This window comes from Saccopteryx leptura, chromosome 9, assembly GCF_036850995.1.
Source record: "Saccopteryx leptura isolate mSacLep1 chromosome 9, mSacLep1_pri_phased_curated, whole genome shotgun sequence".
Lineage (NCBI taxonomy): Eukaryota > Metazoa > Chordata > Mammalia > Chiroptera > Emballonuridae > Saccopteryx > Saccopteryx leptura.
In genome coordinates, this window is record NC_089511.1 from 48,216,802 (window position 1) to 48,351,288 (window position 134,487).

At 41.7% G+C, this 134,487-nt stretch overlaps 2 protein-coding genes across 4 annotated transcripts; one reads left to right on the top strand and one right to left on the bottom strand.

Annotated features, from left to right (window-relative positions):
• The first annotated feature begins 4,309 nt into the window (after positions 1-4,309).
• ACTA2 (actin alpha 2, smooth muscle) lies at positions 4,310-22,913 on the top strand. Its single transcript, XM_066349307.1, has 9 exons — positions 4,310-4,465; positions 9,213-9,367; positions 10,716-10,844; positions 14,199-14,309; positions 15,915-15,999; positions 16,358-16,519; positions 17,851-18,042; positions 20,079-20,260; positions 22,622-22,913. The coding sequence occupies exons 2-9, from the start codon at positions 9,239-9,241 to the stop codon at positions 22,763-22,765; spliced, it is 1,134 nt and encodes a 377-aa protein (XP_066205404.1). The 5' UTR covers positions 4,310-4,465; positions 9,213-9,238; the 3' UTR covers positions 22,766-22,913.
• Positions 22,914-41,601: 18,688 nt separating this feature from the next.
• STAMBPL1 (STAM binding protein like 1) lies at positions 41,602-99,613 on the bottom strand. 3 transcript variants are annotated; one of them, XM_066349464.1, is made up of 11 exons: positions 99,485-99,613; positions 66,981-67,063; positions 62,582-62,799; positions 58,921-58,996; positions 56,205-56,300; positions 53,344-53,701; positions 51,064-51,188; positions 49,063-49,200; positions 43,684-43,796; positions 42,695-42,794; positions 41,603-42,008 (listed from the first exon to the last, which is right to left on the bottom strand). In XM_066349464.1, exons 2-11 carry the CDS (start codon positions 67,008-67,010, stop codon positions 41,952-41,954), a joined length of 1,311 nt encoding a protein of 436 aa, XP_066205561.1. In that variant the 5' UTR covers positions 67,011-67,063; positions 99,485-99,613; the 3' UTR covers positions 41,603-41,951. The 3 variants fall into 3 exon arrangements, 2 of the variants coding, with proteins under 2 accessions (XP_066205562.1, XP_066205561.1); XR_010747018.1 differs by lacking the exon at positions 41,603-42,008 and adding an exon at positions 47,280-47,411 and having other exon boundaries at positions 42,776-42,794; XM_066349465.1 differs by lacking the exon at positions 56,205-56,300 and having other exon boundaries at positions 41,602-42,008.
• Between the last annotated feature and the right edge of the window lie 34,874 nt (positions 99,614-134,487).

Below are 134,487 nucleotides of genomic sequence, written 5' to 3' on the forward strand. Positions count from 1 at the left end.
AAAACCTGTGAATGTGTTATCTAACACAGTATTTTTAAAAAATGGAAGGAAGGAAGGAAGGAAGGAAGGAAGGAAGGAAGGAAGGAAGGAAGGAAGGAAGGAAGGGAGGGAGGAAGGAAGGAAGGAAAAAGGAAGGGAAGGGAAGGGAAGGGAAGGGAAGGGAAGGGAAGGAAAAGAAAGAAGAAGGGAGGGGAGGGAGGAGGAGGAAGGGAGAAAGGAAAGAAGGAAGGAAGGAAGGAAGGAAGGAAGGAAGGAAGGAAGGAAGGAAGGAAGGAAGGAAGGGAAGAAGGAAGGAAGGAACTTGCAGACATGATTATGTTAATGAGATCTTAAAATGGAAAGATTATTCTGGATTATTCAGCAGGGTCCAATTTATCACCAGGGTCTTTGTAAGGAGGGGGGCAAGATGGTCTGAGTCAGACAGAGATCTAAAGATGCCATGCTGCTGGCTTTGATGATGGGCAAAGGGACCTTGAGCCAAGAAACGCAGGTGGCCTCAAGAAACTAGAAAACACAAGGAAACAGATTCTCTCCCAGAGCTTCCAGAAGAAAGGTTGCTGTCTTGGTTTTAGCCCAGTGAAACTTATCTTGAACTTGTGAACACAAAAACTATAATCCAATAAATATTTGTTGTTTGAAGCCAGTAATTGTGTTGTAATTTGTTAAAATGGCAACAGGAAACTAGCACAGGGTGCCACATTCCCTAGTTAAGTATTTACTTCTGCACTTTTGTGGTCTGGGAAGGTGTTTCTCTCACCTCTAGATTTAATTTCCTCTTACAGAACACTCCATGATAATCATAGAGAATAGTTACATAGTGCTTCCCATGGGCTAGGCAGTGTTCTCAGTACTTCTTATTTGCTAATTCTTCACTCTCATCACCACCTTGTACTAAGGTATTTTATTAACCTTATTTTTCCTAGAAAGCTAAGACAAAGAGGGCACAGGGCTAGCATGTAGTAGACCTGGAACTTGAGCTCTAAATCCAATCCTCTGTGCATTTATCTAAAAGTTTTTGCCTTTAAACAATGACAAGGTCTGAAAGCCCATGGCCACTGCATTCTTTCCTTATGTTGCATGTTTCTCTTACATTTAGTATGCCAAGTGTTTTCTGTTATGGAGGTTCCTCTCAGCCTCTCGGATTTTGAAATAAATGAGAACTCTATGAAAATAAACACTAACTACCTGATCAGGTGGTGGCACAGTGGATAGAACATCAGCCTGGGATGCAGAGGACCCAGGTTCAAAGCCCTGAGGTTGCCGGCTTGAATGCGGTCTCATCCAGCTAGAGCACAGGCTCACCAGCCTGAGCACAGGGTTGCTGGCTTGAGTGTGGGGTCATAGACATGATCCCATGGTTGCTGGCTTCAACCCAAAGGTTGCTCAAGGTCATTGGCTTGAGCCTAAGGTCACTGGCTTGAACAAGGGATCACTGGCTCGGCCCTGGTCAAGGCACATATGAGAAAGCAATCAGTGAACATCTAAGGTGCCACAACAAAGAATTGATGCTTCTCATCTCTCTCCCTTCCTGTGTGTCTGTCCCTATCTGTCCCTCTCTCTGTCTCTATCTCTGTCTCTCTCACTTAAAAAAAAGAAAAAGAAAATAAATGCCACCTACTAAGAATTACATATTCCACAAATACCAATTCTTACATTTCCATAGGAGGCATCAAATAAAATTTGCCGTATAAGGAATCTTGGTTATGCTCAAGTGAAGAACGGAACAAAGCCTGGAAACTCCGTGCAGACGCGGGTAGAGCGGTCATTGTTCTAAATGGGTTTGATGAGTTTGTTTGAATGGGCTCCCTGGGAGACCTCCGCCTTTGGTTCTGAGAATGACAGAACCTGAAGGATTTCAAGGATGAAACATGGAAAGGATACCTTGCTCTCACTCTGTCTTCTTAGACAAAATGAAGTTTATGAGCTGAACAAAATAGCTATGGAGTATGATCAGTCTAAAGAAAACAATTTCTATAGCCCAAATTTTCAACAGCAGCAAAAAATCATTTTCCTTACTAAACATGTATATTATAGGATGTTTGCCAGTATTGACATGGCCTACTTTAAATCCACAATGTACTGGGGATAAAGAATAATCAAGAAATTGTTAGGCAATTGTTGAGCACTCGCTGCTTACTCAGCTTTGGACTGGGCCCCCAAAAGGTTTAAAATTGTCCCAGATCTCAAAGAATTTATAATAAATCATCCCTGAATAATGCTACTAAAATGGTGTATGATGTTTGTAGAACACTATGTCTAGAGATGATTCTTGACTTTGTGCTTATAGTTTAGAATTTATTTTATAGTTTTCTGAACTGCAAGTCATCAAACACTACTGCTCTTTTAAGAGCTCCATAACTCCTTGGAAACATGGCTGAGAGCCACAGAGGATAGCTGGCCACTCAACAGGGGATTTCTTTGTACATACACATAATTTATCCAGAGCTGCTTTCTTTCACTGAAGACACTTGGATGGAGTGTGAAGATATAAATCTCAAACCCAGACAATGAGACCATTTAGTCACCTGCTCAGAAATCTATTTTCAGAGAGAGGAGAAAGAGGCAATGGAGGAAAGAAGGAAGGAAGGAAGGAAGGAAGGAAGGAAGGAAGGAAGGAAGGAAGGAAGGAAGGAAGGAAGGGAGGAAAGGAGGGAGGGAGGGAGGGAGGGAGGGAGGGAGGGAAGGAAGGAAGGAAGGAAGGAAGGAAGGAAGGAAGGAAGGAAGGAAGGAAGGAAGGAAGGAAGGAAGGAAAGGAGGGAAGGAGAAAAAGAAGGAAGGAAGGAAGGAAGGAAGGAAGGAAGAGAGAGAAAGGGAAGAAAAAGGAGGGGGAAAGCTTGTAAGAAAAGCTAAACTTTGAGGTGTCTTCTTGTATGTGTGATTATTGTCAGGGCTGTGAATGTATGTATGTTATAATCAAGGAAGAAAATGACATATGAATCTTAAAGGTAAATCCAAAACCTCTTTTCTTTAGTGTTTAAAGGAACTTTGTGAAGTTACCAAGGACTACACAGACACTACTTGAAAAAGAAGTGAGGGGAAGGTGATCCCACCTCTATTTAAATTGCCTCTTAATCAGGAAAATACAGGATTTTTACTTTACACAGTCCCTGTTAGAAAAACCACTGGCTTAATCCTAAATATTCAGCTTTCTGTTGTATTGTGTCATCTTCATATTTGAACATTCAGAAAATTGTGTTTTTGGTTGATAAAAACTAGACCCAATTTACCAATTTCTGGAAAACACAGATAAATTTATTACCATTTAGTCTTAAACTATTCAAAATTTTTAAATAATCATCAGTGCACTTTCTCAAAGATAATATATGTGTATGGGTATGTGCACCACAAACAGATCAGACGCAGTAAGATTCATGAATAGATGGTCACAGCTGTAAAATAAAGCCGTTCATTCTGGGACTTTTTTCACATGTCAGTGTCAGCAGTTTAGAAATATTCAAGGTATCCCTCAAAGCATTTCTGTCATGAATTGAATGAGTACCTTAGCGTGGAGGAGGAGAGCAGACCAACGTAAAACCATTGAACCTGACAGTTGACACTTGGGAATGAGAGTTTAAGGCCAGATTTGCATTATTCAATACCTATCTTTGAGAAATCCCAGGGACACCTATTTTATCACCTGTGAAAAAGGTCAGCTTGGAGAAAGGAGGATCAGAGAGACTTCCCTTAAACATCCTCTTTTCTCTCTCAAACTGCTACTGTGACAGGATGCTGCATGGATATTCTACTAAAAAGATGTCTCCTAATCATGCTGCTAAATTTATCAAATTAATAGACATATCTAATGTACCAAAGGATTAAGGTGATTATGGTAATGCAGGCAGCCAAGTTCTTCTGTGAAACACAGCCTATCAGTCCTTTCTCCATTTCAATTCCTATTCCATTAATGCTGCTCGTGAACTTGATTTATAAACACAGCGTTGACTACCATAAAATCGTCATTCCCTCCATCTATTTATGGACAATGGTAGCAATGTCTTTCTCTCTTGCTGGCCACCTTTGTTGAAGAGTTCTTAAAAGGTTGCTTCCTTTCTTTCTCAGCTCATTAGAAAATGCCAGCAGGGCAGCAGGCTGGCATCTTCTGAGGAATGTGCAGTCCGTGCCTCGCCTCTGCTCCCTTGCACCAGCTCGGTGTCTGGAAGGTTCAGCAGTTGTTCTGAAGGCTTGGGGTGTTTATCTCCCACAGGCAGCTGAGCTGCCTCCCATTTCATGAGCAGGGCAGTGGAATGCAGTGGAAGAGACCCAGGCCTCTGGCCACCCAGATCAGAGAGTTTTGTGCTGAGGTCCCTATATGGTTGTGTTAGACTGAACGACGGGCTCAAGTCTGTCTTTGTTCCTTGTTTGGGAAGCAAGTGGGAGGGGAGCAGGCCAAGGGGCTATATAACCCTTCAGCGTCAGCTTCCCTGAACATCACCCAGAGCCGAGAAGCCCAGCCAGCACTGTCAGGGTAAGTGGCACTGCCCAGGGATGTGACTTACAGATTCCAGCAGCTCTGATGTTACCCAGTATCGTCAGACGCTGTCCAAAGGGAATTGGCTGGCTCATGCACTTTGAAATTTTTGAATGAAGACTGTACTACTAAAATGATTGTAACTTTTAGCTCTAATTACCTAACATTAGAAAGAAGACAGCTTGATGTGGGGGAGGAGAGGAAGAGGAAGATGAAATGAAATCTTGGTGTTACCTATAAAATCTGCTTATACTAAAACCAACAGCCCAGATCTTGTAACACATTTCAGGGATGCAGCCTAGCTGTTTGCATTTTTATAATTTGCATAAGACATATTTATTTATATTTAGGCATGGGAAACTCCAGTATTTGGGGTTCAGATGTGGTGCGGGGTATCTTTGTTGGACAGAATTTTTGCTGAAGCAAAGATGTCCGGAAGTGGATTTTCGTTGCCTCCTCTTTGGTATTGGCTGTTGTTTATTTCCTCTTGGGTTCCTCCAGCTCTAATTGGTGGTGTCTTCGGTGGGAAAGGTGTGTCTGTTGAGCAGGTCTGTTGGCGTGCTTACTTTAACAGAGCTCAGCAGGAAACCAGCTGAATCTTTCTCTGCAAATAAAGAGGGGGGCGCAGAGCGAGCGAGCATCTGACAGCTGTTTGTGCTTCAGCCCGCCGGAGGTCTGGTTTGCATTTCTCTCGGCCTGCTGAGGCTGGCGGGGCTGTGCAGCCAGCCCTGCCACCCCGGGCTGAACCGCGCTGAAATCAGGGCTTGGCAGCTTCAGCCCCAAACTGGGAGTTTTCACGCTGAGATTTTTCCTTCCATTTTGTGGCTCATGTCTAAATATGGTTTGCTTTTTTAAGACCCGATGAGCTGGGAACGGCAACATTCTCCCCCACCCCCACCCCTACTAGCTACTCATTTCTTGGCACAAGATGCACTCAGTCAGAGCAAACCCCCTGACCCGGGTGCAGTTCCAAAAGCAGACATTCGAGTGTGCTTTACCTAATTAGGAAATGCTGTGCTCCAAGCCATCTTGCTCACGCAGGTTAGATAAGCGTTGTAAACCACTGAGCCAGCTTATTTCCGGCGACACAGAGACCTCTTGTGTAATGACAGTGCTCCTTTTAGAGACGATGAAACCCCTCTGGGACATTTTTATTTTATTTTATTTTATTTTATTTTATTTTATTTTATTTTATTTTATTTTATTTTATTTCTAAAGTACTTTTACTGCATCCTGAGATATTTTTTTTCCCTGCATGGTAGCTGATACTGAGGGTCAGCCTGGTTTTTTTTTTACAGCATACTCAGAAACTCCCGCAAACCCTCCCTGCCCGACAAAAGGGTTGTTAAGGATGTGTATTCATGCTGAACATCCCATCATATTGTTCAAGTGTCCTATTCCAAATATTTTACCCCGTTTTCAGCTCTTCCTTCTGGTTTGCAAAGTCTGCTTAGCACACTCAAAGATGGGATGCTGCCATCCCGGTGCCGGCACCTCCAGCAAGCGCTTTGGACTCTTGACTGCTCCTCTGATTGGTCTCCCTTCCAGCCACTTCTCACCTCTTTCCAGCCTTCCCAATCTGCTAGGAAAGAAGCCGATCGCTCAAATGCCCCACATAGTGCAGTGTCTGGAAAGCAAAGGGAAGGGTGAAAAAAGAAAGGGCAAGCCATTTATTTACAAGGCATGGTTTTCATTCTTACAAGTGGACCCCACAAGTTGAGGGTTTTCATCCTAAGCCCGAAGGCAGCGTGGAGAGAAAGCAAAGACTAGCAATGATAACAATCATATAATGACGTTAATGATAATCATTGTAAAACAAATATTTATTGAGAACTCACAATATATATAGGACACTAAAAATAATTTTAAATGCTTTAAAAAAAATCTACTCCTCATAAGAACTCTATGTGATATGTACTGATACTCTTGCTGTTTTATAGATAAACTGTTATTTAGAGAGGTTAAATAATTTACTAAGCCATCCAGCTTCTAAGCGGTGAAACCTGAATCCCAAACCAGGCAGTCTGACTCCAGAGCCCAACCCTGTCATGATTGGGTTTATAATCTCCTTTGTCCTAACTTGTCCAGTTTGGGAATCTTGGACAAATCACTTCAAGTCCTTGACTCTTGGTTTCCTTGCTAGTTAGTTGGAGAGATAACAGTGCGTGCCCTGCATTTTAAAATATAGCCTCTCAATTGAGGTTGATGTTCTTTGTCAAGGGTCACGTGACATGAGGCCCTGCTGTGGAAGTTCTAGGTGTTTGGAAAAATGCGGCACTGAGTTTATAGGAATGGTCTAGCAGAACTCCAGCTGTAATAGCTTCTAGTCTTTGCTTCCCAGAAATTTCCTTAAAAGAGTTAAAAATGTTCCTTAAAATTTTTTTTTCTTAAAAGAGTTGCCTTTTATATCTAGGGATCGGTGTGCAATGAGCTCACCAACTTAGAAGAATCTTCCTCGACTTGAAATCCTAAGATCTCAAAGTCAGGCGGGGAACTCTGTGTGTCCCTCTCTTAACAGGGTATTTCCACCTAATTCTGCTGGAAAAAAATGGAAAGGAATCTGGATTAAAAGCCAAGGGATAGCCCTGGTTCAATTCTGCCTCTAATGCCTTACTTGCCCTTGAGCAAATCTTACCCTTGGTTGTTTTTTTTTATTTGCTAAAATAAGGGCATTGGACGAAAATGTTCTCTAATAGGCTTTCAATTTCCCAAACCTGTAAATTGGATTTTTTTTTGCTCCAGCCTTTCCAATTTTGTCATAGGATCCAAGCCTAAGGGTAAAATATTTAAAATATTGTTTTATTACTTAAAAAATACATGTTCAGCCCTGGCCAGATAGCTTGTTGGTTAGAAGATTGTCTCAAAGCACAGAGGTTGCTGGTTCAATCCCCGGTCAGGGCACATGCAGAAACAGACTGATACTCTTATCTCTCTCTCTTTCTTTTTCTCTCTCTCTCCTCTTTCTCTCTCACTAAATAAAAATAATAAAAAAAATTTTTTTTAAAAGAATACATGTTCAATACAGAAAATATTACAGACCCCATAGAAGATAATTAAAAACACCTACAAAACCCACTACTTCAAAATAACCCCCATCAGCATCCTGGTTAAAACAATTAATCTTTTTGTAATGTATAAAAATGCACTTTGAATGGGATCATACAGTGTTACTTTCTCTAACCTATTATTCTTACATAAGAATATACCTATAAGCCCTGACAGGTTGGCTCAGTGGTAGAGCTTTGGTCCAGTGTGTGGATGTCCCAGGTTCGATTTTCAGTCAGGACACGCAGGAGAAGCAACCATCTGCTTCTCCAACCCTCCTCCTCCCCCTTTCTCTTTTTTTCTCTCTCTCTTCCCCACTGTCCTACAGCCATGGCTCATTCAAGCAAGTTGGTCCCAGGGGCTGAGGATGGTAACATAACCTCACCTCAAGTGCTAAAATAGCTTGGTTGTTGAGCAACAGAGCTATGGCCCCAGATGGACAGAGCATTGCCCCATAGGAGGCTTACCAGGTGGATCCTGGTAGAGGCGCATGTGGGAGTCTATCTCTCTACCTCCCCACCTCTCACTTAATATAGAAAAAAAAGAAAAAAAAGAATATACCTATAGCTGATCCTTTTATCTTTCTTAATGGCAGCAAAGTATCCTACTGCTTAATCTGTAATTTACTTATTGGACTTTCAGATTAGCCATGATTTTTATTAATGGAGAAAAACTTCAGCCCCTAAAATTTAAAGCACCTTCTTATTAGAAAGTTTTATTGGTCCTAATGTTTTTCCAAGGATAAAATAAAAGTCCCCAGGATTCAAAAAAATGTTTTCTATTAAACATTTTACATTAAACATTTCAGCTTTCCAACATTTCCAAAATTTTACATGCTGTTTATCCTTCAAAATCTACATTAAAAAAATTTTTTTTAAGTTATAGCTTTTAAAAATGTGAATTTGGGTGCATACGGACAGCAAATTTCAAACAAGTCTTTAATATATATATGAGAAGTGACTTGTCCCTGTCAATATCTGGCCTCATAGTCTGTTATTTCCATCTGTGCTCCATAGTTGTTCATTCATTTGCTCATTTAGTAAACTTTTAAAGGGCCAGCCACTGGACTAGAGGTCAGCTGTATGAACATGGAAGTCAGAGTTTTGACTTATATAAAGGTAGCAGTCTGGGCCCTGGCCGGTTGGCTCAGCGGTAGAGCGTCGGCCTAGCGTGCGGAGGACCCGGGTTCGATTCCCGGCCAGGGCACATAGGAGAAGCGCCCATTTGCTTCTCCACCCCTCCGCCGCGCTTTCCTCTCTGTCTCTCTCTTCCCCTCCCGCAGCCAAGGCTCCATTGGAGCAAAGATGGCCCGGGCACTGGGGATGGCTCTGTGGCCTCTGCCTCAGGTGCTAGAGTGGCTCTGGTCGCAATATGGCGACGCCCAGGATGGGCAGAGCATCGCCCCCTGGTGGGCAGAGCGTCGCCCCTGGTGGGCGTGCCGGGTGGATCCCGGTCGGGCGCATGCGGGAGTCTGTCTGACCGTCTCTCCCTGTTTCCAGCTTCAGAAAAATGAAAAAAAAAAAAAAAAAAAAAAGGTAGCAGTCTAATTAAAGTACTGTGAGATAAATGCTGTGTTAAATAAGGATCAGGCGAGAGTGTTCTAAGAAAGCAGAGGAGGGTCCCCAAACACAGCCTGAAAGATGGGATAAGCATCACAACTGCTAGATTACAGCTGGGGCAAACTTCCTGTTTCCTGCAGGACCTTGTGACGTAGGTCCAGCCAAGATGTGTGAAGAAGAGGACAGCACCGCCCTGGTGTGTGACAATGGCTCTGGGCTCTGTAAGGCCGGTTTTGCTGGGGACGATGCTCCCAGGGCCGTTTTCCCATCCATTGTGGGACGTCCCAGACATCAGGTGAGCAAAATTCTATTTGGAACAGAGACAAACAGGGCTTGCTTGCTGCCCAGAAATTATGTAAATTTTCTAAAATATTCTTCTGATGATTAATGGCAAGGAACAAGTGCCAATATCATACACAATGTAGATTATCTGTTGGATGTCTATCAGATATGTCTGCCCCTTTTTCATAAGTTCTTTTTTGTTTAAATATAATCATTATCATCATCATCATCATCATCATCATCATCTTCAGAAATACTGACACATTACCTGATGCATACCATTCCTACTCTTTGGAGAGAAACTGCACTAAAAGCCCAGGTCATTTATTCTCAAAGAGCTTGATGTTAGATGAAAGTAAACTTTGCTACCAACTGTAATTTTACATACTGTTAGCTGTCAATAAAGTATATCTGGACAGCTACATAGTAACTTTTTACATAATGTTATGTAGAAACAAAATTTTGGTGGAAGCCACATAGTAAAAACTGAGAATTTCATCTCAGAAATTCTCCTTCATATCAGCAATGCATTTTGTACATTGAGCCTAGCTGATTGATATTTGTGACTCTCGGTTTGGTGTATATTTACAAGAACAAATAATAGAAGCCTCCCCCAATAAATAAACTCTGTCTCTTTGCTGAACTGTGTGCAGTGGAGATATTTTGCATAAACCGTTATTTACCGATCTGTGGTAACCATGACTATTTTGCAATTCTAGAGCAGTCACTCTAGTGCAGTTTAAAATTCCCCTAGTGAGAATTCTTTTTTCTTTTTTTAAGCAACATCTTAATGATTAAAAACATACATCAGACAGATGTCTTAATGTTGGTTGGTATGGATTTATCCGTCAGAAATCAAGCACTGAATGATCATTTGTAGATATAATACTTTTGTTCATAATGGTTAAAAAATAATATTCATATATCCTTGAGTAAGGTGGTAGGTTTAAAGTACAGTTTAAAGCATTTATAAGAGGCAAAATGCCATTTCACTTATATATAAAGTGTCATATACTCATTCAATAATCATTGCATGACAAAAATGGGCCATGCATGTATTTATTATACTGGCAAACCAGACAGACACAATCTCTGCCCCAACAGAGCTCATCAAGGAACACAGAAGGTACAACACCCATGTGAGGTTGTGTTACCTGTGGGGTGCTCTGCCATCTGGAGGCCGATTTGGACCTATTTTCAATCAACTGAGGGATGTTGCTTAAGAACATAGTGATCATGACTCAGCATATTGTTGTTGGTACCAAAAGAGGAACTTTGTTTCACAATAAATTAACCCTTTGCGATTGGGCTGTCATTAATTCATAAATTCTGGGAAAAGCTGACTCGTTGAATCTCTTTAGGGAGTGATGGTGGGAATGGGACAAAAAGACAGCTATGTGGGTGATGAAGCACAAAGCAAAAGAGGCATCCTGACCTTGAAGTACCCGATAGAACACGGCATCATCACCAACTGGGACGACATGGAAAAGGTACTGAAGCTTGGCTGCAGGTTGAGCCCGCCGCTGTGGGCCCTATTCATATCATCATGCTACAGCTGCCTAATTGCACTTTTACGTGTTAATGTTTATTCTAGATTATCACTGAGAAAACAAATCCTGAAATATTTCTTAAAAAAAACAAAACAATTTCCTTGCCTAACAGTGTTTATAAACTAACCAGTGGAAGGCAGTGCTGTGAGAACAGTTGTCCTTTGCCAGCAGTAGGAATTCATAGTCTATTGCTCAGTCAAGTAGATTACCTGCTAGGACCTGCATGGTCCGAGTAGCAGCCAAGAGGCTGATTGATCCTTCTTTCATCAGAGGCTCGTGGCTCTGCGTCTTAGCACAATACAGGTAAAGAACAATTGAAGAGCTGGGAGTAGCTTCACCCCACTCATTTTACTTACTTATTTATTTATTTATTTATTTATTTATTTATTTATTTATTTATTTATTGCAAGGAAGGAAGACACAGAGACACAGAGACAGAGAAAGAGAGAGAAATGAAAGAGAGACAGGAAGAGCTATGAGAAGCATCAACTCATAGTTATGGCACTTTAGTTGGTCATTGGTGGCTTCTCATATGTGCCTTGAAGAGGTTAGGGGCTCTTGCTGAGCCAGTGACCTCTTGCTCTAGCCAGCAACCTTGGGCTCAAGCCAGCAAGCCTGGCATCATGTTGATGATCCCACGCTCAAGCCTGAGGCCACATGCTCAAGCCAAATGAGCCCGCGCTCAAGCCTATGACCTTGGTGTTTGAAACTGGGACCTCAGCATCCCAGGTCAACATTCTATCAGCTGTACCACCACCAGTCAGGCATGCTATTCATTCTTCAAAGCTTTTCATTAGCTCACTCTGAGTATTTAAAAAAAGAAAGTTTTTTAGTTTTACAACAGTAAAGAGGGCTGTGCCGTTGCAGATTTGGTATATTCCTGCATGTCTCTCAACACGTGGAAGCACAATAACTGACAAGGTTTTCTGTTGGTTGTTAGTGTTCATTTGTTTGTTTTTATTTTTAGTGATAGAGACAGTCAGGAAGGGAGATGAGAAACATCACCTTGTAGTTGCAGTACTTTAGTTGTCTATTGATTGCTTGTCATACGTGCCTTGCCGGGGTGGGGGTCTCCAGCCAAGCCAGTGACCCCTTGCTCAAGCCAGACACCTTGGGTTCCAGCCAGCAACCTTGGGCTTCAAGCCAGAGACCTCTGGGCTCAAGCCAGTGACTATGAGGTCTTGTCTATAACCCCACACTCAAGCCAGCGACCCCTGTGCTCAAGCCAGTGACCTCAGGGTTTCAAACCTGGGTCTTCAATGTTCCAGGTCAATGCTCTATCCACTGCACCACCACCTAATCAGGCCTGACAAAGTTTTAAAATAAATATTTTAAAAAGTATCTCTCTGTGATGGAGATAAGAGAAGTCTTTATCTCTCAAACCCATGAAAAAGAGCTAATGAAGAGATGAGTTAAATCCTAGAATTTTGGTGTTTTTTTAGGCACCACATAAACACAAGTGATGAGAGAAAAAACAGAAGGAATAATGAGAAAGTGACATAAAAATTTTTAAATGAGGAAAATATATTAGAACCACAACATTAGGACTTTTACTTATCAACCCCATGTACACACACACACACACACACACACACACACACACACACTTATCAGTTTAAAATAAAAATAGTGTTGCTAGAATTTATCAGTAATAATTCTGGGTCTTCAGCTTTTTTACAAATATGGCATTTCATTAGATTTGCTTAGTCTAAGAGTCTCAATGTGTTTACAGATTTATTTATTTATTCATTTTTAGAAAGGAGAGAGAGAGAGGAGAAAGACAGAGAGAGAAGGGGGGGAGGAGCAGGAAGCATCAACTCCCATATGTGCCTTGACCAGGCAAGCCCAGGGTTTTGAACCGGTGACCTCAGCATTTCCAGGTCGACGCTTTACCCACTGTGCCACCACAGGCCAGGCCAATGTGTTTAACACAATAGTTGCACTAAGGAAAGTATAGTAATAGTAGTGAGAAAATATTCTTTTAAATTTTCTCCATGGAGCTGCCAGCATCTCAGATGTATGCCCCTGGAGAAGATTCTTTAGAATGAATTAAGCATTTCATCATTTCTAAAATTTAAATCCAAAGTGTCCTCTTGGAAAGGGAAAGAGAAAGGTTGGTTGTTTTTTAAATGATGTTTCAGAGTAGTAACAACAGGTAATATAACCGATAGGATTTCTTGAGCACTCTGATGCTTTTATATTATCGAAGACCTTTCAGAAATCTCATTTCCTTTCCAGAAACCACGAATTCAAAACCAAAGAAACTGGAACAAGTTAAAGAGTATATACAGTTGATCTGGCTTCTGCTAATTAATAATTTTTCACCAGCAGTCCTTATTTTGTTTTAATTCTGTGTAAATAAAATATTCCTGATCCCAGTGGAGAATATTCATGCTTTTCAAAATAATCAATTTAGCCCTTTGTACAATGGTTTGTTCTTTATGGCATCCAAGGGAGGAAAGAGAAAGTAAAAACACACTGATGTCCAAAGTACATTCACACAAATGTGCTATAAATAGGCACTGGCTTTGGAAATACCTGAAGGCTAAGCATGTGCCCAGGAACGGGAGGTCCAGAGCGTGCCTGTGGAGGCAGCTCCTCCCAGGCGGCAGTGTGTGTGTGTGTTTGGGGGGGTGCGGGGAGGTGCAGACTGGAAGCTGGTGACCTGTGTTCTCTCAGTGCACATTGCAGAGGGAAATTTCCATAAAGTATTAAAAATGGCAACAAAATCTTCAGGCCAGCTTCATCTATCCATTCATGTTTTCACTCATTTTTCCTTTTTCTTAACTGAACAAAATCATTTCTCCATGAACATTAACTAAAATAGATGTAAAAGAGATATGATTGAATAATAACAACATTTACCCTGGGCCAAGCACTGGGCTAAACAGTAACGCTAGGGTTTCCCAATGACACACTAATGAAGTTTCGTGTTAGCCATGGTGAGACTGGAGGAGGAAAGGATTAACATTTGCTTAAGTTCACACAACCCAAAAGTGGTTGAGCAGGGATCTGAACTCAGATTTGACTGGAGTTCAAGAGCAAAGCCTGTGCCCTTGACCATTGTACCCTCCTGCCTGGTTTGGGATTTTGCTCACTCATTGATTAGCCATAACCTTTGGTACCCAGAGCCTTGGCGCTGCTGTCTCCGCATTGGTAAACATGTGAACACATAATGAGTACTTGTCACATTTGATTTGGTCCTCGTTTTATTTCACTCCTTCTGGTCCCCCTTCGGGCCCTGCAGTGCTCCCCACAACATCACATTATTGTGCTTCTCCATCGTCACCCTAGATCTGGCACCACTCTTTCTACAACGAGCTACGTGTCGCCCCTGAAGAGCATCCAACCCTGCTCACCGAAGCTCCCCTGAACCCCAAGGCAAACCGGGAGAAAATGACGCAGGTAAACACCCACTCCAGGACCTAGCCCCTTGGGTTTGGGGAAAGTCCGGTACAGAGCAGCCGAGAGCTGGCCCAGCCCAGCCGTCCCCTCACAGACCAACAACTTTCCAGGAGCTCGGGGGTTCCAAAGGGCGGGCACATCCCAGTTCACATCCCAGTGTGAACTCTTCCTGCAGGAACTATTCCCCTTTGATCTCCAAGAGCGATAGGACATTGAAAAGATTTAATTGAAGAATCGACATGTTTAGGTGGAAAACTTCTAAGAAGAAGTCGTTTCAAAATGCAGGATAACGTACAGTGGAGAGTTTTGGTTCTGGGGTCAGACAGATCTGGGCTTGAATACTGGATCTGTCACTTATTAGTCAGTCGTGTGAGTTTAAACAAGCTATTTAATTTCTCAGAGCCTCAGTTTCCTTATTTAAAAGTTGAGAATATTTCTGAACCTATGTACCCTGACGGATTAATGTCACCCCATTAAAATTAATTTAAAAAAAGAATAAAGGTTGAGAATATTAATATTATAGTATTCTTTTTCAAAAGCTTGATGTGAAGATTAGGGAGGCAAATGTTAAGTATGTACTTTGGTGTTTGGTATACTACATATTCACCACTTAATAGTTATTATTGTTGTTATAGTGACTTGTCTGAAGCTCAGACACTTTACAGCAGAAAACCATCCATTCCACCTACCAGACAAAGTATCCAGTTTTGGATGAGCTCATTAATTAAAACACCTAAGATCAATTTCATGCTCACAGGGGCTCAACACTGGGCTAAGCATTTTGCATGCATTGTCTCTTTAAATCTTAAACAGTGTGTAAAGCAGGACCTAAGATTACACTAATCATGTAAATTAAGGAATCGAAGCTTAAATACAAGAGGTGAGTGTCAAGGTCATACAGCTAGAAGTGGCAGAGCCTGGAATTGACTCATAATCTTTTGGGCTTGGAGAATAGTAAATGTAAAGACTGGGGAGTTGGTGGGAGGCGGGGCTCCCTGAACTCTACAGTTAACTCTCTACAGGGAAACACCTGTGTGCTGGGAAATTGTTCCATGTAGCAATGCAGGTTTTGATGCACATTATTGTTCCTGTGAATGGTGTGAATGCAGAAAAATACTGAGAACTGTGGCTCTCTAGCAAGTGATGTCGTACATTCTAGCAAACAGAGCTGGGAGCTGGGACGGTTTTGCATAGGGAAAAATTGAGGCCTGTGGGCATGTCAGTGTGCACAAACTTGTCAAGAGTGACTTAGAGGAGGCCTGGTTCTACTCTTGTCCCTGGACTGCATGGGCTAGGATGTTGGCATTCACACATGGCCCTCTGTTACCAACAGGCACTTCTTGTCTGCCAGGAAGCAGGGCTCCTTCCACTGTGGCCAGACTCTAGGGCTGGCATTGACCCAGCCACTACATAAAAAAAAAGTGGAACCTCATACAAACCACAGAACGAGGCTAATCACAACCAGTCTGAGCTTCAAGTTTAGAGGGCTTCTTTCCTTATACCAGAGAAGTCAAGGTCCGCATTCATCAGCGAGAGGGCACTTTCTTGAACACTATTGCTAAGACTGGCAGCATCACTAACTTAGTTCTTTGGATTGCTTTGCAGATTATGTTTGAGACATTCAACGTCCCAGCCATGTATGTGGCTATTCAGGCGGTGCTGTCCCTCTACGCCTCTGGACGTACAACTGGTAGGTGCCAGGGAGGAAGGAGAGCCTCCACCGAATACGCCGTCAGTTACAGGCTTTGATGGTTATAAATGTGTAGGTTGCAATGACTGAGGGTTACGTAGAATTGACAGGGCTGACCCCAGCCCCAATAGTCTTCTTGTCACTTTTTAAAATGAGCCCTTGAGCTCATAATGCCAGCAGAACTTCTATTGTTTCTCTCGTCCTATTCTTTCTTTTCCCCAAACCCTGTTCTCCCTCTCCTATTCTACCAAATACTTTCTTTTTTTCAAATAACACTAGAAATCCCCCCTCCTTTAGACTAGCAAGTGACCACGTGCCAGCTGCCGTGGTAACCTCTTTTGTGTTCGACTGTCCCCAGGCATTGTGCTGGACTCTGGAGATGGAGTCACCCACAACGTGCCCATCTACGAGGGCTACGCCCTGCCCCACGCCATCATGCGTCTGGACCTGGCTGGCCGAGATCTCACCGACTACCTCATGAAGATCCTGACAGAGCGCGGCTATTCCTTTGTGACCACAGGCGAGGCCTGTGGGAATGAAAGGGAGAGGGCGTGGGCAGCATGTTCTTTGTAGTAATTTACAGGACCACAGAGACTGTCCAAGGAAATGAGGCAGGGAGCCTTGCAGACGGCAGAGCCTGACTCCAGTGCCCAGAGCCAAGCATGGCTTCTTTTTTTTTTTTAAACTGGTGAAATTAAAAATTATTATGCTGTTTCTTTGAGAAGAACAGTGATAACTATTTTTAATCCTCTCCATTGGCAAATAGAAAAGAGAGTAAAGAGACTGAAGATAGTATGCCATGGTGAACGGCAATCTTTGCAGACATCTAGACAGGGTTTGGGGACCAATTTTGCTACTAACTTGCTGTGCAACCTTGAACAAGTTTCCCAGCCTTGCTAAGCCACAGTCTCTTCATCTGAAAAATGAGGGTAATCATGGACCATCTCTCACGTGATTGTTGTATTAAATGAGATTGTACACGTGGAACATCCAGCACAGAGTAAACACGCAATAGCCACTAGCTAGTATTAAGACCGGCCCCGCAGGTAGTGATCCATGCATCTTCGGACTCTAAACTGGTGCCACCTGGTCTCCACCCACAAGAGGCAGAGTTGCTGTCACAGAGACATTGGAACATCCTCAGTGCCCTTGGCACTAGCTGCCTGTCCTCCCTTCGTCAGTTTGGTATTATCTAAAACGTTTAGATTTCTGGACGTGTCTGCGGCTTATTATAGACTCCAAGTTAGAGCTCTGAAGATGTTAATGTCTCCTTCGGGAGCAAGAGTTAAATTAATTTTATTTCTGACTCTGCTTCCCACAAATAACTCCCAAGGTACCGCCAAAGGGTTCCCAGGGGCCCCGATGGAACCATAGCTTAGAACTTCAGGGTGCAGGAGCCTGCAAGGCATCTGCGTGCCCGCCCTTCCACACGGCCTTCAGTGTGCACCACTGGAGACCCCTGGTAGGACTGGTCCTGAGCCGGGCCCTCCTCTCGCTAGAAGGTGATGACAATGCCTAGGGTTTGAACTGGAACCTACCTGGACAAGGTGACATGGATCTCCAGAGCTTTTTGGAAATTGTGGGGGACATAAAGGGGATGCTTCAGCATGAGACTTCCAGGTCAACTGAATGTCCAATATAACTAACTGTTTTTTTAAATAATTATAACAGAGAGCAATCAGTTAACACTGCAAAAAGCACAGTGTACAAAAGGATTTCCTGCTCTGTGCCTTTCTCTAGTCGGATATCAAACTTACACACTTTTGAAGGAACCGGTATTGTGGGAGAGACCGAGGTAGGGCAGGTGGATTTTTACCGCTTGTGCAAATCCTAACGTTTGTATCTCAACAGCTGAGCGTGAGATTGTCCGAGACATCAAGGAGAAACTGTGCTACGTAGCTCTGGACTTTGAGAACGAGATGGCCACTGCCGCCTCCTCCTCCTCTCTTGAGAAGAGCTACGAACTGCCTGATGGACAAGTGATCACCATCGGGAATGAGCGCTTCCGCTGCCCGGAGACCCTGTTCCAGCCTTCTTTCATCGGTAGGCAACAGCGCCCCGCCTGGGAAGGGGAGCCCACCCTATCCTCCCCTACTTAGCCAGCCTCTGACCACCAGGACTCTTCTGAGTGTGGGGACATGTGACAGGGCCACAAGATCAAAAACATTTCTAAACTAGGGCAAGGCAGAGAGTGTCACATTTTTCAAGTGAAAAGACTTAAGAAGGCCAGGAAAGGAGTCCCCCCCCCCCCATTCCAGAAAACACTATATTGTAGTTACGCCGGAAGCATTCTTGGTGTGTGGTATAGGGTGAAAGAGTCAATTATTTGTGCTTAGGACAGAGTGGAGCCACTGGGTGGATGGGAAGAGTGTGCTGAGTGCTGAGCCTTGGGCAATGGTAAGGGAGAGAACAATGGAAGGTCCTGCTTCCACATTAGCACTGACCTAGATAGAGGGAAAGGTTGGCACAGCTATTTACAGAGGGCAGGCTCTGGGAGGGGTGAGACTGGGTTTGAGTGTTAGTTCTACTTTCATGCTCCTGGGACTGTCACTTAACTTCCCTAAGTCTCATTTTTTTTTCACCTAGAAAATAAGGATTATGACAGTGTCTAGGTTGTAGGGTGGCTGTGAGAATTTCATGAGATATGTGTGGAGCACTTAGCTCAGCGACTAGCCAAAACAAGCGCACAATAATTATTAGATATTGCCAGTAATTCATAGTTAAGTATTGCCCTGGCCGGATAACTTGGTTGGTTAGAGCATTGTCCCGAAGCGCAGAGGTTGCTGGTTCGATCCCTGGTCCAAACACATACAGAAACCGCTGGATGTTCCTGTTTCTCTCTCTCTCTCTTCCTTCCTCTCTGGCTAAAATAAAAAAAAAATAAATAACAATTAAAAAATAAAATGTTAGTATATTCCTTTTTTTTTTTTTTTTACAGGGACAGAGAGAGAGTCAGAGGAATAGATAGGGACAGACAGACAGGAACTGAGAGAGATGAGAAGCATCAATCATCAGTTTTCCGTTGTGATGCCGTAATTGTTCATTGATTGCTTTCTCATATGTACCATGACCGCGGGCCTTCAGCAGACCGAGTAACCCCCCGCTCGAGCCAGTGACCTTGGGTCCATGCTAGCAACCCCAGGGTCTCGAACCTGGGTCCTTCCGCATCCCAGTCTGATGCTCTATCTACTGCGCCACTGCCTGGTCAGGCTCCATTTTTAAAAAATAGTTAAATGTTATTATTACTATTAGTGTTAATAATACTAATAATAGTATCATTACTATTAGTATTAGTATTTTATTATTATTCATCCCTGAACTGCAAAAGATGATGGGCCATCTAGACATTCTTTTCAAAAGACCCACATCAGCCCTGGCCAGATAACGTAGTTGGTTAGAGCTTTGTCTCAAAGTATAGAGGTTGCTGGTTCAATCCCAGGTTTGGGCACCTGTAGAAACTGATAGAGATGTTTCTCTCTCTCTCTCTCTCTCTCTCTCTCTCTCTCTTTCTCTTTCTCCCTTTCTCTCTTGCTGAAATCAATAAATAAAAAAGAAATTATCAAAAGACCCACATCAGAAATCAACAAAAAGTTCAAATAAAATAATATTATTAAGATTGAAGAAAAATGAGTCTCTGTTTAAATAGGATGAAGGACTTTTCTAATTATTCAGCACCATTTTGCTTTAAGGGGTGAGAACAAGGCAGCGGCCAGAGAGAGCCTTGGTCTCGAGAGTTCCGAGCAATGGCTGTGATGCTGGCTCCACATGGCAGCTTCTACAGGAGCCTCAAGGCTTTGCTCCTGGTTTAGACCATGCATAGTAGTGAGTCTATTAAAATTCAGTGACGTATGTTGTAGCCGCCCCCTCCTCCCAGAGGTGCTACAGCCGGCCTCCTCAGCAGACAAGAAGTAGGATAACATGAAGCATTACAAGGACCTTTCGGTCTCTAAGATGGTTGTTCCTAGATTAGTATGTCTGCTAGCTTCAGTCCCTGGAAGATCTTCCACATCGTAGATCTTTCATATCTGACCTCGGTTTTGCACACCAACCAAGGACCGTGGCTCATGTCTCTTTTCCAGGGATGGAGTCTGCTGGCATCCATGAAACCACCTACAACAGCATCATGAAGTGTGATATTGACATCAGGAAGGACCTCTATGCTAACAACGTCCTCTCCGGGGGCACCACCATGTACCCTGGCATTGCTGACCGCATGCAGAAAGAGATCACGGCCCTGGCACCCAGCACCATGAAGATCAAGGTAGAGTTCAGTAACAGGCCCGCGGCCATGCTGCTGCTGGTGCCTACCTTCTCACCAGCCATGCCTCTTTAGAAACCACATCTTAGTCACATGTGCTCATGGGTTTCAGGACTAGGCAGTGGGTCCACGTCCACAAGTTCCATACCTTATGGGATGTAAGTCAATCCAGTTCATAAGAGAAATTGAATTATCTTACACAAAATTTCATCTATAATTATCGTCTATCAGCTGCTTTCACCAGAGCTGCCCATGTGCCCATTTCTCTTTAAAATATATATTTTGTTGTTTCCTCATCACAAAATAGAGTATTTTATATGTAGAACATTTTTTAAAATTACAGAGGAGCCAGACATATTTCTAAAGAGGTTTAAACCTTAGAGATTTAATAACATATACTCCTCTTTCACTGCTAACTGTGGTCACATCTCAGTGACCAGGAATGAGAATTTGATGTCCGTGTCTCTGCCTGGCGCACCGTTTGATATAGCGGCTCAAACACAGAGAATAACTCCAGATGACCGAATTCACTCCCTGGGGCACGCAGGACCCCTGTACTATTTGAGTTTTCAGCCCCAGCCAAGGGAATTCAGAGATTTAACAGAGGTCAGTCTGTGGAGGCAACCTTAGATGTGAGCGGTGACTTCTCAAACGCTGTTTTTATTCTGTGACATCAGAAGGCCACGCTGGGACCCTTTGACCCTCAAACACGAAATAGGAGAAGGGCAGTCCAGGTGCAGATCACACACATTAGAAGTATCCGAACAAGTTCTGTTATTCGCACTCCCTTCTCTTTTTTAGAAAGGGTATGCAGGTCACATAAAAGCGGCTGAGACAGAAGCATGCTCTCTCTCTGTAGTCCGGGCTCTAAAGGACGGCAGGCGGAGAGAAGAGACTGTTTTCTGAGGGCTGGTGTTTCTTGGCCCCTTTTCCTCCCACGTGGAAGGGAGGAAGATGAAACCAGCTGCTGGGCTCCCTGACAAAGCTGCCCAGGTTGGGGCTATATATTACAGAGAGAGGCTGTGGCTTGGGTCAAGTACTTCCTAGTTCTCCAAACCTGGTTTCTTGATTAGAAATGAATGTGGAACTTTCGGCTCCAGTGTGGTAAGAGAAAACCGTTAAAAACCTAGTACGGCACGATCATGACATTAGGGGAAAGAGAAACTGGGTGAGGGGTCTACAGGAACTCCATGCATCACCTTTACCACTGTTCCGTAACTCTAAAATTATCTCAAATGAAAGGGTTACTTCTAAAATATAACAAAACCAAATCAAAAACACCTGGAGAGGTACAGGTTGTAAAACGGGGTCTGACGTGTACACATCTAGTGTGAGCTAGGCCAGTTACTTAAACCTCTCTTAGTCTCTGTTTCCTCCTCTGTAGTATGAGAGTAATGTAATACTTACTCTTAGAAGTGGTTATGAAAGTTAAATGAGATAATACGTGTTTGGACAAATGCTTAATATAGTGCCTGGTAAATAATAAGTGTTCAGCAAATACTAACTACTCATATTAAAAATAAATGTGCAATCAGAGCTTTGTCTAAACGGGAATTAAACCTTCTTACCATGATTTCAGAAACACCTTCTCTGTTTGGATGACATATTCATACTCATTTCTATCCAAGTATCCAAGTCTGGAGTGAAATTTGAAATTGCTCAACTGTGGCCATTTGGGAGGTTGCTGCAAGTAGATAAGACCCCTGGCCTGACTCACTGCACCGTGTGTCTAAATCATTCATTAGTTAAGATTAGCATGCCCTTGCTTGTCAAGCCTGTGCAGTGGGGAGAGCCAGCCAGTGCGGCTCACCAGGGACCCATCCCAGGGAAATGGTCATCCCAACAGGGACTCCTGAGCCCCTCACTGTTATCTCAGTGCAGCTTAGTGGACTTAGTCAGGTGGGAAAAGACTTGTATAGTATAAGTTCTGGCACAATCAAAATCTCTCACTGAGACACTGATGGTTGTTAGTATAGAAAGCATGTCATGCTGAGTTCTGAGACACAGCTTCTGGAAATCAAAGACATCAGGGCTCTTCAGTGGAGGCCTTGCAGGATTCGGGGACAACTTTCAGTTTGCCCAACAGTAGACTGAATGTGGTAGAGGTGTTATGGATGCTTTGGAATAGATTGTGTAAAGGAAGCCAGAAAAACAAATGTGCTCATTGAAGAATCTCTAAATCCAGAAGCTATTCACACCCCCTTGGGTTAGGGTTAGGGTCAGGTTAAAGGTTAGGCATTTGACAGCCCAGACTGTCCCCAGTGTCCGTGAAACCTCAGCCAGATGCACCAAATCCGGACCCTGGAGAAAGCCCAGGCCCTGCCCTAGTGCACTAATGGCCTTTCTTTCTCATGCTGACCACAGATCATTGCCCCTCCGGAGCGCAAATACTCTGTCTGGATTGGCGGCTCCATCCTGGCCTCTCTGTCCACCTTCCAGCAGATGTGGATCAGCAAACAGGAGTATGATGAAGCCGGGCCATCCATTGTCCACCGCAAATGCTTCTAAACTACTTCTCTGCTCTCTTTGTCTCTAGCACACAACTGTGAATGTTTTGTGGAATAATGCCTTCAATTCTTCTCCATATCATTCCTAGCCAAAGCTCTGACTCGTTGCCTATGTGTTTTTTAATAAATCTGAAATATGTTACCTGTAACCTGTGTAGCCTTGCCTCTCTGATCAGCACCCAGATGTCACACACTTCTGTTCGTTTGACCTCACCCGTTGCAGAGTAGCTCCCTCTACTGGTGCAGCCAAGTACATGACACGACTAGTATGCGTACGCTTCCCAGGAAAGGATAGAATCACGTTAATACAAGAAGTTCCAACTAAATGCTGTTGGTGGAAAGAATTTGTAAATACACAGGAGATATATATAAACATACATTAAAGTAATATAATAGTATAAATAGTATAAAGTAATATAATAGAATAATCCACACTGCCTTTATACCTTGCTGTGTATTAATTGTTTCCTTAAAGTCTAATGGGCATGTGTATATGTGTGTGTGTATATACATCCATACATATACATACACATATATATGATTTTAATATATAGAACATACTAAAATCTCATTACACATCTGGATCATTTGTTTCCTTTCTCGTGATCAATATCTGTCTCTGAAAATGGTGCTAACAATGTATAAATATTTACACCAGAAGGGATGGGACAGATAACAATACTTTCCAAGGACCGCTGATGTCAATAATCATACTAAAGATTTTACACATAACCTCACTTATTTGGTCTTCAGAACTATGTAGTGAAAATATGAGTATTGTGCCCATTTTATAGTTGAAGCAACAGAGCCACCCACTTCAACTTCTCTTTTACCCTTCCGACCTGGGAGGAATAAAGATGTCTAAAAACACCTTCTACCAGAAAGTTTAGTATTCTGGGCAGCTCTCTAGCAGGGGAGCTGCTAGTCCTTCTGTGTGCAAAAACTGAGTGGGGTCAGCAGCCCCTGGCTGTCCCTGGGAGTGAGGGCTTTCTGTCCAGGACAACATCTCACTGGGGCGATCTCAGGGCCCAAGACTGAATGCCTATTTGGTCTAAAGCTTCCCCTGGTCTTCTCTGGCTCTGCAGGTGGAGCAAATTAGGATTAATGCTACAAAGAATAAGAGCTGGCATGTGCTGGCTACCTATCATGAGCAGATACTGTAGCAAGCCCTTGATATTAGGGCCTCATTCTATCCTACAGCAGTCCTATAGAGGGGTATTATCGCTGCCTTTTTACAGATGAAGCAACTAAGGTTAGGAGTGGTTAGGAAATATACCTGATATGATCCTTGAGCTTGTCTCCCACCCAGACTCAGCCACTAGGCCAGCATTTCTTAAAGCACAGGACACGCGGGCCAACCCCATCAGGGGCTCATCTTAAATGGGCAGGTTCCTGGGCTGCATCCAAAGCCTGCTGAACTAGAACCTCTGGAACTGAGGCTAAGAACCTGAGTTTTAATCAGACCTCTCTGATGATACTTTTACACCACAAAAATTGAGAACCACTGTAACATGCTGTGATTGAGGGAAATTTTTCAGTTGCAAATGTATGCTTATTGGGCAAGGGAACTTTATACCCACTAGATGTAAACTGAAGGATTAGTGTATAGATACTTGCAACAGATCATTTTTATCATTTAAGCAAAAAGCACCAACCCTTCCGGGCATGACTGTAGGACTTTATGTTTGCCACTAGAGGGCACGAGCTCTTTGGTAAAGGAATGAGCGCTTGGCATAGTCGCAAAGAAGCTGAAACAGGCATGGCCAGAGGTAAAGATCAGAAAAACCAGAACCATCCACTGCATGTGCTTAATGAAATGTTCTTTCCTTGTGAGCACCCAGCTGCAGTGCCCACACACTTTTTCCCTGTCCAAAGTCAATGAGTCCTCCTCTTGATGACATAAGATGCCCAGTGACATGAAGGGCTGGACAGGTGCAAAGTATCATTGACAGTCTTGTGTGCATCTCCTGAGGAGACAAGACCAGCACATATAGATGGCTGCCTCCCAGTTCCTCTTCTCTCCCATAACAGCCTTCTTCTATGATCACCAATTTTCCCACAACAGGTGCATGTGACCCCGAAGACAACATGGGTTTCTAGTAAAACTGATCCACATCAAGCAGCCTTTGTTGTGAGCAGGTACATGGGCAGAAGCACTACTTATTTTTTAAGTGAATAGTTTTTGGTTGTCCATGCAGCATTAGGTGCATAGTCAAGCTGAGTGTGAGTCTCCTTAGTAGGATTTACAACACAAAGCAGCCTGAAGAAGGATTTCCCATCGTAGTGAGGTAGGCGGCTCTCAGGGCCAGTACAGGTCCCAGTCTGACCAGAAACTATTGCTGCATCTAAGCTTATTCAAAAGGATATGATCAGCCCTGGCTGGATAGCTCGATTGGTTAGAGCATCGTCCTGAAGCTCAGAGGTTGCCAGTTTGATCCCCAGTCAGGGCACATGCAGGAACAGATTGATGTCCTGTCTCTCTCTCCCTCTCTAGAAAATTAATAAAATAAACATTAAGGGGGGGGGCATGGTTGGTTGGCTCAGTGGAATAGAGTATCGGCCTCGTGTATGGACACTCTGGGTTCAATTCCCGGTCAGGACATACAGGAGAAGTGACCATCTGCTTCTCTCCTCCTCCCTCTCCCCTTCTCTCCTCTTCCCCTCCTGCAGCCAGTGACTTGATTGGTTTGAGTGTCAGCCCTGGGCACTGAGGATAGCTCACTTGGTCCAACCATGTCAGCCTAAGGAGCTAAAAATAGCTTGGTTGATTCAAGCACCAGCCTAGATGAGGGTTGCTGGGTGGATCCCAGTGGGGGCACATGCAGGAGTGCAGGAGTCTGTCTCACTGTCTCCACTCCTCTCACCAAAGGAAAAAAAAGAAAAAGAAAGATATGACCAAAGAAAAGGACAAAAAATATGACCAAAGAACATTAAAAAGGGACTAATGCCTGACCAGATGGTGGCACAGTGGATAGAATGTTAACCTGGGATGCTTAGGATCCAAGATCAAAACCCAGAGATTACTGGCTTGAGCAGGGCTCACTAGATTAAGTGTGGGTTCACTGGCTTAAGCAAGGGATCACTGGCTTGGCTGGAGCCCCCACACCTTGTCAAGGAATGTATGAGAAACAATCAATGAACAACTAAAGTGCCACAACTGCAAGTTGATGTTTTTCATCTCTCTCCTTTCCTATCTCTCTGTCCCTATCTTGTCCTTACTTTTTCTAAGAAGAAGGAGGGAAGGAGGGAGGGAGGGAGGGAGGGAGGGAGGGAGGGAGGGAGGGAGGGAAAGAGGGAGGGAGGGAGAGAAGGAAAGAAGAGAAAGAAAGAAAGAAAGAAAGAAAGAAAGAAAGAAAGAAAGAAAGAAAGAAAGAAAAAAAGAAAGAAAAAAAGAAAGAAAAAAAGAAAGAAAGAAAGAGAAAGAAAGAATTAGAAATGGATGTGGTCCATACCAGAGTATAAAAAGCAGATGTTTAAATAATATTTATTCCTAGGAGAGCCAAGTCAATTCAAGCAGTGTTTGAAGAGCTAGGAGAGGTATAGTGTGAATGATATAAAGAGAAGGTTCTTCCTGGGTGGATCATACAGTGTAGAGGAAGATGGACATTAACCAGTAGCTCAGGTGAATTGTGAGAATTACAAAAGTGGAAATATATGAGATACCGGTCAAGGGTTCAGGGGCAGCCTTCCTGAGGAGTTGATGCTTAAGCAGAGGATTAAAGAATGAGAGTTAAATATTTATATTTCATACCAATTCAGCAGCTTCAGTTCCATGATCTATCTGAAAAAATCCAAAACATTAATTTGAAAGTATATATGCCCCCCATGTTCATTGTGGCATTATTTACAATAGCCAAGATATGGAAGCAATGAAAGTGCCCATCAATAGATGAGTAGATTAAAAAAAGGCTTTACAATATATATATAATGGAATATTACTCAGTGATCAAAAAGAATGAAATCTTATTATTTGTGACAACATGGATGGACCTAGAGAGTATTACGATAAGTGAAGCACTGGTAAGTCAGACAGGGAAAGACAAACACTATATAATTTCACTTATATGTGGAATTTAAAGAACAAAATAGAAACAGACTGACAAAGAACAGGTTGATGGTTGACAGAGAGGAAGAGGGTTGGGGGGGATGCTGCATAAAAAAAGTGAAGGATTGAAAAGTGAAAATTGGTAGTTCTAGAATGGTCACATGAATGGGACCAGGTAGATCACTCTGTAAAGTATATGACTGTTTAACCACTATGCTGTATACCTGAAACTAATACAAAATAATATATGAATATATATAAAATTTTAAAAATGAGTAAAGAACGGGGGGAGCAATGGGGTTGAGGTTGGGGTAGAGGACATAGGGGTACAAGGACTGTGTTCAGGGCAGAGGCCCAGAGTTGGAGAGTGTGCAGCAGTCATGGAACTGAAGCCAGAAGCCCAAAGAACTGGACCACCATAGACTTTACCAGTGGGACTCTGATTCGACCATAATTTCCCAAAGTAGAGTTCGTAACATTTTCTCTGTGAGATGTCTGTTTTGAAATCAGACACCAGTTACAAGCAATTAGAAAAATTTGTGTGAGAAATTTGGTGTCTCTGATTTATGTGCCATTCCCAAGCATTTCGTCCTGCAGGTTTAAATTCTTCATCCCATTTTCAGAAACATAACTGGGAAGTGAATACCCAAACACTACCACTGCTTGCTCTAATCTGTTTCTGGTGGCTACAGCTATTCCAGAATGGTCTTCGTGTAGTAACTTCATGCTCCTTAAGACTGAAAGGAATATAGATGATTACAATTTGCCTGATTGGATTTGTAAACATACACTATCTTTAAGGACAACCAATGATAAAACAGACTCCAACACTGTTTTAATGATGTTTTTCCAGAGCCCTGAGGTTCAGGTGTCCTTAAGCAGATTTCCTGTTCTTGGCAAAAAACATGTGGCACTGTAGACAAAGCAAATCAAAAGATGGTCTTTTTGGCCCTCGCTGGGTGTCTCGGCATTGTCCTGGCATGCTAAGGTCACAGGTTCACCCCCCTGTCTGGGCACAAAGGAGAAGCAACCAATGAGTGCACAACTAAGTGGGATGACAAGTTCATGCTTCTGTCTCCCTTCCTCTGTCTCTCTCTCAAGTCAATGGAAAAAGTTTTTTTTAATGTTCTTTTCACATTCTTCTTAGATCATGTTATTTCTTCCCTTCCATATTTAGTTTTAAAACTTATTCCTCTCTCCTTTCATTTGAGCAACTATTTTCTCCTCTCTTTAGATCTCTCTGCATATGTTACAATCTGAAACTCCTTAAGAAATGGCCTAAAATCATTAAACTTCAGTCTGTCTTTACAAAATAGCATCGTCTGCCTGACCAGATGGTGGCACAGTGGATAGAGCATCAGACTGGGATGCAGAGGACCCAGGTTCGAGACCCCGAGGTTGCCAGCTTGAGCGCGGGCTCATCTGGTTTGAGCAAGGCTCACCAGCTTGGACCTAAGGTCACTAGCTTGAGCAAGGGGTTACTCGGTCTGCTGAAGGCCCACGGTCAAGGCACATATGAGAAAGCAATCAATGAACAACTAAGGTGTCACAACGAAAAACTGATGATTGATGCTTCTCATCTCTCTTTGTTCCTGCCTGTCTGTCCCTATCTGACTCTCTTTCTGTCTCTGTAAAAAAACAAAAACAAAAAACAAAATGGCTTCATCTACTCAGGCAAAAAATATATTAAGCAGATGGATCCTATCTCACAAGTTTAATATTAGTCCTTGTTCTGTTTTGTTTTTTAAAGAAAAAGTTTGCCCTTACAAAAGCCTAAAGCATGGAGTTCAGTGGAAACAAAGTAGTATTTCAGAGTGTGATTATGGGCCTCCTATTGATCGTTCTCTCTTCTGTATTTCTATCCTACTCAATCAGAGTTGACTATCTTTGATAAAATAAAATTCTGCTTCTACACATGGTTCCAATGAATTTGATGACAGCCTAGGACTGGAGTCCTACAACAATGAGAATGTGATGAGAGTGGATTCTAGAAGCCTCAGGCATCTTCATCAACTCTGATTCTATTGTTAGAATTTGACTTTAAAAGAATTACCTTCATAATATATTGCTCTGTCTGAATCATAATAGAATACCACTTCACCCCTATGAAGATGGCTATAATTAAAAAAAAAAAAGTGGGGATGTGGAGAAATTGGAACCCTTATATATTGCTATGTAAAATGGTTCAGCTGCCATGGGAAATACTTCAGCAGTCCCTCAAAAAGTTAATGTAGAATTACATATGACCCTGCAATTCTATTCCTAAATATATACCCAAATATATATATGTTCATAGCAGCACTGTTCACAATTACCAAAAGATGGAATCAGCTCGTACCTCCATCCTTGGATGAATGGTTAAACAAATTACATATATACATACAATTGAGTATTATTAGTGAGCCATGAAAGGAATAAAGCATTGATGACACATGGTACAAGGTGGACGAACTTTTCAAAAAGTTACATTAAGTGAAGGAAGCCAGACACAAAAATTTACATATTGTATTGTTCCAATTATATGAAATACACAGAATAGATAAATCTGTAGAGACAGAATACAGATTGGTTACCTAGGTTGGGAAATGTACTAAATGTCACTGAACTTTTTACTTCAAAATAGTTAATTTTATGTTATGTGAATTTCACCTCAATAATTTATTATTTAATAAAACAAAAATAATGTATTTCCTGAGGGAAAAAACCTTTGATAGGTAAAAAATTTTATTGCTGACAGGAATCTGCTAAAACAGTAATTCATACACCTTATTTCTATGGATAACACTAGGGAACAATTTTTTTTTCATTTTCTGTTGCATGAGGTTTTAGAACTGTTTCTATATATTTCTGCATCACTGATTCCAAATATGAAATCCAATTTTTGGTGCATGCTCTAGTTTTTATGCAATTTTAATATCTTTTTGTTACAGTTAATGGCATGCATTGGTTTTTAAATTGGAGTTAAAGGGCAACAACTCTTGGATTGAACATAACCACAAGGCAATTAATGTTTTACAAACATCACTTTTACATAATTGTAGTTGTTTTTAAATGTAAAAAATTATTATCTGATAAAAACACCCTCTTATTTTGTTTTAAGATTGAATCATGGTTTCTTCGAGTAGGCATAAATGTAAGAATAGTCCTGACACTTCCTGTTATATATGTGGCTGTTATACACTTCAACATCAAAGGTGCAATATTTCATCATTTGTGACACGTGCATATATTGCCTATTTTCAAGTTCCCCTTGGCGATTAAGACAAGAACTGGGCTCCTCTGGATATTGTGTGTAATAATTGTGACGAAATGCTTCGTGATTGGACAAAAAAAAATGCAAAGGAATGCCTTTTGGTATTCTCATGGTTTGGTGTGAACCTAAGGACCACAGCAGTGACTGTTATTTCTGTCTGATCCATATAAAGGGCATCGGCAAGAAAAAATGGCATATGATCGCATATCCTAATATTCCTTCAGCAATACGACCTATCTCACACTCTGAGAAACTCCCGGTTCCAGTTTTCAATGGTTTTATTTCTTCTAAGGACAAAGAAAGTGAACATGGTGATTAAGTGTATTTTGATAAGATGCATAAGGAAATAGTGGTAGAATCTGAATTCTGATGCCAAGCAGTCATTAATCCCTCAGCAGTTTAGCCAACCCGAATTGAATGACTTAGTAAGAATAACATAAAAATTGTCCTCGACTTTCTGAAGTATGAGGAGTATAACTGGATCATTTGTGTGGATCTTAAAATGATAAATTTCCTGCTAGGACAACAGAAAGGTTTCATGAAATATCCTTGCTTTCTGTGTTTGTGGGACAGCTGAACTCAGGAGAAACACTGGACACAGAAGCAGTGACCAAAACGTGAAGCTATGGAAGTAGGGATGCAAAATATTGTGAATGAACCTGTAGTTAATCGAGACAGGATCATTTTTCCCCCACTTCACATCAAACTTGGCTTAATGAAGCAGTTTGTTCAGGCTTTGAATTGAGAAAGTGAATGCTTTCAACATATTATTTCTGCCTTTCCTACCTTGTCTTTCGAGAAGATAAAAGCTGGTGTATTCGATGGACCTCAAATTCGAACCCTCATACATGATGAAGAATTTGCCAGGAAGATGAATAAGAAAGAGAAAGCAGCATGGCAGTCTTTTACAGCAGTTACAAAGAACTTCCTTGACAACAAAAAAGCAGAAAACTATGAACTTCTGGTTCAAAGGATGCTGTTGGCTTCCACAACATTGGATGTAACATGAGCATTAAGATTCACTTCCTGAACAGTCACCTCAATAAGTTTCCTGAAAATCTTGGAGCTGTTAGTGATAAGCAGACTACTGCTGAAGCATCAAACTAGATTATCCTCAACAAGTACACAAACGCAAGAGCTACAAATGCAAATTTTTGCCTGAATAAAATTTAAATAAGTTTTGTGCAAATTTTATAATTAAAATAAGTGTTTTAATATGTTCTATTTCGATATTGTAAATAAATTCTGATGCAATCATATCTTTTAGTATATTAGTGTATTTACTGCATTATATAAATTATTATATTTTCACAAAGATGATGCCCAAGAAGACATTCTACTTCATTATGTTAAACTAAATGTTAAAAATTTTACAATAAAATGAAAACCTAAAATCTTGAATTGCAAAGAAACTATAGCTTTCAGAGAAAAACTAATGTCAGATTTGAGATCAGCACACTCGAATTAGGTAAGAACAAGTGTTTTTGTGGATGCAACAAAAATTTTCTTCCCTAGTGTTTGAAACATTGCCCAAACTGAGAAATAGAACAAAGGTAATCTAGTTGCTTTTTTTCTTTTCCTTGTTTACCAGTCTTTATATTAGAAGGACACATAAGGGAGCTTACTTCTTGAACGATCTGTAAACACTTTTTTCTTCTACAGAAGCTGTGGAGAGGAATTTTAAACATCCTCTTCAGAATCAAAAACACAGATTCACTACTCATTCCATTGTCACATCCAGGACCCACCTGGACAATGACTATTTTGAGTAAACAATTTAAGTTTCCACAGTCAACTCTTATTTACCTGATGCAGACGTATAGTTAATCCCCCCTGCAGCAAAGCAAAACAAAACAAAACAAAATCTAAACTAATTATCTCCATTTGATTTTAGAAAGTCTTGTAGTCTGAGGATGCCCAAGACATTTACTTCAAAAAATTATAGCCAGTTTACAGCACTCTTATTCTACCCTCCCCAGGGTCCTTCTCTGTTTTTCTGCTTTCTCTCCCTCATCCTCTGCATCTCTGCAACCATACCCTGAATTTTGGGAAACCACAGTGACAAATTAAAATCTTCATTTCTTTTCTAAATAATATACTCTACCCTGGTTATCTCCATTTTTTCCATCCATTTCTCTAGTTCTCCTTTGATTATTCAAACATATAGATCAACATGAATTTTATTCAATTCCTCTAATTATAAAAACAATTATAAAGTTAAAAGCATAATTATGAACAGTATTATATAAAAATATATTGTTTTAATTTTTTAAAAAACCTTTTGGTCAAGAAGTTGGGGCTTCCATGAGTTGGAACCTAATGCCTACTATGATATAATCAATTGTCAATTCTTTTTGAACACTCTCTTCTTAAGGAGTAATTCCTTAAATCCATTTGAAGGTATTTTAACAGTTAATCAGAGGGGATATAATAATAGTTATTCACATAGTCATCTAAATTGCTATTTTTTAATATAATAAGAATGGGAGCTCAGATGGTACAGCAGAGCTTCCATAAAACATGGCAAATGAGGAAAAAAAGTAGCTTTTTGGTACTTGCCTTACTACGCACTGAATGTTTGTGTCCCCTGCAACCTCAATTCTTATGTTGAAGCCCAATTCCTAACGTGATGGCATTTGGAGGTGGGGGCCTTTGGGCGGTGATTAGGTCATGAGGATGAAGTTCCTATGATGGGATTAGTGCCCTGATAAGAAGAAACAGGGGAGATATGATCTTTCACCACCAGATGAGGACACAGCAAACCAAGAAAAGAACCCTCACCCAGAAGCCAACCAGGCTGGCATTCTGATCTGAACTTCCAGCCTCAAGAACGGAGAGAAATAAGTATGTGTCTTTTAAACCACTCAGTTTATGGCATTTTTGTCATAGCTGCCAAACTGAGTAAGATATGCTTTTAGATAATTTTTTAAAAAGACTTTTCTGACATTAGCACTATGAATCTCTAAGAGTCACTAAACAATGTTCTTGTCAGCTATACCCAAGGAAAATATAAGGTCTACCGGAAAGTTCTGTTCGTTTCTATCACAAGTTTCGACACGTAAGCACATGTTTATTTGGCGCATGTGTGCTTCTCTATTTTTATCACTTACTGTATACATGCTGACATAGCAAATTAACTAAAACAAAGTTGATTCACATTAGTCTTATGTGTGAAGCCATAGTGTACCCATGGCTACTGATAAAGTTCATTTACGCCACTGTAATTTTTACGAATTTCAACAAGGAAGAAATGCTACAGAAGCAGGTAGAAATTTATTGAAAGTGTTTGGTGAAGGTACAGTTTCTGATAGGACATGCAGAAGATGGTTCGAAAAATTCAAAACAGGTGATTTCGACCTTTCTGATAAGCCACACTCTGGGCAACCACCTTTGATCGATGACAATGTTGTTAAGACTATGTTGGAGCAAGATCCTTTTCTGACAACATCGGAAATTGCAGAAAGGCTTAATTCAGCTCAGCAAACCATTTCGGACCATACTCGGAAGATAGGATTGGTGTGGAAATATTCAAGATGGGTGCCACATGAAGTAAGTCAGAAAAATTTGGATGATTGAGTCGTCCAAAAACAGACAGAACTTTCCAGTAGATCTTATATATTCTTGCCTCATAAAGAGCCAAGATACTAAAAAGGAAACAAGTTTCTTAAAGAAACAGAGATGAGTTCTTTGTCTATTTATCACAATAATTAACAAGCTAAATTCTTTTAAGAAGAACAAGGAGCTATAAGTTTAACTTTCTTCCTTTATAATTACTAAATATATGACATTTTTTAAGCATTCACAAGAAGACCTTCTCTTGCTAGATAACTCTGCAAAACATGCCAGAAAAGAAACATCTGCTTTCTGCCGTGGGGACCACTGAAGCTGATTTTACAGAAACCTAAATCTATGTCCAAACCACTGTAGTAACGAAGTCTTCAGCACAACCCATGTGGCAGATGCATGAATGAATTGGGGGGAAAATATTGACCCAATTCTAGGTGGTGGCCTTAATTGACATTGTATCTCAAATATAGTGCTAATTTTTCTACAAGCAAAATCTACTAAAAAGAATCCAGGAATATATTTAATAGCTGAGAATAACCCACAGACATCCTGCTTTGCACTTCTATCAGTCACAAAGTTTAGGGAGAAGAGAATGATTTCTGCATGACAACAAAGAAAGTAATTTCCATTCAGTCTTTGAGAAAAAAGAAAACAATAACTTCAGTAAATACTTATTAAATATTATATCAGTTTGTTCTCAAACTGCAATAACAAAATACCATAGAGTGTGTGGCTTAAACAACAGAAATTTATTTTCTCACAGTTCTGGAGGCTGGAAGTCAGAGATCAAGGTATCAGCAGGTTTGATTTCTTCTGACACTTCTCTCCTTGTAGATGGCTGTCTTCTCCCTGTGTCTTCACATGTTCTGCCCTCTGTCTGTGTCCTGACCTCTTCTTTTTATAAGGATACCAGTCATATCAAATCAAGGCCCACTCTAGTGGCCTCATTTTAATCTAATTACCTCTTTAAAGGGTCTATCCCAAATATAGTCACATGCTGAGCTACTGGAGGTTAGGACTTCTATAAAAAACCAAGGGACTCTCTAGCCCACATGGTGGTGCAGTAGATAGAGCATCGACCTGGGACGCTGAGGACCCCTGTTCAAAACCCTAAGGTCTCTGGCTTGAGTGTGAACTCACCAGCTTGAGCGCAGGATTGCTGGCTTGAGCATGGGATCATAGACATGACTGCATGGTCACTGGTTTGAGCCCAAAGGTTGCTGGCTTGAGCCCAAGGTCTCTGGCTTGAGCAAGGGGTCACTGCTTTGGCTGGAGCCCCCTGGTCAAGGCACATATGAGAAAGCAATCAATGAACAACTGAAGTGCAGCAACAACAAGTTGATTCTTTTCATCTCTTTCCCTTCCTGTCTCTATCTCTTGCTTGCTTCCTCTCTCTCTTTCTCTCTTGCTAAAAAACAAAACAAAATCACAACAAAATAACAAAAATCTCTCAGGCTCAATGGTTTAATTTTCAACAGAAACACAAGTCTGAACAGAAATGAACTCTCTTTGCCTTAAGAGGTAAGAGATTGGCACATATAGCTCTGGAATTGATTCATATTCAAAAGTGGGAGCTGCCCAGCCTACTGTGAATGAGATCTTCCAAAGGAAAGCTCATGCAAGGAACACTGGTGGCCATGCATGTACCCACACACATGCACACTCACACTCACCCACACACACATACACACTCATATCCACACATGCGTGCACACTCACACTCACCCACACACATGCATACACACTCATATCCACACATGCGTGCACACTCACACTCACGTGGGCCCCAGGGTGGCCAACATGGGCTCTACTCCCTGGCCAGCCGTCTCTCTAAGATGTGGTTGCATTTCTGCTGCGTCTTCGTTCAGGCAGAGCCTCGGGCACTCACTCTGCCAGGCCAGAGCACGTCACTGGTTTGCTGCCTCCAAGAGCCCTTCAGCTCTCTGACAAAGTTCTCCTAGGAAGTCCGGTTAATTGGGTCTGTACTGGGCAATGAGAAAACCACATCCCCTTCACGAACAACATTTCAAACTTTACCTCATGCCTGAGCTTTGGCTTCTCCTTGCAAAGAAATAAAAATGCTAAGAATGCCCCACTTTGTTAGTAGACACATGTATTTTTAGTAAAAAATGGGTTATCTTGTAATTTGATATTCAGAACAGATATAATTGGCTTCGCATAGTCATACCCACTTTTACTATGCTTTGCTGAAATCTAAGAGACTATGTTTTTGGCTTTCAATTAAGCCCTTTCTATCTTTAGGTGCCATTCAATAGCGGTAGTTTTTTTTTCATCAGATACCTCTATTTTTCATCCTCTTGGCCTACTGTTGTATCTTTGATTTCTACATTGAGGCTCTCTTTTCTCAATCATCCCAGGTTCAAACAGGCATTTCTACTTGAATAAATTATATAATGTTTTCCTTTGATCAAGTATGTCAGAATATTTTTGTGTCTTCAGATGTTAAGAAATTGAGGAAAGCATCACTCAAGGAAGAGTAGGTTGTCTGTGGAGCCAGACTTACAGTTGATTTCCCCTTAGTTGGTGGTGTCTGTAGCCTTAAGTCCCCATGCATAGGGCAAACCAAGCTCTACTTCCATAGTCTAAGACCTGAGCTTTCCAAGCCGACAATTTGTCATAAGGCAGAAACAAGACACTGAGCTATGCATAGCAGGCTCTTCATGCATGAGAATGGAACAGAATCTGAGTGGCACAACGCCAGTATCAGGGAATCGACCAGTGAGGGAGAAATGTTATCCACACACGGAGTACAGAGAATACCCCTCTTTAAAAAAAAATCATAGCATTTTCTAGTGGGTGCTAGTACCTGCAAACAAGGTTATTTAAGCAACTCGGAAAGCCAGGATGGAAGCAAAGTCTAGGGAAGCTGTGGTTGGCATACAAGACATTGGGAAGAGAAGTTAGATGCTGTCAGCTTGACCCTGTCAAGGGGAAAACTGGAGATGCAGGGGAAAATGGCTGGAGAAGGAAATTCAAATAAGTGAAAGAAAAGAGAGAAGAAAGGTGGGCTAGAGTAAGGTAAGTGCCTGAAGGATGCATAGAGAGACTGAGGGATGATCAGGAGACTGTTGATAAGGAAAGGACAGCCAGCTTAGGATTTCCCGAGGTGCCCGGAAACAATTTCTGAGGGAAGGGTGTCCCTGAAGAACGAGTCTGCAGTGTCTTAAAGAATCTTCGCGTAGTCTCACAATATCTCCACACAAGTTACTTACTGACTACAAAGTGGAGTAGTCATTTTATTCGAGAGAAGTTTGGTGAGTCTGCTTTTGCCAGTAACCTAAGTGAAGACCACCAAAAGTGGGACAGACCCACATCACGTGCTCCTTACACGAGGCACTGAGGATACGTTATTTCTATGGCATTTCTGCCACAGCTGTGTGACTAGAATCTAATCACGAGGAAACATGAGCTTATCACAAATTAAGAATTATTCTACAAAATAAGTGTCCCGTATTCTTTAGAAATGTCAAACTAAAGGAAAAAAAAAAAAAAAAAAAAAGCCAAGGAATTGTTCCTGATGAAAGAAGGCTAAAGGAATATGACAACAAACTGTGATGCGTGATTCCAGGCTGGACTATTCTGGCCAACAAAGGACATTATTGAGAGAATTGATGACAACTATGTTTGGACTAGAGATAATAGTATTGTATTTATTCATATTAAATTCCTGATTTTGATAATTTTACTATGGTTAAGAGAGTCTTTTTTTTCTTAGAAAAATGTACACTAAAGTATTTAGTGGTAAAGAGACTCAATATATCCAGCCAGCTTATTCAAATGGTTTAGGAAAAACAGAAATTATCTCCCTAGGCATTTTCCTTTAAACCATTTGAATAAGCTGTCTGGATATATTGAGTCTCTTTACAATAGACAGATAGATGATGATAGATAGATATAGATAGATAGATGATAGATAGATAATAGTAACGTAAATGGAGCAATATAGAAACAGTGGATAACATGGTGACCTGAAAATAAGACTAGGTAACGGATAGCTGCTTATATGATTCTTCCAACTTTTTAAAGAAATTTTTTTCTTCTTTTCTAAGTGAGAGGAGGAGAGATAGAGACAGATTCCTGCATGCACCTCAACTGGGATCCATCCACCTGCAACACCCATCTAGGGCTGATGCTCTGCCCATCGGGGGCCATGCTCACAACCACGTTATTTTTAACACTTGAGGTGGAGGCTCCAGGAAGCCATCCTCAGTGCCAGGGATCGAAGCACTTGAACCAATCAAGCCAAGGCTGTGGGAGAGAGAAAGAGAGAGAGAGAAGGGAAAAAGGGAAAGGGGGAGACGTATTGAAATAGATGGTTGTTTCTCCTGTGTGCCCTGACCAGGAATCAAACCCAGGACATTCACATGCTGGGCTGATGCTCTACCACTTAGCCAACCTGCCAGGGCCCCAACTTTTCTATACACTTAAAACTACATTGCAATAAAATGTTACCCTTCCACAAATGTGCTGAGTAGTCAAGTTTTGAGTATTCAAAGACAGAGATAAAAGGATGGCACTGCAATTTCAATGTTTGTGGGGTTTTTCCATATCAGTGAGCAATTCTCAGACATCTACTGGAGTCCTGCAATTCAACCCACTTGGACACTATCTACCTGAAGACAGCATCAGACTCCACAGGTTAAGGGCCCAGTCCCACAAGGCTGTACCGCCACCCCATGCAGATGCCAACTGCAAGGTTTTCTGTGCTTCTGAATGACTGGCTGTAATGGAGGTATCCATGACCCCTTCTTCGGTTCACTTAATTTGCTAGAGCAGCTCACAGGACTCGGAAACCACTTTACTCATTTGAATACCAGTTTATTGCAAAGGATATTAAAGGGTACAAATTAACAGCCAGATAAAGAAATACATAAGGTCCCTAACTTTGTGGAGTTTGGAACCTAGTGGTACAATGTAAACATCTGGTTCGCCAACTCGGAAGCTCTCTGAACCCCCTCTTGTTGGATTTTTATGGAGGTTTCAGTACATAAGTACGATTAACTAAATCACTGGCTATCTGTGATCTATTCAACCTCCAATTCCTTACCCCTTCTCAGAAATCAGAGGTTGGGAACAGTTCCCACCCTTCAATCACATGGTTGGTTCCCCTAGCAACCAGCCCCATCCTTAGGTGATTTCCAAATGTTACCTCATCAACATAAATGCAGTTGTGGTAGAAAGAAGCTTGCAATGAATAACAAGACTCCCATTTTACCGTCTTAACTCTGAAATATTTTCAGGAACTGAGAACAAAAGACCAAATATTTTGACCCAAGATGCTTCTACTGTTCATATAGTTCAGGAAATCCCAAGGGTTTGGGAAGTTGCAAGCCAGAAGCAATGAAGGAAGACAAATTCTATATGAGAAATTTATTTTTGCCATCTGAATGTCCAAATACATCTTCCTCATAAATTACAATATCATAGGGGATTAGCTTGTGTAAGAGCTAGAAACAAGGGCACAGTGGGACAGAACAAATACCCAGGTAAGCCTAACGCTTAAAGCCTGGCAAGTTGGGCTCCATGGTTGGCCCACGTCCCAGAAATTGCCCTGCTTTGAAACTTCTTGTATTGCGGTTTTCACCCTGTCATAAAGCATGGTCTTGGGTTTGGCAGAGCTGGAAGTTGAACCCGGGTGCTCTGACTCAGAATATGCGTCTCTGCCACCCTGCTTCATATGCGTGTCTGTACCATTTTCCTGATCTATAGAGTCATACATATACCTAGTAAGGAGACAGAAATGTGTGGCATCAATTATTCCCAGAGAAGCTATGTTAATGCCGATCAAGTGAACTCATATGTCAGGACCCACAAAATGGAAGCCATCCCAGAGGCCTGCCCCATGTTGCAAATCTAAACTTAAGTCAGCTTGCACTTACAGGAAACACCTGCCAAGGAAACCTAACACCAATCACAATCTTCCGACTCTGCTTTAGCTGGCTCACCTAACTCTAGAAGAGGACGATCTAGCTTTCTAAGGAAGTTCCGAACCTCCCAGCCAATCACACCGTTTCTGTTGTCTCTTCTCGCACTATAAACTCATTCTTGGCCAAACAGCCTTTGGGAAGAGAGCTCCACTGCTGTGATGTCTTATACTCCCCCAATCCACAGACTGGTTTCCCTTGAATAAAGGACATCAAATTCATTTCTAAATTGTTCTGGTTTTGTCATTTGACCATTTCTGTCCATCTTGGTTTGTTTTTTCGTTGCCAGTTTTCACCTCTCTTTCAGAATTGTCCTGGGCTCAGTGCCCAACATTCCAGCTTTACCACTGCCTCCTGCAAAATCCAGGCCAAGCAGCGAGTTGGCTGGGTGGGTGCTCGGGCTGGTTTCTCTCTTGCCTTCCTGTGCTCACCCCGCTGGGAATGTCTAGGGAGCCACCGCGTGCATCCAATTTCTGAGGGACGTCCCTGTGTATGTCAGTCATTAGTCCCTATTAAAATTAGCCCTTACAGGGTCACTGGAAATGCTGTATTCCCAAAACAAGCCCATTATTCATATCTCTCAGACACGTGAATATTTTTCTCTAATGTGTCAGTCAATTCAACATCCATTTTTCTCTCCTTATTGGTTTTCATTTAAATCTTTTTTCAGAGAAACAAAACAGTTAGTTACGCAAGTTCAAGGTTAGCGTGACCTCCTTTAGCTGAACACGATGTTCAATGGATGATGAGATATTTGAACCCTGTCACTACCTCACGTGCCTCCCTGTCACCCTGTGTAGATGCTCAGGCGGCATCCACCTCAATGGCTGGACTTGGCTCCTTCATCGATATTACTTCATCCTTTCTTCTTTATATAATATTTGCAGCTAAAATTTCTCTACACTGTTTCTACCCTCAGGTTTTCCCTTCTAATTCAACTTGCCAACATAGTGCATAAGTCTCCCATTTCTTCTATTATTCTGTATCTTTCGATTCAGGTGAATGCTTTTATCATCTAAGTACCAGTCACAAATCCCACTCCACGCCTTAGTAATTCCCCAACATTGTATTTATGTCACCTTCTCCAGAATAAATATATTTTTCTTCCTATTCCCTGTGCATCGATTTATATAGGGAGACTTTAACTGATAAGTGTTCTTTTTAAATTACTTTCCTATTTATTCCTTCTGGCTGAGAGCTACCAGTTGTTTCCTACACCTCGTGTCTTCTCGTGTCTCTCTGTCACACCTGTTGACTGTCACAGTAACAAGCTTTCCCTTCATATCTGAGTCTTTTTTTATTCCTTTCTCCAGCATCTTTGCTTTCAGTCCTCTAAATCAAGTGAATGACCTGCCTGTGACCCCAAGCCCTCTGACATTAGACCCTGAGCAGAAGCTCACTGTTCTGGTATCTTTTTTTTTTTGTATTTTTCTGAAGCTGGAAATGGGGAGAGACAGTCAGACAGACTCCCGCATGCGCCTGACCGGGATACACCCGGCACGCCCACCAGAGGGCTACGCTCTGCCCACCAGGGGGCGATACTCTGCCCCTCCAGGGCGTTGCTCTGTCGCGACCAGAGCCACTCTAGCGCCTGGGGCAGAGGCCAAGGAGCCATCCCCAGCGCCCGGGCCATCTTTGCTCCAATGGAGCCTCGCTGCGGGAGGGGAAAAGAGAGACAGAGAGGAAGGAGAGGGGGAGGGGTGGAGAAGCAGATGGGCACTTCTCCTGTGTGCCCTGGCCGGGAATTGAACCCGGGACTTCTGCACGCCAGGCCGACACTCTACCACTGAGCCAACCGGCCAGGGCTGTTCTGGTATCTTACACTAAAATTCACTGCAGACACATCTCAGAGCCCGGAACCTGGTGACAGTGAAAACCCAGGGAGGGCTCTGTCATATTCAGCTTGTGTCGTCACACATGTGGAAGCAGCTCAACCTGTACCACACGAAAGGCTGCAGAACCAAATGGCCTGCCTGGGAGCCCACCTGGTACTCAGCATTTTTTGTTTGGAATTACATTGCATAGAAGTGAGAGAAAAATATAGCAAAACATCTAAAGCTCTGAAAATGTATGCAGAGATTTCTTTAAATACCAGTCACATTATTTGCAGCACAATTTATTACCTGGTCATAGTCCTTGGGTACATTAGTAGGTATTGATTTAACATCATTGTGACCACTCATGAGACAGAGCAACCAAAAAAAAAAAACAAACACCAAAACTTCAAAATGTGCAAGAGCAATAAATATCAAACTTTCTGATCTAAAATGTATAAATATAAAATATCAGTCTTTTCTGGAAACGTCTTAAGAAAACCCAGCAGCCACAAGTCCATGGGCAGGTATCTGGCGTTGATGGCGTTCATCTTCAGAACACATCACCTCAGATCCAGCACAACTATCTTTATGTCTTTTACTAACACATGTTTGCATATCTAGGAAAGAAGAAACGAGCTTTAGATCATAATGTTTAACAGAATTCACTTTGGGGAGAAAACACAACATTCCTAATTTAAAAATGTTCCTAATTTTTAAAATATTTCCAATTAGAACAAATACAATCATGTTTATTCATTTTCAACAAGAAAATATTTACAGAGGTTACCAAGTAAGTTTTATTTTAAATAAGTGCTAACTTCAAAAGAATGTTTCTCAGATGCTACAGCCAGAAAACCACCGAGGAATCAGTTACAAAGAAAAGCTGTACTAAACAGCTTTTTTTTGGGGGGGGGGGCTCTACAAAGCTATTCAAGAAGTATGATTACAGTTTTCATTGAACTGCCACGAAAAAATTCATGTGGCCACATGAAGTGGAAATCATTCATGAAACATTTAATATGATTTTATTTAATAACTGTTTGGTTACTTAGAGTCTGAAGAAAACTATATTTAAGTGTCACACTAAAACATAAATAGAATGGCAACTTAACTCCTATAGAACTACTGGCATTCCCTTATAAATAAAATAAGAAAAAATTACAAAGAATGATTTTTTTCTGTATAAGAAAACGACAAACTAAGTAATACAATGTTTTATCCCGTGTTATACTCTTTAATTTAAAAAAAAAAAAGAGGTAAAAAAGTAAATATCTGCAGAAGCTAAGCAACAGTGTCTACTCACACTGAACAGCCTGGGTTCCTTGGTGTGCGGGTGGAAGCCCTTCTTTTTACAAGCGGAGACCTCAAGCATACCAGCATTGGTGAGTCTGAAGATGCCGGTGCTAAGTGTCAGGGTGAAACACAGGTAAAAAATTAAAGATCGTTCGGGCTCTCCAGATGCTTCATTTGAATGGCACAAGCATACAGATTCCTCAAGTAGGATGAAGGAAGAAACCCAAACTAGGAATTCCACGTTGATTCTTTGAACCAATTTTATGAAGACTGGCCTAGAGGAAAGTAACACTGCAGGGGGTGGGTGGAGGGGGGTTGTGTTAACTCCAAGCTCCCGCAGGGCTGTAATGGGCAAAATTATAATGAACTCTTGTGTGAGACCACAGAGAAAAAGGTGAGTTCTAGCAATGGTAACAGAGGTAACAGTAAATATTGATGGCATGCTGGCTGGGGTGCCGGGCACTGTGCTAAGCCCTTTACATAGACTATCACCTATAGTTTCCTCACATCAATCCATGATGGGCTGGTATCAGGGATAAAGAGGCTGGGCCTCACTGTGCTAAACACACCAACTGAGGATAGAGACGGGACGCCTATATAAGTTATATGAGTCCTCTGCTTATAATCACTTTACAGTAATCATTGTCTCCCAAACCTAGAGAGTTTTTGGAGCTAATTCAAGTAAGGCTAGAAATTTTTCTACAACAGGAAATAATATCGTGGAACTAAAGTCTCGAATGGCAAACTGGAATAACATTCAGTTTATCCACTTCAAGGTCATGCCAACTGAAGAAAGAGAAGCAGTAAATCTCCCACTGAAAGGACCTTGAAAGCAAGATTGCAGAGCTATAGGTACATGGGAGCTGGTGTCACCAGTCTTTTTTTCCCCAAGGGCCTGGTGTGCCTGCCTATTCAAAGGCCTCCACCAGGTACTGGATACACTTAAACCCAGCAGCCCCAGACAAAGCCTTACTTGAGCCCCTCAATAGTTGCACTTACTCTTTATGCTTTGGTGAACACACAATGGCAATCGCCTCTGGCAACATGAGTTGATAGGAACAGTGCGTGTGAAGATCAACACTGGATAAGAAAGCAGTTTGGGTTGGATGAGTCTGTAAAAATAAGAGAGGACAATCTTACTGGGGTACCCAAGTCTTGGCCAAGACCAAGGCCCGTGCTGAGAGAAAACTCTAGTTATTTGCTCTTTCTTTTTTACCATTATTAATCAAATACAAATTTTAAAAAAGTGTCTTGCAGACATATACCTTCCCTTTTTTCATCTTTGGAATAACTACAACTGAGAAGAAGTTCTTGGAATTATTCATGTCCTTTCTGCTTAATGGGAAAGACAGAACTGGAAATTAATTTGCCAGAGGCTTTGAATAGATTCTTAATCATCACAAAATCATGGTTAGAAAAGGAAATTTTTCACTAAATTCACCACATGGTGCTATATATCCATTTGTGGATTGCCATTCCCTACAAATGAGAGTTCCGTTGTTGAAGGTGTTTGGGACTCATCTTGCACAGCCAGTAAATATGCTCATGATGAGAAGAAAGGAATTATAAATTAAAAGAATTATTTTTCAGGATTTTGGCTATGTATACACTTGTGTTTACAAGAGACAAATCAGAGGTTCATATGAAACCTTGGATATGAAAAATACATGCACCCAGCCTGACCAGGTGGTAGTGCAGTGAATATAAAGTGTTGACCTGGGATGCTGAGGACCCAGGTTTGAAACCCCGAGGTCGCCAGTTTGAGCGTGGGGTCACTGGTTTGGGTGTGTGATTATAGACATGACTCCATGGTTGCTGGTTTGAGCCCAAAAATGTCACTGGCTTCAGCCCAAGGTCACTGGCTTGAGCAAGAATCACTGGCTCAGCTGGAGCCCCCCCCCCCCCCCCCCCCCCCCCGTCAAGGCACATATGAGAAAACAATCAATGAATAACTAAGGTGCTGCAACTATAAGTTGATGTTTCTTATCTCTCTCTCTTTCTGTCTCTCATTCTGTGTCTCTCTAAAAAAAAAGAAAAATACCTGCACTCATAATGATTTAAAACTCACAATCAATCCCAATTACCCTTGAAAAAGGAATGTGACCATTTAAATCAGTAGTAGTCAACCTGGTCCCTATAGCTCACTAGTGGGCGTTCCAGCTTTCATGGTGGGCGGTAGCGGAGCAACCAAAGTATAAATAAAAAGATAGATTTAACTATAGTAAGTTGTTTTATAAAGATTTATTCTGCCAAACTTAGCGAAAATCCGACATAAAGTACTTGGTAAGTAATTATTATTATATGCTTTAACTTGCTGTAACTCTGCTTTATTAATTTTATAAAGTAAAGTTACTTCCCTACTTTATAAATCACCATTACTGTGGAACCGGTGGGCGGTTAGAAAATTTTACTACTAACAGAGATACAAAAGTGAGCGGTAGGTATAAAAAGGTTGACTACCCCTGACTTAAATCATGAGACGAGGGTCCCTGGCATGCACTCTCTGAGCCCTGCTGCCATCACTCCCCAGCTGTATAACACTGCAAAGATTCCTTAACCTCCTCACGCCCATTTCACCAACTAGAGAATAGGGATAATCATGTTCTTCATGGAATTATGAAAATTAAGTGAGATAATCCATGTAAAATGCTTACAACAGTGCCTAGCACACAGAAAAAAAAATGTAACCACTCACTGTTATTACTGCTGTCATAACTAATGGCCATAGGCTCACAGAAATAGATAGCTTCATGCAATTACGGTTTGTTAAAGAAATGTAAGATTTTAAAACTCCTTTCCAGCTTATTTACTAAAATGGAGATAAGAATCCATTGATACCGATTTACAAAAAGATACATGTTCTGTAAGGAAAAAAATAATCTACAAAGAACTAGATCAACTGAGGAATGCAAATTATCTAATTTCTAAAACCCAAATCTTTAGTGAAGGCATGTAGGGGAGGGTCTGACTGCCTGTTATCTGTTTCAGCGAAAACCTTCTCTTAGTACAGAAAGCCTTCTATGTGTTGGTGAGAAAGTAAGATGTGTTCAAAGGAACTCCAGTGCTCTGGAGGCAGGGAGTGGACTGTCAAGTACACAAATCACTCCACCTGTCACCTTCTTTCCATACTGAGAGCACACCACAAGACATTCTGAGCCCTTGTTGCCGCCAGGAGGAATCACATTGACTCCATGAGAACAACCGTCCCATGGGAGAATGGTGCTTACCTCCCCACCTCCTCTATGCAGGCGTCCCCAAACTACAGCCCGCGGGCTGCAATGCGGCCCCCTGAGGCCATTTATCCAGCCCCCACTGCACTTCTGGAAGGGGCACTTCTTTCATTGGTGGTCAGTGAGAGGAGCACTGTATTTGGCAGCCCTCCAATGGTCTGAGGGACAATGAACTGGCCCCCTGTGTAAAAAGTTTGGAGATCCCTGCTCTATGGAAATAAAAATGATGAGAATGATAAAACTATAGCAGCAGATGTCATTCACTGCAATTGAACTAATCACTTTCCATGAATCATTTCATTCAATTCTTACAGCAACAAAATAAGTGCTATTATTACCCCCATATCTTACAGAGGAGGAAACTGGGCTAAGCAGAAACATTAATAATGTGCTGAAGGTCACAGAGCTAGGTAAGCTGCCAAGTCTAAACACTATTCCAGATCTGTCTGATTCTGACTAAGCCCTTCTTTCCAGTGACTAATTTTTATCTGGAAGGAACTAGTTGTGGAATTTGTTACTATTATTATGCCAATAGAAAAATCATCACAAAAAGTCATTACAAATATTGATGTTTAGATATGTAACATTTTAGTGTTTTTGTTGAACCATAACAATTTGGTATAGTGAAATAAACAAAAAGCAAAATCCTAAAATTCTAGCCTAACCAGGCAATGGTGTTGACCTGGAATGTAGAAGACCCAGGTTCAAAACCCTGAGGTCGCTGGCTTAAGCTCAGGATCACCAGCTTGAGCACCGGGTCACTGGCTTCAACATGGGATTATAGACATGGCTTCATGGTCACTGGGTTGAGCCCAAAGGCACTGGTTTGAAGCCCAAAGTTGCTGGCTTGAGTCCAAGGTTGCTGGCTTGAACAAAGGGGCAAAGGGTCACTGGCTCAGCTGGAGCTCCCCCCCCCCCCCCCCCCCCCCCGACAAGGCACGTATTGAGAAAACAATCAATGAACAACTAAGGCACAACTACGAGTTGATGTTTCTCATCTCTCTCCCTTCCTGTCTCTGTCTCTCTGTCCATCTCTCTCACTTGCTAAATATAAAGTCCTGAAATTCTAGAATTATGCCAAATTTATTATGTAAATGACTTAACTTCATTATGCTATACATTATATCCACAGGACATAAGGGAAAAGCTTTTATTTCTAATTTGGAAAATGTTTTGTAAGATAAACATTGACTTTTCAATGTAAATACATTTAATGGACTGTCATTCTAAGTTTATATTACAATGTCTTTGCAACAATTATTTTTTGTTTTAAAATACATTCTTATCACCAAAAAGATTACATTAACTAAATGATGCCTTTAAAATTCAGCAATTTCTAAGCAAACAGTAAGGCACATTACTTACTGTTAAGGAAAACAAATAGATATATGGAATGTTTTGCAAACTCCATTATAAATAACTTCTGGTATTTGAGAGGCAGTTTATACTTTTCACAAGGCTTTCAAACCTGGTATCTTGCTTATAGATCACACAAATCTGGTGAAGGACAGAAGGTTTGCATTAGCCCCACTTGGTCAATGAAGGAACCTGGAAAAAAGGTTAGGAGTCCTGACACATGGTTATTTATAGGTGGAACTGCGTCTGAAGTCTCTACCCTCCTAAATTATAGACCACCAAATGCTTGGTGATTTTGTGGGTGCATATATATGTGTAGGTGTGGGTGTGGGTGTGGGTGGGGTGCATCCTGCCCTTATTCAGTACTTCTCTATAAAGCAAGTAAAGTTTTTTAAAACAGTTACATCAGTCTTCAGGGGCTCTTGCAGTTCTCCAGGATGTGCCCTGGAAATCCTGGCCAGCATCCCATAACAGTGGGATGACTTGTTTTTACCCCAAGGCCAGATGTGTAGGATTGAATGGAAGACTATATCCCAGAGATATTAAACTAAGAATAGGAAAAGTAAACTATTATTATCAAAATCAACAACCTCAATTTTCTGAATCCCTTGAAAAATGTGCTAGGAAATTTACTAATGTTATTTCATTTAACACTCACCATCATCCTAAGTCAATTACTATGATTCCTATTTTATGGATAGAAAAGCTGATACTTAGATTGCTTAAATAACTTGCCATATTTCCTATAATAAATTCTTAGCAGGGCTGAGATTAAACTCACATCTTTTAATTCCTAAGCCCTTTCTTGTTCCTAATGATAGGCTGGATGGTGGAACCCAATATTTTTGGCCTTATCCTTTTGACCCTACTCCACAGCTATTTATACAGTTTATACATCAGTCACCTGTAGGGGAGATGCAGTGGAGTATATATGGTCCCTATTTAATATGTACAAACACTTATTTAAAAGAAACATTCTCCAAAATTTTCTTAATTTACTTTAGATCCATGGCAAAGGGAAAAAGAACATTGATACTTATCTAGACAAGTTAATTAAAAATCTCACTAGGCCTCCATTACACTAGCTAATAATCATCAAAACAAGTCACTCAATTTCCAAATGTTTGTCCTTATTTTAACTTGGTAGGAAAGAAAGCATATTATAACCCTCGCCAAATTTAGATTTGTTAGATTTAGACACGACCTAACATTGAAGAAAATGCTTTAATGTGATGCAATTTATTATACTTAAAAAAAATAATAAGGGGCCCTGGCCTATTGGCTCAGCGGTAGAGTGTCGGCCTGGCGTGCGGGGGACCCGGGTTCGATTCCCGGCCAGGGCACATGGGAGAAGCGCCCATTTGCTTCTCCACCCCCCACCCCTCCTTCCTCTCTGTCTCTCTCTTCCCCTCCCGCAGCTGAGGCTCCATTGGAGCAAAGATGGCCCGGGCGCTGGGGATGGCTCCTTGGCTTCTACCCCAGGCGCTAGAGTGGCTCTGGTCGTGGCAGAGCAATGCCCTGGAGGGGCAGAGCATCGTCCCCTGGTGGGCAGAGCGTCGCCCCTGGTGGGCGTGCCGGGTGGATCCCAGTCGGGCGCATGCGGGAGTCTGTCTGACTGTCTCTCCCCGTTTCCAGCTTCAGAAAAATACAAAAAATAAAAAAGTAAAAAAAATAATAAGGAACTATTTAAATTAAGCTGTATTTACATATGAAGGAAATCAGCACAGCACACCACAAACACATACACACACTCTCACACACACAATAACTGAGACCCAAAGGTCAAACGTACATGGATCCATCCCAGAGTGAGGAGGTCGTGCTGATCCTGAACACTGAATAATTCTTCTACATTCTCCATGTCGCAATAGTCTGGTCCTGCAGACTGCTTTGGCACGATTACGTGGGTAATAGTAAATTCGTTATGTGTCTAAAAAAACAATTAGCAAAAAATAAATAATCTATTGACAGAGGGGAGAAAAAGCATATGGCAGGAAAAAACAACAACATACAATCCTGAATTTTTGCCCCGCCACGTGCATGATCATCTTCCCACCCTCATCTCATCACAATTCAAAAACAAAGTACCGAACCGAACCAGAAAATGGATTACATGCCAAAAATCTGAGTCAGCAATTTGGAGCTTAAAATCCATTTTCACAATAGAATATGTACCATAAATAAGAATGAGCACCCCAGGCTGGTCCATGGCAGTTTAGTTAATAAATAATGTTTCGATATATTGCAGCTGTAATGAACAATCAGAACAAAATAGTAACAGGTTTGTTTGGAGGGGGAAATCTGAGGTCAATAATTTTGTGGTGTTACTAGAGGGCATTTCTAAGGTTTTTGGAGGTTGATGATCTTGTTTCTTACCTATAATCAAAGACTTCCTTCTACTATTAGGGAGGATTCTCTGGGACTTTCCATAATTAAGGTAATCTTTTGGATTTGCAATTTGATCAAGAGAAAGTTAAAATAAACTACCTCCCCCCAGGTAAAAGACAAAAGTCCAAAGAAGGGGGTTGTGAAGTGGTGGTAGGAACCTCAGGTAAAAGACATCTGTGCTGTGCGGAGTTGTCCGTCCGTGCACAGCATTCCCTCCTTGGGCTTAGAAGTGTCTATCAGCCTTCATTACAACTCTTCCCTCCAGGCTGGCTAACTTTATATCATATATTCTTCATGCCTAGTATAAAGATCACTTCTCAGGGAAACCCTTCTAGACTTTCCTAGACAAGGTTAGTTTTCTAGTTACACATTCTCATGGTTCTGCATTTCCATTGAGAGTACCCAGCCCTATTTATAATTAACCATCTGTCTGGTTTTACAAGCATCGTGTAAGCGTCATGTGGCAGAGACTATGGCTGTTGTAGGCTCTGAATGCCAGCACCTAGCACAGTGTCTGACACTTATAGATACTCAGTAAATATCTGTCTGATGGAGAATGGCAGGCGAACAGGAAGGAAGGAAAGAATTAAACCAAGTACAACATATGGCCCTAGGGAGGAAGCATCCCAAGCACTCTGCCTCCTGAAGGGCAAATAAGGTAACTGCAGGGAGGAGATGGCAGGTCATTCTCTTGTCCTTGTCATCTGTGTCCCTTCCTACAGGAAAAAAGTGATGCAAAACTGGAATACAGTAAAAGATGTGTGTTGAATAAAGCATATTATGTACTCAATTAAACAACAGCCTCCAAATGAAATATTTAGGACTGAAAATGTTCCTGGATCCAGAAATATAAACTTATACCCAAAGAGACTATGAAAGGACACTTTCAAAGAAACATTATTCATCTTTCTTGCAAGTGGGAAATTAAATGCATCTTCTTATTTATTTCCTTCTATTGTGACATTGTCTATCATCAAATATTTCGATAAAATCTTCCATACTTAAATATGGCTGGTACCATAAGACTGAAGTTTGTTGAAACAATTGTTTTAAAGAAAACAAAACCCTAGTTGTAGTCCACATGGATCTGAAAAAGGGTGGCTAAATGATACCTCCTGCAGATAAAAGCAGGCAGAGTTAATTATATAAATGTATGTGAAACTAACCATTTCTCTTATAAAACTAGAGGGTCTGGAAAGTCCAAAGAACCTGTAATCCCTAAAATTTTGTCATCCATTTTCTAGAAGAATAATTCGTGACTAATGACAGTAGTTTTATAAAATTAATCTATGTAAAGTTAATTTCCTAGTATTTATAACTCTTAGGATGCTTTTATTCTGCTTATCTCAAGAACGTCAGCACTTCTGAAAGTCTCCTGGGCGGAGACCCGAAACGAAGACCATACCAGTTTCCCACAGAGGATTCCACAGGTTTCTATTCCTCTCACTGTGTTCGATTCTGCCAGCAGTAGAAATTTATGGCAAAGATCTCTTGATAAGACTACACATCGCAGTCCTTCAACCACTAAATCTAAGAAACAGAAAAGAGAGAAGAAACTCAAAGACCAATCTTACGTCCCATGTTTCAAAACTGTTTTTGGCAAGGGACTGCAAATAAATACAAATATCAAAAGTGAAACGATCAGAGGCTCCACTTTCCATGTGTCAGTTTAAAGCACTTAAAAGTAAACACTGACACCACGGCCAGATAGCTCGGTTGGTGAGAGCATTGTCCTTGATGTGTAGAGGTTGCTGGTTTGACCCCCGGTCAGGGCACATACAGGAACAGATCGATGTTCCTGTCTCTTTCTCCCTTCCTCTCTTGCTAAAGTCAATAAATAAAATTTTATTTATTTTATTTTATTTTTTCTGAAGCTGGAAACGGAGAGAGACAGTCAGACAGACTCCCGCAGGCACCCAACCGGGATCCACCCGGCACGCCCACCAGGGGGCGACGCTCTGCCCACCAGGGGGCGATGCTCTGCCCCTCGGGGTGTAGCTCTTTTGCGACCAGAGCCACTCCAGTGCCTGGGGCAGAGGCCAAGGAGCCATCCCCAGTGCCCGGGCCATCTTTGCTCCAATGGAGCCTAGCTGCGGGAGGGGAAGAGAGAGACAGAGAGGAAGGAGAGGGGGAGGGTGGAGAAGCAGATGGACACTTCTCCTGTGTGCCCTGGCCGGGAATCGAACCCACGACTTCTGCACGCCAGGACGACGCTCTACCACTGAGCCAACTGGCCAGGGCAATAAAATTTTTATTTAAAAAACAGTAAACACTGACTAGAAGGAAGGTAAAATTACCCTCGGCATATAAATGATTTTATAAACAAATGACAAAGCACAAGTACTTATGCCCGGGGGTCAACTATTTCCATGTATGTGTAGTTTTCCTTTGGCATAAAGCAGATATACTGGGAAGTGCATAGGCCGCATTGCCTGCATCTGAGCCTATAAGACACGGAATGAATATTCTTTTTTTTTTTTTAATTTTTTTTAAATTTATTTATTCATTTTTTAAAGAGGAGAGAGACAGAGAGGGAGAGAGAGGAGAGAGAGACAGAGAGAGAAGGGGGGAGGAGCTGGAAGCATCAACTCCCATATATGCCTTGACCAGGCAAGCCCAGGGTTTCGAACCGGCAACCTCAGCATTTCCAGGTCGACACTTTATCCACTGCGCCACCACAGGTCAGGCGGAATGAATATTCTTTATTGTGTTCCTATACATTACTTGTATCTTTATGAAAGTTGATGATAATTAAACAATAAGATGATGGTTTCAGAAATAATTAGACATAGAGTAATATATTAAGTGGTTGCCTATCATGTCTCTTAAAAAATAAATAGAAAGCCTGACCAGGCGGTGGCGCAGTAGATAGAACGTCAGACTGGGATGCGCAGGACCCAGGTTCAAAACCCCAAGGCTGCTGACTTGAGTGTGGGCTCATCTGTTTTGAGCAAGGGGTCACTTACTTGGTCTGCTGTTGCCCCCCACCCCCCCCCCCCCGTCAAGGCACATATGAGAAAGCAATCAATGAACAACTAAGATGTCACAACGAAGAATTGATGCTTCTCATCTCTCTCCCTTCCTGTCCTTTTGTCCCTATCTGTCCCTCTCTCTGTCTCTGTCACAAAATAAATAAATATATAAATAAAAAATAAATAGAAACACAAACTCCATCTGACAGCGAATGCCAGGAAGGATTCACCATTTGATTTGAAAACTTGCCAGCACAGATGTAACGGTACTAAGCAGCACTAATTATTGAGAGAAACACATAATCTATCTGGAAGTTAACAACCCATATGTACTAGATCTTCCTGGCCCAGGGAAATGCTAACCATTAAAATTCAAATGGTCAGGCAAATTCTCAACATTTTCTTTCATCTCCAGTATGTGTTTAAGATTTATGTGTTTCTTGGTTAAAACCATAAGAGAAAAAAAACAATGCTGGCAATTCCTTTTTAAAATCCCCGTACCATATACGGTTCCATTTATTATTAAAGAGAGCTTTCTCAGGGTACATATAGTACAAGCCATATGATATGGAAAGATTAGCTCTGTCTGCATGTACATATCGTTCATGTACATATCACCATTAATAATGAAATGAGGACCCTCCCAGTTGTTTCAGAAATACAGTTCCATTAGAAGAGAACCAATGTCTTTCAGGGCACATTTTATCACTTACTCTGAACAGCACTTAGAGTAGCAGCTGGCTTTAAGGCTCTGTTGACTGGAGGAGAGTGGCTAGCATAATTGGTTGCATCACTTTTATTAGGTTGGTCGGCAAAGGCATTCAGCAGCGAACTGTCCTGGTGTGTGGAAAAACAGGACAAAGCGCTGCCATCAATCTGCTCTGACAGCGCTGGTGTTTCCTGGCTTCGCATCTGACCTCGGGCTAATTCTTGCTTCTTGAGTTGATCTTCAAAAAACAGAAACTGCTCCGTTTCCAGCTGCTGCTGTCGCATCTGAGCAATCCGTTTCCTTTCTGCCTCTATTAATCGCTGGTGTTCCAGTTTTTTGAGAATTTCAGCTTTATATTTGTTCTAAAAAGATGTGGTTGCCAGAACAAAAGGTTAGTTTCCAAGGCAAGAACATCAACCTGGGATCAGACATTCAATCTTCCAGCAGACAGAGACATAACTAGTTACTGCAATCTGCCCCCGGACATTCACGTGACAGACAGAAAAATATATAATGTCATGGCAAGAGCCCCTTAATCGATTTGGATAGCAGATCTAAATCCACTCATATTTTATCAGAGACAGGTCATGACAATCAAGTTCCTCCCACACCCCTGTGCTGTTAAATATTAGAAAATCAAGGTCAGAATGGTCTGCTCTTAGATCATCCCAGCTTGCACTGTTCAGTATAATAGCCACTAGCCATATGTGGCTATGTAAGTTTAAGTACACTGCTTACAAAAATTAGGATATATATATTTCAAAATAAATATGAAGCAATAAAAAAAAAGCAGCACTTGATTTTTTTTTTTATTAAGCAAGAACATCAGAAAAGCAAATGACAAGTCAAAGTTGTTCAGTTATGGAAATGAGGTGCAAAATCGACTTTTATTTCATTGGTGAAAATGCACTATACAAAAGGCTGAAAGTATTGGAGTATCTGCACGTTCCCTGATCTTGAAAGTGCATTCTGAAATATTCCCTAAGTTTTGTAAGCTGTAAATATTAGAATTAGATGAAGTTAGAAGTTCAGTTCCTCAGTCGTGCTAGTCAAGTTTGAAGTACCATGCAGCTAGTGGCTCCCATAATAGAGTGTCACATAGAAACTTCCCATCATCGCAAGTTCTCGCAGGGGTCCCCAAACTTTTTACACAGGGGACCAGTTCACTGTCCCTCAGACCATTGGAGGGCCACCACATACAGTGCTCCTCTCACTGACCACCAATGAAATAGGTGCCCCTTCTGGAAGTGTGGTGGGGGGCCGGATAAATGGCCTCAGGGGGCTGCATGTGGCCCGCGGGCCGTAGTTTGGGGAAGCCTGTTTGGGTGGTGCTGCCCAAGAACCCTTTGCATGTGACTCTAGAACTCATACTGCTGGAACTTTATGAAGAAAGGACATCACTAAGCAATGGCTCTCAAAATGTAGTCCTGTCATCACAACGAAACCAGGACTTTTGTTAAAAATGAAGATTCCCAAGACTTATCAAAAAATACCCAGGTATAATTTGGTAAGAAAATATAACTTTTTTATAAGCTCCCCAAATGATTTTAAGAAAACTAGACTTTGGGAGCTCCTGTCAGGTAGAGGGATGGGTGCACAGCTTACAGCAGCATGTGGATACACACACAACCATCCTGGGTCTTGTTACAGCGCACATTCTGATTCGGCCGGTTCAGGTAGGGCCCGAGAGCCTGCACTTCTAACAGGCACCCAGGGGATACTGGTGCTGCCTACAGCAAAGGCTTACCGGTAAATCTGTTCATTGGTCCTAGGCATAACAGCTGCCATGCTATCCCCCCAAAGATTTCTACATGCCCTCCATGTGGGATACTGCTCCTGTGGACTGGGAAATTTGTATCACCAAAGGCAGACTGTGCATCAGCTGCCGAGGCTGTTTCTCCCAAGGGAATCCTGAGGGATGACCAGACACGCTGAGAGCATGGCAGGGAGTCTCAGCTGGGCTGTTTTCTCCCCTGCTGTTGCTTTGTCCAAGCCTCCAGAATTATTTTTATCGTTCATTGTTCAAATCAAATCATCAATATCCACTCCTGCGGGAATCTTCTGATTTCAACATTTCCTCTGTCCCTTTGTCAAAACATCTCCCTCAAATCTGACCTCTGGCTATGCCCCCCAAAAAAGGAGAGAAATTCTGCGACCATGTTGAGAATTAACTGAAGTGAGAGTCAATAAAGGTGACAACTTCCAGAGCACATAACACATATAAACAAAAAAAGCAAAACAACCTTTACAATAAAACTGAAAACATTAAGAATTCATGTTTTCAATGTGAGTATCCTATAAACTGATTGGCCAATTTCTTCTTTTAATGCCTTTTAGTCTCTTAGACATCATTATCATTTTTATTGTTTATTCATTAATAATCCAAAAGTTATCACCCCTTGGTGATATGACTGTATTTCATTCATACAATTATAATTCTACCTCGATAAAATACTGACTGTAATATCTCAGAATCTAGTTCACATTTCCAAGGCCAACAAATTAGATATATCAGAAACCTGTTCTCCCTGGCTCCTCAACCTCCATTCATCATCAAAGAGCCATCACCTGGCTCAAGGTTACCTTGGCAAGAGTTGGTCAAAAAGCTCTATTTCAATCACTGTAGGAAATCTACTTTCTAATGCATCACTTTATTAGATGCTGTAGTAGGGAAATAAAAATACCACATCTTTGGTGCAAGTGCTTAACCTGGATATCAACATGAATTTTTTATTGGTGTTACATCACTGCATCTTTAATTTTTAATTTGAATGCATATGACATTTATAAAATGCAAATGAAAATAAAATTCAAAAATATATTTGCACAGAAAAGTTATGAAATGAATGTACCAATTGAACTTACTTTGCTTTGCATATATTCTTGGTATTCTACGTTATATTTCTTTAAAAGGTCCTTTTTCAATTCATCTGTCCTTGGAAATGCAATCTCCTTCAGTTTCTTTTAAAAATATATACACATATTGATTAGTGGGATTTTCAGTATAGTCTTTCAGATCATCAGCTGAGAAAGAAAAACAGCTGGAATGTGTATTAGAAATCAAGACACAAGTAACCAAAGATGATGGTGGAAAAATTAAATCTCTTTTTTACTAGGACTCCAAACTATTACTTGTTAGTAAGGAAGGGAAGAAATTATGCCCTTTGTAATGTTTATGCATTTTGTTTAGGAAGGTAACCCATTTTTAGGTAGGGGGTTTAACTACACGTTCCATAGCATAAAAATGATATGCCATCCAAGTTAGAAGGAACACTGAAGAGCATGGTAGACAGCTACTCCTAGGTTTGACAGACTATAAAATGCACTGACATAGTTTATAAAAATATAGATTCTCAGATTTACTGAATCAACATCTTTAATCCCAGATTTACTGAATCAACATCTTTATTGTAGGGAAGGAGCAGGGGAACCTGGATCTTAAACAACTTCCCCACGATTGCTAATGGCTGAGAACTCTGATATATTTCAAGCACAATCCCTTTCCCCCACTTTTTAGAGATGAGGAAACAAAGGCCTAGAGCAATTAAAAGTCTTGTTCAGTATCATACAACTAGCTAGTGGACCCATTATAACTAGAATACAAATCTCCTGACTGTAGCCATTAAAACTTTTGTTCTCTTAATCTTGCGTCATCCATTCATCCATTCCTCCATTTATTCAACAAGCGGAAACAAAGAAAATGTACATACTTTTGGACAATTTTTCCTACAAGTAAAAACAAGAATGATCCTAACATAGAGTAAATGAGTCACACTGGCAGCCTGAGACCTTTGGTTTCCATACAGAATTCTCTAAGGTTAAGAATGAACAAGAGAATTGAGAGAAAATTATACACAAAGGCAAGGAAATGAATGAGCTTTCAGATGAGTGTGCATAGAAAATTTTAAAAATGTAGGAGACCATTTGACAAAATTTGAGTTCTGCTTCAAGTCCCTATGTAAGTGGTGAGAGAGAGCCTTTATTCCATTTATGGTAAAATACCCTTTGAGAGTTATTTAAAATTTCATGCTGTGATTGGCTGTGTGTGTGTGTGTGTGTGTATGTGTGTGTGTGTGTTGTTTATCTTCCTTCATATAAGCTTAACTCAAACTATTTAAAAAATTTTTTTTTTTACAGAGAGCGGTTCAGAGAGAGGGATAGACAGGGACAGACAGACAGAAATGGAGAGATGAGAAGCATCAATCATTAGTTTTTCATTGCACGTTGCAATACCTTAATTGTTCATTGATTGCTTTCTCATACGTGCCTTGACCGCGGGCCTTCAGCAGACCAAGTAACCCCTTGCTCGAGCCAGCGAGCTTGGGCTCAAGCTGGTGAGCTCGGAGTCTCGAACCTGGGTTTTTCGCATCCCAGTCTGATGCTCTATCCACTGCGCCACTGCCCGGTCAGGCAACCCAAACCATTTTAAGAGCAATGAATGAAAAACATTTTTAAAATATTATTTGAAAGGATACATTCTCAGCTTGACCAGGTGGTGGCGCAGTGGATAGAGCGTCAACCTAGGATGCTGAGGACCCAGGTTCAAAACCCTGAGGTAGCCAGCTTGAGTGCAGGCTCATCCAGCTTTAAGTGCAGGGTCACTGGCTTGAGCGTAGGATCATAGACAGGACCCCATGGTTGCTGGCTTGAGTCCAAAGGTCGCTGGTTTGAAGCCCAAGATTGCTGGCTTAAGCAAGGGGTCACTGGCTCAGCCGGAGGCCTCCCCTGCCCCACCCCAGTCAAGGCACATACAAGAAGCAATCAATGAACCACTCAAGTGACACAACTACAAGTTGATGCTTCTCACCTCTCTCCCTTCCTGTCTGTTTCTCTGTCTGTCTCTCCTTCTCTTCTTAAAAAAAAAAATACATTCTCAACTACAGATATCTAAAATTATATATGTTTCAAATGTTGATTAGGAATAAATATGTTTCAACAATCTTCCTTTTCTTTGAGACTACTTCAGGCCATCCCTAAACACATTATTATCTATTAGGCTCATACCTTAATAATCAACAGCGATTTTCAAATAGTTGAGGGATTTAGGACAACATGGACTATAATTAGAACCAACCAAAATGACTATCTTGAACAAATATGGAGAAATAGCCATTCTCTTAATCTCTGAAAGAAATGGTGAAATCATTCCTTCTTCACGCCATAAAGTCTCTTCCACATTATTGATCTCTTTCTCTTTCTGACCCGTGGTGGATCAAGTATCGACCCGGGATGCTGAGGTTACCGGTTCAAAACCCTGGGCTTGCCTGGTCAAGGCACATATGGGAATTGATACTTCCTGCTCCTCCTCCCCTTCTCTCTCTCTCTCCTCTCTAAAATGAACAAATAAAAATCTTTCTTTCCTTCCCCTTCCCCCTAAGCCAGTTTCAATTACACATCCCACACTGGCTTAGTAATGACAATTAAAGGTGTAAGAAAAAATCGAAGCATCTTTGCTAATGGAAGAAACATTTTGTGCTTATACTCTCCAGAGGATGAGACAGGAAGAAAGGAAGGGAGTGTGAACCAATAATGATACTTATGGGGTATTTGAGCCCACAGGGAAGAATTAACCCCACAATACCTTCATAATATCCTGCTTTTCGGGTACTGCACATTGCTGGTAATCTCGGTGGCTGGGAAGCTTTTCTACAAACAAGCTAGAGAAGGAGAAAGCACGTCTTTAGCATTATATAATAGAAAAAGCTCAGTGTTCGTTTCTACTATTAAAATAAGTCTCCTTTTCAAAAAGGAAAATGTTAAATTATTATAACCAGCCCTGGCAGATTGGCACAGTGGTAGAGCATCGGCCCAGGTTCAATTACTGATCAGGGCACACAGAAGCAGCAACCATCTGTTTCTTCACCCCTCCCTCTTCTCTCTCTCCCCTTCCCTCAGCCATAGCTTGATTGGTTTGAGTGCACTGTCCTGGGCGCTGAGGATGGCTCCAGTGCTAAAACTAGTCAGTTGCGAGCATGGCCCCAGATGAGGGTTGCCAGGTAGATCCCAATCAGGGTGCAGGCAGGAGTCTGTCTCTCTATCTCCCCTCCTCTCATTTGGAAAAAAAGAAAGAAAAAAATATTATTTAACCTATATTCAGTTCATCTGCCTTTCCATCAAATAAATGTTGGCATTGACTATGATTTTGGCACCACAGGGTAGTTAAGCTCAGTACACAAAGCATTAAGATTAAGAGGGTCAGGATGCTCCATAAATAGATCAGGTCGCTTTGGTCCTCCTCAGGTTCTGGATACTTAATCCCAAATCAGCATCATCTTACTCATGTGAGCAGGGGGCAACACAAAAAATCAGGTAAAAATTAAAAGTTTGGAAAGATCAATGTAATCCCTCTCATGACTGAAAAAGACTCATAGGACCACTGATGAATCTATAGTGTCATGGTGTGTATATCAAAAACTCTTTAACTGAAAATTCGCAGTCCTGGCCAGTTGGCTCAGTGGTAGAGCATCGGCCCAGCATGTAGAAGTCCCAGGTTCGATTCCCAGCCAGGGCAAACAGGAAAAGCACCCATCTGCCTCTCCTTTTTTTTCTCTCTCTCTCTCTTCCCCTCCTGCAGTCAGTTTGCCCCTCCATTGGAGCAAAACTGGCCCAGGCGCTGAGGATGGCTCCATGGCCTCCGCCTCAGGTATTAGAATGGCTCCAATTGCAACAGAGCAACACCCCAGATGGGCAGAGCATCGCCCCCTGGTGGGCATCCCAGGTGGATCCTGGTTGAGCACATGCAAGAATCTGTCTCTCTGCCTCCTCACTTCTCGCTTCAGGAAAAAAAAGAAAAAAAGAAAATTCGCAGCTAAGAGAAATGACAGCCAGTGTCCTGAGTGGATTAGGTGCTAATTAGGAATTATTTTACAATGCCTATTTGAGGAAAAAGGACAGCAGAAGTAAAGAAAAATCCTTAGAGCAAACCAGGTGCATACTTCCAGGTAAGGTGGAAGTAATGTTTCCACAAGATATTGCTCCACTGGATGTATCCCCAATGAGAACAGTGTCCGGCTCATAATAAGTGTTCAATAAATATTTGTTAAATAAATGAATGACCCCTCATTAATAGAGTGTGATGGGCTATGAATACTATTTTTGATCAATTATCATGTGTTACTTTATAAATGACTGATGTTCTGTTGTTTACAAGGTGCACAAGCATTCCTCATCTCACTTATAGTGTATACTGGAATGATATCACAACTCTCACTTCTCAAATGAGAGAATTAAAGCTTAGAAAGGCTACACAAATTGTTAGTTGCCTAAGTCTTTCTAAACAGAATAAAGTCACAAATATTTCAAGTTGAAGCAACCTCGTAGATATTCATTCACAAATCACTTGAAGCTAAGAAATGGAGGGTAGTCAATTATAGATTATCACATGGTTAATGACAGAAGAGAATTAAAATATTATGATCAGGCCCTGGTCGGTTGGCTCAGTGGTAGAGCGTCGGCCTGGCATGCGGGAGTCCTGGGTTTGATTCCCGGCCAGGGCACACAGGAGAAGCACCCATCTGCTTCTCCACCCCTCCCCCTCTCCTTCCTCTCTGTCTCTCTCTTCTCCTCCCGCAGCCAAGGCTCCATTGGAGCAAAATTTTCCCGGGCGCTGAGGATGGCTCTGTGACCTCTGCCTCAGGCGCTAGAATGGCTCTGGTTAAAACAGAGCGGGTGCCCCAGGTGGGCGGAGCATCACCCCCTGGTGGGCATGCTGGGTGGATCCTGGTCAGGCGTATGCAGGAGTCTGTCTGACTGCCTCCCCATTTCCAACTTCAGAAAAATACACACACAAAAAAATTCTGATCAGTCAGTAGCTCAGAGTCTAGTGTTTATCACACTTATAATTCCATAGGATTGGGTACAAAAGTCATGCAGAAAGTGACAAAAAAAATTATCTATTGGTAACTTACACTAGTTAGGAAATAAAAGATTTTGGAAAGCGTGCTATCGATGATAATTGATAACCCGCAATTTCATTTTTATTGTTTAATTTTCTAGAAACAATTGATTTTCCCAGGTAGGCTGAATGTTGTCAACCATCAACTTCTTAAATGTTCTCAGGTTAAGTCCCCAACTAACCTAGTGAAATTAAGCAACAAGTGACTTGCAATTAAAAACAAAAAATAAGGGTTTCAGCTTAGATTAAATAATTACTGGAATCAGCTCTTCCCAACTGGCAAATTGATAAGAAAAATCCAAATCCCATGCCTGTTAAATCTTAAACTAGGACATGTTACAATCCGTATCTATCTAATGGGAAGTATGATATTTCACACAGCTGTTCTGAGGTAGCCATTTTCACTCATTTTGGAAGCTCCTTTCTACATAGCATTATTACACAGCTAAATAAATTGCTTTAAAAAAACCTAACTTGAAACTGATTGCTACAGTATCCGTATCCCTGAATCAGAGCCTTCCTACAATTGCCAACACATTCCCCAGTTTCAACCCATCAAATCAAATTTTTAAAATGTGAATGACATGTCCCAGATGCTATAGATCAGGGGTCCCCAAACTTTTTACACAGGGGGCCAGTTCACTGTCCCTCAGACCGTTGGAGGGCCGGACTATAAAAAAAAAACAACTATGAACAAATCCCTATGCACACTGCACATATCTTATTTTAAAGTAAAAAAACAAAACGGGAACAAATACAATATTTAAAATAAAGAACAAGTAAATTTAAGTCAATAAACTGACCAGTATTTCAATGGGAACTATGGGCCTGCTTTTGGCTAATGAGATGGTCAATGTGCTCCTCTCACTGACCACCAATGAAAGAGGTGCCCCTTCCGGAAGTGCGGCGGGGGCCGGATAAATGGCCTCAGGGGGCCGCATGCGGCCACAGGCCGTAGTTTGAGGACCCCTGCTGTAGATGAAACTGCAATATGGTTCCTGCTCTCATAAAGCTCACATTCCTGTAGGGGTAGAGCAGCATGAAACAAGAAACTTTATTTCTGAAGAGTGTTAAAGACAAGGGCATGTAGGTTACCGTGCTGGCCACTTGAGAAGTTATCTTGTCCCTCTGTGCTCATCACATCCCTGACCTTCTCCCCATCCCTAAGCCTGAGACATGATATGGGATGCCTTTGAGTACATTTGCTTAGTTAATTTGAAAACTTACCCATTTAATGTTTTGGGAGACTGTAAAACTGGTCCGAACTCAAAAACATTCCTGGCATCCAAACTGTCTCATCAGAATATCACGTCAATATTTGTCTTATTCTCTCATTTCAAAGACTTACGTTATAAACTTGTTATAAAGAACAAAGGCATTTTCCAAGTTCCCCTCTTCCAGATACACAGACGCCATCCTCTCCATTTCCACTCCGGACCGGAAGTAGCGGCGCGGAGTGATGTCTTCGTTGACGGTAATGTTGCAGCCCAGCTTACTCAGTGCTCGGACCCGCTCCTCCGGGGTGAGGGAAACATCTGTGTGGTCAGGCATAGCAGCTAACTTTTTCTGTCAAGCAAAATGTGAACCCTGATTATAAGTAGAAATGAATCTGACTGAAAGGATGCATGTAATTTTTGTACTAAACCCCTGACACTGATACTTAACAAAAGCTTTTCATGAGAGATAGTAAGATGATAGAAGCAAAGTCTTTTGCTTCAACACAGTATCTACACACATAAAAAGACACATATCTCCAGGGTAAACATCCATTTCTATTGAGGAAAGATCTCTTTTAGATTTTAGGATAAAATTATTTGGAAGTTCCTATTATGTAAATGTTTTAGGTCATTTCAAGTAAAATATCATTGGCTCTTTTTTCTCATGACTATTCCCATCCTGGACCATATAAGGCAGACCAAGAGAAGGATTCCTGCCAGGGTAGAGCTCATGTCCTACCCCATAGTGCCTCCAAGAGATAGCTTGGATTTGAGAATTAAGGATCAAGTTTCAACTCTACTTCAGAATATATAAAAAGCTTTCTGGTCCTCCCTACATCTTCACCAAGTGAAAAAACCTCCACCAATAAGTCCTGGAGAAGCCTTTAAAAGTATATGGACACCTCTCCCGCCCTTCTTTTTTTAACATTAAAAAGACAATCAGACTTCCAGAACAGTAATTACACTAATTTGTCCCAGACTACAAAATAATGATAATAATTACTAAGAACAAGTCAGTGATATTAATATATTTGTATTTTATTAATAAAAACAGCATCTGTATGTATTTGGAAAAACACAGAACATGTACACTCAAGGTAATTACCTAATTATTCAATAAAAAGCCAGTGCTGGCCCTGGCCAGTTGGCTCAGCGGTAGAGCATTGGCCCGACATGTGGAAATCCCAGGTTTGATTTCCAGTCAGGGCACACAGGAGAAGTGCCCATCTGCTTCACCAACCTTCCCCCTCTCCTTCCTCCTCTCCTTTCTCTCTGTCTCTCTCTTCTCCTCCCACAGCCAAGGCTCCATTGGAGCAAAGTTGGCCCGGGCCCTGAGGACGGCTCCATGGCCTCTGCCTCAGGCACTAGAATGGTCCCAGTTGCAATGGAGCAACGCCCCAGATAGGCTGAGCATCTCCCCCTGGTGGGCATGCCGGTGGATCCCGGTTGGGCACATGCGGGAGTCTGTTTGTCTGCCTCTTCCCTGCTTCTAACTTTGGAAAAATACAAAAAACAAACAAAAAACCAACAAATGAAAAGCCAGTGCTTCAGAAAAGCAAAAAAGACAAGTTATTTTGTTGCTTTGCCTTTTTTTTCCCCCCTATTAACAGCCATACAGCAAATATTTTAGGCTTTGTGGGCCATACTGTCTCCATCACAGCTATTCAGCTCTGCTGGCATGAAAGCAGCCACAAACAATAGTAACAGAATGACTTTGTTCCAATTTCTATTTACACAAACAAACAGATGAATTTGGCCCTCAGTTTCCTGCTTTAGACCGGTGCTTCTCAAAGTGTGGTCCCTGTAGCTGCAGCATCAATATCAACTGGCTAGACAGAATCCCTGGAGAGAGGCCTGAAGTTTTAACTAGTTTCCCAGAGGCACTTACGCATATTACAGTTTGAGAGGCACTGCTTCAGAACACTCTATCACAGTGGTTCTCAACCTGTGGGTCATGACCCCGGCGGGGTTCGAATGACCAAAACACAGACCCACAGGTTGAGAACTGCTGCTCTATCATCTTTTGATACTCCAAAAAATGGAGTTAGCCCAGAACAAATTTAGCTTCCCAAGTCCCCCTCGGGCTGTTAGGGTAGGTTGCAAGTCTGATTCCAGTTCCTGAGGTCCTACGATGACTAAAGGGTGAACTTGATTATGATCCTCCTTGGCATCTTAAATCTATTTCACTTGGTTCAAAATTCTAAAATCGGAGAGATGTGACTGGCAGCATCAATTTTCAGATCTTTTCTAAGTGACTTCCCCTTAAATTAACAAACTCTCACTTCTACGCAAACCTTGTGACACCGCTCTCCTAATTCTCTGAAAGACTCTGATTAATGTCGGAGACGCTGCCAGAGGTTCCCCCCACCAAAGGCAGGAGTCGGAGCTTGTGAACTCTAAAGCTCAGGCCTGAGTGTACACCATCTTCTCCACCTGGGATGCCTCTGACACCACAGAGCAGCATCTCCACATTTTCCCAATCACACTCACCGTGTGCAACAGCACTACATGAAAATATTTGGACTTGACTATAGATAAATGCTTCAATGACATCAGAAATGACTGGAAAAACATTTTATGGAAATCAGGAAATTTTCTAAAGGAGGATTCCAACTTCTTCTAGGTACAAGAGTAATCTGTCCATTTTTTATTACAATTTAACCCACAATGAATTATAATTATTTGTATGCACATGTTTTTGATTTCTTATGAACTCCTTCAAAAATCATTTTCCATTCAATCCCTTTTGTTTTGCTGGGTTGTAGCATATTTCTTACAACACAAGTGATCATCAATAAATGTACCAAATAAAGGAGAGAAAGAGAAAAGGGGGCAACGTGATTATAATTAGATTATCTTTTTAAAGGAAGATAAACATAAAGTTTATCTTTCCTTTATGGAATGGTCTAATCCTTCCCCCAAACTTAAAATTCATTCAGAGGTACAGTGGGAAAATAACTTAATGCTTTCATCAATCAATGTTTCATTTGCATGTGAGATTCTTGGATGGAAAAACAAAATTTCCAGATTAAAAAAAAAAAAAGCCTAGGTGTTCATTTTTAATTGACCATCCAATAAATTTTAATTATTCCTACATATGTTCTAGAAAACCACACAAGACAATGTGTAAGGATGATGCCTTCCTCTGCATAAGTACAAAGGGGGAAGCCTTTATTATCCCACAACATGGGGTCAGAAAATGAAAAAGCTGCTACCATTCTCTAGCCTTCAAACATACTCTCAAAGCAGCTGAGCTCCTTTGAAGCTCCCTTTCTGGGCAGAGAGAGAACGTTAGGTCATAACCCACTTCAGAGCAAGCACCTTCACTTCTTTATGTTCTGGTGCTAAGCTTTGTGTGTAGAAGGTATCCAGTACACTGCTGCTCTCGGGGCTACCCACAGGCTGCAGTGAGTGGGTTGGGGAGGGTCCTAAAGAGGAGAATAGTGGCAATGACAGCTTCCATTTATCAAGCCCCCAAAATAGGGCGCATTAAAAATATTGTTTCCAGCCCTGGCCGGTTGGCTCAGTGGTAGAGTGTCGGCCTGGCGTGCAAGGGGTCCCGGGTTCGATTCCCTGCCAGGGCACACAGGAGAAGCGCCCATCTGCTTCTCCACCGCTCCCCCTCTCCTTCCTCTCTCTCTCTTCCCCTCCCGCAGCCAGGCTCTATTGGAGCAAAGATGGGCCGGGCGCTGGGGATGGCTCCTTGGCCTCTGCCCCAGGCGCTAGAGTGGCTCTGGTCGCAGCAGAGCGATGCCCCGGAGGGGCAGAGCATCGCCCCCTGGTGGGCAGAGCGTCGCCCCCTGGTGGGCGTGCCGGGTGGATCCCGGTCGGGCGCATGCGGGAGTCTGTCTGACTGTCTCTCCCCGTTCCCAGCTTCAGAAAAATGCAAAAAATATATATATATATTGTTTCCAATTGTCATAAGGCACAGAGTACAAAAACGGGGCCGTGGAGGTTATATAATGCGCCTACATTCCACTGGAAGACCGATCTGGGACACAGACTAATCCATGTGATCGATCCCAAGGCCCCTGCTGTGTCCTCTCCAGCACACTGCTTCTTCTAAGGTGCAGCTAGAGAAAATGTGCACCATTTTGGGCTGAAAGGGGGAAAGTGAGAAAAACAAGAGTTTCAAAAATGCAAACATTTACACAAGATCCTAACACAACATTTAGGTGTTAAACACAAAATGTTTCCCTCGGTCAGTACCATGCAAGGTAAAAAGCTGAGGCACGAAGAGGCGGATGGACCTGCTAGAAAGTCAACTCTGAAATTCTTCTCTCCAGTGTCCTGCTAAAGGACTACACCCCTCGAATCTAACTAGATAAATCAACATTTCTCACTTCTGTGAAAAAGAAAATTATTTTTAATTCTAGCAGAGATGGCTTCATTAATCACTTCCTCAAAGGAGAGGACCGCACAGATGGATGAAAAACGACAAGTGTTAGACTTTATTTCACATTCGGTTTCTTTCTGTTCTCCTTTTTGGGACTTCCAACCATATATAAAATATCGTTTGGTGCTACCTACCAGAGAATTCACAGTAAGTGGCTGATCCATGGTGTCCTATCTACAAAACGAAGATGTTCACTGTTTCTTCTCAATCACTTCATCTGTTTCAAAGACAAAAAAGGCAGAGCTTGGGTTATTTTTTTAAAAAACTCCAGTCTCACCTGACCAGGTGGTAGCGCAGTGGATATAGCATCAGACTGTGACGCAGAGGACCCAGGTTCGAAACTCTGAGGTCACCGGCTTGAGCACGGGCTCATTTGGTTTGAGCACAGCTCACCAGCTTGAGCCCTCCAGACAAGACACATATGAGAAAGCAATCAATGAACAACTAAGGAGCCACAATGAAGAATTGATGCTTCTCATCTTTCTCTTCCTGTCTGTCTGTCCCTATCTGTTCATCTCTTCTCTGTCTCTGTCTCTGTCTCTCTCTCTCATACACACACACACACACACTCCAGTCTCAAATCAAATCTTAAACTGCAGGGTTATTTTTGCCTCAGAAGTATGTGAACAAATTGAAATAACTTTAATAATCTCAGTTTGGGCCCTGGCTGGTTGGCTTAGTGGTAGACCGTCAGCCAGAGTATGGAAGTACTGGGTTTGATTCTTGGTCAGGGCAACACAGGAGAAGTGACCATCTGCTTCTCCACCACTCTGCTTCCCCTTTCTCTCTCTATCTTTCTCTCTCTTCTCCTCCCATAGCCATGGCTCGAAAGGTTTCAGTTTTATCAGTTGATAAAAAAATAATAATAATCTCAGTTTTTTAGAAAGACCATTGGAAATAACTTCCTGAAAATACAGAACTGCAGGTGGTTATGGTTTCTTAAAAGTGGAGTTGTGAAGAGAATCAATTATTGCCTAGCACCCAGAATGAGTCTGCTGGTGTGATCTTACTGAGAACACTTTACTTTGCAGTTGAGGCTCAGAGATGTTAAATGAATGTACCCAAGTTCAAATAGTCACTCAAATGTTAGTCTCCCACTTCTTTATGCTAGTTTAATCAAGCTTTTTGCATCACCACTTCCCACTTCTGCTAAAATAATTTTGGCCTTTATGCTCCACGAGTCACAAATGTGATGATGGACACACACGGTCCCTTTGGCTCAGTTCCTCATTTATGAAATGAGGGGTTAAGCTACATTCTTTCAAGTTATAACATCCTTTGATTCTAGAAATTTTGGAAGTATATCACTCAACCCACCCATGTTATTTTTTTGGCCTGCATCCATGGCTGAAAAACCCTTCAAAGAAAGTCACCTGACATGTTCTAGACTTTCCCATTCATCCTTTCCAGTGATCCCTGGAGATCTAAGCTTGTAGGCTGCAAAAATGCACAAGGAAGAAATGACCCGGACAGAGTGACGGTCACAGTGTAGTTTAAAACCCAAATTAATTCTGGCACCACAGAATGTAGGCCACCCCATCTGGGAAATTACCACTGCTCTGTAAGAAATAAACTAGGGGGAAAAGACATTGCAAAAGTTGAAGATAGACTTATGGGGAATTTGAAGCTGGTTGGGAAGAGGAAGGAACAAGGAAATATTAGTCACTGATTAAGGTCTTGCAAAACCTTCTGGGGTTACTCAGATCGTTACACTCAGAACAAATCATTCAAAGAGTTGGAAACACTGGAACAGCAGTTCTAAAGTTTTACTTTATCTAAAAATTACCTAAACCAGGGACTTTTTAAAAATGCAGGCTCCCGGCACTCACGCACAAGGATTCTGAATCCAGTGTTATAAGCCCACCAACAGGCAGTGAGAGTCAGAATGTGGCCCAGGTGACTGTGAGACAGGAAGTTTCCTAACACTGCATCTGAGACTATGTCCACAGGACTCTTACTTGCAAGCAAAGGCGCTAACTCCTGAATTCAGAAGATAATGGAAAGATCAGATTTCCAGGAAGAATATTGTATGTTGACAATAGATGAAAAATTAAAAAAAAAATGTTTAAATGGAATTTTCCAGGAAGGCCAGAGTAATTGGGCTTGGAGGCTACGTATCCAGAAAGATCACCCCCAAATCACACAGCAGCACCGATCTGATGGGTTGGGGAGCCTGCAGCTTCCAACCAGCAACACCTGCTGCTGCCCTGGAAAACGTGGAGCAGCCTCCATTTCTTCTTGAAACTAGTTTCTGTGTCAAAGTATGAGATGGAGGATCTGACCGGCAGAGCCTCGGGGCCATGGCTGCAGCCTGGCTGCAAGGGTGGCCGAAAATGCAAATATGCGTATAGAGTACTACATTTCCCAGGAGGCAGTGGGAGGTGCCAAGTGAGAAGAGGCAGGTTCAGGGCTGGGGGGGGGGGGGGGGGGGAGGGGGCAAAAGCAACAGTAAGTGTGCACAAAAATCCAACAGACTTCTCTGTAAGGAACCTCTAAATGTTATATAAAATGTTCAATTCAACATCTCTTAGACACCAGAATTTATTAGATTGCTATAGATGGAAACCCATCACTATTAATTCCCACACATAAAATTATTTATAATTCAGAAAATAGAGAGAAACCAATTTACCCTAAAATCTAATATAAAAAAAAGTTTATAGATTGGTTTATTATTTTTGACCATTAACTACTCCATGGCCATCGTCCTGTCTTAATTCTTTTATGTTTTAATCCTCAGTCCTAGCACTTTTCAGTTGTAATGTGTTACGACTACCAAAGTTAACATAAATAGATTATGCTCTCTTGATCAGTAGCTGTCAAAGTGTAGAAAAGGTCCCCAAGATCCTATTAAAGGGTGTGTGAGGTCAGGTCAATATTATTTTCATAATATTACTAAAACATTTGCTTTTTATTTTTACACCATCAGACTCTCACAATTGTATAGTGAAGATTTCTAGAGGTCCAAGTTCATACAGTGCTTATTTGAGTATGTGTATAAATGTCTGTTTTAGTTTTTAATATGGTAAATATAAATAGATACAAACCACATAAACAAATCTTTTTAGTGCCCTTAGTGATTTTTTTTTTTCATTTTTCCGAAGCTGGAAACAGGGAGGCAGTCAGACAGACTCCCACATGCGCCCGACCGGGATCCACCTGGCATGCCCACCAGGGGGCGATGCTCTGCCCCTCTGGGGCGTCACTCTGTTGCATCCAGAGCCATTCTAGCACCTGAGGCAGAGGCCACAGAGCCATCCCCAGCGCCCGGGCCATCTTTGCTCCAATGGAGCCTTGGCTGCGGGAGGAGAAGAGAGAGACAGAGAGGAAGGAGAGGGGGAGGGGTGGAGAAGCAGATGGGCACTTCTCCTGTGTGCCCTGGCCGGGAATCAAACCCGGGACTCCTGCACACCAGGCCGACGCTCTACCGCTGAGCCAACTGGCCAGGGCCTTAGTGATTTTTTAAAAAAATTTTATTGATTTTTTTTTTTTAAGGGACAGAGAGAGACAGTGACAGGAACATAGATCTGTTCCTGTATGTGTCCTAACCGGGGACCGAACCAACAACCTCTGCACTTTGGGACGAATCCCCAACCAACTGAGCTATCAGGCCAGGGCAGTGCCCTTAGAGATATTTAAGAGCACAAAGGGGTCCCCAAACCAAAACTGCTGCTTTAGATCAACTATGCACACCAACACACAAAGCAAAATACGGCACGCTACTTCAGACTAACCAGAAATAGAGCGGTCCAGGGAATCTAAAAGAAGAAAATAGAAATGTCAAGTGTCACTTTCCATTCCTGTTACTAGGGTCTGCTAAAATGATTAGAAAACTGAGGGTTCAGTAAGACATGTCTGACCTCATACAACCTGAGCCCCCAGGAGCAAATGCAGCAGACTGCTGTTTATTCTGCAATACCCAATCTCTGTTTCTAATATAAAAATATACTGTATTTTCCCCTGTATGTGATGCACCCTTTTTTGAAAAATTTGGGGTCTAAAAACTGGGTGTGTCTTATTACAGTGGTTGTAGATATTTTTACTTGCATTTCCTGCTTTTCTTGAAGGAAGGAATTTTATGCTGAATAAAACCTGAGTTCAATAATTTTATAATACATTTTTTTTTTCCAAATTTCAGGCCCCAAAATTAAGGTGGGTCTTATACATGGGACTGTTTTTTTTTGTTTTTTGTTTTTGGGTTTTTTTTGTATTTTTCTGAAGTTGGAAACAGGGAGGCAGTCAGACTCCCATATGCGCCCGATCGGGATCCACCCGGCATGCCCACCAGGGGGCAATGCTCTGCCCATCTGGGGCATTGCTCTGTTGTGACTAGAGCCACTCTAGCGCCTGAGGCAGAGGCCATAGAGCCATCCTCAGCGCCCGGGCCAACTTTGCTCCAATGGAGCCTTGGATGCGGGAGGAGAAGAGAGAGACAGAGAGGAAGGAGAGGGGGAGGGGGGGAGAAGCAGATGGGCGCTTCTCCTGTGCACCCTGGCCGGGAATCGAACCCAGGACTCCTGCACGCCAGGCCGACACTCTACCACTGAGCCAACCGGCCAGGGCTGGGATTTTCTTATACATGGGGCAATACAGTAATTTTTAGCTGATACAAAGCCACCCGGGTAAAGCCTACATTTTCCAGATGTTCTTGGACTTAGGTATGGCTACATGACCAAACTCTGGCCAATGGGGTGTGAATGGAAGTACTGTGATGGAAGTCTAGATCCTGCCCTTTCAAGGAAGGGACACACCTTCACCCTCCACCATTGCCCTTCTACTGGCTGGAAAGCTGCCACACAGGTGAGCCATCTTCAGTCACAAGGAGGAGTCATGGCAAAGCAAGAAGAGAAGCAGTGTGTTTTGCTTATAGGCAGACTATTGTGACAAATTTCTATCTAATCTAATACTTTGTTGTTTTGGCAGCTGGGCCTGTATTCTGACATGTGCAATAAATTTAACCTAGAAAGAATTTTTCAGTGTCACCAGGGAGACTATTGCCAGTACTGATGATGAAATAAATACACATCTTCCATTATCCCACCCACCTCAGCACTCTGCCGGTCCTGCCTCCCTCCACACCTTTGGCCCAGGTACAGGGAGAAACAGAAATACCCTCATTTTCTCCTTTTCTCCCACAGCTTATCTAAATCCTGCCCAGCCTGTGAGATCCCACTTATCCATTTAGAAGTCCACACTCCTTTAGAATAAGTACTGCATAAACCCTCAAACACATCAAATGTTATAAACTGCGGCCCCAAAGGCAACATTTAGTCATCATAAATGTTTGATTTGGTTGTTACAGTATATTTAAAATTTTAAGTCATCACATTTAAAAATTGGGAGATTGATACAAAAATTCAGACTTCATTTTTTTGGGTTTTTTTTGAAGATTAGGCACAGTGACCATCTGCTTCTCTCCCCCACTCCCACCCTCTTCTCTTCCTCTTCCCCTCCTGCAGCCAGTTGCTTGATTGGTTCAAATGTGGCCTCAGGCACTGAGGATAGGACAACTGGTCTTAGCACATCAGCCTCAGGTGCTAACAATAGCTATGTACTCGATCCTCAGCCCCAGACTGGGTTGCCAGGTGGATCCCAGTCCGGGCACATGCAGGAATCTGTCTCACTATCTACCCTCATCTCACATAAAAAAGAAAAGAGAAAGAGTGAAGAGGAGAGTGTGGGAAAAGAAATCAGGCAAGGAAAGTAAGGGGGCCATACAGATCACCATATGGATTCTCGCTTACACTTGGAGTGAAATGGGGAACTATTTAGGGTGTTGGGCAAAGGCATGATGTAAATGGCTGTAAAGCCAGTGGCCAGGGCCACCATCACCACAGCCGCCTGGCCCATGCAGGTTCACACTGGATTCAGACAGTCGGTAAAGAAAAATGGAGCCAAAAACTGATGGGCCATCATCTTTAATCCTAGCTTGCACCCGACAGGTAAGTAAAAACACACACTGGGCTCCAAAACCCACTCATTCAGTGCTCACAAAGCTACTGGCTTATCCGAGTTTCCTAGAATCAAAGGTTTCTAGCTCACCAGCCTTACTGACCTCTGTTCCCCATCTCCTTCCTTCTCCCTGCACAAACTCTGCACAAACTGGCTTCTCACTCAACACTCCGCCATCTTGGCTCCTTCTCCTGGCCTCCTCCACGTGGCCTTTCTCTGCTCTGCTCTCTAATGCTAATTTCAGGAACCGAGAGAGCAAGCTCCCGTTCTCCCCCCATTTTATAGTGTAGAAATCAAAACTTTTAATCCAATATACAAAATAGGGAAGTCTCTAATACAAAGTCACTTATCTGGGCCATGATGGGATTGTACCACCCCACATCAAAAAGGGTGGGAAAGGCTTAATCCCAAAACCAAGCCCCAGGCTACAAGGATTCTGCCTGCCCACAGCCAGCCCCCAACACACATTATATCACCTGGGCAACCGGCTTCCATGTGGGCAGCGCCATCTTTAACAAAGTGAGCATAATATATTTTATCTGCCCAACAATGGTACTGTAATTTACAAAGGGACCTGTGAGTGTGTTGCTGAGAACAGACTACGGGGCAAGGGAGAAAGCAGGATATCAGTGGGGAGAGGTGACAGCATGTCGGAGGGTGCAGGGGCGGGGTGGGAAGGGTGGATCAAGCAAGCAGAATGTTTAGTCTCTGCGGAGGAAACTGAAGCCACTGTCATGTAAGTCCTACATTTCCAACAGGAGGGAAGGCAAACAGCTTAAAAAATTAAGTGCACGATGACAAGCAAATGGTACTTTGGGGAAGGAAGAGATCCATGGAATTTATTTATTTATTTATTTATTTATTTATTATTATTTTTTGTACTTTTTTGAAGTTGGAAATGGGGATGCAGTCAGACAGACTCCCGCATGCGCCCGACCGGGATCCACCCGGCATGCCCACCAGGGGGCGATGCTCTGCCCCTCCGGGGCGTCGCTCTGTTGCGACCAGAGCCACTCTAGCGCCTGGGGCAGAGGCCGAGGAGCCATCCCCAGCGCCTGGGCCAACTTTGCTTCAATGGAGCCTTGGCTGCAGGAGGGGAAGAGAGAGACAGAGAGGAAGGAGAGGGAGAGGGGTGGAGAAGCAGATGGGCACTTCTCCTGTGTGCCCTGGCCGGGAATCGAACCCGGGACTCCCGCACGCCAGGCCGACGCTCTACCACTGAGCCAACCGGCCAGGGCCGAGATCCATGGAATTTAACAGCACAGGAGGGCTGGCAGGGCGCTGGTGGGCAGACTTTTCCAGCTCCTCACACTTCAGCTGCTACAGTGGGAAGACAAGGGAAGACCACTTCAAGTACTAATGATAAGAGAAACATTGCGATTTGGAGGATGAAAAATATACTGAAACAAGACCCCCATAGCATACCAAAGTCAGAAGGAAAATACTCAACTTCAGGCATGAATAAAATATAAATTCCCTTGCGAAGTGGAGGCCTGATGTGCTCTGGGGCACACAACACCCAGGCAGCCTTGCAAGTCAGCCTGGTGAGCCGTGGGTCCAGCTTGCTAGTTTTCCTTACTGGACCCTCCCAGCTCACTGTCCTCGTTCCCGCCAGGGCTCATCACGGCCCCACTTCACCACTCCTGAGTGCTTACAACTAACTGAAAACACTCATCAGCAATGCCTGATTTAACTTCGACCTGCTCCCTACTCTCCACCCCCAGTAGAGCCCACATTCCTGTGGTGTGATAACATCTGAACTACAGCCTGGTGACACATTTAACCTGTCCTATGCCCCCTTGAGAGTTACTTATGCTTCAGAGCTCCTGTCTTCCTGCCTTTATCTCTCGCCTCTTTTCCTCACTGTAGCCTTCAAAGACACACCACTTCCTCTTTAAATAACCTTCTAAAGAGGAGCAGGGGAGTGTCTGCTTCCTGCTAACCCTCACATACAAGGGCTTGGGGAACCAGGCACAAAGGAGATATCTAAATTGACTACTCACAATGAGCACACAGAGGAAAAACCTGTCCCAAGGGTTCAACTAACAAGTAGGTCCTGGAACCAACGAAGCAGTTCCCAACAGGGTCCAGCGGGCATGTGGCAAAAATCAGTGTCATCCATGAGTGTCCTGGGAGGGCCAGGAACCCTCTTCAAAGTGACATGTCACAGCTCTGGATTTATGAAAGCTTACTCTTCCTATGCCCTCACAGTTTTACAGCCCAATAGCAGAATCCTTTTGATTTAGGGTCCCAATTTAATGTCTCCGTGTCTCAACGTCCCCCATGGAAATGTGGGAACAGGTCCACAGTTCTGCCTCTTAAAACCAGCAGCAAATAACACCAAGAGTGAACAGAAAAAAAAAAACCTGACCTGCCATAGTGTTTACTGTGTGACTTTTTTAGCCTTCATTCTCTTAACTCTTCATCTTTCTTTTTGTCTTTTTTGATACTTTTTTGGCGGCTAAGCTCAGAATCCTGGCCCACTTCCATACACAAAGCCACATTTCCTAAGTGCAGAGAAGATACTTCCGGCCAGTGAACCTGAGCCAAGCACACAGAGATGAGCAAGGGAGTCGGCACCCAACACGTGGTCTCCTCCCTGGCACACCCTTCCACCTGACAGCTGTGGTGAACTGGATCAGCAGGCGAGAGAGGCCACACACCCCACGCCACCCTCTGCAACCTCCTTTCTGATTGGCCAGCCAGCAGCCGTTTTTATCCTAGTGGGTGAGAGTTCAGGTTTTCCAGGTGCAATGTACTTAGCTGGAAATAAATACAGGAAATTATGATAACTCAGACTGTGGGTTACAGTAGCCTAATCTGATTAGATAAAGGGAGGTAAAAGGTCAGTTCCTCCACCTTAAATGACCTAGGCAGGAAGAAGTATCTCCTGAGTCACACTCTGATAGATCGGAACCTGCTTTAGGAAAAAAAAAAAAAAAAATTATTCTTGCTGTTCATTTTGAAAGAGTTAAAAATTCAAAAAGCAAACCAACAATTCCTTTGATTCCTTACACTCATCTGTAATAACTGCCAATCGGAAGATATGTACTAAAATATTGCTAAGAGAAATGTGAAACCTGATTAGAATACTATGTTGGGCAGATAAAATGTATTATGCTCACTTTGTTAAAGAGGCCGTTGCCCAGGTGATATTAATGTGTGTTGGGGTGGGCTAAAGGCAAGCAGAATCCTTGTAGCCTGGGGCTTGGTTTTGGGATTAAGCCCTTCCCACCCTTTTTGGTGTAAGGTGGTACAATCCTATCATGCCTCAGAGAAGTGACTTTGTATTAAGAGACTTCCCTATTATGTATATTGGATTAAGGGTTTGGATTTCTACACTATAAAATGGAGGCAGAACGGGACTTGGCTGTTGGTTCCTGAGGTTAGCATGAGAGAGCAGAGAAAGTAGAGCCAGCAGCAGAAGGAGGCCACGTGGAGGAGGCCAGGAGAAGCAGCCAAGATGGCGGAGTGCTGAGTGAGATGCCAGTTTGTGTAGAGTTTGTATCTGGGATAAGGAAGAAAATGGGGAACTGAGGAGAATAAGGTTGGTGAGCTAGAAACCTTTGATTCTAGGAAACTCGGATAAGTCAGTGGCTTTGTGAGCACTGAGTGTGACTGGGTTTTGGAGCCCAGTGTGTATTTTTACTTGCCCGCCGGGTGCAAGCTAGATTAAAGACTATGGCCCACCAGTTTTTGGCTCCATGGTTTCTTTACCGACTGTCCGAATCCAATGCGAACCTGCATGTGAATGGCCACGATGGTGGCTGCTGGCTTTACATACTAGAAATAGCTTTTATTGCATTTTTCCCCCTATATTTGCAAGTACTACAGATGAATACCCACAAGGTGTCAAGTGCTTGTATCTTGTCCCTAGAGAAATAGTTCATGTTAAACACGCCATGACCCTGTGGTTTGGATGAGAGCAGTCAACAAGGATGAAGTTGATACAGGAAAGATTATTAAATAAGTCAGCACTTCAGTGTTTTTAAGTTTTATGTTGTAAATTACTTTGAGGTAAATTGAGGAGACCCTGAGGGTAATCCAGTCACACTTTAAGTAATAAAATAATTACTTATCATAACACAATACAATTTTCATCCTGCATGAGGATGAAGTGGGGACACCCTCAGCTCTAACAGCTCATGCCTAGAGGCCGTATGTACCTGGAGCTTCCCGCCCCCACCGCATAGGAGTTGGGAATGCTACGGCATCGTATTTAACCTTTCTGTGTGTTGTGTCTTAATCTATTAAATGGGGGGAAATAACACCTTTCCAGAAGAACTCAACTGGAATATATATCTTAAATGGTTAGCCATGTGAATTCAACAGCAAAAGTGGAGATTCTGGCCCTGGCCGGTTGGCTCAGTGGTAGAGCGTCGGCCTGGCGTGCAGAAGTCCCGGGTTCGATTCCTGGCCAGGGCACACAGGAGAAGCGCCCATCTGCTTCTCCACCCCTCCCCCTCTCCTTCCTCTCTGTCTCTCTCTTCCCCTCCTGCAGCAAGGCTCCATTGGAGCAAAGATGGCCCGGGCGCTGGGGATGGCTCCTTGGCCTCTGCCCCAGGCGCTAGTGTGGCTCTGGTCGTGACATAGCGATGCCCCGGAGGGGCAGAGCATCGCCCCCTGGTGGGCAGAGTGTCGCCCCCTGGTGGGCGTGCCGGGTGGATCCCGGTCGGGTGCATGCGGGAGTCTGTCTGACTGTCTATCCCCGTTTCCAGCTTCAGAAAAATACAAAAAAAAAAAAAAAGTGGAGATTCTGAATAACTAAAATTATATTAAAAATAGAATTTTGTGCTATAACAATTTTTAAAGGAAATATTTCTAAGATACTATTACATTCTTTGAGTAAAATATAAATAATATTTATCTCTTGCATGATTCACATTCTTATACCTGCTAACAGCAATGCTTCCCTGCATTTCTAATTTGTCTTTGTTTAGAAAATCGATTTAAAAGCAACTCTTGGACTTCCGGTCAAGATGGCAGAGTAGGTAAACGTGGTACTCACCTCCTCCCACGACTACTTCAAAATTACAACTAATCTACAGAACAACCATCCGTGAGAGCTACCTGAAGTCCAGCTGAACAAAAACCCTATAACTAAGAATAGACAGCAGAAGCCGCATGGAGAGTGGTGGGAGAAGGGGAGATGTGGAATAGGCTCGTCCCATACCCACATGTGGCAGATAAAAATCAGGAGGAATATCTCTGCTGCAGAGGACCCCCTGAGGAGCCAGGGGTCCCAGCCCCACACAAGGCCCTCAGCCCACAGTTCCAGAGCCAGGAAGAAAAGTTCTCATGACTTCTAGCTGTGAAAACCAGCGGAAATTGTGGTTGAGTGAGATAAAGGGCTGCTGGAACCCCAAGTGTTCCTTTTAAAGGCTTCGAGCCCAGATTTTCTTGCTGCTGGACTCACTTGCTCTAAGCTTGATAGCTGGGCTAGTAGCTTAAAAGGTAGCAGGGACATACGGGGAGCAACTGAACTGTATGACTTTAGAGCAAGGGCTGGAGAGGCACTTTCTCCAGACAGAAGTCACTGTATTTTTGCTGAGCCCTGCCCCAAAAGTGCAGGTGGGCCACATATTTGAGTCTCCGTCAACCTGACTAACACTATTCTTCTGCCCTGGTGATTTTCTGAGACCCTGCCCCACCCAACTTGTGAGCCCACTCAAGCTGCTTCCACAGAGTCTGTCAGTGGACTTTTTCAATAATCTCTCAAATGTCCACAAACCCTAAACAAGCAGCATCTGGTCTTGGCGTGCCCCATACCTCTTGCTAAACAGCTCCAAATCCAGAAATACCGGCAGTCAGCCTCAGTTTGTAGCTTAGCTTCTCCTGAGCACATCCAGGACCTGCACAAGTGACCACCATGTGTAGATCACTTTGTAGCTCATACCAGGTAGCCCTAGACAGGGCACAGAGAGCAGCTGATGTTGGCCTGCACCTCCCAAGAGGCCCCAAGCAAACACGCCTGGTAGCCAGCTTCAGACCATGCCCATGCACCACCCAAGCACTTCAACAAATGACCCACTCGAAGGTCAGATTCAGCAAGCAGCAGAGCCCTGCTAAAGCAAATCCTACTATGTAGTGTCAGCTTCCGCACAACAGCTCCTCCACTATAGTTGTGGCCAGTCTTTACAATGAATCAGCCTGCAGGCCAGTCCCTCTAAGTCAGGGGTCCCCAAACTACGGCCCGCGGGCCGCATGCGGCCCCCTGAGGCTATTTATCTGGCCCCCCGCCACACTTCCGGAAGGGGCACCTCTTTCATTGGTGATCAGTGAGAGGAGCACATTGACCATCTCATTAGCCAAAAGCAGGCCCATAGTTCCCATTGAAATACTGGTCAGTTTGTTGATTTAAATTTACTTGTTCTTTATTTTAAATATTGTATTTGTTCCCATTTTGTTTTTTTACTTTAAAATAAGATATGTGCAGTGTGCATAGGGATTTGTTCATAGTTTTTTTTATAGTCCGGCCCTCCAATGGTCTGAGGGACAGTGAACTGGCCCCCTGTGTAAAAAGTTTGGGGACCCCTGCTCTAAGTCAAGGCTCAACTACAACAGGAAGACACATACAACCCACATAAAGAACATACCTGGAGCACCCAGCTCAGGTGACCAGGGAGACTGTGCCACTGGGCCCCACAGGGCACCTACTACATGAGGTCACTCTACCAAGACCAGAAGATATAACAGCTCTACCTAAACATAGAAACAAACACAGAGAGGTATCCAAAAATGGGGAGACAAAGATACATGTCCTGAATGAAAGTACAAAAGAAATCTCAATAACTACTAAATGAAATGAAGGCAAGCAATCTACCTGATACAAAGTTCAAAACAATGGTTACAAGAATGCTCAAGGAACTTATATACATATACTGCTCACAAAAATTAGGAGATATTTCAAAATGAATACAAAGCATTAAAAAAAAAGAAGCATTTGATTTTTTTTTATTAAACAAGAACATCAGAAAAGCAAATGACAAGGAAAGTTGTTTGATTATGCAAATGAGATACAAACACAATTACTGTGATTGAATCTAAAAAAAATAAACTAATATGCAAAACAGAAACAAACTCATAGATTCAGGGAACATTTTGATAGTTGCCAGATGGGAGGGGGTTTGAGGGAATGGGTGAAAAGGGGGAAAAATTAAAACATGCAAATTGGGCCCTGGCTGGTTGGCTCAGCAGTAGAGCGTCGGCCTGGCGTGCGGGGGACCTGGGTTCGATTCCCAGCCAGGGCACATAGGAGAAGTGCCCATTTGCTTCTCCACCCCCCCCCTCCTTCCTCTCTGTCTCTCTCTTCCCCTCCCGCAGCCAAGGCTCCATTGGAGCAAAGATGGCCCGAGCGCTGGGGATGGCTCTTTGGCCTCTGCCCCAGGCGCTAGAGTGGCTCTGGTTGCGGCAGAGCGACGCCCCGGAGGGGCAGAGCATCGCCCCTGGTGGGCGTGCCGGGTGGATCCCGGTCGGGCGCATGCGGGAGTCTGTCTGACTGTCTCTCCCCGTTTACAGCTTCAGAAAAATACAAAAAAAAAATGTGCAAATTGGTCATTTAAAAATAGTCATAAGCATGTAAAGCACAGCATGGGGAATATAGTCAATAATACTGTAATAACTGTATGGTGTCAGATGGCTCCTAGATTAATCACTTCATGTTATATAAATGTCTAATAACTATATTGTAAAAAAAAGTTTCATTTGTAAAAAACTAAACAAAGCAAATTGATTTCTAGTGACAGAAAGCAAATCAGTATGTTTGGGGATAGAGGGGTGAGGCTGGGAGGGAGGTAGAGAAGTGAGGATAATTACAAAAGAACACTAGGAATCTTTGGGGGATGATGGATATGTTCACTCTCTTAGCTGTGGTGATAGGTGCATATGTACATATATCAAAACTTATCTGGCCTGTCCAGGTGGTGGCCGAGTGGATAGTGTCGACCTGGGATGCTGAGCACCCAGGTTCAAAACCCTAAGGTTGCTGGCTTGAGCACGGGCTCATCCAGCTTGAGCGCAGGCTCGCCAACTTGAGGGTGGGGTTATCAACATGATACAAAGGTCACTGGCTTGAGCCCAAAGGTCGCTAGTTTGAAACACAAGGTCACTGAATTGAACAAGGGGTCACTGGTTCAGCTGGAGCCCCCCAGTCACAGCACATATGAGAAAGCAACCAATGACCAACTAAGTTGCCGCAACTATTAGTTGATACTTATCTCTTCCTTCCTGTCTGTCTATCTCTCTCTCTCTCTCTCTCTCTCTCTTTCACTTAAAAAAACAACAAACCTTATCAAATTGTATACTTTAAATATGCGCAGCTTATTGTATGTCAATTATACCTCAGTTAACATATTTAAAGTTCTCTACTGTAATTACCCCCACACAGCCAGGGACAGATGTGTGGCCCATGCTTGGCCACTGCAACCCTTTCTTCTGTAATGCACCAGGTGGAAGAAACAGCTGAAGGGTTTTTATTTTTTATCGTATTGGCACTGACCACATTGTTCTGCTATTAGACAATGCTTATAGTTTCTTTTTCTTAACGCCTCCACCCTGAGCTACCTTCTTCTCTGCCTGTTTCCAAGCTGTTTCTACAATCTTCTTGTAATTCTGTGGCTCATTATCCTCTCAATAAATTTAGTTTTGATGCTGTTAGACTAAATAAATAAATAAAATTTTACTAAACTTCTCCGACTTCAGTCTTTCCCCTCTTTTAGTCTGTTTTAGATTACTGATAACAGCCCTTAAATGTACTTGCAAAATTAAAGGGTAGATTGGACTGGGACCTAAAGAGATCTCCTAGCAGTAAAATGTATGCTGATTACAGTGTATGTGCTCCATGATTTCTAATTCCACTGCTCAAAAGGCATTTTCCGTATTTTCTTTCTTCTCCACCAAGAGCAAGCTGAGTTCTGGGTAGGTGAGGTATTATTTTAAGACTATGTATCACATTTACTGCAGCAAAACAACTATCATAATAATAACAGGTATACTACTAATAGGCAGCTTTCTTTCCCGGGCTAAGTGCAATGATGTATTAATCCACATGCTCTCAGCCCTCACAAGAGCCCTTATCAAAGAGGAGACAGCAGAGCCTAGAGATTAGACATGCAACCTCAGACCACCTAGGCCCCTGATGGCGAACCTTTTTATAAAAGCCACCCACTTTTGCAGTGCTGGTCAACCTGATCCCTCCCGCCCACCAGTGTGAGTTCCAGCTTTCATGGTGCCCCCCTCCAGTGGAGTAACCATATGGCGCTGCGACTGGCCCACCATGAAAGCTGGGCTTGGTTAGAGTCCCCTGGTCAAGACATATATGACAAGCAATCAATGAACAACTAAAAGTGCCACAACTACAACCTAATTCTTATCTCTCTCCCTTCCTGTCTCTGTCTCGCTAAAATAAATAAATAAATAATAATAATAATAATAATAATAATAAAATAATAAAAGTTAATGGTGAACCCAGACGAAGGTCAAATCCTAGGGCCTGGACAGGAATGATAGGATTTACTGTAGAAATAAAATTTCAAGCCCGACCAGGTGGTGGTGCAGTGGATAGAGCATCGGACTGGGATGCAGAGGACCCAGGTTCAAGATCCCGAGGTCGCCAGCTTGAGTGCAGGCTCATCTGGTTTGAGCAAAAAGCTCACCAGCTTGGACTCAAGGTCACTGGCTCCAGCAAGGGGGTTACTCAGTCTGCTGAAGGCCCGCGGTCAAGGCACATATGAGAAAGCAATCAATGAACAACTAAGGTGTCGCAACGAAAAACTGATGATTGATGCTTCTCATCTTTCTCCATTCCTGTCTGTCTTTCCCTGTCTGTCCCTCTCTCTGACTCTCTCTCTCTGTCTCTGTAAAAAATAAAAATAAAAAATATATAATTTCAATTCAGCATTACAAATACTTAGTTCATAATTGTCTCCCTACCAAAGAGATAAAAGGGCAGCCATTCCCTTTTCACTTGTTTCTTAGGCAGAATGTTTCCATGTCTGTGGACTGACCAATCACCCAGAACATGAAGTTAAGAAACTCAAATGCATAATTATTCTGACAAGACCAAGTTCAATTCAAAATATTTGTTTGCTTTTTATATAAATTCTAAGTTGTGCTATTCAGAAGGCATTTTCTATACTCATAAATGTGCTCATTTAGAATGCTGTTGCATTTTTAATGAGATAATTTAATTAATATGCATCATAAAACATTTGGGAAATAAATTTAGGTGTGAGGAAGAAATTCATATTTGTACACAATTTTGTCATCCTAAATTGAATGGAGCATGTTAATTTTGTTATCCAGCTGTTAAAATACTAAAATTTCCTGGAAATTACATATTATAAAGCTAAGCCACTAAATTCTAGTGTATGTACTTTCCTTTGTATTCCAATTTGCTTTTAAGAAAATAATATCCAGAAGATATCTAATTCAATGAAGCATAATGAGTCAGAAATAAAATTTCAAAATAACATCATTTTCTGGATTGCCAGTGGCCTGAAGCTCAGAGATGAGGTCAGTCCCTGGGCTTTATTAATCAACTTTATTTAATTTTTAATTTTCATAATTTTTCTAAGGACAGTGCTTCAACAAGATGAATTTAGTCCAGCACTGCTACTGAAAAGCAGAAGCTATCCTAGTGAGGAGCCACTGCGCCACTTCACCCGCAGGTGTTGTAAGTACCAAAAACTACAGAATATTAATATTAATATTTTAAGAGGCTTGGAGAACATTTTATTAATTTGGGTTATGGTGTGCAGAGAAATTGTGAGAATAGTCTCTGTACTGTGTGATTGGCATAACCAGGATGGCCCTTGGCATTGTATTGTAAATGCAAAGGGGAGGAAAACATGGATTCCCAGACATTTCACCACACCTGTGGGGAAAGGAGTGAATGGCTAGACAGGTGCAGGGAGAGAAAAGCCAAAATAAACCTTTTCTTATAGCAATGAGCCATTTGCGGGCATTTGTCCCCACGGAAACTACCTCTCCTATGTAAATGCATGTGGTTAACACGTGTGACTCAGGACAGAGAGATGGCGGATAAACACTAGATAATATAGGAATGCCTTTTAATATGTAAAGAGACATCTTTCTACCATTGTGTTGACTTGTAAATTTTGTTTTCTCCAAAATAATGTATGGCTTGCAAATTGAACATGGTCCTATCATGTTAAAGGACATATGACTATAACCAATAGTGATAAAGGGCACCTAATTGCAATTTTTGCTTCTGTACTTCCCACTTGCAAAACTATAAAAACTAGGTAGAACAAAGGGCCGGGGCGCGCTCTCCCTCAGATTTCTGTTGGAGTTGCCGCCACTTGGCCAAGCTAGACAATAAAGCTTTGGTGTGGAGTCCACGGACTTTGTTCGTGTCTTCAATGTTTCGGGTCCCTCCAGATTAGGCTTAACACCTAGAATACCTCTCATTTACTACTCCTCCACCATCCCCCGGCCGCAGGGTCCTAATCAACATGCTCCAGTAGACAGCTACATTCACACTTCCAGTCTTGCCCAGACAATCTCTTCAGTGCAGTGCACAAAAGCAAAACAGCCCATCCATAACCTTCCCCAGCAGTTTACTTTTAATACTTGAACAACCTTTTCACTGCCAAAGTTGTTAGCAATGGCCGTCTGCTGTTCCTCTTCGCTCACCACTTACTCCTTCCTTTTTTTCTTTTTTTAAATTTTATTTATGATTTTTAGATAGAGGAGAGAAAGAAAGAAGAGGGAAGCATCAACTCGCAGCAGTTGCTTCCTGTATGTGCCTTGACCCAGTAGTCCCCAACCCCCGGGCCGCGGACTGGTACCGGTCTGTGGGCCATTTGGTACCAGTCCACAGAGAAAGAATAAATAACTTACATTATTTCCATTTTATTTATATTTAAGTCTGAACGATGTTTTATTTTTAAAAAATGACCAGATTTCCTCTGTTACATCCATCTAAGACTCACTCTTGACGCTTGTCTTATAAGTTTGACAATTATATTTAAAAATACCACAGTTTTTACGCCAGTCGCATAATTTTATTTTGTGCATTTATCCGTCCCACCCTAAAGGCCGGTCCATAAAAATATTTTCTGACACTAAACAGGTCTGTGGCCCAGAAAAGGTTGGGGACCACTGCCCTGACCCAACAAACCCTGGGCCTCAAACCTCCGACCTCAGCATTCCAAGTCGGTTAATTGAAAATATGTGCCCTGGCCGGTTGGCTCAGTGGTGGAGCGTAGGCCTGGCGTGCGGGGGATCCGGGTTCAATTCCCGGCCAGGGCACACAGGAGAAGCACCCATTTCCTTCTCCACCCCCACCCCTCTCCTTCCTCTCTGTCTCTCTCTTCCCCTCCCGCAGCAAAGGCTCCATTGGAGCAAGGATGGCCCGGGCGCTGGGGATGGCTCCTTGGCCTCTGCCCCAGGCGCTAGAGTGGCTCTGGTCACGGCAGAGCGATGCCCCGGAGGGGTAGAGCATCGCCCCCTGGTGGGCAGAGTGTCGCCCTTGGTGGGCGTGCCGGGTGGATCCCGGTCGGGCGCATGCGGGAGTCTGTCTGTCTCTCCCCGTTTCCAGCTTCAAAAAAAAAAAAATGCAAATATACTTATCCCCACTAATTTTAACACCTGAAGATGATTCTTTCTTGAAACAATTATTACTGTGGTGTTTGAAAACAGTGAATTTTCTATTTCCATCCTTCTTTCTACATTGATTAGTTTATTTGAAGTTTTTGTTGGGAGGTTGTTTAATCTTTGTACCAAATTTTAAAATTTGCTGGACCTGTGGAGGTGTAGTGGATAGAGCATTGACCTGGGACACCAAGGTTGCTGGTTCAAATCCCCAGGCTTGTCTGGTCAAGGCACATGCAAGAAGCAACTACTACGAGTTGATGCTTCCCCTTCTTTCCCCCTCCCTTTCTCTCTCTAAAATCAATAAATAAAATCTTTAAAAACTTTTAAAAAGATTTTTAGGCTGTCTGACCTGTGGTAGCACAGTGGATAAAGCATCGACCTGGCCTGTTGAGGTCACTGGTTCGAAACCCTGGGCTTGCCTGGTCAAAGCACACATGGGAGTTGATGCTTCCTGTTCCTCTCCCCCCCTTCACTCTCTCTCTCTCTCTCTATGCCTCCCTCCTCTCTAAAATAAACTTTTCAAAATTAAAAAAAAAAATTTTTAAATATTTGGTTGTCAAATGAATCTATCTTTTATGGTATCTGGGTTTTTATCCTTCTTTAAAAGATCTTCAAACTCACTGATGATTAAAAAAAATACCACCAATCTTTTCTTCTGATAATGTTATGGTTAGATATTTTTAAATAAATATCTTTGATCACGTGGAACCTATCTGTATGTAAGGAGTAACACAAGGATAGTTTCTTTTACCACGAGGCAAAATGGCCCTGAATCTTCTCAATTATTCTTAGCTTCTTATTTAATTCTCTCTCTCTCTCTCTTTCTCTTTTTTTCTTCAAATGAGAGGAGGGGAGATAGTGAGGCAGACTTCTGCATGTACCCCAACCAGTATCCACCCAGCAACCCCTCTCTGGGGCTGATGCTTGAATCTACCTAGTTATTTATTTATTTATTTATTTTGTATTTTTCTGAAGCTGGAAACGGGGAGAGACAGTCAGACAGACTCCCACATGCGCCCGACCGGGATCCACCCAGCACGCCCACCAGAGGGTGATGCTCTGCCCATCCGGGGCGTCGCTCTGCCGAGACCAGAGCCACTCTTGCGCCTGGGGCAGAGGCCAAGGAGCCATCCCCAGTGCCCGGGCCATCTTTGCTCCAATGGAGCCTTGGCTGCGGGAGGGGAAGAGAGAGACAGAGAGGAAGGAGGGGGTGGGGTGGAGAAGCAAATGGGCGCTTCTCCTATGTACCCTGGCTGGGAATCGAACCCGGGTCCCCCGCACGCCAGGCCAACGCTCTACCGCTGAGCCAACCGGCCAGGGCCATCTACCTAGCTATTTTTAGTGCCTGAAGCCAATGCCTGAATCAACTGAGCTATCCTCAGTGCCTCGGGCCAACACTCGAACCAATCAAACCACTGGCTGTGGGAGAGGAAGAGTGAGAGAAGTGGAAGACAGAGGCGGAGAGAAGCAGATGGTCACTTCTCTTGTGCCCTCAATGGGTTTACACCAAGCCAACACTCTATCCACTGAGCCAACCAACCAGGGCCCTATTTATTTATTTATTTATTTATTTTTTATTTATTTTTTTATTTTTTTACAGGGATAGAGAGAGGGATAGATAGGGACAGACAGACAGGAATGGAGAGAGATGAGAAGCATCAATCATCAGTTTTTCATTGCGACACCTTAGTTGTTCATTGATTGCCTTCTCATATGTGCCTTGACCACGGGCCTTCAGCAGACCGAGGAACCCCTTGCTCAAGCCAGCGACCTCGAGTCCAAGCTGGTGAGCTGTTTGCTTATGCCAGATGAGCCCATGCTCAAGCTGGAGACCTCGAGGTCTCGAACCTGGGTCCTTTCACATCCCAGTCCGACGCTCTATCCACTGCGCTATCGCCTGGTCAGGCAACCAGGGCCCTATTTAATTCTCAATTCTGCCCATTTAGGTAATCTGCCCCAACTAGGCACTTAGTACATATTTATTAAATTGAAATAATCTCTTTCCATTATGTCCCTATAAAGTTGAAAAAACAGTGATGGGTAAAGTTACAGAAAGAAGAGGAATTGGCAACCAGTGAGGAGGCAAGTATGCAACCAGGGACGAACTAAGAGTGGTAAAAAGAATGAAGAATAAATAGTTATTGGGGAGAGTGTGAGGTAAAAACAACATAGTATTTGGAAGTTAAATGAGCATACTGGGATACAGGAGCAAAAGTCAACAAAGATGTTGTAAATGCTGTCATCTAAAGTAATTGAAGATAATAATGCTTCTGACTTCGAGAGGGAAAACTTCTCATCCATTTCAAAGAATGGTACCAACATTGAGCCAATTACACAGAACACTAGCCAGACCGGAAGTACCCACCCTGTGTCTGCTCCCTCCCTCAACTCCACGTCCAATCTACTTCTGATACCTGTGGATTCACCCTAAAATCTCTCTCAAATCTGCATTTGCTCACCATCTTTCCTTGCTGCAAGTGGCCCTGTGTTGTTTCTCTTTGCCACCCTTTTCTCTGCCTGCTTTGCTAGAATAGCCTTCTAATTGGTCTGTTTTCCAGCATGCTCCCCTTTGATTATTCTACATATAACAGGTATGTCATTTAGCTATTGTCTTTGCTTCCTTAAAAAGTCTTTAATAGCTTTCCATCACCGTTAATACTACATATCCTTAACAGGTCCTACAAAGCTGGGTCTGACCCAGCTGCCAACTCACCAGCCTGCTTTTGTCCCCCCTCCTGCAGTTCTGAGATGCACCATTCGAGGTCCATACTAATGGCCCTAACCTTCATTTCACTCTTGTACTTTCCTCTGCATCTTTCCAGCATTCGCTTAAGCATCTTTTCCCCAGGCAAGAATTTATTTTTTTAATTTATTGATTGATTTGAGAGAAAGAGAAAGGGAGAGAGAGAAACATCAATCTGTCTCTGTATGTGCCCTGACCGAGAATCGAACCCACAACCCTTGCATATCAGAATGATGTTCTAACCAACCAAGCTATCCGGCCAGGGCACGGCAGATATTTTTAACCACCTTTAGATTTGGTTACAATCTGAATTATATATTCATGCAGAAACATCAGACACACTCACTGAAAGATTTTCTACGACACAATTGTCCAATGCTCTTTTAAAAAGTGTCAAAATGATGAAAGACAGAAAAGCTGAGGAACTGTTTCAGATTAAAAGAGACAAAGGATACATGACAACTAAATGCATGTGTGATCCTGGATGGGATCTTAGACCAAAAGAAAGACATTAATGAAATATGAAAAGAGCTGTAGATTAGACAACAATACTGTAACAATATTAATTTCTTGATTTTGATAACCACTGTGATTATGTAAGGTGTTAATATTTTGGAGAAATCGGTAAAGGATATACAGAAATTCTGTATACTATTTTTGCAATATTTTGAAGTCTGAAATTATTTTAAAACAATAAAATTTTTAAATGTTCAATTAGTACCTTAAAATCTCTTCAATCAGTAAAAGGACAACAAAAGGAAAAACTTTTGCAACACTTGAAATAGCTAAGCTATTATTTCTGAATTATACAAAGCATTTTGCGGAACAGTAAGAAAAAGGTTAAGAGGTGAATAAAAATGGGAAATGGAATGAACAACTGATAAGATAGCTAAGTAACGTGAAAAAATGTTTAATTTCACTAGTAATTAAGAAATGACAAATTTGAAGAAGATTCTTTCATTTACTTGATTGATAAGATTTACATTAATCATACTCAATATTGATGAGAACCGGAAGAAAAATAGGGAATTTTTTAAATACGTATTTAAAAAATATACCATGTTAACCAAGCAATTCCAATTCTAAGATTTCCCCATAGACTATCTTGCCCAAATAATTCTTTCTCGCCCTCCTCCCTCACCCCCATTGCAGCACAGTTTAAAAATACTAACATTTTGAAAATGAAATTAAATAGCCATCAAAAGAGGACTATTTAAAATAAAAAAATTTCTGTAGTGAAGCCGTAAGACTTACATCTATATGCACTAAACCAAGAAGTTGTTCAAGTGATAGCATTAAGTGGGGGAAAAAAGCAAGTTGTAGAATAATATATAAAGTATGACTCCATCCTTGTAATACTATAATACATATGTAGTTAATACACATTGGCATTTGTAAGAAAATAATCTGAACAAGACATACTGAATTTTTCTCAGCTATTCTCTTAAAAATGGAATCATGAAGGATTTCACATTCAATTCATTTATTTCTGTACAATTTGTTGTAAGTGTGCGTCACTTCATAATCAAACAAATTACATTTTTTAAAGCCTGTAAGTTTTGAGGAGGCAGCTCCAGATGTGAATTCTAGCTCTGCCCACATCTGTGTTTCCAGTTGTGTGAATTTTGATAAAATACTGAGTCTGTTTCTCCAGTCTAAAGTGAGAATAACTGATGTCCTCTTTGCTTTGCAATACTATTAAGGTAGTTGTAGTTGTAGATAACTTATTCAAGGGTTTTCTAATCCAGGGCTGGTCTGGCCAGATGGCCGAGCTGGGTGGCCTTCGTGTCTACACACCATACATGCAGTTACAGGAAGTAGAAATGTAATGGCTACAACCTGGAACACAGAGCTACAGAACCCTGCTTCACAAACCCTTCAAGGTTAGTTCTACCAATTTTAAGGCTCCAGCTGCCCACTCTTGTTCCCCCCAGCCTTTATGTTGACAGCCCAGTTGGCTTTGCCCATCTGTTTCTTTAACCACTGATCTGGACCAGTGCCATAAGTCCCTAGCTCAGGTGTACCGCTTGTTTACATCAGGTTAGTCCTCTGCTCAGAAAGGCACAGTGCTAATAGAGTGCCTACAAGAAGAGGTCTAAATACCCTCACCAGCCCTTCAGAACATACGTCTGTTCCTGTATGTGCCCTGACTGGGGACCGAACCTGCACCCTCCACGGTTTGGGACGATGCTCTAACCAACCGAGCCATGCAGCCAGGGCACTTCCTTTCATAGAAACTCCAAGGCAGCTTTGAGGTGTATGTTATTCATGAAAGTGTCTATGGAAACCAGGAGGAAAAATGCAGAAAACGTAAAAACGGAAGCACAAATCTGAATATAAAATTAGATTTACCTCTTAAGTAGGTTTTTCTCAATGTGCTTTAACTGACTGCCTGCATCAAAATCTCTCAAGAAGGTTGTTAAAATGAAGGTTCCCAGGCCTCACCCATATTGACTGACTAATCACCTAGGGCAGCAGGATAGAAGACATCTTAGACTAGTCTGAGAAGCACTGCCCTGGTTACATTTCTAAGTTTTTCAATAACATACTTGCCCCCCAAAAAATAACCTTTATGTTATACAAATGTGATGTTCATTTACATTTATTTCAAAACATACATTTTAATTTCTCAAATTATTTATTAATTGGGAAAATCAAATTCCACACCGACTAATGATCCCAACTGATTTTCATCTTTTTTTTTTTTAAAGGTGATTTATTTATTTTTTTTCTTTTCTTTTTTTGTATTCCTCTGAAGCTGGAAACGGGAAGAGACAGCCAGACAGACTCCCGCATGCGCCCGACCGGGATCCACCCGGCACGCCCACCAGGGGCGACGCTCTGTCCACCAGGGGGCGATGCTCTGCCCCTCTGGGGCATCGCTCCGCAGCTACCAGAGCCACCCCAGCGCCCAGGGCAGAGGCCAAGGAGCCATCCCCAGCGCCCAGGCCATCCCCGCTCCAATGAAGCCTCGGCTGCGGGAGGGGAAGAGAGAGACAGAGAGGAAGGAGGGGGGGTGGAGAAGCAAATGGGCGCCTCTCCTATGCGCCCTGGCCGGGAACCGTACCCGGGTCCCCCGCACGCCAGGCCGACGCCCCACCGCTGAGCCAACCGGCCAGGGCCGGATTTTCATCTTTTTATTTATTTTTCTTAAAGTACTACATTGATTCAATAAGCAGTTTCTCTGCCCCACTGAACAAAATCACAAACATATGAAGGACTTCCTCCTTTCAAATCTCATTCCATCTACCATGTCCATTTGTGCTTCCTCTTAAAGGAAACTTATCTTGTGGAACAGTTTATAAACCAACATTTCAAGGACAAAACAGGTTGGAAAAAGAACTAGAATCCATCACAAGACTGAAGCATGAATCCATAGGCATGAAGGGCTTGCTCTGTTTCTTCTCAGTGGTTGAAACACATATTTCCAGTGTTAAAAACTATGCCTCCAGTCTGACTGGCGGTGGTGCAGTGGAAGGAGCATTGACCTGGAACACTGAGACCGCTGGTTCAAAACCCTGGGCTTGCTCAGTCAAGGCACATAAAACAAGCAATCAATGGACAACTAAAGTGAAGCAGCTATACTTCTCGCTCTCACCTCCTCTCTCTGTAAAATCAATAAATAAAATCTTTAAAACAAACATCAACAAATTATATATATATGTGTGTATGTATATATATATATATATATATATATATATACACATACACACACACATATATATGGTCTACCGGAAAGTTCTGTCCGTTTCAATCACAACAAGTTTCAACACGTAAGCACATGTTTATTTGGCACATGTGTGCCTCTCTATTTTTATCACTTAATGTATACATATTGATGTAGCAAATTAACTAAAATGAAGTTGATTCACGTTAGTCTTATGTGTGAAGTGATAGTGTACCCATGGCTACTGATAAAGTTCATTTACACCACTGTAATTTTTATGAATTTCAACAAGGAAGAAATGCTACAGAGCATGTCTGTTGCATCCACCATATTCCCCAGACTTAGCACCCTCCGACTATCACTTGTTTTTGTCCTTACAAAAATTTTTGAAGGGCAAAAAATTCAAAAATGAAGAAGATATCAAACAAGCACTGGTTCCATTTTTCGCATCAAAAGATAAAACATTTTTCAAAAATGGTATATAGAAATTGCCCTCACGCTGGCAAGAAATCATTAATAATAATGGCAATTATATTATTTAATAGAGTTTATTGACGGTAAGAAAAATTTGTATTTTGTTTTATTCCAAAAACGGACAGAACTTTCTGGTAGAATATATATATATATATATATATATATATATCTCCAGCAACAAGATAAATACTGTCACAGGGTCCTTCCTTAGTTGAGCTGAATTTAACCAAGATCATCCCTACTGAGTGTAATTTTCCTTCTGCCTTTAATTAAAAGGTGCACACTTGCCCCAGCCATTCAAGCTGGAAATGTAACACTTTCAAAAAGGACTCACACCGGAATTTCTTTCTGAACACAGGAAAAGGCAAAACAGGCACCCCAAGCCAGGGGGAATTAAAAATGAGTCATCACTAACTTCCTGTTTCCAAATTCACCCGGTCATCAAATCAAACGAACAAAATGAGTAATTTGCGATGGGTTCCTGCACAGTTACCTCTTGGATGTATCTTCACTGAATCTGTGCTTCAGTCACTATGATGCCACTGAAACATAAGTACAACAAAAGTTTAAAAAGCAAAACACCAACTTCACCAAAACCTACCTTCTGTTATCCTTAACAAAGTTTTAACTCCCTAAATTTAAAAAACATTTCCTTTAAAATGAATTGAACTTTAAAATAATGATGTATAATTTACACAAAAGAGTAAATCAAAGGATGCACATGATTTTTTTTTTTTTTTTTTTTTTAGATTTTATTCATTTTTAGAGAAAGAGAAGAGAGAGAGAGAAGGGAGGAGCAGGAAACATCAACTCCCATATGTGCCTTGACCAGGCATGCCCGGGGTTTTGAACTGGCAACCTCAGCATTCCCGTTCAGTGCTTTATCCATTGCGCCATCACAGGTCAGGCAACACACTATGTTTTTGAAGATGAGATTTGAAATTTTTCTTCAACTAAATAGTCATGATTTACCAATGAACTTTATACAGTACTAAGAAAAGCTTTTGCCTCCTTAAAAAATACAATACTAATTACAGATTTCTGCAAGTTATTTATGAGAACAAGCTATTATATAAGGACTGGTGCAACGTTAAAATATTAAAATCAGTGATGGCATATTCCATCCTAATGAAACTCTGGGAGAATTAAGAATTCTGTATTCTTATTTGCTATAGTAGTCTTCCCACCTATAATTAAAATCTGGCCCTTATAATTAGACATAATTACTTCCACAAGTCAAAGAACAGCTGAAATTCACTTTGCAGTCAATCTATAAAATATTCCAAATACAAAATAGTTATAAAATGTCATCATAACTCCACCATCAGTCATGAATGGAAGATATATGAGCTTCCAGGAGTGTGGAGAGGATTGGATGGCATAAAACTTTTCAGAATACTGGTATCTGCCCAATAATTTAATGTACACATACTCATTTGTAACATCGCTTATATCCAATGATTCTTTATATACGGTATAGTCTGTCTCTGTAATACAATGTACTATATAGTATACATAGTATATATAATATATATTATACAATATATACATATATGTATATAATGTATATCTAATATAGTGCATATAACATCTACATTGCATAAATACATTATATATTATATAATTAGATAATATTACATTACACATTATTTATATAATGCATAATATGAGCTATATATTATACACAATGTTAAGGAGACATATCCTCTCTATCTCCAGCAAATAATCACTGGATATAAGGAGAGATGTTAGCCTGACCAGGCGGCAATGCTGTGGATACAGTGTCAGCCTGGGATGCAGAGGACTCAGGTTCGAAACCCCTAGGTTGCCAGCTTGAGCGTGGGCTCACCAGCTTGAGCATGGGGTCACTGGCTTGAGTGTGGGATCGTAGACATGACCCCATAGTCTCTGGCTTTAACCCAAAGGTCACTGGCTTGAAGCCCAGGGTCGCTGGCTTGAGCCCAAGGTCACTGGCTTGAGCAAGGGCTCACTTGTTCTGCTGGATCCCCCGGTGAAGGCACATATGAGAAAGCAATCAATGAACAACTCAGGTGCCACAATGAAGAACTGATGCTTCCCATCTCTCTCTCTTCCTGCCTGCCTGTCCCTATCTTTCCTTCTCTCTGTTTCTCTGGCTTAAAAAAAAAAGGGGGAGAGATGTTACAAATGAATATGTACTGCATATGTCAACTGTTAAACAAAAACAAAAAGTAACCAATTTTAAAGCAAATGTAAAAACACAAATTGGAATTATTTTAAATAAAAAACTTAAATAAAAAATACCACTTACAAAATACCAAAGCATCAAGTAAAAAGAGCAAAAATTTTGTACAACAATCTGGCAAGAATTCTATATTGGAGATGGCATATGCTACAATGGAGATAATTAGAACCCTGAATCCCCCTGAGAACAGGCTTCCACTTTTTTCCCCTCCAGTCAGTATTCCCAGCATCCGCATGCAGTATAGGGGACAGGGATGGATACAAGTCAGGAAGCAGGCATTGGAGCCAAACTGTCTGACTCCCAGCTCTATCACTTACCAAGCTATGACCCTGAGCAATTTATCTAGTATCTTTGTAGCTCAAAAAAAAATTTTTTTTTGTTTTAGAGAGTGAGAGAGAGACAAGCAGGGACAGACAAGAAGGAAGAGAGAGGTTGACAAGCATCAACTTAGAGTTGTAGCACCTTAGCTGCTCATTAATTATTTTCTCATATGTGCCTTGGGGGGGGGGTCTAGCCGAGACAGTGACCCCTTGCTCAAGACAGCAATCTTGAGCCTCAAACCAGCAACCATGGGGTCAGGTCTATGATCCCACACTCAAGCAGGTAACCCTGTGCTCAAGCCAGTGACCTCAGGGTTTTGAACCTGGGTCCTCAGCATCCTAGGCTGACACTCTATCCACTGAGTCACTGCCTGGTCAGGCTGTGGCCCAATTTTTTAATCTGCACAATGGTACCTATTACATCAAGTTGTTTTATGAATTAATAATAACAATTACAGCAAACACATAGCATTTAACTTTTTGCCAAACACTTATACCTATTTTCCATTTAACCCTCTTCCAAGCTTTATGAGATAGAAATTAACATCCCACTTAAAAGATGAGGAAACCGAGGCCTAGAAAAGTTAGTAACTTGACCAAGGACACACAATTAGTAAATGGCAAAAAGAATTCACGTTCCTACCTATGGCATCATCCTTGTTCAGGCTTTGTACACTGCCGGACATATATAGCACGTGTTCAGTAACTAATATTTATTACTAATAGTTGTCCAATGTTTGCAAGATTCTGAGGTTACACCCGGGCTCAGCAGAAACGAGTGCTGTGACCAACAAGCGACATTCCATGGATGTGGAATACATGAATGATCATGCTTTGCCATTGGTTTACTATCCCTCTTCCACATAAAAGAGGGAATTCTGATGTCTAACTGCCTTAAGTTTTCCCTTCTCGATTTAAGCATTTGCATTAAAAGTCTGGCTATCATTCTATGATACCAGATTACCACCTCCCCACCCAACTGCCAAAGTGCTGCTCCAAAAGATGCTTTCATCACTCAATCCTTTCAAGGAACCTACCTTGAACTGGCTACCTACTGAATCAAAATTCCACCCTTTGGCTTTTCAAGAGCCCTAATAAGACATGGAAGGAATATGCCCTGAACTCTCTCGTTCAAGTACCCACAAATCTCATAAATACCTGATAAGAACGTTTCATTATGCAGAGAATATCAGTACCTGTATTACTTCAAAACAGTGATAAGAAATATTTATTTAGTTAGTTAGTTATTTTGGACATAGCCCATTAGAGAAAAAATTAATGTTTAAGGATCTCATTTGATTTTTATTCAGAATAAAGCAAGCTTGACTGAGGGACATAAACAGAAGAATGCCCGACAGAAAGTCTCATTATTAATATGCATGAGAATGTTAATATCCAGGCAAACTGCAAAACTGCAAACAGCTTTCTAACCTTCAGTCCTGAAATTAGGTCATAAATCATAGGGCAAACTTCTAATGTCTGGGAATCAAAAGTCAGAACTGTTAAAAGAAAAAAAAAAGAGAAAGGAAGAAAAGAAAACGAAGGCATAAATTCAAGATCATGCAATGCGTCCATTTCCAAGATGACCTTGAAAGAGCCAAGTAAAACATAGGAATATCTGGTGCTTATATAAAGGAGCTACTTTTAATGAACACAAGTTACTAAGTAACCACCAGTCTAAATTAGTCTCTGTGCCAGCCACATCAATGGGAAAACATAACATGAATTTAATTTAAAATTTAGAAAGAAAACCTAACACCATGTGCTTTAAAGACTGAACCATTTGCCAAAGGTTGAATTAGCTTTTCCGCTTAACACGAGGGGGTGATGGATTGTACTAGAAGTTCATCTGATTTGCTTAGAAATGCACATAATTTCTAACAAAAGGCTCATCCAGATGTAGCTACATCCAGATTATTCCTGAGTTGAACATTCTGATGTCAACTCAGGATTTTTGAATGTACACACTCACACATTCCGCAGGGCAATTCACATGTTCATGGAGCTGGAATAAACAAGTCAACAGGTACCAATAGTGCTTTCTTTGTTTTTGTTTTATTTTGAAAGGACTGTTATTATTCCTTCACAGAGGAAGTTGATTTTATTAGCTGAATATATCAGTGGTCTTCAATTTGATGCAAGGTTTGGTGATTCATATAAATAATCATTAAAATAATCAATACTAGAAGATGTAATGTAGTTAAGTTGGAAAGTAAAGATATTCTAGAATTGTTTTTCACTTAACAAATATTTATTGAGCATCTGTGGTCCATTAGCTTGAAGGGACAGAAAGCTGACTAATATTTTCAGGGATGACTATGAGTCATTTCTTGTAGTATCATTTAAGGTTACTTATAAATCTTTCACAGGGTTAAGGAAAAAATTCCTCGCATTAGACATAATCACAAATCCAGTGGATTAAAATGTGTCTAATTTGTAAATGTATCCTCCAGGCTGGCACCTGGCATTTCCTGGGTAACATCTATATGTTTGTTTGTTTTTTTAACCCCTGATATTTTGAGTAAGAATTAGCAGACTTTTCTTCTCCGTAAAAAGCTACCTTACCCTGGGTTAATGCTGTAAGTAGGCTTGGAAGGAGTCTTTGAAGGAGGATGTATGATCAAACTGGTTTAGTTAAGTCCTGGGTGCTAAAAGTAAAAAGAGGTAGATATTATTAACAATTCTTTAACTATATATTTTTATCAGTTCTTCTCAGGAGCCACACCCAGAAACAGTCTTCTTTTCAGTAGCAAACCTCTTTCCTGAGGGATAGTGCTCCCCCCAGTTTCCCTCTCCAAGCCCCTCCCCGGCCATCAGTCCAAGGAAACGGCAAAAGCAAGCAAGAAACTGGCCCTAAACGCCACAATATGGGGAAAACATTAGGATTCTCTGCCTGATCATTAAATGGTATTTGTTTTATAAGAATACAGTATTAAGCCTGACCTGTGGTGGCACAGCGGAAGAGTGTTGACCTGGGGCCCTGAGGTCACCGGTTTGAAACCCCAAGGCACATACAAAAAGCAACTACTGTGAGATGATGCTTCCCACTCCTCCCCCCCCTCCCTCCCTCCCTCTCTCTCTCTCTCTCTCCCCTCTCTAAAATAATAAACAAAATATTTTTTTTAAAGTCATCTTTAAGAAAAATAGTATTAAAAAAGTGTTTTGTTTTTTTTAATTCCCAAGAATCAGCTGATACATAAATTTCAGCTGCGATTCCCAAGTGGCCAACAATGAGCGGGGTATATGCTTGAACAGAAAAGCAGCAGCCAGTTCATTTTCCAAGAAGATTCTAATAACATTTCATGCTTTTGAATGAAGGAGCTGTAATGGAGCCAATGGTAAACAAGAGTCTATTTCTCAAAGACATTAACTTGAATTTTAAAAAATTTTACATTTATAGCTACAAAATGCCTACTATAATACAGTTATAGTACATTCTTGAAATTCAATTGAGCCTGTATCCCTCTAACGTAAGATTGTCCACTGAAATAAGGTCTGGAAAAAAAAATAAAACCCAGTGGCTTATTAATCTCTATAAAACAGTCACAGAAAAGTACCAACAAAACCTCCACACAGGAAGTAAAAAATTCAGGTGTAATTTGTCTGCTGGAACAAATCTGCCATATTGACTTGACGGGGCCATGAATCATGAAATCATCAACCAGCATCTTATTAATTATAATTTTGCTAACTCCCTAAAGCCTAGAGCTTCATTTTCTTCTCGGTGATTAGCAGGATGTTTGGAAAGCAGTTTACTCACTGGAGCTTACTTTCAAAAATGTCTGTTTTACTTACTAACAAACACTGATTTCCAGAAAGCCACCCGACTCCCAAACCCCCTCAAACACTTTCTTTTTTTTTTTTCAATCCTCTACATCAGGTCCTGTTTCTTCAATCACTTATTACATATGTATTTTTAAATTTTTTTAAATTAAATGTATTGGGGTAACTAACATTGGTTAATAAAATTATATAGGTTTTGTCATTTGTTTTAAATTTCAGTACTTATAGCGCCTTAGGCTATTGGACATCAGCAGTGTGAGTTGTTTTAGAGAGTTCTGGAAAATTATATTCTAGTGACATTACACTTTGCATTTCATTGGAAGACATTCAGTTAAGGCTTAAATGACTCAGGTGAGGGAAAATGTCTTAAGGCCGCTCATAAACCGCACAAAAGTAGATAGACATCCTCTAGAGAGGCACGCCACATGTCCTGTTTTTCCAATCCTCGCCACTCCCTTCACACCACACACCTCCAAAGAGTGCGGTGGTCTCTTCCCATGCCGACACCATCTCCAAGTCGGACCCAGAAACATGCGTCTAGGTCACCGCCAGAGTCCCGCCCTGCCACCAGCAGCCCTAGCTTCCTGCCTTCCCGACCAAGGTGAAACGAGCCCCTAGGGGCCGGCGGGGGGCGCACATCGGCCTCACAGGCGGAGGCGGCCGGTCAGAGGACTTGAAGGAAGTGAACAGCCAGCAAAAACCATTTTCTTCAGGCGGAACAAACCCGAGACCCGACGCCGCCAGCGGAAAAGAGACGGACGACGCGCCACGCCACCGAGCACACGGACCCTGCGTGCACACCCGCCTGCACCGGTGCGCGCTCACACTCACGCAGACACACGCGCGCGCCTACTCACCAGCAACCCCTGATGTCTGGAGCCCGCGTGGGTCGGCGACTGCAGCGGCTGCCCCCGCGCCTGCCGTGTGGCCTTGGCATCCGTGTGGCCTCTGCAGCCCGGGCCGCGCCGGCTTTTGCTAGAAGACAGAGCAACCGGGCGCTGTGGCACCCAGCGTGGAGGCGCCGGCTCGCTCGCCTCCGGCCGTGCCGCCTCCCCTCCTCTGAGGACGGATGGAGCTTGCTAGTTCCACTCGCTCCAGCTGCGTGCGTTGCTCTCTCCGTCCTCCCCTTCGCTCCCGTGGCTCTCCCAGCGCCGGGGCGATCAGCGTCCTCGCAGACCCCCGCGCAGGCCGGCAGATCCCCGCTGCCGACGCCGCAGGAACAGAAATTGTCACTGCGATGGTCCCGGCCTCCCCTGCCCCGGCCCCTGGGTGCCGCCTCCGCCTCTGCCTCCGCCCCCTCTTCCGCGGCTGCGGCCTCCCGCACTCTGCAGAAAAAGCTGGCAGGTAGAAGCAGGTTCCTGCGGTTGCCCAAAGCGAGCGTCAACGATTGAGTTCGACTTTCTCATCTGAAACCCCGCGCGTCCCCTCCTCAGCCTGGAACCACCTGGACTCCCATTTTACTCAATTCGCCGAAGTGGACGGGAATTGGTGCCTTTGAAGACTGGAGTGTACATCCCCTCCTCTTTGCCCCATCCCCACTTTATCCCCACGGGTAATGCAAATTATTACAGTATCATCTGGATATTGTTGTATTAGAATTATCTTGTGCTGTGTCTGTAGTATGATCCTGTGCTGTGCCAGACATTGCAAACGTGAAACCTTATTCATCTTCTCCCCGGCCATAAAACGCTACTCTTATTTTTCCCAAGATGGGGACGTAGTGGAAGTTGAGCTTTAAAATCTGATCTGACACCAAAAACTATTTTTACCAGCGAGACAGATTCTATTAATTTATATATGTTTTACAAACGCGGCTGTTCCTGGGTGAAACAGCTCTTTTTCACCTTTCCTGAGTTTGGTTGGCAGACAACTTGCTGGTGAGAAAAGTGACTGCAGAGGGGAGCTGTGGAATGTGAGTTTTACTAATCTAATTTTTCTTTGGAGTTCAAACGTCCAGCCCTGGCTCTGCTACTAACTGCCCTGTGAGCCTCAGGCATTTCAACTTCTTAGGCCTCATCTCCCTGCATTTGGTTTTTAAACTAGAGCTTTGACTATTGGAGGCAACCTGCAGCCTTGATTCTTAAGAAAAAATGATGTCATTGTTTTTCTAATTTTGAATTTGGTTGCAAATTTTAAAATCAGAAAAATTTCACAAAAATTTAGACTTTTGGCATATTCTGAAAAGTTGGAAGAACTGGCAACCTTTGGCCCATGATCCGTTCTGGCAGCCATCAGCTGGAGCCAAGTAGGAGGTGTGGCCTTCAGAGTGGGAAGATGCTTTTTAGTGCTCCACAGTCCCCAGCACTGCTGTAAGCAACACCCCACTGACATTTGAGGATATGGTAGACATTTGCGGTTCTAAACTGGATAATCTCATGATTTATAGTCAATCTAAAATTCAATGATAATTAAAGAGATTACCCAGATTTCTAAAAGATACGATTGAACAGAATTCCACATAAATATTATAGTGATAACTGATCATGGTTTTACTGCCTAGAATCTGAGAAACAGAGTAATGAAATAAAATGGAGTCAGTATAGTCAAGCTGCTAAATTACTAAAATCAAGTAGCTTGAGGTATGCAGAAACATTCTATTCTTGTTTTAACTCGTCTGGAAACTTAAATTTTTGAACTCTCCAGCCCTGTGTCAATGCCTAGATATATATCAAATCTCCAGAAAATCCTCTGACTACACCCTGAAGGACTAAGGAAAGGATTTCACATATCCAGACCACCTGACATTCATTATCCAGACCAGAGGTCATTTAACAAATTGCTGTCTCAGACCAATCCAGAGATTAAGAATGCAGGACTGACTCTTTTCAAGAATGTGGTATTTTGTGATACTGGCATAAAAACAGACATATAGATCAATGACATAGAATAAAGAGCCCAGAAATAAACCCAAACCTGTATGGGCCGCAACAAGTTGATGCTTCTCATCTTTCTCGCTTCTTGTCTGTCCCTATCTGCCCTCCCTTCCTCCCTCCCCCCTCTTTAAAATAAATTAAAAATAGATTGTCTTATGACCCAGTGATTGGCCTGACCTGTGGTGGCGCAGTGGATGGAGCGTCGACCTGGAAATGCTGAGGTCGCCGGTTCGAGGCCCTGGGCTTGCCTGGTCAAGGCACATATGGGAATTGATGCTTCCTGCTCCTCCCCCCTTCTCTCTCTCTCTCTCTCCTTTCTAAAATGAATAAAAAATAAAAAAACAAAAAACTCTAAAAAATTAATTAATTAATTAATTAATTAAAAATAGATTGTCTTATGACCCAGTGATTCCACTTATGGGTGACTATTCAAAGAAATCCAAAACTAATTTGAAAGAATATACGGTATGCACCCCTATGTTCATTGCATAATTATTTACAATAGCTAAGATATAGAAGCAACCCAGGGGCTCATCAATAAACAGTGATTCAGAAAGTTGTGGTACAAATATACAATAGACTATTACTCGACCATATGAAATCTACCTGGCCTGTGGTGGCTCAGTGGATAAAGCATCAACCTGGAATGCTGAAAACGCTGGTTCGAAATCCCAGGCTTGCCTGGTCAAGGCACATACGAGAAGCAACTACTACCAGTTGATACTTCCCATTCCTTCCCTGACCCCTTCTTTCTCTCTCTGCCTTTCTCCTCTCTCTTTTAAAAAAAAAAAAAAAAAGAAAAAGAAAGAAATCTTACCATTTGAGACAGCATTGATGGACATATAAGGTATTATGCTAAGTGAGATAAGTCAGGGAAAAACAACTACTGTATAATTTCACTTATAAATGGAATCTAAATAACAAAATTGAAACAGACTCGTAGATACAAAGAACAGACTGGTAGTTGCCAGGGGATAGAGGATTTGGAAGACTGAGTAAAAAAGATGAAGGGACTAAGAAGTACAAATTAGTAGTAACAAAATAGTCATAGGCATGTAAAGTACAGCATAGGGAATATAGTCAAAAATATTGTAATAACTATGTGTGGTGCCAGTGGATACTAGAAACATCAGAGTGTACAACTGTGAAGTGTATGATTGTCTGACCACTGTGCTGTACACCTGAAACTAATACACCTGGTACCTCCAGTGTTCCAGGTTGATGCTTTATCTACTGCGCCACCACTGGTCAGGCAATGATGAGTTTTAAATAACATTGATGCTGTTTGTGATACAATGTTAAACAAATACAGAAGAATGTATTAAAGTTACCCTCTAGAGATTATAATTGCCTTCTTTATATTTTATCATATTTCTAATTTTCCTTGATGAACATGCTTGCTTCTTCAGGAACAAGAATATTTAATAATTAAAAATAAATGTGAATTTTATTATTTTTAGCCAAAAATATTTGAGAAAAGAATAAAGGTTGGAAGAAAGAGGCAGGCAGGCAGGAAGAATCACAGTATTTCACAAAGTAGACTAATAAGTTAAGGGATTGTGACTCCCCTGCCATTTGTTTAGTTGATGGCATATACAGAAACAGGGCGTTACAATCTGAATTGCTTTATTAAGTAATGCTACAGTTGATTATTTCTCAACTGTGACAAGTGGCAAAACATTATTACCTTTCTCACTGGATGAGTAACATAGAACCAGCACTCAGATTGTTTCCTGTCTCACAACATCAGAGATAGAGCTGTTGTAAGAAGGTGGAAGAGCCCAAGGCTGTTGGTGTTCAAGAAAATGAGGTCCTTTGTGACTCTGATTGGTCAACAAATGGAGGATTGCCACTCTCTCTCCCTGAGTCACTCCAAAATCCAAGGGTCTGAAATAGTCTCTAATCTCTCAATCTTTCCACATTTTAGTTCAATCTTATATGTTGGAACCGCATGCAGAGTGAATTTACATTAACCTGGAAATCAAAACTACATCTATGTACTCTTTACAATTGTTTGGTACTTGCACATAAAGTAGTGGTACTTGGGGTAGTAGCCACCCTCATTGGGGGGCCCTTCTGAGGCCAGATGAGCTGGGAGTCCTCGTTCTTTGTTCCATAGATTCAGAATTTCCTGGCTTTGGATTATTTTTAAGGTCAAGATAAAGACAAGAACTAAAATAACCAATTGATTCTTTTTGAAGAAATGCTCGTCTCAGAAATTATTATGTATTTATAAGCATGTACCACAGAAATTATATTTTTTTATTTTTTTGTGACAGAGAGAGAGACAAAAAGGGACAGACAAGCAGGAAAGGAGAGAGAAATGGGAAGCATCAATTCTTTGTTGTGGAACCTTAGTTGTTCATTGCTTTGTCATATGTGCCTTGACCGGGGAGCTACAGCAGAGCAAGTGACCCCTTGCTTAAGCCAGCGACCTTTGGTTCAAGCCAGTGACCTTGGGCTTCAAGCCAGTGACCTTTGGCCTCAAGCTAGCGACCATCAGGTCATGTCTATGATCCTTCATTCAAGCCAGTGAGCCTGCGCTCAAGCTGGTGATCCTGGGCTCAAGTCAAATGAGCCGGAGCTCAAGCCAATGACCTCAGGATTTCAAACCTGGGTCTTCTGCATCCAGTTTGATGCTCTATCCACTGCGCCATGGCCTGGTCAGGTGTTAAAAAGATGTATTTTTAAAACTCTGGGTTTTGTTATTGGTTATACAAAAAGTTTTCAAAGTATGGCCCAGTAACTCTTGAAATCTTTTTAGTCTGTAAGGTCAAAAGTATTTTCCTTGTTCCATATGCACTTGAGAAAAATGTGTAATCTGCTGCTAGGTAGATGAAATGTTCTATGTATGTCTGTTTAGATGATCTGGTCTAATGCGGCATGTAAGGCCATTATTTCCTTATTAATTTTTGGTTTGCATTATTTATCCATTGAAGTCAATGCAGTGGTGGGATTCAAATAATTTAATAACCAGTTCTTTGCCCTAATGACTTCTTAAGTGTTAAAAAAAACGATATACCAAAAGGCAGTTTATTATTCTGTGAATTTAATACTTAAATAAGAACAATAAAAGAGGCACACAAAACTAGATATCATTAAAAATGTTTTAAAATTTTAATAAAAATATTAAATAATACCTAACAAAAAACAACAAAACTGTTATATGAGGTATTTCCATATTGTTGACTGGTGTCCTCACTTATAATTTGCTTTGCTTTTTATCCAAGCATCTTCAGCTGTATGATTATCCTTAACCATCTTTTCACTGTAGGAATAGAGTCCCATTTCTTAAGGGTAGGCCAATTAGACTAACAGACATTGTGCTTGATATATTAGAAACAGTTAAATATGACAAGCATACTTCTATCAAATTTTTTCACCTATGGATGGAATGAACATTACTATGGGTGCTTAGAAACACTGTTGGGTAGATGAACGTTAAAAAAGAGAAAGGAATGTAAATTTGTGACTTATATGTTGGATAGCTGCCCAGGCACCCACCTTAGCGAGAACCCTGATTTTAAGTGCCATTTTAACAACCAGGTCACCGAACTCAAAAAAATTAGGTATTGGTTCTGCTCAAGTGGTGCGAACCGGCTGATACCCACCACTGGGTCAATGAGGTATTTATTAAAGTCCCCAGCCATTATTGTATTACTATTAATTTTGCCATTATGTCCATTAATATTTGCTTTATATAATATATATGTGGGTGCTCCTATGATGGGTATGAAGATATTACTATTGGCATATCCACTTTTTGGATTGATACCTCAATCATTATGTAATGTCCTTTGTCTTTTTAAAAATTCTTTGTTTAAAACCTATTTTGTCAATAAGAGTATTGCTACCTCAGGTTTTTTTGTTCCTCTTATATATGGAATATCTTTTTTCATCCTTTCACTTTTAGTCCAGGTGTGTCTTTTTATCTAAAGTAAATTTCTTTGGGTGGTGAACACACAATGGAGCATGCAAATAATGTATTACAGAGTTGTACACTTGAAAGCTGTATGATTTTATTAACCATTGTCACCCCAATAAATTAAAAAAAAGAAAATGTGAAAAAAAAAAACAAAACAAAACAAAAAAAAAAAACAACTATTTTCTTAAGAACACAAATCCATTCTACAACTTTTGAACCCTCATTCTCTCATGGAGTGTTCCAGAGCTATGTGTTTGATATCACCACGGCTGGAATGCAGACAGATACGAGAATCCAGGCATCTATTATTAAGGCAGATGTGACAGAGATTTGTAAAAATGTAAAACAATGCCAATTTTCTATTTTTGCTTTGTTTTGGAAAATATAGTTTTATTGTAATAAAAATGTGATACACTGTTATTGGTTTGCTATTTTTTAATAAGTAATAAAATGTATTTAAATCTCTATTTGATTTACAAATATAGCAAAAATGAATAAATACACCCCCAGAAACCAAAGCACTTTAGAGTCCTCAATCATGTTTATGATCATTATTAAGAGTGTGAAGAAATCCTGAGGCCAGAATGTTTGAAAACCACTGATCTATGCTATTAAGAAGCTAGTAAGTTCTGAATAACCTATTTTTCATTTGAAGAATTATATTGTAACTATGGCAACTTGCCTGTGTCACTCAGTGCAGGAAACAAACTGCTCAAAAGTGGAAACTGCAGGCACACTTGACTTTTTCCGTTCGTGTGATCTGTTTGGAGCTCTCTTCCTGTTAGTTACTTTAGGCTTAAAGAATTTTATGTTCGTTATGTCCCCAGAACCTGTATACTCGAGGTTTCAGAATTCATGGAAACTTATCCCCTCCTACTATATATTTAAGGACTGGCCTGGGCCTTTTTCCTTTGAGCCTAGTTTTTGCACTGAGAACATGTAAATAATCCCTCATGTTAAGATAGTTCTGAAGGTAGTAATGAAGCTAATGAGTATGAAAGCATTTTGAAGACGATAATGTGCTTTGCATATGTAAAATTACTACTATTACACATTGCTATATCCAGGCAGACATTTGATGTAAACGTAAATTTTCTCTTCAGCTGATATTATTTGATCCCTCGGATTTAGGTACCTTACACACTGATTGGTGAGTGTGGAGCAAATATTGATACAGGTATTTCTTGTTTTAATGTATTTCACTTTATTGTGCTTCGTAGGCATTGCATATTCTTTCTTTTTAAAGACTTTTTATTGAACTTATTGGGGTGACATTGGTTAATAAAATTATACAGGTTTCAGGTGTACAATTCTACAACACACCATCTGTACGTTGCATTGTGTGTTCACCACCCCAAGTCAAGTCCACCTCTATCACCGTGTGCCCCTCTTTACTCTCCTTCAGCTCCCCGTCCTCCTTCCCCTCCTGCAATCCTCACACTGTTATCTGTGTCTATCAGGCGTTGATTTTCATCAACATCGAGGCAAGACCCCTCCACCAGTAAAAAGATCACGACTCACTGAAGGCTCAGATGATGGTCAGCATTTTTTTTATCAATAAAGTATTTTTAATTAATGTACATGTCTTTAATAAACATAATGTTAGTATACAATTAATGGACCACAGTATAGTGCAAACATAACTTCTATATAGACTGGGAAACCAAAAAAAAAAAAAAAAAGAATGTGTGACTTGCTTTATTTTGTCTGACAGCTTATTGTGGTGGTCTGGAACCAAACCCATACTATCTCCAAAGTATGCCTGTGGTGTTTGGGGCATTAGATTTTCTCTTTCTTTTTTCTTTCTTTCTTTCTTTCTTTCTTTCTTTCTTTCTTTCTATTTCTCTCTCTCTCTCTCGCTCTCTTCCTTCCTTTCTTTTTTATTTATTTATTTATTTTTAATATTTTATTTATTGATTTTTAGAGAGAGGGAGAGAGAGAGAGAGAGAGAAAGAGAAAGAGAAGAAGAAGGAGCAGGAAGCATCAACTCCCATATGTGCCTTGACCAGGCAAGCCCAGGGTTTCGAACTGGCAACCTCAGTGTTCCAGGTCGATGCTTTATCCACTGCGCCACCACAGGTCAGGCCTTCCTTCCTTGCTTTCTTTCTTTTTTTGTGAGAGGGACAGAGAGAGGGACAGATAGGGACAGACAGACAGGAAGGGAGGAAGATGAGAAGCCTCAATTCTTCGTTGAGGCTCCTTAGTCTCCTTAGTTGTTCGCTGATTGCTTTCTCATATGTGCCTTGACTGGGGGCTACAGCAGACTGAGTGACCCCTTGCTCAATCCAGCGACTTTTGGGCTCAAGCCAGTGACCCCATGCTTAGCTGGTGAACCCATGCTCAAGCTGGCGATTTTGCGGTTTCAAACTCGGGTTCTCTGCGTCCCTGGCAGACGCTCATCCACTGCACCACCTCCTGGTCAGTCTAGATTTCTTTTCTAAAACCGTTTTTTTTTTTTTTCAAGTTAATTTTCAGATACAAAGGATGTGTTTAGAAGGGCAGACTGGCCAGTTTGCTCAGTGTATAGAGTGTCATCCTGGCATATGGAAGTCTCAGATAGGATCCCCAGTCAGTGCACACATAGAAGCAACCATCTGCTTTTCTCCACCTCCTCTCCCCCTTTCTCTGTCTCTTCCCCTCTTGCAGACAGTGGCTCAGTTGGTTTGAGTGTCAGTCCCGGGTGCTGAGGACTCATTGATCAAATTGGTTGATTTGAGCATCGGCTCCAGACTGGGGATTGCCCTGGTGGGTCCCAGTCGGGCACATGCCAGAGTCTGTCTCACTGTCCTCCCCTGCTCTCACTCGAAAAAAAAAAAGAAAAGAAAGAAAGTAAGGCAGAAAAGTGAAAGGCATCTGACCCTCGCTGTCAAAACAGATCCTGTGACAGTCCTATTTCCCCTGAGGCTGCCTCAATGCAATAGAAATCCTTCCCAGATAGACTTGGCTATTATTTAACAGCTATTCAATAGGTTTGAGCAGCTTTCTTTTAAAAAAAAGAAAATGCAAAAACACACAGGATGACATCATATTGGTTATTAAAATTTTTAATTTCTTTGGTCAACAGAAAGAGAATCTATTGTCTATAGAAAAAAAATGTGCCTACTTAAGTTTTTACTAGAGTGAATAATACTATCTTAAAATACAACTCTTAAATTTATTTATGGCTGTATAAGCAAATATATGACCTTTTCCAAGGACAAATAATAAAAATAGCAGATCTCTAAATATATATTTAAGCATGTGCTACTAGAGGCTTATAATGTAGATAAAGCTTATGTCTTAGCTCAGGCTGCCATAAAGCAGTACCACAGACTGGTGGCGTAAACCACAGAATTTTTTTCTCACAACTCTGTTAATTTCTCTAAACTTCTGTTTCTAATCTGTATATACAATAATACTCTTATGAAGATGAAATGAAATCGTATCTGAAAAGCATCTAGCACTATGTCTAAGACAGAAAAGGGTGCAAGGAGGTTTATAAGCCTGGACTACAAAAAGAGTGGTTTTATTATTGTTAGAAATGAAAGAAAAACAAGCAATACATAATGCAAGCTGTCGTAACATGCTGATTTATTTGATATGAATATAGAATTGCCTAGTGGGAATGCCTAGTAATCCCAAGTAATTAACCCTGAGGTGTAGGTTTGGAGATCATTTGCTGAGCTGTTGTAAGTAAACCAGAGAACGAGTGAACGTCTCAAGGACAATGAATGGGGGAGTCCTGAGCACCAAAGATTGAACCTCCACAAATGGCCACGTGTACTGGGACAGCACAAGGAAGAGAAACCCGAAAGAATAATTTTAGAAGTGAGCCAGGTGTGACTGAGTGTCGGTAATTTAATTATAAAACTGCTAAGCTTTATTGACTCATCCCTGTGCCAGGAACTGGGTTGAGTCATTTGCTCGCATCTTCTCACTTAGTCTCCACAATCCAGTGAGGTTGGTGCCATGAGAAAATGGAGCAATGCAGCCATGGGAAGAGCCGGCTCTCTGAACCACGGGGAGGAGAGGATGTTAAGAAGGAAGGGATGATGAACAAGGCCATATGCTGCAGAAATGGCAAGAACAAAGTTTAAAGAAGGTCCACTGGTTTTATCATTTACAATCATTGGTCATGGAGTGAGCACATAACCAGGTTAAAGGAATTGAGCAGGTGTTGGGAAAGGAACGGCCAGTCATCCCATGGGAAAGCAAGAACTAGATTGCCACTCAGGGTGTCATCAGGACCTAGCAGCTTCTTTCTCCAGGGAGGGAAGAATAGGGGAGGACTTGGTAGAAAGAATGAGATGGAGGACTGTGGAATATGGAAAGAGGTAAGGAACAGGGCAGAGTCCTGAAGGAGACAGGACAACATGGGCAGGCCCGAAGGTTCATTTTCAGAAAGAAGAGGTCCTAACTTGAGTCATGTTCTGCTGCCTTGCAACTCTTTCTTAGCATGCTTTTGCAGTCAAAGAAGTATCCATTAGACATCTAAACTTTAGATAGCAATTAAAAAATTTGTCATGTGTCATAAAAATGTGGAAGGAATTGTTTCACAATGTTAACTCCTCACTACCACCTCATCGTTAGTATCTGTAAGTGTCAGGTACTCCGAGGTTTCTGTTGTATTCCTCTTCTACTCCAAGCTCTTTCTCTTTATTATGTAAATCTAGATAGCTTCCTAGACTTTCCAATGACTGATTCTCACATTATCAGATTCCCGACAAGGAAAGGGAGACTAGTAATTAACCTAGCAAGCAAGAAGCTTCTCACTGCCTCCTACTGCCTCTCCAAGTTTAGGAAGAGAGTCCAAGACTGAGAACATATGTGGACATGTATCCTTGTTACCAATAATCACCTGTAAAAAGAAAAGTACAGAGTCAAAAAATATATGGATGCATCCCAAAATGAAATTCCTTTATTTGAAATCCTATCGTGTAGAGGTACTTCTGGGAGATAAGAGCTGTGCTCCAAATATAAAAATTTAACAGACGCCTGTACTTAACCAGGCAACAATCGTGACACCAGAGTACTGCGTTTTAGGTCTCAAGGTGGGATCTTTAAGGAGTTAAGATGTGAGTGGATGACCCTGTACACTATCTTGGCCCAGTGTTTTCTTCTGAACTTGGATTATTAGAACCATGAACATAAGTCATGTCTATAGGAAGTTAGGCTGTTTACCACACAGTTAAGAGAAGGAGGCTTTGGAATCAGCAAGACCTGGGTTTGAATCCTTAGTTCTGTCACTTTGTAGCTGTGTGACCTTCAAGCCAGTAAATGATCTTTTCTGAATTTTAGTTTCCCCATCTATAAAACAGGAATAATAATACTTCAAAGGGAGTTTGCAGATATTTGAGTTGGCATACTAAAGTGCTCAGCGCAATGCTCATCACCCTGAAGGCACTGAATAGTCATCATTACTATTAGTAATGAAAGTGAATTAATTCCCCATCAGCAGGTCAGTCAGGTGGGTCCAATAAGATGAAGAGAGATTTCTGAGCTATCCTGTGAGTTCATTAGCCACATAGTAAGAAGCAGCTAAGTTGTGTCTGGAGGTGAGTTTTGGGGGTTGAGGGGTGGTGAAGGGAGGGAAGCAGTCTATGTACTCACAGGCCGTTTAGCAGGCAGATATCCAAGCTTACTTTCCTAGAAAATGGTGTGCTCTACTTGTAAGCGTTTGGTTTCTCTTTCAGCCCTGATGTGAGAGCCAAAAAAGAAACATTTGCAATGCAAGCTATACTAAGGAGACAAAATTCATTTGACAACAGATGTTTCTTTAAGATCTGATTTAAATCTATATTGAGCCTGACTAGCTGGTGGTGCAGTGGATAGAGCATTGGACTGGGATGCAGAGGAGCCAGGTTTGAAACCCTGAGATCACTGGCTTGAGCACAAGCTCACCAGTTTGAGTGTGGGATCACTGGCTTGAGTGTGGAATCATCAACATGACCCTATGGTCGATAACTTAAGCCCAAAGGTCACTGGCTTGAACCCAAAGTCACTGGCTCAGATGTAGCCCCCTGGTCAAGGCACATATAAGAAAGCAATCAATGAACAACTAAGGTGATGCTTCTCATCTCTCTCCTTCCTGTCCGTCTGTCTCTATTTGTCCCTCTCACTATCTCTCTCTCTCACTCTTTCTCTTGCTAAAAAAAAAAAAAAAAAAGTATCTATACTGACTTGGCTTAAGGAAGCTGTTGCAATAGAAATAACTCACCATAGTGTTCTACCAGTGCCTAGAGAATAATCTGAATTCAGGTAGCTCTTGGTTGATGGAGGATGGATTTATGTGTGATCTTTAGTTTCTTCTCTTTTGATAATTTTTCCTAATTGTATTATATTTCTATTTCTTTTCAATTTTTCTGAAAAGACCATCTATTATTTGTACAATAATAAAATTTTAAAAGTTATAAAAATAAATACATCTTACCTTTTACTAACTAACTTGCTTGAAAGAAAAATCAGAACACCGTATTCAAGACAACTTGGAGAGACGCCCTGAGCAAGCATCTGGGCACAAGATGCTAGAACTTTGGGTTTATGACCAATATGGTTTTGTTGTTGTTGTTGTTGTTGTTGTTGTTTTGGGACTTTTTGTTAGTTTTTGTTTGTTTTTGGTCTTCTTGCTCCCTGCAAAAAAAAAAAAAATCTCACTAAAGTGTTGAGATAATATCTGATGCTGCCCAATAGGGTGGAGATGCTGGGTTAAAGCCTTTGTTTTAGGAGACAGACCTGATTGTTCTGAAGGTTTTATAAAATCTAAGGCCTTCTCACGAGTCTTCAGATAAGAGAATCTAAGATAAATTTAGGATAAGACCCTGAAGCCCAACTTAAAAACAGTTTGTATCCACATCCACTTTGCACACCCTCTTCATGATGAGAAAACATTCCTGCCCTCTCACGCCAGGTTTTGTAGGGTGCTATTTGTGATGGTTAATTTTATGTGTCAGGTTGACTGGGCTAAGGGATGCCCAGACTGATGGTAAGACATTATGTCCGGATATTTGTGAAGATGTTTCTGGCAAGGATTAGTGTTTGAATTGACAGACTAAGTAAAGAAGATCACTCACAACTCTGTGTGGGCACTATTCAAGTTGTTAAAGATTGACTAGGACAAAAAGATGGAAGAAGAAAGAATTTGTTCTCTGTTTAAACTGGGACATCCATCTTCTCTTGTCCTCAAACATAGATACTCCCGGCTCTCCGGCTTTTGAGCTTAGACTGGAACTACACTCAGCTTTTTTGGGCCTCCAGTTTGCAGAGGGTAGATCATAGGGCTTCTCAGCCTTCATATTTATGTGTGCCAAACCCTCATAATGAATCTCTCTAAATATATACTTCTATATTTACCATTTTCATTCTGTTTCTCAGGGGAACCCTAATACACCCTTTAACTAATTACCCAACCAATCTTTTGGGCATACAGCCAACTCTTTGCTTGTTATTATAAAACCAGAATATTTCTAAAATAAAGGTCTCAAAAATCAAAATAGCCTGACCTGTGGTGACACAGTGGATAAACTGTTGACCTGGAATGGTGAGGTTGCCGGTTCGAAACCCTGGGCTTGCCTGGTCAAGGCACATATGGGAGTTGATGCTTCCTGCTCCTCCTCCCCTCCCTTCTAGCTCTCTTTCCTCTCTAAAATGAATGAATAAATAAATTAATTAATTAAAATAAAAAATCAAAATCAAAGTAATCTGTGATCTTATACATGAAAAGAACCAATGCTTTGGCATATTTGCTCTAAGATTCATCTATATATTCAAACACACACACACACTTTATACATCATTCTATATGTTTATTTTATGCCAAGTGAGTGTTAAGAGTGTGCATGCTCTTAAATAAGCATTCTTTTCTTCTTACTGTATGGTAAACATTTTCCCACATTTTTAAATATATTCCCACAATATATTGTTTACTTCCAACTATGTCAGCTCAACAAATAGTCATTGCATGGCACATCTAAATGCCTACTAGCATTGACATAGATGCTTGAACAACCCTAGTTCTGTCACTTACAAGTTCTTTGCCCTTAGATATGTTACTAAACCTCTCTAAGATGCAATTTCCAAATCTTTAAGATAATAATGATAATAACATTTACTTTAATGTTTGTGTGGTGGTTAAATAACACAATCTATTTAAAGTATGGTTCCTGGATTATAGTAAACATTCAGCCAATATTATAACATTATTATTATTAATATTAAGAATGTTATTGAGCTTGTATTGACCACACTTTTCAATGACCTTTGTCATCCTGATCTTGCATGGCTATTCCATTTCCCAGCAGCAATTTTCACATTCTTTTTTCTTCTCAAGGGTCGTATTGTTCCAGGGTACAATAATGACCATGTTGGTCTAGAAAGAACAAAACCAATCTTTATTTATATCAAGACACATAAATCTAATCTTCCATGTTATCATAGCCATGTACACTTTACTCCCTACCATCCAGTCCAAACCTAAGAATACCCTTCAACTCAAAATACTTTTAGGAAGAGATTCTTTAACAACAGACTATATATATAAAAAATAGAAATAGCCTGACCAGGTGGTGGCGCAGTGGATAGAGCGTCAGACTGGGATGCCGAGGACCCAGGTTCGAGACCCCAGGATCATCAGCTTGAGCACAGGCTCATCTGGTTTGAGCAAAAGCTCACCAGCTTGGACCCAAGGTCGCTGGCTCGAGCAAGGGGTTACTCAGTCTGCTGAAGGCCCGTGGTCAAGGCTCATATGAGAAAGCAATCAATGAACAACTAAGGTGTCACAATGAAAAACTAATGATTAATGCTTCTCATCTCTCTGATCCTGTCTGTCCCTCTCTCTGACTCTCCCTCTGTCTCTGTAAAAAAAAAAAAAAAAAAAAAAAAAAAAAGAGAGAAATAAATTTGAAAGCAAATTAATATCTGAAAACTGTGTCATAAAACCATTAACTTTCCTTACCATTTTTGGAAAGACAGAAGAACATTTTTAGAAGCATTGATATTTTAAGCATTTTCTTGAAATTTTTTATTTATTGATTTGAGAGAGAGAGGGAAACATTGACTTGTTCTTCCACTTATCTATGCATTTATTGATTGATTCTTGACTGGGGATCAAACCCACAACCTTGACATATCAGGGTGACACTCTAACCAACTGAGCTACCCAGCAAGCACTGCCACTTTAAGATAAAGGAAATAAATGATATGCAGCTAAGTGGGAAAATAACTAAGCTGTAAATGAAATATACACTCTAAACTAAAGCATGTGAAAATATACACACAGCAAGAAAAAAGGCGTTTGGGGAAAATGCATGTGGACATTGACAGTGTAGGGTTTCAGAATAAACTATCCCAAGATGTGTCTCAGTTGTATGCTGATTATATTTAGTTAAAGGCTACCAAGACCTCGCAGGCTCAAGAGAAACCTCTGCCTCTGCCCCCCACCCCCACTGCTTCCCTCTCCCCTTAACTATCTAGAATAATTTACATTAAAGATCTGGTCTATAATAAGAGTCATCACCAGAAATTTTATTTTACCTATCTGTATGCCAGGGCAACAAATATACTGCTCACAAAAATTAGGGGATATTTCAAAATGAATATGAAGCGCTAACATATCCCCTAATTTTTGTGAGCAGTGTAATTACTGAACATGTGCTCTCCCTGCAATTACTTCCTGAAGCCCCAAAGCATCTTACCTCATTCTTAGCTCAGAATATCATATATACCTCAATTTCCCTTTCTGTCTCTGCACCTCTCATGTGTGTGCGGTTCCCATACATATGTATGTAATTACACTTTATCATTTTCTCTTACTAATCTGTTTTATATGTATTTGATTATTAGACCAGTTGAAAGAACCTGGAGAATAGAAGAAAGTTTCTTCTCTTCCAAAATAGTATATTCCCTCTGGATGATTTTTTAAAAGGGTTTCCTTATTTTCCAATTAAAAAAAATATAAACAAGTATTACTTCATTGCTTCAAAAGAAATCTAACAACTGGTATGTTTGTTTGTTTTTTTACAGATAGAGAATGAGAGAGAGGGACAGGCAGACAGGAAGGGAGAGATGAGAAGCATCAATTCTTTGTTGCGGCGCCTTCGCTGTTCATTGATTGCTTTCTCATATGTGCCTTGACTGAGTGGCTACAGCAGAACAAGGGACAACTTGCTCAAGCCAGCAACCTTGGGTTCAAGGCAGCGACCTTAGGTTTTAAGCCAGCGACCTTTGGGGTCAAGCTCATGACCCCGCACTCAAGCTGGTGAGCCCATGTTCAAGTCAGCAACCTCAGGGTTTCAAACCTGCTTCCTCTGCATCCAGTCTGATGCTCTATTTACTGTGCCACCACCTGGTCAGGCACAAATGATATGTTTTTTAAAGAAGCAGGAAGAGTATTTTGATTTATAGCATGTAGGATTTCTTCCTTCTTTTAAAATTGAACACTAAACCAAAAGATGACCTCTACATCCCCTCCCCATCCTAGTAGTGTATGATTCTTTAGATTAAGACTGACATATTTAATTAATGTTGAGTTCAAATATAAAGTAATGGTCTTAGAGAGAAGATGATGCAGTATATACAATCCATCTTGGAAAACACTTTTACTATCAGGACAATGCAAAAACCATGAATAATATTTAGATAAGAAATAATTTTTAGATAAGAAAGTCAATACTAAATTGTAAGCTGTTTGAGAGGCAATCCTTCAAGCATAACATTTTTTTTTTTGGTATTTTTTTGAAGTGAGAAGTGGGGAGGCAGAGACAGACTCCCGCATGCACCCAACCGGGATCCACTTGGCATGCCCACTAGGGGGTGATGCTCTGCCCATCTGGGGCATTGCTTCATTGTGAGCAGAGTCATTCTAGCACCAAAGGCGGAGGCCATGGAGTCGTCCTCAGTGTCCGGGCCAACTTTGCTCCAGTGGAGCATTGGCTGTGGGAGGGGAAGAGAGAGACAGAGAGAAAGTAGAGGGGGAGCCTGACCTGTGGTGGCGCAGTGGATAAAGCGTCGACCTGTAAATGCTGAGGTCGCCAGTTCGAAACCCTGGGCTTGCCTGGTCAAGGCACATACGGGAGATGATGCTTCCAGCTCCTCTCCCCTTCTCTCTCTCTGTCTCTCCTCTCTCTCTCTCTCTCTCTCTGTCTCTCCCTCTCCTCTCTAAAATGAATAAATAAATAAATAATTTTTAAAAAAAGAAAGTAGAGGGGGAGGGGTGGAGAAGCAGATGAGCGCTTCTCCTGTGTGCCCTGACCAGGAATCGAACCTGGTACTTCCACATGCAAGGTTGACACTCTACTACTAAGCCAAACGGCCAGGGCAAGCATAATATTTTTTAAAAATTATTCTCAGCGGCCCTGGCCGGTTGGCTCAGCGGTTGAGCGTCGGCCTAGCGTGCGGAGGACCCGGGTTCGATTTCCGGCCAAGGCACACAGGAGAAGCGCCCATTTGCTTCTCCACCCCTCCGCCGCGCTTTCCTCTCTGTCTCTCTCGTCCCCTCCCGCAGCCAAGGCTCCATTGGAGCAAAGATGGCCCGGGCGCTGGGGATGGCTCTGTGGCCTCTGCCCCAGGCGCTAGAGTGGCTCTGGTCGCAACATGGCGACGCCCAGGATGGGCATAGCATCGCCCCCTGGTGGGCAGAGCGTCGCCCATGGTGGGCGTGCCGGGTGGATCCCGGTCGGGCGCATGCGGGAGTCTGTCTGACTGTCTCTCCCTGTTTCCAGCTTCAGAAAAATGAAAAAAAAAAAAAATTATTCTCAGCAATGAAAGTGCGCGCTAGCCTGGCCTATGGTGGCACAGTAGATAAAGTGTTGACCTGGAACACTGAGGTTGCCAGTTAAAAAACCCAGGCTTACCTGGTCAAGGCATATACAACAATCAATCAATGAACAACTAAAGTGAAACAACTATTGATACTTCTCACTCCACACTACCTCTGTAAAATCAATTAAAAAAATCTTTATAAAAAAGAAAGTGCATGCTAACCAAACAACATTAAAATTTATGTCATTATATAACAATCAATGAACAAAACTTTTATTTTGCAAGAACTGTGAAGTCCTACCCTAAGAAACATGATTCTGGAGGAAGCAATCAACAAATGATTAAATTTGTCAACGGTCCTTATGAAGCAAAGTTTTTTATTTGTTTTAATATCTCAGACTAAGAGAAAATCTTCAGGGCTCTAGCAACTTGCAGTCCAGAAATCCAACACTTTCAGAAATATTTCCTGGGAATTTTGCCTCTAGTACAGGACATCTGGGTGATACAGACTCTTTTTCCTTTAAGACTAGACCCAGGAGAGAGCTTATGCTTTTCTTTGTTGGATGAGAAGGCAGATGGTGTACCTAACATCTAAGAGACTTGTCAAACAAACCAAAATAAAGGATAAGGAATGGGGATGTGTAGGCATTTTTCAGTGAAGAGTCACCACCTCAGTGTATCAGTCAGGATCAATAAATATGAGCAAGAGAAACCAAACAGATAATATGGCCAGAACTCAGTAACTCCAGGTGGGTCTACTAATTAAGTTTGGAGACAATGCAGAATGGGCCAATGCTGACAATAACACCTCAGAACCTGGATGGTAAAGACACCACCGACACCACTGTTCTATTGAGTCACTACAACTAATGCCTCCAATTCCACAACTGTGTTAGGAGACAATTCTCCACTGACATCTTGCATTTCTGCATATCTTGCAAGCAGATGCACTGGCTTTGTTCCAAACTATCTTTCAAGAGTATTTACAGAGCAGAAGCCATGGGAAGTAGAGAAAATATTTCCTTTTAGAGCAGAAAGTAGATATAGGCTTACTGCCCATTATACAAGATCAAAACAAATATGATAAAAACAAATTAAAAACCTGGAATCTGGCAATATCTTTCTTTTCCTGGAAGAATTCTGGTGTGCCCTGACTTTCTCTCCTACCAACAGGCTATTAAAAGTTCCTCTCCTGAAACACAACCACTGTGTGTTTAGGCAGCTATCCAGGCCCATCTGCATTGTCCCATGAGAATTAGGGACAAGGGGAACTAGTTCATGTTCCGATGTCATGTGGCTTGATGTGCCATGAGTAATAGAGTTTTTTGTCTTTGATCCAAGGGTTTAGTGTCTCCTATCAGAATCCACAAAACTGTGGGAGGTGAACTTGTTAGCTAGCAAGTAGGGTAAAATCTCAGACCTTCAGTTTTTGTACCTTGTGCTAGAACTGTTTCCATTATTGTCCATAGACATTGGACACAGTCATTAGAATGGAATTGGCAGTCTCAGTTTTTTCTCTTCTGAGCTTTAAATTCTAAGCACAAGTGGCAGGTACTCCTAATTGGTGGATCCTTGGTCATGTGTCCCATGTCTGTGGTGAAAAAGAGCCTGGGAAATCCAATATTTATTTTTCCACAGTATCTATAGTGGGAAAGTCTTCAAACATAGCTTTTTAGGACCATAGGCAAAAACATTGACAAATGTTCACAACATCAGTAGTTATTGTATATTTCTCAAACTGATACAGAACAGGAATTCTTAGAACTCTGTCAAAGTTTAGATCTAATACTCCTCAGGGAAAAGCTTTAAATTCCATGGCTCTTAGCAGAGATTTTCGAGGCACTTGACAAAAAAATACACTAGATGGCACTCTAAGTAGTAATTACTCTTCTGCTTTCTTCTAACTACATGGGATGAGTTGGGGTTTTATTTTATTTTGTTTTGTAGTTTTTTCTTTTTTTTTTCTTAAAAACAATTTTACTTTATTTATTGATTTTACACAGAGAGGAGAGAGAGAGGGCGAAGGAATGAGAAGTATCAACTCATAGTTGCTTCACTTCAGTTGTTCATTTATTGCTTATCATATGTGCCTTGACTGGGCAAGCTCAGGGTTTCAAACCAGTGACCTCAGCATTCCAAGTCGATGTTCTACCCATTGTGCCACCACAAGCCAGACTGTAGTTTTTTCCTATGGCTTGTCAATAGAAGAGCATGTCAGAGCACACCAGAATTCTTCCAGGAAAAAAAGATATTGCCAGATCCCAGATTTTTATGTATTTAATTTTTAAAAAATATTTTACTTATTCATTTTAGATAGAGAGAGAGAGAGAGAAAGAGAGAGACAGAAGGAAGAGAGGACCAGGAAGCATCAACTCCCATATGTGCCTTGACCAAGCAAACTGGGGGTTTTGAACCAGTGACATCAGCATTCCAGGTCGACACTTTATCTGCTATGCCACCACAGGTCAGGCCAGATACCAGATTTTTAAAAATTATATTTCTCAAATAGGATGGTTTTCTATAGAACCATAAACAACTCAGAGCTAGGATGAGGCATGTGCTAGGTGTCCAAGTCCTACAATAATCATAGGTGGGACTCGGGTTCCACCGTGTGTGTTAACTTACTCAATGAAAAAGGCAAGATGAAAGATGAGAAGAGTCTCTGAGATGGTGAAGTGGCAGGAGTGAAGAAGCAATCTTGGAAGAGAGGGTCCTAAAAAATCATATTTATTAGAAGCTTAAGTCCATTCACCCTGTAGAAGCCTTGACCTGTTTGTGTGTGTTACTTTTAAGAATAAGATACATATAAGAACATGTGCAGGCCATAAGCTCAACTCATTATCCTAAAGTGAATAGACCAATGAAATTATAGCCCAGGCCAAGGAATAGAACATTGCCAAGACGCTCTCAATTGCACTTTCTATGACTGTCGTCTTCTTTTCCTCAAAGGTAGCCACTACTCTGATTCTGACGTCATAAAGAATGTTAATTTGTTCTTTTGAACTTTTTAAAAATGAAATTATAGTATCTACTCTTTTGTGTCTGACTTCTTTGCTCAACATTAGTTTGTAAAAAATAAATAATTAAATGAGAGCTATAATCCTCAACATCAGGGAATTGCTAGGTAGTCACTAAAAATGGTATCGAAGACTATGTTATAACATGGAAGTGTGCCCTGTTAAAGGGCAAACATAAGATGCAAAGAAAAAAAAATACTGTGCAAAATAAAACTAATTTTCTGCAGATAATTAAAGCTCAGGACAGCTAGCTTCAGAATCTATCATTTTAACCCTCATATAACCATTTATTATCTGTGTTACCCTGGGCAAGTTATTTATATCTCTCTCTGTGCCTCAGCTTCCTCATCTGTTTTTTGTTTTTGTTGTTGTTGTTGCTTTTGCTGTTGTTTTGACAGAGACAGAGAGAGGGACAAATAGGAATAGGCAGGCAGGCAGAGAGTTGAGAGGCATCAGTTCTTTGTTGTGGCTCCTTAGTTGTTCATTGATTGCTTTCTCATATGTGCCTTGACCAGAAAACTACAGCAGAGCAAGTGACCCCTTGCTCAAGCTAGCGACCTTTGGGCTCAAGCCAGTGACCATGGGGTCATGTTTATGATCCCACGCTTAAGCCAGCAACCCCATACTCAAGCAAGATGAGCCCATGCTCAAGTTGGTGACCTCAGAGTTTTGAACCTGGGTCCTCTGCGTCCCATTCTGACACTCTATCCACTGTGTCACCGCCTGGTCAGGTGGAATTGACTTTTTAGAAATAATAAATATTTATATGGAGGCCTGGCTTCTGGTGGTGCAGTGGATAGGGCATCAACCTAGAATGCTGAGGTCGCTGTTTTAAGACCAGGGGCTTGCCTGGTCAGGGAACATGTGGGAGTTGATGCTTCCTGCTACCCCCTTCTCTCTCTCTCTCTAAAAATGAATAAATAAAATCTTAAAAAAATAAATATTTATGTGGAAATGTGGAACTTACAGAATTTTTTTAATTTTTTTTTATTTATTTTTTAATTTATTTTATTATTTTTAATTTATTCATTTTAGAAAGGAGAGAGAGAGGGAGAGGAGAGAGAGACAGAGAGAGAGAAGAGGGGAGGAGCAGGAAGCATCAACTCCCATATGTGCCTTGACCAGGCAAGCCCAGGGTTTCGAACCGGTGACCTCAGCATTTCCAGGTCGACACTTTATCCACTGCGCCACCACAGGTCAGGCTAATTTTTTATTTTTATGACAGAGTCAGAGAGGAAAGATAGGGACAGATAGGGACAGACAGAAAGGAAGGGAGGGAGATGAGAAGCATCAATTCTTCGTTGTAGCTCCTTAGTCTCCTTAGTTGTTCATTGATTGCTTTCTCATATGTGCCTTGACTGGGGGTCTATAGCAGACTGAGTAACCCCTTACTCAAGCCAGCGACCTTGGGCTCAAGCCAGCGACCTTTGGGCTTAAGCCAGAGACTATGGAGTCATGTCTACAATCCCACGTTCAAGCCTGTGACCCCACATTCAAGCTGGTGAACCCGTGTTCAAGCTAGCAACCATGAGGTTTTGAATCTGGGTCCTCTGTGTCCCAGTCTGAGTTCTATCCACTGCACCATCACCTGGTCAGCCATCCTCATCTGTTAAATCAATTAAATTATATTGCATTAAAATTAACAGATGTAAAGGGTGAGGAAAGAATGAAGATATCAAAAGTATAAAATGGAGTCATTTTTAACCAAGTTGCTATTATTATTAATATTATGAAGATTGAGGTGTGAGAAAGGACTTTATTCTTGTTCTAACTAGCTAGGAAACTTAAACTTTTTTAACTTTCCAGGCCTGCATCAGAGCCTGGATATACCTCTGGACCTCGGTGGGGCTGCCTTGGCTCTGTAGAAACCTACGGGAAAGACATGAGTGTACACTGGGACACCAGGGAGAAGGGGGCCTAGGAGACAGGTTCAGGGGGTGAGCCCAGAGCATGCCGTTGCTGCCCACTGCTCCCTTGATTGCAAGTCCCGTGAGGACCCTTAAAGTTTAGGAGATTCACACTTGTGGGAGAATAAGAGGAGGAAAGGTAAGGTGGGGGTGTGCTGCCAGGAGTTTTGAGGGTTTTTAGGAGCTTAGGGGAGAATTTCAATAGATTATTCATTAGCTTTTCCAGATGTGCCCTTTTCGGGTTGTGGTCTCTACTGACTGGTCAGCCTCAAGGTTAGAGGTCGTCAATTATTGCAGCTGATTCTTGGTCACCCACCTGGTTTTGTTGCTTTTCTGGAGGGAGCTAAAATACAACTAGACCTGGAGCTAAAAACAACTGAGGCCTAGATGGTACCTCTAGGGAGCTGACCTTCAGTGTCTGGCTGTAAACTGCTCGGCAAGCGTGTTCAGCTCTCTGTCCCAGTTTCCCCATTCTACTCGCTAAGGAACTTTCTTAGCTTCTTACTATCTTGTCTCATGTACATCTGAAGAATGTACTATTCACTCTAAGAACGTTTAACTTTCTTTTTTGGAACACTGCCAGGTGTTTGTCTGGCTGTGTTCCCAGTTTGCAGACTGTAAAAACCTTAAGTAAATCTTTATCATTTATTTCCAGCAAAGCCTCTATACTCTTTCTGAGTTGGTTTGACAAGGGCTTAGACACAATAGGCACTAAGTGTTTGATAAGGCTATGTGTGTATATTATGTGCATGTGACAAGATTTTGGGGGATTTGTTTCTTCTCTAATTTCTGAATTTAAAAGCTGTTTATTTTATTTTATTAAAAAAAATTTTTAGATTTTACTTGTTGATTTTGAGAGAGAGAGAGAAACTGGGGAAGGGGAAGGAGAAGCGGGAAGCATCAATTTATAGTACGTAGTTGCTTTCTGTATGTGCCTTGATTAGGTAAGCCCAGGGGTTTGAATCAGCGACTTTCGGGTTGCAGGTTGACCCTTTACCCAGTGCGCCACCATAGGCCAGGCATTGTTTATTTTTTTAATTGTAATATTTTATTTATTGATTTTTGAGAGAGAGAGAGAGAGAGAGAGAGAGAGAGAAAAGGGCAGGAGTGAGGAGCAGGAAGCATCAACTCTTCCATACATGCCTTGACCAAGCAAGCCCTGTGTTTCAAACCAGCGACCTCAGCATTCCAAGTTGATGCTTTAGCCACTGTGCCACCACAGGTCAGGCAAAAGCTGTTTATTTTAAAAATTAGAAAATCAAAGTTGGAAAATTTTTTTTATCATCTCTTCTTAAGGAAACTTTATAGATATTTCTTTCCCTAAATCAAGAGCACCTCCATGAAGTTTTAATACCACAGATATACTGTATATCTGTTTGTGTTCAGTATTTATATCTGTGCTATAGTCATAAAAATTGTAAGTATTTTTTCTCCCTCCAAGAAGCAATTTTTTCTTTGGGAGAGCAGGTGTAGGATGTGGGTGGGTGGGACGATTGGGGGGTCGGGGGTGGGAGTGATATTATCTTCATTGAGAATGCATGAGTGGCCCTGGCCCAACAGCTTAGTTGGTTCCAGCATCATCCCAACATAGCAAGGTTGCAGGTTCAATCTCCAGACAGGGCGTATATAAGAATCGACCAATTAATGCATAATAAGTGGAACAACAAATTGATGTCTCTCTCTTCTCTCTCTCTCTTTATCTCTCCTCCTCCTCTTTCTCTAAAAATCAATAATAAAAATTTTATTTATTGATTTCAGTGAGAGGAAGGGGGAGAGAGTAAGACAGGAACATTAAGCTGTTCCCGTATGTGCCCTGATCGGGCATTGAACTGGCAACCTCTATGTTTCAGGACAATACTCTAACCAACTGAATCATCAGGACAGGGAAAAATATTTTAAAGAGAATGTATGAGTTAAAATAAGAAGCACAACAAGATAGTGATGGTCAAGGAAGAAAGATATGATGTCCAGGATATTTAGTTGGTCAAAATCGTGGTGCCCACAATGCAGACACAATGATGACTCTATTCTTATTTCAAGTTATTTATCATAAAGGCATTTTTAGGCTTTATGCCTGGAATAGAAATGACTAGGCAGCCCAGCCCCCCAAAAATGCCCACTGAGAAATGAGTGTAGCTGTTGAGAGTAGAGGCATTAAGGTAAGTTGTATTATTCACTATATAGCTTCATTAATTTTATGTGAAGAATTTTTAGAACTTCAGATCAAACTTGTTTGTTTATTTATAGCAAGAGAGAGAGAGACAGACAGACAGACAGACAGGGACAGGAAGAAAGGCAGAGAGATGAGAAGTATCAGGTCAGAGTTGTGCACTTTAGTTGTTTATTGATTGCTTTCTCATATGTGCTTTGAATGCAGGGTGGGGGGAGGGGTGCTCCAGCCGAGCCAGTGACCCCTTGCTCAAGCCAGCAATCTTGAGCTCAAGCCAGCAACCATGGGGAGAGCAGTGTTAAAGCCGGGTGAGCCTATGTTTAAGCTGGTGACCTTGCGTTTTCACACCTGGTTCTTCAGTGCCCCAGGTCAACTCTCTATCCACTGTGCCACCTTCTGGTCAGGCAAATCAAACACATTTAAACATAAGTGCAAAACAGCATTTGAAGCCATAGAGAAGAAATACTACATTTCTACATTTGTTATTCTGCTACTTCCTCTCTAATCTTCTGAATCAGACAGATCAAAACCATCTTTTCTCAAAATGACCCGCAAGACCCAACTTCAGAATCATCTGGAATGCTTATTGAAATGTAGAGTCATAGGCCCGCACTTAGAAATTCTGATTCAGTATGTCTGACTTGCTTGTGGGGATGAAGCTAACGGCAATGATAACTAAAATGCATAGAGTGCTTACTGTGAGCCAGACCTCAGGGGTTCTGGTATATCACAGAAAGGGGAAAACCCAGGGAATTTGATTAATACCGGCTTTCTACAAAACCTTTGAAAATAGGCTCAAACCACTTATAATAATTAGATGAAAAAATAGAGAGTTGTGATGTTTCTTATACTCTAACGGTCATGTAGAATTCCCATCTGTCACAGTTTCATTAGTCTTTTAAAATACCGCATCACACAACCTACTCATAACATAATTGTGAGAGGGAGGAATGCAAAATGTGGAAAGAGAAAAGAAACTAAGAACATGGAAGGAAACTTCCATAAGTTAGAGTTCTAAGTGCCCTTTAAAATGGTTAGCCATGAATGTAGTACTGGCTTATGTTTTTTAAGTCTTTTAGATGTGGCAATTCTTAGCTTCTTAAAGCAATTTTTAACATCAGCATGATGGAAAGTTTTATTTCAGGTCAGTGAATAACTCTGTTCACTTGTTTTAGTGGACTCAAGGTACATAGAAAAAAAGAAGGAATATTTTAATTGGATAGAATTGTGCATGACACTATGGCCTTGGGAATGTGCCTTATTTTTTTATTTTTATTTACTTATTTTTTATTTTTCCAAGTGAGAGGAGAGGAGATAGAGAGACAGACACTTGCATGTGCCCTGACTGGTATCCACCTGGCAACCCCCATCTGAGGCCAATACTCTGCCCATCTTGGGCCATGCTCACAACCAAGCTGTTTTTAGTGCCTGAGGCAGAGGCTCCATGGAGCTATCCTCAGCACCCGGGGCCAATGCTCTCAAACCAATTGAGCCATGGCTGTGGAAAGGAGAGAGAGAGAGAGAGAGAGAGAGAGAGAGAGAGAGAGAGAGAGAGAGATATGAGGGGGAGGAGTGGAGAAGCAGAGAGTCGCTTCTTCCTGTTTGCTCTGACCGCGAATCAAACCCAGGACATCCACGAGCTGGGCTTGAGCCAACTGGTCAGGGCCAGGAACCAACCTTATTCTATGGTACATAACTGCTTGGTTCAAATGGTTTGGGCATTGACAAGAACTAGGGAGGTAAATCAATTTTTAAAGAGGGAGCATCAAAATCTGGCCAACCAAAGGCTGACAGCTGTGAACTTAACAACACCTTACTTTAAAAAAAGAAAAAAACAAACGAACTAAAGCAAAAATAACCTTTATTATAAAATAGAACAAAACAAACTAAACGGTACAAAAACTTGATATTATATTTTATAGGCTTGGAGCAGAATGTAATACAGTGAACATTTAAACTCCATAAAAAAGTAGACATAAATCATCTCTTCTTAACCTCTAAAAGGCACCAGGAGTAAGAGAAAATTGTGGTTCAAGGTATAAAGTAGTCAGCATCTTCTATCCTAGGTCAGAGTAATAAACTCACACTCTGAAGATAAACTTGTCTCATACTGTTGAACTGATTTTATTGCAAAATCAAAAGAGATGCACAATGTAAGTCATCCAGCAGGTTCCTGAGTCACTGGAGAGATTGTGGACAATTTGCAGAAGTAGGCGGCTATATTCTGAAATAGTCATCCAATGTAACAGGATTTGACAGTAAATATAGTTACTTCCCACTTATCTTTTCTGTTTTTACTAAAAAATATAAATAAACTTCCTGTCTCAGATATGTTAAGGTATCTTAAAAAATGAGAAAACATAAATCACAGGATTATAACTATGAGACTATGAGCATGATACTTAATTTACCCTGTGTTTCCATTAAAGCAGCATAATAACTAATTCTGCGAGTACACGGTGGAGGAGGACACAGAAATAGAACACACCATGGAATTAAACGTTGCATAAGTGCTAAACAATTTGATGACCTATTTCAAGTTTAAACTTACAATGCATATATATATATATATATATATATATATATATATATATATATATATATTTAATTTTAAGGGCTGGCTGACACCATTTCCTCCTCCAATACCATAAATTCAAAATAATTTTAAATTTGACAAGATTTTAGACACAGGCAATCGTGTGGGGACTGCAGGAGGGGAAAAGGAATGAGGGGAGGTGGAGGAGGGTAGAGAGGACTAGGTGGTGATGGAGGGAGACTTCACTTGAGATCGTGACCACACATATACAGATGATGTATTGTAGAATTGTGCACCTGAAACTTGTGTACTTTTATTAACTAACGTCACCTCAATAAATTCTCAATAAAAATATTTAAAAAGTAAAATTGACAAGATCTTTTAAATCTTGAGAATAAAGACCCTATATTGTACACAACAATAATTATAATTGCAATTTGGCCTCGAATTCTGTACTTACTTTTAAGTTATCAAATGATATAGAAGAATTCACATGCAAGAGACTTCCAGAAAGATGACAAGGCTCCAATGCATAAAGCTCAGAAACACAAATATTCTGATTAACATGAGAACTTATGACCTGGCTGGTTGGCTCAGTGGTAGAGTATCGGCCTGGGTGCAGGAGTCCCGGGTTCAATTCCCAGCCAGGGCACACAGGAGAAGTGCCCATCTGCTTCTCCACCCCTCCCCCTCTCCTTCCTCTCTGTCTCTCTCTTCCCCTCTCACAGCCAAGGCTCCATTGGAGCAAGGTTGGCCCGGGTGCTGAGGACGGCCCCATGGCCTCTGCCTCAGGTGCTAGAATGGCTCTGGTTGCAAGAGAACGATGCCCCAGATGGGCAGAGCATCGCCCCCTAGTGGGCATGCCGGGTGGATCCTGGTCGGGCGCATGCTGGAGTCTGTCTGACTGCCTCCCCATTTCCAACTTCAGAAAAATACAAAAAAAAAAAAAAAAAAAAGAGTACTTATTTGATTAGATAGCAATTGTCAACATTAAAGGTGTAAAGTGAAAAGAAAAAGTTCTTGTGTTATTAAAAAATAATAACCTTGTGCAATCAGGAACTTTATATAGGTTATAGAAGAAAGTAGAAAACTTTCATAAGATACCTGAACTGTCTCATTGCTTATATTCAAGAACTACTGGTCTATATGCTAATGGCTCTCAAAATCTTTATCTCTAGACCTACTCTTACTCTAAAATTCCAGAACCATATAACAAATTTCCTATTGAATATCTCCACTTAGTTGTGCTTCAGGTATGTCTCTTAAACATAACTGATGCAAACTGGAACAAATTATCTCTCACTAACCCTCCTCTGATCCTACTTCTCCTCCAGTGTGCTGCATTTTGTGCCCGGTATGGACCTGAAGAAAAACGATTCATTTTATGTGAATCCCAAGAAAAAATTTATCTGCTGCTATGGACTCCCCATGATCAACCAAAGATCCACCTTTTACGATTACTAAGCCATTTGCTGACATTGGCTTTTCACATGCTCTGTATACAGGGATAAACATCCAACTAAACTCTCGGCTTGCGCCCTGTGCTGGCTTGTTGACTCAGTCTGAGCCAATCACTGCAGTAAACCCCTGGTTTCATCTTTAAAACAATGAACTGAGACCAACCCCATCTAATCAAAACTATGAAATTATATCCTTACTGGCAACTACTCTGTACAATCAGAACCGTACAACTTAGACCTATCAAAACTGTACAATTTTAAAAGCTGAGTACTACAAACAGACCAAAATGGGAACTGTGGGTGGAAAAGTTGACCTCTCTTTTGTCTCGGTGGAACACAATTTAAGTTGCTGCCTGAATCTGTGTCTTCCAGATTATAGCTCTTTTTGCCCAAATGAGTACTTTTATTCTCTCTTACACCCGAAAATTAATTTGGTTGATAACACTATCAAAACCCATCAAATTTCCCAAGGTGAGACATCCATGCTATTCCTGATCTGCAGTTTCCCATGTATTTTATATCAGATTAAGAATTCCTGCCTGACTGGTGGTGGCATAGTGTATAGAGAATAGACCTGGGATGCTGAGGACCCAGTTTTAAAACCCCAAGGTTGCCGGCTTGAATGCAGGCTCACCAGCTTGAGCATAGGGTCACCCGCTTGAGTGTAGGATTATTAACATGGTCCCATGGTCGCTGTCTTAAGCCCAAAGGTCACTGGCTGGAAGCCCAAAGTTGTTGGCTTGATCCCAAGGTCGCTGGCTTGAGCAAGGGGTCACTGGCTCAACTGAAGCCCCTGGCCAAGGCACATATGAGAAAGCAATCAATGAACAACGAAAGTGCCATAACTAATTGCCGGAGCAGCTGCCACCCTTTGGACTGGGGGAACAAAAAGCAGAGGTTGGTGTTATGAAGATTTAAGAGCTTGGGGAAAAGACACTGAAATTCTTGGACCTAGGCCTTGAAAAGTGGCCATTGTTTGGTTGTTGCTATTTCAGAAGCTCAGAGGAGGGGTTGCATCAAGTCGGGTTGTTGGAAGGAGACTGCCGGTGATGGTGCCTCCAAAGGATGTAATTAGGCTGGTTCTCTGGAGTGTGGGGAGAAAGACCAAACTAATTGCTGCTTCTAGAACGAAGGGCTATTGCTATGCTTATGCTGATAGGATCAACAACCATGTTGAAATGAGTTTGTTTCTTTCTCCCTCCTTAGCCTTGAGGTCTCCTTTGAGTGCTTCTTACTGGGAGAACCTAACAAGAAGCTAGTGTGTGTGTGTGTGTGTGGGGGGTGCAGCTTATAGAGTGCTGGTGCGAGTGTCACAAACCAAAATGTAGAGAAGTCTTCGGAGCTGAGAGATAATAGCTGTCAAATAATAAAAATAAAACAACTTAGTAATGAGTTTGATATCCTTTATTCAAGGAAAAATACCCCATGGATTGGGAGAATACAATACTTCACAAGCAGTAGGGAGCTCTTCCCAAGAAATGTTTGGGCAAGGGTGAGTTTTATAGTATGTTGAATGAGGCAACAAGGGGCCCTGACTGGTTGGCTCAGTGTGTGGATGTCCCAGGCTCAATCCCCAGTCAGGGCACACAAGAGAAGTGACCATCTGCTTCTCCCCTCCCCCCACTCCCCTTCTCTCCTCTTCCCCTTCTGCAGCCAGAGGCTCAATTGGTTCAAGCATTGGCCCGTGCACTGAGGATAGCTTGGTTGATCCGAGATTGTCAGCCTCAGGTGCTAAAAATAGCTCATTACTTGAGCATCTGCCCTCGTTGGGGATGCCCAGTGGATCCCAGTGGGGAAGATACAGGAGTTGCCTCACTATCTTCCCTCCTCTCACCTTAAAAAAAAAGTGGCAACAAGGAAACAGAGCATGTGTAGGGGAAGCCCTGCCAGTTGTTTTGTTGTTTTTGGTTGGGGGAGGTTGGGGAGAATGCAAGTGCCTGACTTAAGCTATGAGTGCTGAGGCATCCACTTCAAAGGGGCATTTACTTCAAAGATGTCTATCTGGAATAAATATAGATACATCGCCACCACAGAACTAGATAAAGAGTCAGTTCAGCTCACCCCACCAAGGCTCCTGTCTTTTAGGGATCTTGGTTGATTTCAATAATAGGAACATTTTGGCCACTTGTTTTTTCTCTTCCTGCACTTTAAATCCCCTCTCTTATGTTTTAAATTCACCAGTAAAGACGGAGCCTGTGAAACCCAAGGCCCCCACCCTCAACCACAATAGAAACAGAACCCCAGGCTCAAGCAGTCCCCATCCCCCAACTCCTACCTCCCGGTGTGGCTCTAGATGTGCTGTGTAATTTCCAGGTAAGTAAATAATAAACCTTAATTTGTCCAAAGTTTCCTGATGGTTACTGCTGAAGGGCATCTTGCAATCATAATAAAAACCATAAGACCTGGTTCACCTGCCAAGACTGGCACAAAGCAGCCTGATTAAGCTAGGGGGTCAGGATTTTACTTATAAAGCTAGCAGGTCAATCAGGGAATAAGGAAAGAGTATTTGGTTTAAGTTGATCAACTGGGTTTGCCTATCTGACTTTATTTAAAACAAAGAAACCGTTCCAGTTTCTTGAAAGTTGGGGATTGGCTGGCTAAATAGTCTGGGTTTCTGGTCAAGCAGGGCATTTACAGGCACATGAAAGTTACATAAGTTTCAGTTTCCTGACTTGGCACCTCACGTGGGAGAGGCTCTGTCTTGGGCTTAGAAACTTATTTTGGCCTAGCCTAACACTGCATTTGCAGCAAAGTATGTTAGTTTCTACCCTCAAACTCCCCTAGAGTTCCTCCTTTCTCTTCCCACTGCTGCTCTCCTGTCTTAGGAACCAGGCTCTCTCAGATGCCATAATGCATCTGAGATGTCTCCTAATCAGTGTCCTCCTAACTGGTCTTGCTGTTTTCTCTCTTGCCTGCCTCAAAATCTGCCTCAAAATCGCTCTGCATACAATGGCCAGAGCGAAGTAAAGGGAGCAGAATTTACCACTACCAAGGGTGTCCCCTTTGGCTTGAGGATTATTTTGAGCTAGAGGCGACCAAAACCCAGCAGGTTAAAGAGAAGTTCTTTAAATCCTTCTCAAAATTTACATCGGAAAAAGGGACTTGTACCAGGAAGAGAGCTATTACTGGAGAAGCTTTATTACTTAAGAAACTTATTTGCAAAACAGGGCAACTTTACTTTTTTGAACGTCTCCTCTTCTTGTGAACAGCCTTTCTGATCATTGTATCCCTAGACCTGTTCCCCATCCTTTGCTCAATGTGTTATATAAACTCCAATCACCTGGCTGCCATTTGAATGTTCATATCCTTATGGGGTTCTTCCCATACATATGTAATTAAATTTGTTTTTTTTTCAAATTTAATTATAACAGATTTTCTGTTAATCTGCCATATATCAATTTAATTATTAGAGCAGCCAAAGAACCTATAAGGGAAGAAGGGAAATTTTTTTCACCTTTTCATTGGTTTTATTATATCAATGAAATTCTGATCACATGGTCTTTTACTTAACTCCCTCCGATGGAAACCATGAGACAATGTGGGCGGGTCAAGATCTTAGAGTAAAGCTCTTGAGGTTTTGTGGAGCACACTCCCTCATTATGCTTTACTGAACCTCCCTTGGGGATGTCTTTGGAATACATTTTGCAGGAATCTCTCTTTTTCCACAGGCAATCAGATGCTGGTCAGCTAAGGTTGACTACATACATAGCCAGTATCAAATAAACACCTCTAGGCCCTGGCCGGTTGGCTCAGCGGTAGAGTGTCAGCCTGGCGTGCGGGGGACCTGGGTTTGATTCCCGGCCAGGACACATAGGAGAAGCACCCATTTGCTTCTCCACCCCCCCCCCCCCCTTCCTCTCTGTCTCTCTCTTCCCCTCCCGCACGCAGCTAAGGCTCCATTGGAGCAAAGATGGCCCTGGCGGTGGGGATGGCTCCTTGGCATCTGCCCCAGGCGCTAGAGTGGCTCTGGTCACAGCAGAGCGACCCCCCAGAGGGGCAGAGCATCGCCCCCTGGTGGGCAGAGCGTCGCCCCCTGGTGGGCGTGCCGGGTGGATCCCGGTCGGGCGCATGCGGGAGTCTGTCTGACTGTCTCTCCCCGTTTCCAGCTTTAGAAAAATACAAAATAAATAAATAAATAAATAAATAAATAAATAAACACCTCTAATGTTAAGCTTACAGTGTCTGATGCAAACATATTTCAACAGAAGGCATTCATGTATGAAAATTGTTTCCTAGCCCTGGCCAGATGGCTCGGTTGGTCGGAGTGTCGTCCCAATGCACAAAGGTTGCGGGTTTAATGCCAGGTCAGGGCACCTGCAGGAACAGATTGATGTTTCTGTCTCTCTCTCTCTCAAATCAATAAATCCATTTAAAAACAATCAAAATAATCTTTATGTGAAAGAGGTATATTTTAGAATGTCATATCTTGCTATCCTTCTGATAGATTAAAGCTGCAGGTGGCCGGCTCACGGGGGAAGGGGAAAGCCTCTTTTCAGTTTCTCGTGGCAACTGGCAGGTCGGTATAAACCCCCGAGTAGGTCAGACCTGGAGAGAACCCCAGAGAACTGCATTATCCCCTATGAGAGAGCTGACAGGCTAAACCCCTTTCCGGGTCTATGGGTGGGCACCGGGGAGAGCGGAACTGGAAACACAAGGCTGGTGTATTCCAAAAGGACTGTTTATTTAAAATGGTTAGATGTAAGAGTGCTGAGATGACCCTAATGCCGTGTTGACCCAGGGAGGGTTGGAGTAAAGTATTTATAGTTTTAGTCAGGGGTCTTGGAAAAACAGGCTGACATCATTGCCTCTATAGGTACAAGGAATATTTTTTCGTATATAGATTGAAGAGGCGCCACAGTTTCTCCAAATTGTCTATCTCCTGGTTCAACTGTCTTAAGAAGGCCTGTGCTAGTTCAGAAGTCCCGAGCTGGTCAGGCAGGCTGAGGCTTCAAGCCAGCCAGCTCCCCCCCCCCATCCTCCCATTGGCTGCACTGCCCTTGGACGGGTGGGGTGGGTGCTGATCTGCTATCGGAAGACAGTACTCCTGGGCCTGTAACTAGGCTTTTACAAACACTTCCTGTGATTTAGAACTCCTTTAATTGTCAGGTCTCTTCCCAATGTAAGCTTTCTCTGACATTTTTACATTTCAAAGTGGAGTCCAGGAAGCCATTAAGCGAGAGAATAACAAGCCAGTTAACTACAACCTCACAGTGAGGGAGGAAAACGTGTTGCATTGAGCCTGGGTAAAAAATTGGGTGAGGAGAATTTTAGTTTTAAAGGGGGCTCTAGTTTTAAAAGCCACTCTGAACCCAAACCTTACACCTTCAAGTGAAGTGAAGAGAGAAATGCAGAATCCAATTATACATAGTTGTGGCCTGATAGGAAATTAAAGAAGCCTCTGAGTTCTGTCAGAGAGGAGAGTGCAAGAGATGACACAGATTTGCATAAGAAAGTGATAGACCCACTGGCCACTACGACACTTAAGTCAAAGGGAAAGGCACTTAAATTTCTTAAGAAACCAAAGAAACGCAAAATTGAAGCAAGCCAAGGAGGAAGTCAACTGCAATCTTAGTATTGCACACTCCAGTCTCCAACAGAATTACCAAATTGTTAAACTTCTGCCAGGTTGGCCCCTCCATAGTAAAGTATGTCATTCTTGTTATGATAATTAGAAAAATGATTCATATGTCCATCCGTGAAGTAGGAAGAATTTCCCTGAAAAGGCTCTGGACTTGAATACTGGCCCCTAAGCTTGGCCACTAAAGAACCTCAACTTATTGGAACAATCACATCAATTTTCTTGGAATGATTGAATTGTTTCTTTCATGAATATGAGTAGATATTTTAATTTTGGGAAAGTTTAATGCTTGTTGTTATTGTGTTAAGTTCAGAGAAAATATGTGAATAACTGGTATTTAGCATATAGTATACATTTAGTATATAGTGTCTAAATGTATTTATTATATAATAGCTATATATAATAGTATATATTTAGTATATAATGTCTACAATGTTTAAGAGATTTGGCATATTGAACAAGTGGCATGGTGATTCATTTAAAATGTATAATAGGGTAATTTATTTTAGACTTAGGATTTTAGCATTGAATATTATAAAATATAAATTTGTAAACAGTATTAGAATGTTTAAGACAACTTAATATTTATTATATTAGTATATTTTATTAGATTTGCAAGACCATTTAAGTATCTGAAAAATATTACTTGTTAGACTCAGAA

Bases quoted from the DNA above. Each gene is read 5' to 3' on its own strand.
- STAMBPL1 (XM_066349464.1), bottom strand. From the start codon at position 67,010: ATGGATCAGCCACTTACTGTGAATTCTCTG. The intron at 51,189-53,343 runs GTAAGTGATAAA...TCTGTTTCTTAG, and splicing joins TACTCTAAGTGCTGTTCAGA to ATTTAGTGGTTGAAGGACTG. The intron at 43,797-49,062 runs GTACGTTTGACC...TTATTTTTACAG, and splicing joins TCACTCTGGGATGGATCCAT to ACTCATCCAACCCAAACTGC.
- ACTA2 (XM_066349307.1), top strand. From the start codon at position 9,239: ATGTGTGAAGAAGAGGACAGCACCGCCCTGGTGTGTGACAATGGCTCT. The intron at 16,520-17,850 runs GCGAGGCCTGTG...GTATCTCAACAG, and splicing joins CTATTCCTTTGTGACCACAG to CTGAGCGTGAGATTGTCCGA. The intron at 20,261-22,621 runs GTAGAGTTCAGT...TGCTGACCACAG, and splicing joins CCAGCACCATGAAGATCAAG to ATCATTGCCCCTCCGGAGCG.